At 51.2% G+C, this 144,179-nt stretch overlaps 2 protein-coding genes across 2 annotated transcripts; one reads left to right on the top strand and one right to left on the bottom strand.

Moving 5' to 3' along the window:
• Positions 1-59,159: 59,159 nt before the first annotated feature.
• Positions 59,160-113,542, top strand: LOC144720848 (uncharacterized). Its single transcript, XM_078597937.1, is given in 12 exon segments — positions 59,160-59,687; positions 66,006-66,193; positions 80,816-80,922; positions 86,598-86,687; positions 87,966-88,113; positions 88,968-89,110; positions 90,125-90,327; positions 91,269-91,378; positions 91,955-92,096; positions 92,306-92,781; positions 92,783-94,014; positions 108,197-113,542. Coding segments are annotated over 12 exon segments (3,201 nt in total). The 5' UTR covers positions 59,160-59,463; the 3' UTR covers positions 108,335-113,542.
• Positions 113,543-128,592: 15,050 nt separating this feature from the next.
• On the bottom strand, positions 128,593-138,909 carry LOC144720849 (glycoprotein-N-acetylgalactosamine 3-beta-galactosyltransferase 1-like). The gene is made up of 4 exons (XM_078597938.1): positions 138,708-138,909; positions 136,515-136,724; positions 131,383-132,050; positions 128,593-128,938 (listed from the first exon to the last, which is right to left on the bottom strand). The coding sequence occupies exons 1-4, from the start codon at positions 138,808-138,810 to the stop codon at positions 128,720-128,722; spliced, it is 1,200 nt and encodes a 399-aa protein (XP_078454064.1). The 5' UTR covers positions 138,811-138,909; the 3' UTR covers positions 128,593-128,719.
• Positions 138,910-144,179: the final 5,270 nt, after the last annotated feature.

Here is a 144,179-nt window from a genome sequence, read left to right on the forward strand (position 1 = left end):
ACCATGGAAGTCCAATTTACCATGGAAGTTCATTTTACCATGGAAGTCCAATTTACCATGAGAGTCCAGTTTGCCCCATGGGCGTCCAATTCACCCCATGGGAGTCCAATTGACCATGGAAATACAGTTTAACATGGGAGTCCAATTTACCATTGAAGTCCAGTTCACCATGGGAGTTCATTTTAGCCCATGGGAGTCCAATTTACCATGGAAGTCGAGTTTACCATGGAAGTCAAGTTTACCATAGAAGTAAAATTTACCTCGGAAGTGCAGTTGACCATGGAAGTTCATACTCTTTGAGTCTTTCGGTAAAGTCATGTAGAAAGAAAAACTAAATGTAATAATAGCATACGACATTTCGATTGCAACACAAACAATTATCATCAGGTACGAATGAATGAAAAAACAAACCTAGTAAACTTAGAAATATAATGCAATACAACACAGAGAGTCGCCTCTGTTGATTACGTTCTTCCAAAGAGTGCTAAATTTGAGAGGGAGAGACAAAACACAGACACGGAGACACAGAGACAGACACAAGCAGAGAGAGATGACACAGAGAGACACACATAGGCACCGAAAGAACCAGAGAGTAATTTACCGAAAGACCCAAAGAGTATGAATTCCTGCCGTCACGAATGCTTTAAGTAAACACGGAAGTCCAATTTACCATGGGCAGGGCTCGGCAACCTTCGGCTGCATCCCGTATTCACCACACAGTGCATTGTGGCTCGTGAAATATTTAGTTTTTAAAATTCTATTTGACCGAATTCGAACAAAAGCGTTTTCTCCCCTTGTTATTTTGCTTGGCGACCCGTGGTCCAGCGGGTGGCGCGTTCTCCGCATCCAAGCGTCCGCCCTCGATTATTCCCGCGGGTATCACCACCTTGACAATGCGCGTCGTCTGCCTCCCAGTGGGGTTCCATGACCCCGTGACCGCCATTCGCAAGAGGAGCCATTGTGTGCTGGCATCAGAGGTCGGAACATGCCAAAGATTGCGCGAAATTGGCCGCAAATTACTCCACTGGGATTACGCACAGAAGCAATCGTCGTCACCCCCCCGACCCCCCCAACTACTGACAGACTAATGCCCAAGGTCACTTGCAAATTAGCCTCATGGTGGTCCCTCGACTCCTCACCTGGTGAATTAAAGTGAAATAGAAAAAGTCTGATAATTGTTTTTTTACCCTTCTATCTGGCAACAAAACTGACACCTTTTTTTTACAAGGAGTCATGTTTGCATAGACCACAATACCTGCAGTCGGAATGCAAACAAAAAACATAACTCTGATAATGTGCACTGTCCTTCAAGTTGATTGGTCCACACCTGAGACAGCTTTCCTTAGAGCCTCGTCTCACATGGTGTTGGACCAGATGACACCAAAAGGCGCACAACTCAAGGACAATGCATCTGGTCCAACAGCATGTGAGACTAGGCTCTAAGGAAAGCTGTCTCGGGTGTGGACCAATCAACTTCAAGGACAGTGCATATCATTATCAGAGTTATTTCTAGATTTGAAGCTTTCGTGACTGCAAGGATTCATATTCTTAAGTTTTTTCGGTAAAGTCACGTAGGTAAAACATCAAAATTAATAAAAATAAAATAAAAATCACGACGTTTCGGAGGCAACACAAGTCTCCGTCATCAGGTGGGACCGTCACAGCCAGATTAGCTGCATCAAGTGAGGCAATGATTACATCTTGAATCATCAAGTGAGGCAATGATTACATCTTGAATCATTGCCTCACTTGATGCAGCTAATCTGGCTGTGACGGTCCCACCTGATGACGGAGACTTGTGTTGCCTCCGAAACGTCGTGATTTTTATTTTATTTTATTTTTATTAATTTTGATGTTTTACCTACGTGACTTTACCGAAAAAACCTAAGAATATCAGAGTTATGTTTTTTTGTTTGCATTCCGACTGCAGGTATTGTGGTGAGTTTTGTTGCCAGATAAAAGGGTAAAAAACCAATTATCATATTTTTACTAGCAAATGAGGTTCCAATGGTGATAGAAAAAGTCGTGCCGAGGACAGCTGCGTGGCTGAACCGGAGGAGGCTCACTTTCGCCTCTGAGCGGACTCAAACCAATCGCCGGCGCGCGGGTGTATAGCCGACAACGCGCGAATTACAGCGACGAAACAACTGAACACGTTGGTCAATAACTTCGGCGGGCGCGGTCCTCACCCACCCCCACGACCCCTCAATTCCTGAGCTCCCTCCCCTCTCTCACGTGAGCCCGTGGTGCGCGCCAAGGGGCGTAGAGCGTACCGACCTGGCAGCGCCGTTGCGTCTGCAGACGCGGTGGGTGATAGCTCGCATGCGGGCACGTCTAGCATCGGTGTTCCCATGCCAAGCAAAGGGGGGTTGGGTCACGGGAATTTACGGTCGCGTTTGGCAGGTGTCGTACCCCTATAGGCGTGGGCCCACTTATAGATATATACAGTGGGGATGGTGTTTTATTTTTGTTTTAACAGTACAGTGCATTCAAATAACACGCCGCTTCTTTAGCAAGTGTCCACAAGCCGTTTTAGAGGAAGATTTGTTGGGGGTTTGTTTCTTTGGCTCATTACCCGTTTATTTTATCCGGGCGCTGGTCGCTATGCACGTGGCCTGTAACCCAGCACGGCGTCGTGACGCGAGGGTTGGTGGAACACACGCACACAGACGCACGTTAGAAAACTCCCTTCCCATGGGCTTCGAGGAGGCCTAACCCCGGGCATGCCAGGAGCTGCCGTCGGCACAGCAAAAGGCAGACTCCGCCTGTTCCAGCCGCATGGGATCGACTGTTACCTCCTCGCACGTGTGTGCGTTGTCTCCGGCTGCTCCGGGTTGCCCCCACACATGCAGACGCTCATTAATTGGCAATAACGCCTTCGTATATACGGCAGCGCCGGATTATACTAGTAGCACAAGTAGCTACACAAGTAGCTGCATAAGCTACGGGCCCCGCACTTTCAAGGGCCCCGAGCTAAATGCTTTCAAGCTATCAATTCCGGTTCAGTGATTCTGCACTTGCTCTATTACTCTAGTACTATACTGCATTTAACTTTTTTGAACGACTGGGCGTTTAACGTTAGCGATTTGTCGTATTATCTGGCTGTATAGCAAATGAAACAATACAATTACTTTACTATGCAAGTAAAAAATGCATGCGTTTTAATATTGACGTTTTTTTTAATTTAGGGCCCCTTTATAACATATGCTACAGGCCCCGCACTCGCTTAATCCGGCACTGATATACGGAGGATCGCAGAGCTTGGGAAATCGCTGGTAGTGCCGGCTCACCGCCCGGCCGCACGCCTTTCCCGCTCGACTGTGGTTCCGCCTGTGGCCTCTTGAGCGGTTTGACCCCCTCCACCAGAGTGAGCGAATAACCGCGTGGCTACGTCGTCTGCGTCTGCGCGATTGGCGTCTGCGCATTCTCAGCAGCTATTTGACAAAGGCCACGCTGCCTATCGGGCCCTCGGGACGGCGCGGTGGCAGCTGCCAGGGCTGCTGGCAGGGGAGGGAGTGGTGTGCCCAGGTACTCTTCGCCTGGCTGTGCCCCTGACACGTCTGGAGCTCCCTTAATTATGCAAGAAGCAGGATATCAAAGACAATGCTGTAACATTATAACCCCCATTGTCTTGTGGATGTAATTGTGTTCGTACGATCCTCAAAGCGCACCTGATAAACCTAGGACTGTTTGGAGCGCATTTGACACTGAGTGAGTGGCTCGGCTGGTCCAGAAGAGGGCAGCGGCGTGGAGGGTCGGGGAGGGTTTTTCAAATACCCCAACTCACAAACGGAACGCTCCCGAGTATAATAACCAACACCTGCTCGCTTCGCCGTGTAAGCTATTGTGTAACTGCACATGTGGTTTACTTTTTGCCCGTTGCATTTGAGCGAAAGGTGTGCACTTGGATGGGACCCCCCCCCCTTCCTCTCCAGCCGGCATCGTGCCCGCATTCCGCATTGGTCAATCACTCAAAGCGTCGATGTTCAAACACACAAGGGGCTCCTTTACAGCAAGTGACTCAACCCGCAGTTCGGCAAATTGGCAGGCACAACGGTGTGGTGAGCGGGCCATATTCGCTTCACCCTCCCCATCTCAAGGATAGCCCCCCTCGGTTCGCTAGTATCGTGGCACGCAGTTCATTTGCGCTTTGTTTGAAGAGGAATTGGTCCTCGTTCAAAGTAATTCCGAGTGTGTTTTGACGTAAGTAACAATTTGCATAGGTAGACCTATCAAATTGAACGGGTGCAAAAACATACCAATTGGCTTAATCATATGCCTCGGTAAAAATGTATCTTTTTTTTACTCTGCAAAGGCAACGTTTTTTTGTTTGAATTGCGCCCAATGCCTGTGTTCTTGTGCCCAATTAATGTTCCGCCTGTCACGGGGCGTTCTGCTTCGGTGCGTGAATGTAAAAAAACAACAACGATCGGGTCTGCATTTCACCCCAAACCTCAAACTCCTGGAAAACATCTCTCTAGAGTTGAGCGCGGCACCGTCGGCGAGTCGATACCCGCCTAGACGGCTCGGGGCGAGAGAGCCGCTTTGAGATGTTCACTCGAGGCCACGTGGTTTGGCGAATGGCCCAAAAAAACGCGCCACTAACACCCTTGAAGATTCGGTGCGGCAGTCCGGCCGATCGAACAACCACTCGAACGTATATATATTCGAAACCTTGCCAGGGGCAGCTCGGGGGTGAGTCGATGGGAAAAGCGTTATGTGTCCCTTGTTTGTGTCACAGCGCGCTTATGGGAAGAACTTATGCGTGTCTTCCTAATGTCACGCTTCACAATTTGGCAGTCGCAGGCGAACGCTGTTGGAACAGCCTTGGCTGGGAGATGAAGCATTGTAGCATTTCTCGTCCCGCGGTGCCAGGGTTGACGAGTTGAAGCCCTCATTATTGTTACTCTGACGAGGCTTTGTGCGTAGACATGTGAACTTTTCCATGTCTTGAGCTTCCAACAGCGTGCCATTGTCAGTCCGGGTCATGACCAACTTTTCCTTCAATTCCCTATTCAGTTCGCCGCATCTCCCAATAGATGGGAGTCCATTCCTAAGTTTTTTTTCCTGTTGCCAAGTTTATTATATTCGTTAATTGCAATGAATTGACATGCGAGTGATGGATACAGTCAGACTGGCGCAGAGAGGCCAAAGGAACGACAACAAGTCGCTGGAGACTCACGCTCTCGCTCTCAAGGACCCCGGGAACACACACGGCGCCACTGTCCGCATTATCATCGCCTCGTCGTAAAGCGTAGCGAGTGCAGAACACGCCGCCACGGATGAGAATAGCCAGGGCTTGACACGGCGGCTGCGTAGACGCAGGGATGTCCTCGTCTCTGCAGGAGAAATGTTACGAGAGCGCACAGCTGCGTCCTGCCCGAGTCATTCAGCAGCAGCAGCAGCAACAGTGGCCACTTCCAGCAGTGCCCTCGAAGGCCACGTCTGGCATTATTTTTTTAGTGCGTTCGGTTCGGGTCCATAGCCGTTCCCCCGATGTAACTCGGTAGCCGCTTGAGACGTTCCTCTCTGTCTCTCTGCCCCCCACCCCCACCCCTACCCCCTGTGTCGCGTGGTGGAGATGGGGGGGGGTGCTCGACAGCGGCTCACGATGTTGAAACCACCGCGATGCTTTGCTTGGCGGACGCCGTCGTTCTGCAGCAGCAGCAGCAGCACGGAGCTGTGATTGCAGCGATCGCTCTTCAACTTTGGTGGGTGGGGGAGGGGAGCGGGGGCATCGGGGGGGGGGGGGCAAGTGAACCAGCGGCCACTGCCAGTGGGGAGCGAAGGCAACGCAACCTGTGCGTGCGTGCGCGCCGGGAATGAAGTCGCACGAATCCAAAGGCAATTTACAATAAATCAAATTACACGCCGGTTCTGGGCACCGCCTGAAGGGGCTTGGTTTTTTTGTTGCTCACTTGCTCGCCCCCAAGCGGGCTCGGGTTTACATTCCAGCCGTTATCTGCACGGCCAAGACAACAAGGCCGTCTTTGTTTCCCGCCAGGTAAACAGGTCCCGGGAGTTAAGAGGCTCCGCCGCTTTTTGGCCCAGCACGGCCGGATTGTGGGCGTCGCGTTTTGTGTTGTTTTGTTTTAACCCTCTGCTGTCAGCGCTGCGGAGTGGTTTGGGTTAGGGGCTCAACGATTTGGGAAAAATATCTAATTGCGATTTTTCTGACAGATATTGCAATTGAATTTTTTAAAGTCAAGGTTCAGTTCAATATTCGCTGTGTAATAGATTTAAAACATGTGATGGAGCATTACCACATGATACTATCAAAATATGAACCGCTCCATATATTCTAATGCGAGGATGAGAACTTAAAATATATTAATTGCTTCCAATATGTATTTATTAAAATGCTTTAATTGAAATAGAACAATCAAACAGAACAATTGTTAAGTTAAATAAAGTTATAATAATAAAAACAATTCCAATAAGAAAGTAAGATGACTTTTCAAATCGCAAAAAATCGCAGCCTTTGCGATTTGCTAATCGCATTATTTCAAATTGCGATTTGAAATCGATTAATGGCTCAGCCCTAGTTTGGGTTGGGTGGGGGTCGCTCTGCTTTGATCGCACTCTTCCCAAATGTGGATTGAGAACGAACTCGCAGCCCCCAAATTTACTTTTTTCGAATTCGGTCAATTAAAAAACCCCGACATATTTCAAGAGTGGCGGTCCTTAATAAATAACTATCACGAGGCAGAGTCCCCCCTTAAAGAGCCGCATGCTGGCTCAGGAGCCGCGGGTTTCCGAGCCCTGGTCACGCGGGTGTTGGACTATTTAGATTCGTTTGCTGCTATAAATGTCCAAATGATAAGCCACTTTTAAAAATCTCTCATTTGTGGCCAGATCGCTTTTGAGCAATACGTTTATACCTCGGTGGGTTTTGTCGGGTAGGATGGGGATGGTTTACTTTTATTTGTATCTGTTTGAGTGATTTGTTTACCTTTCTTGTCATGTATAAATGTGTCGTAACCCTCCACACCCGACACGCGATCTAACCAAAAACACGTTTTTATTCATAATATTGGTCGCGAAAGCCGACGTGTTAAATGTTTGTGTATTGTTTGTTGCAACGTTCTTATCCCGTGCCCCGACTGGACATTTGTGAAATTGAACTTTATAGCTCATCGGAATCCTCCAGTATAAATATTCTGATATTATTTTGAGCGCATCCGCTGGTATGACCCGTTGAACTTTGACGCCGCGTGCGTCTGACCTCAAAATCATCGACGGAAATTGTTGAAAGTTCACGACCCTTGTCCGATAGTGCCACAGTTACCCAGATTTCCCAAAGCATAGAAGCAGGAACGAGACGACACTGGCTGTTTGTAAAGAATGATTGTAACGATGATCTGCGCTGTGTGGTAACATCTGCACCGTTGCAGGACACCCATGAAATGGAGCCGAACAGCTTTAATTTGGCCCTTTCTGCTGAAATAAATACAATCTAAATCTAGCCACAAACGGCTGCCACTTGGTTAAGTAAATTACATCCATAAATGAAGTTGTATATATATATCTTAATATGGACTAAATCGTTAAAAACTAGACAATACATATTGGAATTTACATTTTTTACGTCAAATGTCCCCTTCTTAAAACCATATTTTACGGCAGTCTTTGTGTGTGGGTGGGTTTATGTGAGTATCAGTGGCGAGCGAAGCGTAGCGGTTAGCGCGCTGCGCTACGAACCCGGCGACCCGAGTTCGATTGCCGCTTAAGACCAATTGGTGGAAATTTTAACCGGTCCAGGGCCTCCCCTAGGTAGACTCAGCCTTAAATGAGTACATTTTGCGGTGTGTGAATATCAGCACCCATCTCGTGTTCCGGTGCTCGCTAAATGCACTTTCCCCTAGTAGCCTCTTACAGGCTATACGAGGTCGGGGCAGGGGTCTTTTTACGTCTAAACGGAATGTGTCAATGTATTCGTGGGCGTACATTCTCATAAGTGGTGGAGGTGTTGTATACGTGCTGTGTACGTGTTGTATACGTGTGGTATTCGTGCTGTATTCGTGCTGTATACGTGTTGTATACGTGCTGTATACGTGCTGTATACGTGTTGTATGCGTGTTGTATGCGTGTTGTATACGTGCTGTAGACGTGTTGTAGACGTGCTGTATACGTGTTGTATACGTGTTGTATACGTGCTGTATACGTGTTGTATTCGTGCTGTATACGTGCTGTATGCGTGTTGTATACGTGTTGTATACGTGTTGTATACGTGCTGTATACGTGTTGTATTCGTGATGTATACGTGCTGTATTCGTGTTGTAGACGTGCTGTATACGTGTTGTATACGTGCTGTATGCGTGCTGTATACGTGTTGTATACGTGCTGTATGCGTGCTGTATGCGTGTTGTATACGTGTCGTGCTGTATACGTGCTGTATTCGTGTTGTATACGTGTTGTATACGTGTTGTATGCGTGCTGTATACGTGCTGTATACGTGTTGTATACGTGTTGTATACGTGCTGTATACGTGTTGTATTCGTGCTGTATACGTGCTGTATTCGTGTTGTAGACGTGCTGTATACGTGTTGTATACGTGCTGTATGCGTGTTGTATGCGTGTTGTATGCGTGCTGTATGCGTGTTGTATACGTGTTGTATTCGTGCTGTATACGTGCTGTATGCGTGCTGTAGACGTGTTGTATACGTGCTGTATATGTGTTGTATACGTGCTGTATACGTGCTGTATGCGTGCTGTATACGTGTTGTATACGTGATGTATACGTGCTGTATTCGTGTTGTAGACGTGCTGTATTCGTGCACGATCTGCGGCGATGCTGGCGGAGTCACGCTGGACGATGCTTCATTGTGGCCGCCACCTGAGTAAACATCTCGCTGCGGAGGAGGAGGGGCCCATCGGGGCGCGCCGCGTGTGTGCGAAACGAGCTCGCGAGCGACTCGCCGCTTGTCAAACAGACGCGGCTGACGCTCCTTAATCCCAAAATCTGAGCGTCTCCGTGCGAGCCGCCCGCTTTCCGACCCGCCTTAAATCGCGACGCCACCCAGAGGGTGGCTTTGAATGTCGGTCACACGACTGCACGGGACCGTGCGTCGTGGGTTGTGATCTTTTTTTTTGCCAGGCTATGAGCCTGGCTGCCAAATCCACCCTGGTTTGCGGCCCCAGATGCCACATCTGAGTGTGGGGTTGTGTGTTGGCAGCAACTGGACGTGCAATGTGTGTGGTTTTTTATCCTTTAAAGCCACGCTGAGTCTGACAATTATATTGCAGTAGGGTCCTGGCTCGGTGTGTCTTTGGGTAGTTGGCCGATTCCATACAAGCGATCCGCTGTTGAGAGGTGGAAATTGGAAATGCGTTGCAAAAATAAAAAACCCGTACTATTAAAACTTCGCCGCTTTAGTCCTGAACGCGAAAGTAGTTTTTCACACGCAAGCAGATTTTCAAAATTGTGAAACTGTTGGGTTTGAAAGCAAAATGTGCCGTAATAAGCACACTGCCACTCCGTGTACCTGCACAATGGGGTTCCGTCTGCGAGCAACGCTGGGCGATCCAATGAATGACCCCGCGGGTTCTTTGTTGAATGTTTAGCTTTGAAGGCATTTCGGATGGCTTAATCGGCTCAAAAAGGAGTCGGGCGAAGGTGTGTCAAGCAGGGCCAACTTTGTACCGACGACGCTCGTTCATCACCTGCGAGAATTACATGCTTGTGGTAAGCGCTCTTTGATGTTTGTTGTCTTAGCGCTAAACATAAGCGACACATTAAAGAAGGGCACCACCACCGCTGCAATATCAACTTTGTACAAGCGCGATTTAAACATTCGACGGAAAGTTTAATCCCCCCCCCCCACACTTTTTCGAGTTCAGATGTATGAGTCGTAGTAATTGGAACATTTGGGTTATTACACATGTACGCATGCGTTACGCACCGTATTGTGGCAGCTGCATTGTTGGCTACGTACGGTGCGAAAGAAGTTCGACGTACATAAGTAGAGTTACAATTATATATATGTGTGTGTGTACATAAAGAGCGCGATTGTGTTGTTGTGTTCACGCAGAGAGCGACCTCCAATTGAGCTGAATGTTTAAGAGAGCACATTGACAGGAGGCGTTGGTTGCCGGAGCAGAGATCGTGCGGGTGAGAGTCGGGTGAGACGAGAAGAGAGAGAGAGTTTGGGCGAGGATCTATTAAGCACGGAATTTATTTATTTTCCACGGTAAAATGTTGTTGGAAAATTTGTTGGAAAATACTCGAATGAATTCCGTCGATACGCAGTAAAATCCATGTAATTTACAGTGAACCTCTAAAAATGCTTTACTTTGTTTCTGCGGGACTTGGGCTCGCATCACAGCTGCCAAGATTTTTCACCGTCAACATATGTGTAATCTTTATTATTATTATTTTTTACAGGCTGGTAGAGAAATGTGCAGTGCGTATAGTTTTTACGTGCTCACGCTGTAAGCCAGACTGCAGCATGCTTATTGGTACCATATTCACATTCACTGGAGCGAGCCATTCGGAGTGAAAATTACTTCTGTTCCTCTTTCTGATAATATAATCTATCGCGCGGGCAGGAGGTTAGAGAGAGGGGGGGTGGTTAAGGACTGTGCCAAGCGGCGGCACACACCCACGCTGTCTGGTGACATCGTGTGTGGTGAGCCACGCCACTGAGCTGCCCCAGCTGTGGCAGCCAACGGGAACCGTGGGGTCCTTTGGATAATGAGTGCAGTAACAGCGGGTGTTTAACTTCTACTTAACCTTGAGATGCTTTTAAAGTATTTTTTTCTTCCCCCGTTTTATCTTAACGGTACCGTAGCATCGTGTCGCGAGACGAAGTATACATCAGATCTCTCGCAGAGCAAAGACAAATCCCCGACGTGTTCGCACGTGGCCTCGTGGAAGCGGTCATCGCGGCTATCAATGTGAGATCCCTTGCAAGGCGACCTCATTTTCAGGCACTTAGGGTGCAGCACTTTAACACCCGCCCTGCCATTGAGAGTAATGTTCGCCGCGTGACAGTCACACCGATGCCTTTAATTCACTTGAGATATAATTTTGCCACATTAAGTCAATACCAAAATAATAACAATACTAGGTAGTTGCTGTGACTTTGTATTAAGGATGAAGATTCACTCAGCCCGTTCCTGTTGAGTCAATAAAATGTGTACCACTTTACTCGGTGGGAAGTTGACAATGGTTGTCCTGTAGGGGAACTGACACGCGCCATGGGAATGTGTAATGGCCACTGCTCGCTGCGTACGGAGAACAGGCACTGTCCCCATATTCATTTGGGCATGAAAACACAGTGACTTATATTTTAACTTTTTGTAATATCACGATTTCACTGCTACTTCATCGCCGTCATCAGCAGCACCAATTTGGCATCTATAAACAGTTCTCACCGTGACCATCTACAGAGCGTTCATGCGAACGTTTTCAAATATTTCAGCTCTGCCATCAGATCCATGGCCCTGGCAATTTGCAATGAGAGCTGATTTGCTAAACGGTATTTCGTTTCACCAAACGTCTGGTTTCATTCGTTTTTTTTCTAACGAGACGGATGTGGGTAGGCAAATTGATTTCCTGCACAGAACGGTAGAGCCGCCCTTCGGGGGGGGGTTCTACCGCTGCGCGCTGTGCACGACACGCAGACGGTCGCGCACACAGCTCCTGCAGAGACCCGGGGATTTCCACAAACGTTATTCTCCGCCCATCAAAGCCGTTCGACCGCTAGGACGGGGAGCGACAGGATGTTTCATTTTATTCCGAGTTGTTCCGAAGTCCTGGCTCGAGGTGGCCCAAAACGCCTTCCACGCGGCGTTGCCCGCGTTGTGGCGCCTCCATCCCGGCACTCTTTCACTGTAGGCTGACCGCTGCGTGGTGTTGCGTTACAAGGGTCCTGGCTTGGAGGGTGATAATTCGAGGAGGTGGGGGCGGGGGGGTTGGAGACTTGCAGGGATTAGCGAGATCTGGGCGGGGTGGAGGAGGGTGGAGGGGGGTGCGAAATCCGTGAGTGGGGTGGGTTTGTCGGCGACGGTGATTCGAGTGGCGCCACGCTGCTGCTGCTGGTGCCAACGAACGCGGCCACGGTGGTGCTCGTGAGCGCACCTTGAACGACGCCTGCGCCGCCGTTGCGAGCGGGGACCTTCTTGCGAGCCGAGCCCCCACGGGGCCGTCAAAGGGACGGCGTCTGGGAGGGGTGGGGGGGGGAACTCGACACGCGATGAATATTCGCCTCCGCGCGCTTGTTTAAAAATAAAACATCGACGAAACTTCGTGGCTGTAATAAACTGCCGACATCTCGCGAATCACGCACAATTCTTTTTTGTGCCGTGGTAATTAGTACCATATTCTTGTCAAAAAGCAATATAATTGTTATATTTTTACAGCAACAAAAATAAACGGATCTGACTAGGCCTAGTAAAGTGGTCGCAGAATTAGCTAAGATGAAAATGGCCTCAAATTGTGGAGTTTTATTTTAAGTCTTTTGGAAAATGCCCGCGAAATGGTGGGGCGTGGTGCGAGGCGTGCGTCTTATTTTCTCGTCATAGATTTGCGCCTACAGCCCAATCACCCTGCATGGGGCGCCGCGGTGGCGAGATGTTCACTACCTCGCCTGGTATGCAGCTGTTCGTGGGTTCGATCCCGACCCTGATGCCTGTTGTATATTTGCATTTTGCATATACTCGTGGGTCTGTGGGTTTGTCTCCGGGTCCTTCGGGTTTTCCCTCCACACCCAGAAACATCCGTTTAGAGTATTTGGCTGCTCTACGTTTGAACGTGATAAGCCACTTGGTTGAGCTGTAATTTGTGGCCAGATCACTTTGTGCGCCTTATCTGGTAAAAAGTTTAATTTAGAATGCGCCAGATCTCATCAGATCTCGAAAGCTAAGCAGCTGGCCATGTGCTATAGGCTGCTGCGGAGCTACGTTGTTAAGCAGCGGGCAGTGCGGAGAAAAAAAATCATCATTGTACCGCACTAGTGTTATGCTTCAGCTGTGCTCTCTCCCTTCACGAATCTTCACTCGTCTGCATCGCGAAGTATAATCGCAGCCTTGTAACCCAGGTCACACAACGAGGGTGCGAAAGCCGCATGCGAATCACCCGATGCAATGGTCGGAATAGGTGTGAGAGGGAGGTTCGCACGGTCACCAACACTCTTCAACGTCTTTGTGGAGACGGTCATGGAAAGAAGCTTGGGAAAAAAACCTGGCGGGAGGAGGACAAAACGATCGATCGGAGGACAGACTTTGAGATGAATCGGATTTGCAGACGACAAGGCGGTGCCGGTAAATGTGGACGAAGGGTTTTACAAGTTTTAGTTCTGAGTGTGGGGTAAACTAGCATACTAATAACAAATACAAAGAGCATGTGTTACATTCTCCGATTGAGGTAGAGTAAGGGTTTTCATTGAAGTATAATCATCATCACACGTTCTCCTGTCTTGTGCTGATCCTCTTCAAACTGAACTAAACTATTTTTTATTTTACCAGGCAAGGCCCACTAAGCTATATAGCTGCTTTCAGAAGCGACCTGGCCACAAACAATAGCTCAAACGAATTGGCTTAAGACGTGGAAATGTCTAGCTTAGCCAAATGCTCTCAATGCATGTCTCTAAATACGGAGGGAAAAACCTGAGGACCCGGAGAAAAATCCACATGTCCACGGGGAGAGAGACACGCAAACTCCAAATATAGAGGCGTCATGGTCGGGATCTAACCCACGACCTCCTGCTTATCAGGCGAGGTAGTTAACATCTCATAGCCACCGTGACGATGATGAGAGAGAGAGACACGCAAACTTCAAATATACAGCAGGCGTCAGGGTTGGGATCGAACCCACGACATCTTGTGTACCAGGCGAGGTAGTTAACATCTCATAGCCACCGTGGCGTCCTTCCTTGTTGAACATCGTCGTCATTCTCTTCCTTCCTCGTAGTCTTTTCCCGACATTCCTCCCGTAATGCTGAAAACCAAAATCAATTGGCGTATTTTCTCACGTGACAACTTAATTTGATTGCCTCTGTCGGGGGGTGAAGGGTATGAGTAAAAACACAAACATTATAGCTACACATTCTAACCCAAAATAATGCAACCATGAATCATTATTATTACATACTTATGGACAATTTTGCCACAGACATTGGGATGTCGTAACATACACACGGTATGTGTACACATCACCACAATAACAACAATGCCGTTACTTAATGCCCCCAGCAGAATGCACACAGCTGTGTCGAATTTCACCTTCGCGGCAAATATATTGCGTAACTGTTTTGTGGGATTTTAACGCCAGCGTTACGCAATCTAATTTATCGACAATAGTCCAAGCTCATCAACACGCGAGCCAGGTGCAACGCGACACGCGGCCACCGCGTGTTTGTGTTACGCGCAGAGCTAAAAGTTGGGGAGAGAAAACTGGAAGTTCGTAACAAGCGTCGTCGGGATTTTCGCATCACTGTACACGCACCTTGAGCTCATCAATTGAGGGGGGCCGTGGTGGCGAGATGTTTACTACCTCGCCCGGTATACAGGAGGTCGCGGTTTCAATCCCGACCACGACGCGTGAATTTTTCTCCCGAGTTTTCCGGTTTTTCCCCTCCACATTTAGAATCACCACGCGTTTAGAGTAATTTAGCTGCCATAAATGTCCACATGCTAAGCCACTTCGTTGAGCTGTCATGTGTGGCCAGGACGCTTCTGAAAATGAGTTATATAGCTCAGTGGACCTTGCCTGGTAAAATAACAAGTCAAAATAGTTGCTTTGGTAGAAAACTCTCCATGTGTCGATTACAGACGTTGGCTTGCCAATTTTATTCAAAATATCCCAGTTTTTTTTACAAGTCGGCAAATCAATCTAACTATCTCTGCTCTAAAAGGAGGGCCATTACCCGAAACGTCAGCCGATGAAAAAAAATCTGTATGAGGCAGTGCCAGTGCGGCAGCAGCAGCATCACTTCGTTGAGGTATCATTTGTGGGCAGATCACTTCTGAAAAAGAGCTATATAGTTGAGTGGGCCTTACCTGGTAAAATAAAAAAAACAGTTTAGTTTTTAGCAAAGTGGAAAATTGAGGATTTGCTCCTCCTCCTCGAGCCACATCTGCTCGGGGAATTGTTTTCCCAGCGGCATAATCCACGCGAGCTTGCCGGAGGCAACGTGCCGGTGTGCCTAACGTGGAATCGTCGCGCGTAAGTTTCCCTGGCGGTCACGAGGGGCATCCGAAACGCGGACATTGACTGGGGCTGGAACGAGAGCTTGACATGGTGCGCACAGCAGCACGCCGAGATGCACGCTGAGATTCACGAACGTGCGGACGCCTGCAGTGGCCTTGGCAGAGGAACGGCCAAAGGTAACGCGCGGGGAGTGTAGGAGTTGTTGGCTGAGTGCGGGCGCGGTGGTTGGAGCACTCCCGCTCGAAATGGTTCAACATCGCGGGTGCAAAGCGAGATGTTAACTACCTCGCCTGCTATACAGGAGGGCGTAGGTTCGATCCAGACCCTGACGCCTGCTGTGGATGTGGAGTTTGCGTGTCTCTCTCTCTCTCCCCGTGGTGGCGTGGATTTTTCTCCAGGCCCTCCGAGTTTTCCCGTTCCACATTTAGAAACACGCGTTTACGGTGTTTGGCTGCTATGCATTTCCACATGGTGATAATCCATTTTTTGTTGAGCTATCATTTGTGGCCAGGCCGCTTCTGAAAAAAAAGAGCTATATAGCTGGTAAAATAAAAACAATTACAATCTTATCGACCAATTACCCTTCAACGGTGGATACATTGTGGAACAGCAAAAAGCTGTTGTCTCATGCACCTAGCGACCTCACCCGGTCACCCCCTCCCGCCTCCCACCTCTCCATAGGAATCTGGAATTCCCATCAAAGGCTCAGGGCTGTGTGAGCAGGGAGACGAACGCCGATCGATGCGCGTCTGTGCGTGTGAATGAATCCACGTCGGTATTTTTTTTTGTGTGAGTCCGCGTCCGTTAACAAAAGAGGGATTTGCCAAACGGGGACACGCGACACTATTTGCAATAGCGAATACAAACGAAACGTCGTTGTGGGGGAAGGGGGTGGGGGCCGTGGGGGGTGGTGAGCTCGCGCCGTGGGTCTCCAATCCCCCCCCCACTTCATTCTCCCCAGCCGGGGAGCTGTTGGCGCCGCCTCCAACCCACGTGCGCCACCATCGACGCCCCCTCCCCCCGCCCAGTACTTTTCCATCGCATTTCCCCCAGACCCGTCATCTGCAAAGGCCACCGTTACAAACACAACATAATTGAGATTTATGAGATTTTCAGCTCCTGTTTTTTTTGTCGACTCTGCTGCTGCATGTAAAGACCTCACGAGTATTATTATTAATTAACTTCACTTTGTTGGGTCATGGGGGGGGGGTGAGCGCACTCGCCAATGCTGCCAGTGACGTGTGATCAAGGCTGGATCGATCACGTGGGGCTCAGGACAGATTCAGATGACATCATTATTAGCCGTGGCCGGCAATTGAACTCAGCTCGCCCCCGGGAGTTTCACAGCGCGTTATTCAGCAGTGCCCCACCACAATTTCAGATTCGTAGCGGAATCTACAAGCAACTGCGTATCAAGACCACGTACGAACAGCCAGACACACGTGGAAAGGGGTTTGTATTTTTTAGGGTGATTGAAGGTGGGGGGGCGTGGAAAGGAGATGTCAGAAGGGCAGCGGTGCAAATACATGCCAGAGGGAACAGCAAGACAGAAGGAGCGACCTCCCTTTGAGCAGAGGTGGGCTGGGGGTTTCTAGAGCAAAGCCTGGATGGAGCTGAGGGCAGGGAGACAGGAAGTGCAGCGAGATGAGAGGCGAGGGGTAGGAGGGAGGAATGAGTCAACAGATGATTTTGGAGAGAGTGAGGGCGATCTTGTAATTGATCCAGGATTGGAGTGGAAGCCAGCGCATAGATCTGAGGAATTGAGTCGATGTGGTCTCGTTCGTGTGTGCGGCTGCTCAACCCCGGGGTGGTGAGCTGGCTCCAGCGCGCATCGCCCCGTGGCGGTCACTACGCTGAGCCCACAAAATCAGAACGGGTCACAACACCACATGTGCAGCAGCAACATTATCATCATCATCATCAGGCGTGTTCAGTCCTCGCTAAAGATGTGACTACCGCGCTATCTCGATGCTATGGACCGCAAGCTCCAACGCACTCGTACAGTAGGTTGGCACGGACCCAGTTTCAAGGTAAGAAAATGTGCCCCCTTATCCCATCTCTGCCCATCTTTGATTGCCCTGTGGCTGGTCTCCATTGCACTTTACACCTCCAGCGTTGCTCGATGGCTACGCCACTGCACTTGGATGTTGACGATGGGGGGCGGCGGGTGGCCAAAGCTCTCGCTTGCCTCGTCGCGCAGAGGATTTCGAGGATGCTCGGCGTGTGTCAAGCGACCGACTGATCCGTTTGCGAGTGAAGAGCCCCTTGCAACCTCGAGCGGGAAGAGTGAGCCCCCCTACACACGCGCTGGCGATGAAAGCCCCCCCCCCGCCTCTCTCTCGTCCGGCTTTAACGAGCAACGCGCCCAGCTCCCACCACTCACACCCCCCACGGCGCGCGCGAATTTTTTTTTGCGCGTAAAATGTTTGTGCCGCGGCAAGACATTTTGGTAGACGCATGCCAAGCCGGCGACCTTGAACTAGCAGGGCGATAAAGTATACAAGCAATAATATAAAAAACATTTTGAGAAAGTAAAAAAAAATTTGCATGTGAAAAAAAACCCCACCTCCCCCACCGAGACTTTTACCTCGGGACGAACGCTTTTCGTCCCGAGGGGGTGGTTTGGTTTTTGTTTGTGGGGGGACAGCTGGGGTGCAACAGCCGTGCGACTCCACGCGAGCGATGTGCGTTCTCACACTCGGCCTCATGGAGAGACTTAACAACATCCCTCACCCTCCTTCCCCTCCTCCGCGTCTCGCTGGGCGTCGCCAGACAGAGCAGCAGTCCGGCACCGGCCAGGGGCTCTACAGACGTGAGGCCCAGCCACCCGGTCAGCCAAACCACCCGGCCACCCAAACACTCACTCGCTCAGCCACTCAGTTACCACAGTCACCCTCGCCACCAGCGTCCCAACCACCCAGCTCCCCAGATACACAGTTGCACAGACGTACAGCCACTCTCACGCACGGCCATCCAGCAACCCAGCCACCCTCAGCACCTAACAAACACAGTCGGGCCCAGCACAAGAGAGCCCATTGTGGTCTAGTGGCCTGCATTGCCGGCTTGTTATGACTGCGCGTTCAGCGCCGCTGGATTAATGGGGGCGTGTAATTGTCTGCATCTCCACCTCTTCGACTCCAGCAGAGTTTGCACGATTTGACGTTCTCGGTTGTGGGGCCATGCGCGCTACAGCGCATACCGTGCATGCGTATGTGACAGAGGAAAGGGAGCCCGGGCATTTCTGTCACGATATATCCACTGCCGGATGAATAACTTACCACGTTGTTGTCGTCTCGGACGCCCACGTGGTACGACAATCCATTGCCAGCTGATCTCACCGCCGTGGTCGTGCCCTCTCTCTCTCTCTTGGGTGTGCTTCCTCCTTTAGCTGCCATTCCATCATTGTTAGTCTTGACCACGGGTCATCAACCTCTCGAGTGATACTGTTTTTTTATTAAATAATCTACGGTGTTTCTAGTTTGGCGTACGTTCTTCAATCCCAGCGTTCCTCCTTTACATCTTTCGGTGGAATTCAACATTCAAAGCACGCGGCGTGAATTCCCCACCCACCCGCCCCACGATTCTTCGTTGTGCGCCTTCAGCTTCAGTTCCAATGTCTCTGCCAGTGCGTGGATCATCCCGCGATGCAAAAATATCGATCGGAAAACACGGTCATCGGCGCACTGTACGCGCGCGTTACCGAGCGCAATTGCTCACTTCCCGTTGCATACACGAGGTCGTCTCTGCAGAAGCAGCAGCAGCAGTAGCAGCAGCGCGCTTGTGGTGTGAATTTCCTGAGTAACTTCTGAATAATTGCCACGTGTAAAACATATTTTGCAACGGTTTTTTTTGGTATCAAATGAGTCCGTTTTTTGTTGTTTTCTTTCTTTGCTTATTGTGCCATCGTGCAATCAACAAAAAAACCCAAAATGTGTTTGACGCTGTCTTAGTCTGGGTGCCAGCCAAGGTCGTGCAGCGGTGATGCACGCGCCTCACAGCGACAAGGGTCGAATGAGTTCGATTCCCGACTTGGGCGCCTTTCTGTACGGAGTTTGTATGTCCCTCCCCCTGTTCTGCACGGGTTTCCACGGAGTTCTCTGGATTCGTCCTACGATAAAAAAAAACAATGTAACTGCCATTGACCAAACATCCCAATGCAACAATAAAATACCTGTGAATTACTAAATTGAGGTTACACGTAGTAACATTTCAAGAACACACATTCAATCAATATATTCGTTAAATATCTGCTCGGCTGTAATTGATGCAGCCTACCGCTTTCACCACATTCAATAACTTGTCAAAAATAAGTTCATCACACATACACACACTGCACAATTGTGGTCAAACTCCCTTCCCGTGGACGTTGAGGTGCCATACTCTGGCTCGCCAGAAGAGGGAGGCACAGCACGTGTGGACTCCATCTGTTCCACCTGTACGGGATAGAGCGTTTCCCCCTCGCACTCGTGGGGTTTCTCCGTGTCCTCCGGTTTCCTCGAACATGCGGAGACGCTCCGAGATTAGCCAAAATCATGTTCATATCTCTAGAGGACAGCAGAGCTTGGGCAATTGCTGCCACCGGCTCATTTTGTGGCTCCTGCCTTCCCACGCGTCCATGGTACCTCGCGCCTCTAAGTCATCCCCTCTCTCTCTCTCTCTCGCTCTCTACGACAGTGAGCGAATACCGTGACCTTCTTAGAAACACATTCCTGCGGAGGGAGCTGGTAGGAACGTTGGGTTGCTCGGTCAAGGGTCAACGGCGGCGTGGTGCATTCCGCAAATATGCCCGACTGTGAGGGCGGGCACAAGCCGGCGTGAGTAGGTTAAACGTTGAGTTTTTTATAAAGGCACCACGGGGTGACCAGCCCCTCCCCACCCAGCCCCACCCCTCCCACACCCCACCCAGCCCCACCCTCCCCACCCAGCCCCTCCCCACCATCCCCACCCAGCCCCACCCCACCATCCTCACCCAGCCCCACCCCACCCTCCCATCCCCACCCAGCCACACCCTCCCCACCCAGCCACACCCTCCCCACCCAGCCCCTCCTCACCCTCCCCACCCAGCCCCTCCCTCCCCACCCAGCCCCTCTCTGCACGACGGACACAATAATCCCCTTTGGACTGGTGTAACCAGGAGGTTCCTACCAGTAAAATCATTTGTGGCTATCGATAAATGTAGCACGCTGCAATGCCCCCCCTCCCCCTCCCACCACCAAAACCAAGCCGCGACCCCGACTGCGAAGCCTCACGGTCGGGAACCCGCTGCGTTTTATATCAAAATAAATAATAATAAATCACCCTTCGATCTCCTTCTCGACACCACGAGACGAAGGCTGCCCTGCGCCTTTGGAGGCGTAAACACGTTTATAAATAGCGCCATCGACGTCGCGTTGGAAGGGGCTGCGCGCGGTATAAATGATCTCGCATGCGCGGCGCCCTGTTATTGTTCCGTCTGTTGGCAGCTGTTGGAACAAAATAGCAGGCGGCCCGACTCGCTCTCGACGGAATTTACGAAGTTCCCGTAAATACCCCTCCCTCACCCTTTCCCGACAACGTCCATGTGTTTATGTTTCTGCTGCTGCCTGTGGGGGCCTGCGGGGGGAGGGGGGCAAGGGGGGGGCGGGGCGGTGGGAGGGGGGATGTTGAGGGGAAGGAGGAGGGGGGGCATGGAGTGGGAGTGAGTGAGAGAGCGTGGGCCGGGCTGCCACGGTGTGAGCCAGGGGGGGGGGGCTCTGTGGCCGCCTCTGTCCCCGTGTTTGCTCTCAGCGACCCCCCCCCCAACTCGACCCGGTGGTGCGAGTCGCCCGTTCGTGGCATGAAGGTCAGAGAAGTCAAGCGGAGAGCTGTGCCCAATTCTGTGCGTGTGGACTGAAGAGAGAGAGGTGGGAGGAGTGGGGGGTCGAGGAGGGAAACAAATTATAAACAAAAGCAAAAAAGACAGCATGCAGACCCCCCCCCCCCCCAAAAAAAAGAAAAAACACTCGGCTGTAGAGGCCTCGCCAAAATCAAATGTTAGTGATCTCTGGCCTTTTCCCTTCCCCTCCAATCTCAGTCCCACCCGGTTCGCATTAAATAAATAATAAACCCGCAGCTCTGGCACCGGGAGGTTTTTTTTGTCCTCTTTGGCGACGTGCGCGGAGGAAACGCCGGGAAATGTTTCTTTGCTTTGCGCGGCGCCGCTGAGTTTCGCAGCTGAAGGCGGCGTTTCTCAAAGCCCCCGCACGGAGACTTCGTTGCCGCCGGGACCCCTCGCGCCGGTGACAGCACTCGGGACGCCCGCCCGCTACGAGATTCGTTGCGAGGCACCACGGTAGCTTGGAGATGTTAACTACCTCGCCTGGTATGCAGGAGGGTACGTGGGTTCGATCCCGATCCCGACTCTGACACCTGCTGTATATTTGGAGTTTGGCGTCTCTCTCTCTCCCCGTGGTCGCTTGTATTTTTTTCTCCGTGTCCTCCGGCTTTTCGTCTCCGCATTGATAATCGACGTGCCTTTTCGAGTATTTAGCTGCGAAACATGTCCACGTTGATAAGCCACTGAGTTGAGCTATCAGTTGTGGCCAGGTCGCTTCTGAAAAAAACAGCTATGTAGCTCAATGGGCCTTACCTGGTAAAATAAAAAAGTTTCAGTTTTAAGTTTAAGGCAGCACAGAGATAGAGGTTTTACTCGGCGAAAAATTCCCCAGCAAAACAACAACAACGCAGCAGACGTGACTGGCATGCGACCATCGAAGGCTGATTTTTACGGGCGCGAAATTTGTTGTTGTTGTTACTGACGTTGTTGTTTTTGAGAAGTTCAGTTTAACCTTTGGGAGCCGCTTTGTTTGTTTTGTTTTCGAGAAATCTGCGGCAAGTCATCGTCAAGAGGACATCTCCCCCGTGACCTGGTCGGACAAGCGTAAACACGAAGTCCTCTCTCGTCAAGAATGTTTCCATCCGCTGTCCGGCAGTCTCAGACCACCCCCCTCCTCCTCCGCTCCCGTTAAAAGTCTTGAGCCGGGCTAACTCCCATCCGTAGAGTTCATGGATCGAATCTCGAGCTGAGGCGTGCGATGGGAGAAGAGGCTGCTACAGCGAGGGGAGTGGGGGAGCTGTGCGTGGAGCAGAGGCGCTCGTTGATCAGCTGCAGTCACTTGCAGGGCACAGAGCGCGCGCTGTGTTACAGAATGCACAGTCCTCCCCCGAGTGTGCGTGTGCGTGTCCCTGAAATGAAAAATGCGTCCCGTCCCCCTAGGAACGACTCTTCTCGCAGCTTGGTTCCCACGCTGAATATCTGTGCCGTGATCATTAGGGTCGATCTTAAGTGATGAATCGACGCGTCGTTACGAAGCCTCGCCAAGGTCACGCTCTGCGAATGAGACTATCCCCATTCTGTCGGGTGCCCACCTGGCGAGACAAATAATAAAGTTGACCCCGTGAGAAATCTCAGAGAGGCACGGCCGGTGATAGGTCGAGGGGTAGAAACCAGAAGTGGGAGGAGGTGGAAAGGCGAATGCGGAGTCAGGTTTGTGGATGTGGGGGGGGGGTTGAGTCCCACCGGACCCCTGTCGCGCTCTGGGTCACACTGCCACCGCCACTGCCGCCACTGCCACCGCCACTGCCACCGCCACCGCTGCTGCTGCTACTGCCAGAGGGCTCGGCGTAAGGGGGCTTCTCCAGCGCTCACTGCCACTGCAAGGCCATCTGCCTTGGATCAGCGAGATTTGTGACGCACTCAGCGTTCCGAGTGCGTGCGTCCATAGCCACTTGGCCGCTTGTTTATTTGGATGTTTGCTCGTTATTAGAGTGAGTGTGTGTGTTTGTTTGTTTTTGTGTGTGTGTGGACCGGGCAGAAGTCAACTCTGAGATGAGGTTGCAGAATCCTGTGAGCCCGGGGACGTTAAGGGCCACCTCCCGAGGCGCGCGGAGAATTAATTTGCAAAAACAATTCCTTGCACAGGACACACTGCCGCGTGTGTGTGAAGCTCCCACGCACCGCGCAGCATCCGCACACCCGGCACCAATGACTCGAAACGCACGAGCGGTGACACGCAGTCGGGTTATCGTTCGCCGTGCTCCGAAACTGGCGACCCGAGTTTGATTCCAGGCCTGCTGGCGGGCGAAATCTACATCGGGTCCTGGCCACCATCCTCCACGTTCCATCACCAAACCCACACCGATCAGCGTGACAGAGGTAGGATGGTCAAACGACCCCAATGACTCACACAGCGTGGCGAGGGCCTTCGTCCAGAGGTTTGTTAACAATGATTTGTGATTTGTTATCGCTTTTATTTCGGACAAGTGCTGCTTGAGTGCTCAAACACGGAATGACCTTTTGACCAACGCCATCCCTCTGAGCCGTCGGATGGGGACACCTGGATAAGACCACGGCTAGGAGCTCCGTTTAGTCCCCATGTGCACCCAGGGGGTGTGGGGGAGTTACACGGGTCTCTGCAAGGGGACCGCAGCTGTTTCCACGGGGAAAAGATATCATGACCATTATATTGTCATTTGTTTATCCAGGAAAGCCTCGCTGAGTCCCAACGGGCTTTTTTTTTTCTTCCTTCAGGCGCGGGTCCGGCACTGGGATGTTTGGCCATTTCCTTCAGAGTGAGTGGTTTCGCTTGTGGGAGGAAACGGGAACAGCCGGAGAAAACCCGTCACGCATGAGCGGGGATAAGGGGCTGGGATCGGGAGTGCGGCGGGCTGGTGCACCGCGCTCTGCATCCGGCGACCTGAGTTCGTTTCCCGGCCATGGCGAACTCTGTGGACGAGCCACCCTGGGGCCAAAGCCTCTTCGCAGACCTGCACTCGCCGGCCTGGTGAAGTATGGTCGCGCAATCACCGCGGCCGACGTAACGCAGGGGGAGGGCCTTCATCGAGCAGTGGATTGACATCGGATTGTAAATTACGTTTTTATTAAGAGGCGATTACAAGGGTCCACCCTGACGGATTTACTCACCTACTTGCTGTGCTGCCATCTCCCGGCCGTCGGTTTAGAACTCTCACAGCAGGTGACGACCTCCGCATTATCCACCAACCCCACCTTCCAAAGCGCCTGTGGGTTACGCGTGGCCCCAACGGCTCAAGGATCTGCGAGCAGAGGTCGCAAACGGGTATTGATTCCTTACCCGTACCCGGCCGCACCAGGGTCGCAATCGGGTACCCGTACCCTACCCGATACCCGGCTACCCGTACCCGGCCGGGTATCGGGTAGGATACGGGTACCCGATTGCGACCTCTGGGATGAAGCCATGTTGCAGGCGCGGGTGGGTTGATTCTAGGCACTTGATTTGGGAGAAGAGACAAGACGTTGGGAAATGAGTGACAAACGGTGACTCACCAGTGACTCACGGCCTACCCGTACCCGTACTCGGCCGCACCAGGGTCGCAAACGGGTACCCGTACCCGGCCGGGTAGGGTACGGGTATCGGGTACCCGATTGCGACCTCTGTCTGCGAGAGGGCTTTACAAATGCAGTCAGCAAATGCAATGAGACGGATAGCAGCGTCGTGCCGGCTCCAGCTCCTCTCGGATATATAAGTATGTTGAACTTCTTTCGCACCGTACGTGGCCAACCGTGCTAATCGGAGGTGCGGGGGAAGGACAACAATGGTTGGTGGGTGGTAGTGGGGGGGGGGGGGGCAGCAGAGCCGTTGTATAGAGGGGCACGGTAAATTCGGGGGGGGGGGGGGGGCATAGGGACATTTTGATGGTGCAGAACCAAACCTAGGCCCTGTTATTGGCGAACGCGATACGCTTCCAACGTAAACGCATCTTGCGCACCTCGGACCCAATGGCGTTCACGTTACCTCTGCATGTCGCTATGGAGGAGGCTATATCCGCTGCCTAAATGTCAAACGGCCGCTGAACTCGAATTGTTCACACCCCTGGTCCGGTCGGAGGGGGTGGCACGTAACGCGCTCCGTCAAGGAAGTCCCGTTAGCCAACGCGGCGATGTGGATATTGTTGCAAACACCGGCTGCGAACACAAATATTGAAAGATCCTCACAACCTTACCTTAGCTCGTGTTTGTAATTATTCCTCCGCCCCCCCCCCCCCCAAACTCGACGATTTTTTTTTCTTGGGGCCAAGTCCACGATTGCTGCTGTGGACTTGGCGATGCGCACACAACGAAGGGCGCGCTCACGGGAGTGAAATTAGAGCGGAGAGCCGTAACCCAACACTTGTCAGGAATGTGTGCCAAGTGGATTAGAATCCCGAAGATGTGTGCACGCGCCTTAGTCACAACGATGGCAACCAGGACGAAAAAAAACCGCGTGCGGGCATTGTATGCGTGCACGCGTGTAGTGTACACACGTGGAACTTAACTAAACTATTTAAAACTAAACTAAAGATTTTTTTGTTTGTTTTACCAGGCATGGTCCCGCTGAGCTTGATAGCAATTTTTTTTCCAGAAGCGACTCTGCTATCACAAATCATAACTCAACGCAGTGGCGTATCATATGGACATTTATAGCAACCAAATACTCCAAGCGCCTGTTGATTCTAAATGTGGAGGGAAAAAACACGAAGGAACCGGAGAAAAATCCACGCCACTCCGGGGAGAACATGCAAACTCCAAATAAACAGGCGTCAATGTCGCGATCGAACCCACAACCTCCTGTACACCAGGCGAGGTAGTTAACATCTCGCCACCGTGGCGCCCCACATGTTTTTGTGCAGTACGGGTAATGCGAAAACATAATTACGGAACTTTGTCTCAATCCACTGCTGAATGATGACTTCCCTCCTCGTCCCCTCCTTCCTCGCCTCCCCTCCCTCCCCAGGATCGTGAGTCACGGAGGTTGTTCGAGGCATACTTCACCAGCTTGGTCAAGGCGCGTTGGATATGCGTGGTGGGGAAGGGGGGATCGCCAGCTTCGGGTTCACGTGTCACTCGCAGCTGATGTTACGCCACCGCTGCGGATCGAACTCAGGTCCGCCGGGTATAGAACACGTTGCCTTAACCGCTGGGACACCGCTGCCCATATGCGTGTGTATATTTTCATGTATATAAATATTGAAATGCACAGTACATATGTATCCACTTACCATGCTTCCTCTATTTCCTGAATAAACAAAGGACATTGTTATTATGCACTATATGCCACGGTTCCTTTTAATATGGCAACTTTAAGAAAACAACATTAAGAGGGTCGTCGTTCCAGGTCTGCGAGGCACTCCGTGGCTCCCAGCGACACCGAATGGCTCCAGGCTGCTCCTCTGAAGCGACAGAGCTCAGAGCACAGCGGTGCGATCCACAGTTTGTGAGTCTCTTACGAAGTGCCACTTTGGCGTGCCCCTTCCTTGCCCATGCATGAGTTGTGTCATTTGGGCAGCAATCGTGCACAGTGATTTGGGGCACCTTGTGATAATCCACGGCGAGCTGAGTTCGATTCCCGGCCACGACTAACATCGTCAGTGGCAAGCGACAACATCTAAACCAGGCCTGCATCACCTCCCTTCAACAAGCACAGACTAACTCGCAGAGCCAACGTGAACTTCGCTCTCTTGTTTTGTTCCTCCTACTTTATTTTCCACAATAATGGCCACGCCAACGCTCGGATCACCACCAAGTGAGAAACATCGACAAAGGCATTGGGACCATGTCCACGTTGCTGTTTGGGGATGCTCGGAGTTGACAAATAGAATGAAGGCACACCTGTGCTATCTACGCCCCCCTCTGATTATCTTTATCAAACGAAGTCACGAATAGTGGCGCTGAAGTGTTTTTTTAAAATCCTTTATACTAAGTTCGCTTGCTTGCTTACGACCGTGCAAATCTTTCGGTCGTTTGTTAACCCACTTCCCGTGATCCAATCGAGCTGACATTTTCCACACAGACTCGTTGTGCGTGACAATGAATGTTCGTGAAATTTTTTCCCCAAAATTTTACACTTTTAGGACAAAAATATTATATTTAATTACCAATTGTTTAATGATGCAATGCAATCATCTGACCCATATGTGGCAGTCATCTCAAGCCAGAGGACGAGAGGACTCTAGCCGCCACGCATATAAAGGATTTATAGTGAAAAACTTTGTTTTTACGGGTTATACTTGTTTTTCCCTGGGTGGCATTGCAATCTTCAACAACCTGATCACCATCATCATCATCATGGTCAATCCACTCCCCAAGCCGCCGCCGCCGCCACCCCTCGCGATCCTGTGATGTCACAATCCACCCTATCACCTGCACACAAGCTGATTTGATCGCTCCATCTCATTGATGGACGTTCCCCTCTAGGACGCCACTACCATCTGATGCCACCGTATGCGTAGATATATGTTGTATAGCTGTTCGCCCCGAGCTATAAATGCTGTGATACGTGCATCGTATTTGTACTGTTCGGCTTTTGGCGTTCTCTGCTTAGACACTGGTAGTGAGACGAGGCCATGGCGAAGGCTGCCTCTGGGGTAGGCCAATCAGTTTCAAAGACAGCGCTTATATTTGATCGCTCCATGTTTATGTGCATGGTCACCGTAAGCACGTGTGGTTAATGCAGACTTGGTTCCTTGCAAAAGGTTTCTATTTGGTGTGTGAACATCTTAACACCTGTTGTATTGCCAGAAAGGGTAACACCTATTTTCATTTTTGAAACTTTGATACTGGCATAAAAGGTCGCCTGATAAATACAATAAATATTTAATTAACTCTGAATTAATTTACCAAAAAAAATGCAATGTTTGTCACCTTGTGTGTGTATGTGTGCGGACACACGAAGTAGTGCCGCGGAGGTTGCGCGAGGCGGCGGTGCTGCGGCCCGTGCGTGTGATCGCTGCCACGGGACACCTCCGCACACGCGGCCGCAGCTTAGCACGGCCGAGAAGCAGATGTCCCTTAGCCCACACAAACCTCCCCCCCCCTTCACGGCCCTCTCTCTCGCTCTCTCTTCCTCTCTCTCGCTCTCTCTTGCTCTTGCTCGCTCTCTCGCTCTCTCTCTCTCGACTGAGACGTCGGCTATGCGGGAAACGTTTTTTTTTGGTCGCTGTTAGATTTTTGTTCGGGGTTTTCTTTTGCTCTAAGCTTCTTGTTGTTTCGTTATTTTTGGCTTGCCCTGAAGATGAGGGTTTTGGCCCGAGCAATTAGGGAAGCTATTGTAAGCTTTTCTACACATTCCCTAATGGCACTCCTGGCTTAGGGTGCGGTTAGGGCAGGTGCGGGGACCCGGCTACCTCCAGTTGTACCCGGGCCATGAGAGCATCACAGCGGGTCTGCGATTATATTGTAATGGCTACGGTTTAGAATGTAGCATATTATTGAGAAAATCCTCACTGATGTCCCATAATCCCCTCTAGTCCCATCCTATCTCCCCTCCCCCTGTCTCTCCAGTGGCACATTCCTTCGCAGGGGAGTTCAACTTAAAACTTTTTTTTATTTTTACCAGGTAAGGCCCACTGAGCTATTTAGCTGCCTTTTCAGAAGCAACCTGGCCACATGATAGCGCAACCAAAGTGGTTTATCGTGTGTAAATGTGTCGCAGCCAAACACTCTAAACGCGTGTTTCTGAACGTGGAGGGAAAAACCGGAGGACCCGGAGAAACATCCACGCGACCACGGGGAGAACACGCGGACTCGAAATATACAGCAGGCGTCAGGGTCGGGGTCGGACCATGACGACCTCCCGCATACCAGGCGAGGGAGTTAACATCTCGCCACCGTGGAGTCTTGCTGCACTTGCGATGTTTGACCAATCGATGAATGCATGTCAGGTTGCCATGTGAGAGGAAACCGGGGGCTTCCTGGAGAAGATTCACAGATACGAGGGGATAGCGCTCTAAGCGCTGCTCAAATTGCTTCAATAATCCAATGTCATCTCCTTGCCACCTTGCAGGTCTGAAATGATGATTTTCTATCAAGTAAAATTAATTGGCTAATTCGTGAAATATAGTTTCTCATGCATTGACAAGTACTCAAAATGGAGTCTCAAGTCAGAGAAAGTAGTACCCTGAATGTATTTTTGTAATTGTAATGGGATTACTAGTCACGGGTTGGGTTATATTAGCGAATGAAGCCACTCCTTCTCACCGACACTCGTGACGGCTCTCCAGTGGGCACCAATGGGGAGTCTCTTACTAACTCAGGGCAGAATAGGACTTTCAATTTGGCGGGAAACTACACATGATCACATGTTTATTTGTTGTAGTACGGAGTTAGACTGATGGCTTTAATCTAAGTTGTCTTGTGGTTGTTGTTGTTTGACTCGCATCCCACTGGGATTTTTGCACACAGCGTTGGTGTACGGTGCTTTTCCTGGAAAATGTTGCAGTTTTTTCCTTGATTTTTTAGTTTGCGCATCGTCACATAGTCACTTTAAGATGTTTTCTTGTTCATGTTTTTGTTTTTTGTTTGTTTGCGATTGCACCCGATTCAAGAGCCGAATGGCTCACAGGGCTATACCTAATAAATGAAACTGAAAAACACCCGAGCACGATCAAATAATAACACGAACAATCATGAGGGTTCGCCTTTACAGGTGACTGAGCGCGGTCACGTGATACACACAGAGCGTCGACAACACCGTCTATTCTCAGATAACGCCGCGTGTTGTTTTCATACCGCGAACTGGATATAACGCGATGGACGTATTAAGGAACACGTTTTTTGTTTATATAACGCGGATGCGAATTGGATATAACGCGATCGAGTTAACGGAACTGCGTCGCGCGAATTTGAATAAGCGGTTGTACGGCTGCCTCGGCGTAGCATCATCGCACAGGGCAGTGGGATGCTGCTGGATGCTTCTAGACGCTACCCACGCGCCTCAGTCTTTGTTCAGCCTGTGTACGCATCTCGCGTGTGCTTTACGCTACATTACATATTTTTTATTATAACGCGATTTGTCCATAACGCCGTGTTCTTCAGGAACGCAGCTACTACCGCCACGTTGTAGGAGGACAGACGTGTGTGTACGCTGCCCTCTAGTACCCGATCGGTGCGGCTAAGATTCTGGCAGGCCTTGCCAATGTGGCTGCGGGCCGTTTGACAAAGAAGTCGCGGGCCGTTTTTTTCATCACGTCGCGGGGCACGGGCCCTCCACCTCTGCCGGTAAGGCCACAACATCATCATCAGCAGCAGCAGCAGCACGCGAGCCTAGCAGCGCTGCTGGGTCGCGGTGCAAATGATGACAGCCCAGCGGGAATTGCGTGGCTGCTCGACCACGGTTCTTCACCTCGCCTCTCTGAGTGCTTCTCTCGCTGTCTCTCTGCGAGTGAAGACTACGCCGCAGCAGCGCCGCGTTATAAGTTGAGGTTACAGCATTAACTGTTTTACAACAACAAAAATATATATCTATGAGCGCTTCTTGCTTTTTTTGTTCGTGTGAAGACTTCCTCGAGCAGATGTTTACCGCGAAATATGAAAGCGGAAACTCCCTCCTGGTTATTTTGTCTGGGCCGGGCGCCTAATTAGTGTGGCTGTTTGCATCTCAATCGAGGGCTCGGCTTGTGGGGATGGGACGGCGGGGAGGAGGAGGAGGTGGTGGGGGTGGATCGTGTCGGGGTGGCCCAGAGGCCCTCCACGATGGGGAAAGGGGAACCCATCCAAGTTTATTTTACGCTCCGGTGGCCGCTGCTCCGCTCCATCGGCAGCGAGATCCCTAAAAGCAGCGCCGCCTTCAAAGGAGCGGTGCTTGGAGGCACGGGGGGTGGGGGGGGGAGATTGGGGGGAGAAGGGGGAGGGGGTGAGTGCGTGCAGACGCCGGCATCAGGGTCCGAGGAAGCAGCGTGGCGGGGCTGGACTGGGTCCAGAAAAACATTCATCTTCCTGCTTACACGAGAGAGAGAAAAAAATATATAAAACAAATCAAAAATGAAAGAAGCCTTTATTTTACCGTGGGGTAGATGTTTACTTAGAAAGTAATGATAATACGGATGAAGATAATGGGCTTACACATCATCGCGAAGGAGTAGAGGTCACGTCACGTCGGCTCGTGTGCCGCGGTGGTGATTTACTCAGCCGATATGAAATGTAATCAAATAAACAGACTGCCGTCTGTCCCTTTCTCTCTCTCTCTCTCCACGTGAAAATATTGGTTAGGCCATGAGCTCCTTGAACTGCTGGACCAACGTTAAGCAGCAAGAATTTGTTTAAGCATAACAGCCTCTGGAGCGATTTCAACCTTCTGGGGTCTCATCATCAAATAATATCGGTCCAGGAGGCCTACCTGTATAGGTGATGATGGGGTTTCCACGGCATTGGGAACGCGCGCGTGGGCCCACGGAAGGTAACGCATACCTCGCGATCGCCAGTTCGAGTCTCGAGGTGAGAGCGGACCCCTGGCCTGTGAGGAGTGACCCCCCCCCCTTGTGACCCCCTCCCTGTGGGAGGGGGGGGGGGTCACAGGGGGAGGGCCACCGCTGGCTGTGAGAGGTGCTACAGGTTGTCAACTCGTAGGTGTGATTTTCGTCAGATGGGGGGGGGGGGCACTGCTCAACAAGAAATATGACAGAAAAAAAATACATTTACGTCCATAAAGCCGACGAACTTTTCTCATGTGCGCGTTTCGTAAGGTGCTGTGGTTTGGGAACTTGGGGAGAAAGCTGTGCTAACGTCACTACGTACACGTGGGGTTACGATTTCGCCAGATCGGTCACCCGGAAAAAAACTTCCACAACACGTCGATTACAACCTTCTCACCATGGTCTGTGGCTTAGCGACTGAGGCGCGTGCTTCAGGCTACCGGCGAGCTTGTGAAATGTGTTCGAGAAAAAAATTAAGGCCCGTTCGCAAGGGTGTCCTGGGTTAAATTCATAAGCTTTCTTTCAAAATCATGAGTAAAAAAATACTCATAAATAGTTTAACACGTAGGTTTTTGCGACCGATATTATGCATAATAAAGGTCATTTTGGTTTAGTAAACCCAGTATTCAAATAGTAAATGTTATGGGTTTATTCTCCAACACACCGGTGTGCTGATGTAGTAATTAATTTACACGATTTGTTTACTTGACAAACCTTACTAATTGGCTGTGTCCGGTGGTGGTGGGTTAACGACACATTTACATCATAAATAACCCAAATCCGAACGACACCCACAACAACAAAAAACTAGAAACTCACGTGAAACTACACATTCGACTCGGAATAAATAAGAATCAGAATCGGATATCAACCCAAAACGTTAAAGTGCAGTACTCACACACAGCAAGCCACGGTCTTTGATAAGCGGGTAAGGCGCGCACGGCCACGTGGACATTTCAATGAGTGACGAGTGGACCCGGTGGCTTCCCAACGGGGCCCAGGCGGGCGGGGACCCAATCGAGATCTGGCCGAGACCCAACGGGGACCCTAACGGGGACCCAACGGGGGCCCAACGGGGGGCCAGGCGGGGCCCAGGCGACTCTCGCCGGGGAACTCGGTGACCTTTCGGCCGCCACTACAGAATGTGGGGGGGGGGCGGGCGGGGCCCACTTCGCCCAGAGCGGCCGGGAAGAGAGCCACCGTGCGATTGACCGCGATGATAAATCTGGTTGCGTGACTTAACCAGCCACCAAACAAGTGCCCCCTCCCTCTCCCCCTCCCTCCCCTTGGCTCGGCTTGCGAGGGGGGTGGAGGGGCCGCTCGGACTGAGCTCGGCAAAAGGAATTGGGTTTCTGTGGAGCCCCGGATGCGTTTCCTGAGTTCCTCCCGAGCAGTTCCACAGAGGGTTAAGCCCATTCTAGCCATTTCTGTAATCTAACCAACAACAACAAAACTCCACACACTTGTCAACAACACCGCCTTGAAAGAAGAAAATAGAAATTAGCGACGTTCCAGGGAATGGCACTTCTTCATCGTATATGGTTTATGAGCTATGGTTTATGTGCAATGAAGTTAGGGTCATTGCCCAAAACGCTGCCTTTTATATATATATCTGTTATTTTAAGGTCACAGTGTTGTTGACGATTATGCTGAATATGTTGCTGTAAATTGTGATTGTGCACCACTGCCAAGGTAGCACCAACTACAGGGACTGCTCCACATACGAACATTCGACTTACGAACTTTCAGAGATATGAACAAACCTGTCTGTATGTCCAGTTGCCGGTTTGGACTGAGAGCCGTAAGTTTAACCGCCGTGCCATAGGTGGCGGTGGTGGCATCTACATCTGCAGAACATGAAGAACCAGTGCTATCTACCTTTACAGGAGATTATACAACTTGTAAAGCCATTCCCCATTTTTTAGTGTACATGCCGTACAACATGTTTGGAATCAACAGGAGTAAATTTTGACTTACGAACAAATCGACTTACGAACAGACCTCTGGAACCTAATTCGTTCGTAAGTAGATACGTCCTTGTAATTTGCTATTTTTCCTGTAAACGATGAGACACTCAGCAGGCAGGAACGTCAGCAGTGTTAATAATAATGCATGCTTTTACAGACAGCGAGAGGTGCTACCGTGACTATAACCTCGGTCCTCTCAGCGTGCCGTGCTCACCACATGCTATCGCCATAGTGTGTGTTGTGTATTGTATGTATGTTGAACTTCTTACGCACTTGACGTAGCCAACCGTGCTCCACGGAGGTTCGGGGCAGGACAACAAACTAAACACAACAATAAGTTCTAAAGAAATGCGTTTTGAATCCAGTTTTAACAGCGCATCGCCCCAGGGACTTCCTAAGTTCAGAAGAGCGCTGCAGTCTGCCGGCAGAAGCGCATCTGAAAGCGCCACGCGATGCGGTGACCGCCGCCTTTGTTCGATGACCAGCAGCCAAAAGCCGCTGCTGCGAGGATGAGCGGAGTTCGCGTGATGATGGTTTATGCTCCTTGACGAGACCAGCGAGGTTGTGTGGTTCATCTGTGGCAAGCGCTTGTTGTTGTAATGAGTGCGACCTCGTAAAGGTGATGTATTGCACACCGCCTCGTGTTGGACCACCCAGGTTCAGCATCGTGGCCGGATAATTTGTTTCATAGTGCGTGGCCACGCGCGTTGCAAACGCCAAAAGTAAAGACTTTGTCTCTGATGCACCGATTTCAAATCACTCGACGACACCCGTAGACCTCGCTTCCGTGGGACAGATAGAGTGAGAGGTATGAGTGCATCTCAACTAAAACTAAACTATTTTTTATTTGACCAGGTAAGGATCACTGAGCTGTATGGTTCTTTTTCAGAAACGACATGGCCACAATTGATAGCTCACCGAGGTGGCTTATTACGTGCAAATTTATAGCAGCCAAATAGTCTAAACGTGTGATTTTGATTCTAAACGTGAAGGGAAAAACCGGAGGACCCTGAAAAAATCCACACGACCACGGGGAGAGAGAAACATGCAAACTCCAAATATACATCAGGCATCAAGCATCAAGCATCGGGATCCGAACCCACGACCTCCTGAATACCAGGCGAGGTAGTTAACATCTCGCCACCGCGGCGCCAGAATATGATGTCATAAATTCGAGAGAGAAAAAAACTTCTAAATGAGGGGAGGTGGGGAGGGGGATGAATCCCCAACGCCCTGCTGTGTCACCGTGGGAATGGGTGCTGTTGTTATTTCATGAGTGAACATCGCTCGAGACGCGAGAGTCAGGCACGTGACAAGCCAACCCGCCAACATGTGTCAGTCTTTTTAAGTTCGCTTCCGTTTGATTTTTCTTGATAAAAACTATATATACTAGACAAGGCAATACCCCGCTTTCCGTCGGAGATGCGTTCCTGTAAGGTGCCACGACGAATATCGAAACGACGCGAATCACAGCAGCGTTATGTCCAAATCGTACGTAAATAATATATTGTACGCTACGATATAGCACATTTATTTATCCGCGACGCAAGGTAGTTCGTGTACGGGGTAGTAGGTGGAGGCGGAGGCTGAGAGGCGACGGATAACGAGATCAATGACGGATAATGTTGCCAGCGACGTGGGTGTGAGGGTTGGGGCGACGCAAATCAGAGAGTGGTATTATTAAAGTGACGAGGTATTTGCGTAACGACGTAAATGGGGGAGACGTGAATCGGGGTACGACTTTACTCATGTTTACAGTCTTACACGTGATGAGTTACAGTCGATGGAAAAAAATTGAATGATTCACCATCACAGCTCTATCAGTGAATCGTCACGATTCAGAATCACGATTTGAGATGTAAACGTTCGTCTAATTTTCGCCCGTTCGTTTGCGTCGTTTCTCAACGTTTCTGTGAGTTTTGCTTTATACGATGCCTCTCTTTGTTTTTCTTGTTGTTTCACTCCACGAGCCATCTTCACAAATCGTAAGAAATCGACTGCCACTCTCACGACGCGCGATCGTATAAAAGAAGAATCGCGCAGTCGACGACGAAGCGACACATCCGTACGTGACAAGCGAACAATCATTATCCGTACTATTAATTTTTTTCGGTAAAATCACGTAAGTAAAAAAATATAATAAAATATAAAATGAAAACAAGTACATTATTTTATTAAAAAATTTTACCTACGTGACTATACCCAAAAAAATAAAGAGTATGGATCCTTGCAGTCACGAAAACTTCAAATCTAGAAATAATTATCCGACATATTTTTAGTTATGTTTTTTTTTTAATCCACGTGAAACGCACATCACTACGACTACTACCCACTACAGCGACGACAACACCAACAGTACCAGCAACAATGCCACGTGAGCCACTGTGCTCGCGTGCGGCTGCTCACGGTCACGGTGGCACTTTCTAAGTGCGTGCTGTTTTTTTTTACCCAGCGCAACGGGAATACAGACGGGGGGCGGGGCGGGGGTTGGAGGGCCCATTGTGAAATTAAAAACAGCCTCTTCTGACTTTGAGTCTCGCAATGCGTGGGAGCCTCTCCGATCCTTCGTTCTTCCTGACACGACGCACTCGGAAACCCGAGGCCGCTGTTTTGACCGCGGTTTGGGGGGTTTGTGTCCATGGTGATGGTTGTCGACGAGAAAAAAAAACCCACGGCTTTTGGCTGCGCCGTGGTTTGTGGATCGGTTGCGGTTACGCTTACTTCCCCGCCGCCGCTACCACCACCCACCCACCACCACCTCCCCCGGACAATAGACAAAGATCCCCCGTATAGCCTGATACTGTTGGGGCAAGTGCAGAAGTGCTGTTAGCGAGCATCTATGGAGGCGGGCGCACGGGCACACAGAGGGGCTTGAGGTGGCCAGTACCACGCCCGGCCACTTAACACAAGACAAAGATCCCCCGTATAGCCTTAATATACTGTTGGGGCAAGTGCTGTTAGCGAGCACCTGTGAAGGCCGGTACAGCACACGAGGGGGTGGGTGGCCAGCACCCCCCCCGACCGCCTTTGTCTTTCCAGTGGCGATGTTTACACACCGCTACAGGTACTCATTGAGGCTGAGTCGACCTAGGACCGGTTCAGATAATCGTCACCGGTGTTGGCCGTGAGCGGGAATCGAACTCGGGTCGTCGGGTTCATAGCGCAGCGTAGCGCTAACCGCCCCAACACCGCTCCCCACACCATGCACACCGCACACAAGAAATGTCGGCACATTTTTTATTTATTTTCGCGAATGTAAATGTGGAGATCCGTATCCGGGTGAAGAATTCATAGCCAAATAAAAAATAAACACACACACACCTGTCAAACGGCAATAACAACGCAGATGAAAGAGGATCTGATGTATATCTGCACGGGCGTCTGTCGACTTCACGATTGCGGTCCCCTAAGTGTGAATGTTAAACGCCCGCACTCTCTCTTTGTTATTGTGTGAGACCTGGTTGGGAGAACGTGTTGATAGCAATTGCATCTCCAGGCTTTTTAGTAACGTCGATTTTAACGTGAACGGGTTTTTTCCCTTATTTTTCCAAGGCACTTGAACGTCGTTCCATCTCACTCCCACTCATCACCGCCACCCACGCATCTTTCCGCAGCCAGCCAGCCCCATGGTGTCACTGCGAGGCTTGTCAATTTGGGCCGAATAAAAGCAGATGGGGGATGGCGGTGGTCGTGGTGGTTGGGCTCAGAATATGATGTCACAAATTTGACGGAAAACAGCTCAAAATAAGGGGGGGAGGGAGGAAGTAATTCAAGTTTCCTAAGCTTGTGGGGGGGGGGGGGGGTGAGGGTCCTCCTGACAACTGGCTCCCTCCCCATGCTTCTTGGTGGCACCGAAGACAGAATCCGCGAAGTTCGCTCCCCGAAATCCACCACCCCCGCCCCCCCCCCCCCACATGTGTAACACGTAGCAGGCTTTCGCGTCCAATATTATTCATAATGCATTTTTTTTGGGTTAGATCGCGTAAGTGTAAATGTGTCGTAACCCTCCACCACCCGACACAGCTGGTAAGGTTTGTCACGTGAACAACGCGCCAGTTAGTGACTACTTCAGCCCATCGGTGTGTTGGAGGGTAAATCCGCACCATTTACAATTTTGAGTACGACGTTTCGCTGGCAATTACATCCAGCACCATCGGGCGATTTGCCAGAATAGCGAGGCCATCCGCCTGCTTCCGCCAGGGAGAACAGCAGTTCCGCTGCATTGCAAACTCCAAGTGGCGTGCACTCAAAACACCTGCCGCCACTCCTGGCCGCTCACCGACTGGGTGCCCGGGTCGACCGTGAGCGCGGCTCCTCGCCTCTTGTCAAGCTGCCACGCATCGACGCGCCCCCAACGTTTTGTGTCACGTGTTGACGCGAGTATCAACGTGGCCTCTGGTACGAATTGCGCGGTTGGATACTGCCGCCGTTGGCAGTGGTGCCCGAGGACAATTAACAACAACAACGACAACAACAACAACAACAAAATCAACACTTTCGTCAATAACTCTGCGGCATTATGACGTCCTCTGTGGCCTCGCCAAATTGCGGTGGAGGAGGACCTTTGCCCGAAACGTCGCCTATCATATATATATATTTTAAAGGCCCTGCTTGGCGACGCTCGGTCAGGTGTTGTTGTTGTTGTAGGCTTTTTGCGTTTTTCCCCGTGAGAATATTTGTCTGGAGGCAGTATCGCGATTCCCTTCATTTGCACGGTTCCGCTGGCAAAGATCCACGCGAGCCTTCAGCGCAATTACGCGATCGTTTACATTACAGTCACGACATCGAGACGAGCCAAAAACACTCTCTCACTCACGTCGTTCCATAAATCAAAGCCCGTGCGTTGTGGTAAAAGTTCAATTTGACTCGTGCCTTCGACAACGCGTTATCATCGCCAGGCCAACATCTAACGGACGTTCCACGTGGAGCCGACACGGATCACAATCAATTTGGCTTTTCAAATCCTCCCTCCTCCCTGCGTTTTGTCAATGCTCTTGGACAGATATTTATTTTTGTCTCCTCCTTCCTCCTCCCCCTCCTCTCCAGCTGTCTTCATCTTCTACGTATCGTCTCCTCCACCTCTTATCCTGCTGTGTGCATCGTCTACGTATCGTCTTCTGTCCCACTCTGGCTCCGTAACATCTGTTGGTAATTGGCTCGGGGCAGCCACCCCCCCATGCCCCCCCCCTCCCCCGAAGGGTGCGGGGTGTGGGAGCGTCGAGATGTACGCGTGGACGCCACCCCCTCGGCTCTCCACAAACGGCGTGGGGGATTCCCTGCTGATGAAAATGAGGGCGCACGGCGAGGGTGGCGAGGATGTCCTCGCGGTGCACGAGGCACCGCCGCTCATGGGCCACCTGAGCCGGCAAGACGAGAGGGCCGCACACCGCTCCGTGTGGCGCGGCTCGTGGCAGTTTGTAAAAACAAGAAAATCTCGCCCATCGCAGCTGCGGGGAGATAGAAGTTCAAGCGGTATCGTAAACAGTCAAAGTGATTTCCGATTCAGGCTTTGTTATTTTTTTGTTATCGTTCATAGCCGTCAGCCTGTCGTGGAAATTCCTCATTACTACAGCGGGGACGAGTCTGTCCGTCTTGACGACCACCGTGGCCTTCCCCACAAAGTTGTATCCATTTCATTGACCGACTCCGGAGGGGACGATGAGCTGAGTCAACCCCCGAGCCAGGATTCGTACTGCCGCTCGCTCTATCGCTGAACCACACCGGCCGGCCTAATAACAGCAAGAAAAGTGCGATACCAATTACCGCTTACGTTTCCGCAGTTGCGCTGTAGAGCTCTGCCTGAGAGCGAAACGTCAGAAAATCGTGCAGAACAACAAACGGCACAGCCTGTGATGCCAATGATTTATGCAGAAAATTCCCAAGACGTAATTGTCCGATTTGGAGGGTTACAGCTGGGAGCTCAAGTGTCCATCGACCACCTCACAGGCCACGCGCCAGAGGGTGTACCACGAGCCAGAGAGCGCACCACGCGATATCCACTGCGGAGAACTGATGGCGATCGCAGGCACGGCTTCGACGGCGAGATGGGCAGGCGGATCAGTTGAAGCTGGCATTGTGTGGCACTGAAGCAATGCTGCTTACCTGCTGCGCCGATTTGTTTCTACCCTTAAGTCAATAGGTAGGCAACCACGCGCATTGCAGCTCTTGAAATATTGAGTTTTTTTTACATTTTTACCGCATTCGAAATGAATAGCTCTGCTTGCCCTCTTGGTTACACCCCCCCTGCCTTTAAATGAACACTGAAGTTCAACCTCCATAAACTCCGCCTCCTTCATCGTTATGAACACGCCCCCTTCGTTAAACCAGCCCCCTTATTGACTAGACTCAACCCCCTTCTTGACTCGTCCCCACCTCTTCTTGACTAGGCTTCACCCCCTTCTTGACTAGGCTCCACCCCCTTCTTGACTAGGCTCCACCCCCTTCTTGACTAGGCTCCACCCCCTTCTTGATTCGGCTCCACTTCCTCATTGACGAGGCTTCACCTCCTTCCCATGTCGGCTCTGCGCCTTTCCTTTTTAGGCTCCGCCCCTACTCTAATTAGGCTCCGCCCCTTTCTGTTTATGTCCCGCCCCTTCCCCCCACCCCCCGGACATGGGTTTGGGCTGATTTGGGTAGTGGTGGGGGTTGTGGATGGGGTGGGGGGAGTGTGAGTAGGGGGAGTGGTGGGGGTTGTGGATGGGGGAGTGTGAGTAGGGGGAGTGGTGGGGGTTGTGGATGGGGTGGGGGGAGTGTGAGTAGGGTAGTGGTGGGGGTTGTGGATGGGGTGGGGGGAATGTGAGTAGGGTAGTGGTGGGGGTTGTGGATGGGGTGGGGGGAGTGTGAGTAGGGGGAGTGGTGGGGGTTGTGGGTGGGGGAGTGTGAGTAGGGGGAGTGGTGGGGGTTGTGGATGGGGTGGGGGGAGTGTGAGTAGGGTAGTGGTGGGGGTTGTGGATGGGGTGGGGGGAGTGTGAGTAGGGGAGTGGTGGGGGTTGTGGATGGGGTGGGGGGAGTGTGAGTAGGGGAGTGGTGGGGGTTGTGGATGGGGGAGTGTGAGTAGGAGGGGGGGGGGGTGGGGGTTGTGGATGGGGGAGTGTGAGTAGGAGGGGGGGTGGGGGTTGTGGATGGGGGAGTGTGAGTAGGGGAGTGGTGGGGGTTGGGGTGGGGGAGTGTGAGTAGGGGAGTGGTGGGGGTTGTGGATGGGGGAGTGTGAGTAGGGGAGTGGTGGGGTTTGTGGATGGGGGAGTGTGAGTAGGGGGAGTGGTGGGGGTTGTGGATGGAGGAGTGTGAGTAGGGGAGTGGTGGGGGTTGTGGATGGGGGAGTGTGAGTAGGGGAGTGGTGGGGTTTGTGGATGGGGGAGTGTGAGTAGGGGGAGTGGTGGGGGTTGTGGATGGAGGAGTGTGAGTAGGGGAGTGGTGGGGGTTGTGGATGGGGGAGTGTGAGTAGGGGAGTGGTGGGGGTTGTGGATGGGGGAGTGTGAGTAGGAGGGGGGGGGGGTGGGGGTTGTGGATGGGGGAGTGTGAGTAGGAGGGGGGGTGGGGGTTGTGGATGGGGGAGTGTGAGTAGGGGAGTGGTGGGGGTTGGGGTGGGGGAGTGTGAGTAGGGGAGTGGTGGGGGTTGTGGATGGGGGAGTGTGAGTAGGGGAGTGGTGGGGTTTGTGGATGGGGGAGTGTGAGTAGGGGGAGTGGTGGGGGTTGTGGATGGAGGAGTGTGAGTAGGGGAGTGGTGGGGGTTGTGGATGGGGGAGTGTGAGTAGGGGAGTGGTGGGGTTTGTGGATGGGGGAGTGTGAGTAGGGGGAGTGGTGGGGGTTGTGGATGGAGGAGTGTGAGTAGGGGAGTGGTGGGGGTTGTGGATGGGGGAGTGTGAGTAGGGGAGTGGTGGGGGTTGTGGATGGGGGAGTGTGAGTAGGAGGGGGGGTGGGGGTTGTGGATGGGGGAGTGTGAGTAGGGGAGTGGTGGGGGTTGGGGTGGGGGAGTGTGAGTAGGGGAGTGGTGGGGGTTGTGGATGGGGGAGTGTGAGTAGGGGAGTGGTTGGGGTGGGGGAGTGTGAGTAGGGGAGTGGTGGGGTTTGTGGATGGGGGAGTATGAGTAGGGGGAGTGGTGGGGGTTGTGGATGGAGGAGTGTGAGTAGGGGAGTGGTGGGGGTTGTGGATGGGGGAGTGTGAGTAGGGGAGTGGTGGGGTTTGTGGATGGGGGAGTGTGAGTAGGGGGAGTGGTGGGGGTTGTGGATGGAGGAGTGTGAGTAGGGGAGTGGTGGGGGTTGTGGATGGGGGAGTGTGAGTAGGGGAGTGGTGGGGGTTGTGGATGGGGGAGTGTGAGTAGGGGAGTGGTCGGGGTTGGGGTGGGGGAGTGTGAGTAGGGGAGTGGTGGGGTTTGTGGATGGGGGAGTGTGAGTAGGGGAGTGGTGGGGGTTGAGGATGGGGGAGTGTGAGTAGGGGAGTGGTGGGGGTTGTGGATGGGGGAGTGTGAGTAGGGGGAGTGGTGGGGGTTGTGGATGGGGGAGTGTGAGTAGGGGGAGTGGTGGGGGTTGTGGATGGGGGAGTGTGAGTAGGGGAGTGGTGGGGGTTGTGGATGGGGGAGTGTGAGTAGGGGGAGTGGTGGGGGTTGTGGATGGGGGAGTGTAAGTATGGGGGGGGGGGTGGGGGCAGTGGGGGAAGGGTTTGGGCGACTTCAAGACGATGAGCAAAGTCCCTTTTAGTGCAGCGATAAAATAAAAAAATATATAATTTTATATTACTCATTTATTAAATATCTTTATGATGCCAGTTTTGAATATAAGTGGATTAAGAATTAAAAAAACACGCGTTCCATATCCCTCCAGGCGAGGTGGCATTCCTATTTACATACCAAACGGATGTCACGTGCCCTACCTGCGCCTGTGTCTGTGGTGTGTGTGTGTGTCACGTGTCGATGCATTCCCATCCCACTTGACACCTCGCGCACGTCACGGTCCGTAACGAGACCCAACCGGGCGGGGTACGAACCGCACGTCGTGCCCACGGCACCGCATTTTTTTCTTCTCTTATTCAAATGTCTCCTCTTGGTTTTCCACAATCTCCCCCGTGCCATCAATGTCACGTCACGAGATGAAGGATCCATCCAGAACTCTGGCAAAAGCAGTGCCAACACACCCCCAGGTTATAGAGGTCCCCGCGGAAGCGGATATGACGGAACTACGTCTGAGATCTCTCCAGGTCACATCCACAGTAGGGGGCAGCACTTCCACCGCCACCTCCCTGCTACAGAGAGGAATGCTCTCGTCATATGACGGTCAAACCGATATTTTTTTTATTTCGCAGAGTTGTCATTCGGCCAAAGAAATTGCAGAATCGAATGTAGTGATAGTTTTTTTTTTAAATTGGTTTTATGCATGCCAGTAAAACACATTTTACGATCTCAAATTTACGTGCAGAAACGAATTGCGTGCAGTCATTGGTGACCGCTTTGAGACCTTAAACTCGCAACAATCACATCGCACATCTCTATGTAAGTCTATGGGTCTCTATATTAGTCTGTGGGTCTCTATGTGAGTATATTGGTCTCGATGTGATTTATGGGTCTCTGAGACTATGGGTCTCTATGTGAGCATATGGGCCTCTTTTTGAGTCTATGGGTCTCTATGTGAGTCTACGGGTCTCTATGTGAGTCTACGGGTCTCTATGTGAGTCTACGGGTCTCTATGTAAGTTTATTGGCCTATATTTGAGTCTATGGGTCTCTATGTGCGTCAGTTGGTCTCCGTGTGAGTCTATAGGTCTCTATGTGAGTCTACGGGTATCTTTGCAAGTCTACGAGTCTATGTGTGTGTGTGTATGGGTCTTTGTGTGAGTCTATGTGTCTCTATGTGGGTCTAAGGGTCTCTATGTGAGTCTATGGGTCTCTATGTGAGTCTATGGGTCTCTATGTGAGTCCATGGATCTCTATGTTAGTGTTTCTGGTCTCTATGTAAACCACCAGTGACTGGTATCAGCCCACGACGCTTTGGAACCCAGTTTAGTCACAGGCGGCTGGGACCTGGATTGGAACCCGGGTTCTGAATGGTGGCGGCTCAGCGCTCTGACTTCCGCGTCGGAGGGGAGGCGCTGCACATGGAAGGGCATCACAGGTCCCACGGGGTACAGAGCTTCACTCGAGGGTTACGATTACGCAATCGTGAAGATAAATAATTAAATATAGCTGATCATCATCGAAACGGCCAACAGAATCGACTGTTAGAGTCTCAATTCACAAATCCGCACAATTAAACGTATCGTATCAGTGTCAACACAACATGCGTGAGATCAACAAAATGTTTACCGGACGCCGAGTTTAAAATAAAACTGCTTTTGTATTCATTCTTCAATGGGTGCCGCGACCCCGAGGAGCTGTGCGGGATGGGGGTACCCATAGATCACTCGCAGTGCCCATCGTGCAGATACTCAGAGAGAGAGATGCGAGACAACATGTGCTACCTTCACCAACCCGCATCGGACCAGCGTGGTGAAGTATGGTCAAACAACCCAAAATGAACGGCGCGAGTAATTAAAAGTGTTTTCTCATTTGTAAATGCCATTACACTGTACGCTCTAGGCAAACCTTAGGCTTAACCCTAGTGCGCAATGATCTCACCGCATCTGTGATGAAAGGCCATTGGTCCAAAGCAACAATAATCAAAATCCTCGGCCATGATCTAGCCACTACTGGATGAAGGTTTCCGCCAAGAAAGTCACCACGTCTCACGGTCTCGTGATATCAACAATTATGATCACTGTTTCATTGCTTTCATGGCTTTATTTTGGTGATTTCGAAAGTGTATTGGTTTAGCCATGTTTGTTTGTTGTAGTACAGAGTTAGACTGATGGCCTTAATCTAAGTTGTCTTGTGGTTGTTGTTGGTTGTTTGACTTGCATCCCACTGGGATTTTTGCACACAGCGTTGGTGTACGGTGATTTTTTTCTGCAATGTTTTGCTGTCTTTTCTTGGATTTCTGTTTGCACTTAGTCACATAGTCACTTTAAGATGTTTTTTGTTCATGCTTTTGTTTTTTGTTTGTTGCGGTTGCACCCGATTCAAGAGCCGAATGGCTCACAGGGCTATACCAAATAAATGAACTTGAACTTGAATCCTAGGTAGGTCCTCCTCGAACCCACGACCCCCCCCCCCCGCAGTGCTTCCCTGCCGCACAACAACAACAACACGGAAGGCACTCACGCGTCTCGGCTACTCGGGAATTGCGCTGACATCGTGGCAATGTTGTTGGGCGTGGGCACGGGGCGCTGTTTTTATCGCTCTCCCTGCGCACTTCCTCGTGCGAAGTGGGCCTCAATAAAATGTTGATGCTGGGCGCGTTCTATCAACGCGGTGGTTATTATTATTATTATTTAAAATAGACGAACATTCCGCACGCTCGCGATAACGATTGGGAATTTTCTGAAAGATGCTGTCGGACCCACAACGATTCTTCCACGAACTCCGGTCGCGTTAGACAACTTCCCACGCTGAAACATTTTCGTGTCTTACAACAAATACATCCTTCAAGGTTCAGTTTGGACTTTGTTGCAGTGGATTGATGGCCGAGTCAAATGGGTAACAATAATAAAAATAAAACATAATAAAATAATATAATTTATTATTTCCCTTCTACGTGACTTTACAGAAAGAACCAAGAAGATGAATCCCTGCAGTCACGAAAGCTTTAATCGAGAGACAGGGAGATGTCCACCGTGGCGGGCCATGCGGACACGTGTCTGACTAGCCCCGGGCGTCATGCCGACCCTGTATGTATGTTGAACTTTTTTCGCACCATACGTAGCCAACCGCGTTCATCGAAGGAGGTGCGGGGGATGGAGAACAAAACTAAACACACAAATGAGTTTCCAAACCCCGACGTGCACTTGCCAAACCAGACCTAGCCGCGGACAACGAGTCCACCAGCCTCGATCACTACCCCCAGCCCTAACCGCAAGCTCTGGCTCCTAGCCCACTCTGGTAGTGAACGCATCCCTAACGGGTACAGGAGGAAGACATCGCGCTGCCAAAACCGCGCGGCGGTCTGCATCGTGCGCTCCCGGGTGACCGCGCGGAGCCGCTCGTGTTCCCGGCGAGTCCGGGCAAGCGCCGACCCCGAGGGGCTCCCCAGCCTCTCTCCCTCCCTCTCTCTCCGCCGTGCAGAGGCCGCGCGCGGGCCACCGTTTTGTGACACCAAAAGTGGAAAAAAATATCACAGATTTGGTAATCTGGAGAAAGGAAGCACATTGTCACGGGGGCATCGCGTGCGTGTCGGTCACACACGGATCCGATATCCTATCCGGGATGTTGCACCGCGTGTCGTTTGGAACGATGTCCGACGTTTCGCGCCACGTGTTAGGAGCTTCTTCGGGAACTGAATGGAGCTTCTTCAACAGGACAAAGACATCAGAGAGCCATGCAGCACAGCCACAAACAAAAACCCATTACGTGGTACTGCATTGCAAGCCCTATCGTTTTAGCTCTCACCGCAACTAACAGCACTAGCCAACCAGACATTAGCCTTACCCCTAACGAACTTAACAGCTACTAGCACAAACCCTCCTGCTAACCCTAGCCAGGCTGGTCCACCACACACCAGCCCTACCCATAATGCCAATAAACAAACCAACCAACCAGGTCCCTAACCACACTTACCGGACAATAACGCGACCCTTATCTCTTACCACACTTACCAACCATACATTCACCGTATTTACTTCGCACGTGAGCTAACCATGTCGTAGCGCAAGCCTTTCCCCTAACCCTGCCCAAACTCGCCAGAGCCAAGAACTCTTACACTTACTTTAACCTTAACCCTAGCCCCCCCCCCCGGCCTTGAGAAACGTGCCAGGCCTTTGTGTTTACCAGCTCCGAGCCGGCCCTACTCATCGAAGGAATGACGCGCTGATGACACAGACGCACGATGTCCTCGTGTGCAGACGCGCGCCTTTCGCGTTGCATTTCACGCGGTTCGTAATCTCAGAACTTCACACTACACGCGCGCACGCAACACACACACACAAGCGTGTTCCACAAAGTGAACCCTCTGCTTATCTTTTTTACGATCAGTGGAAACAAGAAGATGCTAGGTGTATTCGGCACTTTGCTTCGTTCATCATTAAGCTTTTTTTTTAACTTAGCTTTATGTAAAACCCCCACCTCTCGCTCACTTTCTCGCTTATCAAGGTGACTCGAAACAGGCGGGTTAGATGCTACGCCAAGTTTCGGGCGCAGACCAGTGTTACTCTAACCGTGAATTAATGTTGGCTATTTATAGGCTGCGCCATGAGAAAGAAAGAAAAACACAGACCCCGGGCAGTTAATTCGAAACCGCATTACTCCGGCTGAATGATAACTGGCGCGCGCCCCTCCCTCTCTCTTTCTCTCTCTGGCTTTTGCGAGCCACATGTGGGCAAAGACTGCAAATTCCCCCCCATCCCTCCCCCACTCCTCCCCAACTCCTACACCCCCCCCTCGTCCAACCTCCGCGAGTAATAGTTTCAAGTTGTGACATGCTCATTGTGAAAATTTACACAGCCCCCCCACTGACTAATGTCGTCTCGCGTCTCCCACCCCCGACAATTGCCACGTGACTGAGATGAGATGCCACGCGTGAGTTATCGTCATTGTTACGCGTGCGCGTCGCGACAGATCTCGGAAGCTTCGCGAGGTTGTTTGAGCCTCTGCGAGTGCTTGACACGGGGGTTGCCCAGCGTGCGCGACACGGGTGTTTGTTGGCTGCTGCCATGCCGCGTTATCAGCAGAGGGGGTCGTACAGCGAGCGAGGTCGGTTGTTGTCAATGTATGTACGCTGCAGCGACTCTGGCTTCCCTCCCGCTTTCACCGCCCAGCACGCTTCTGGGCCAGCCTGGTCAAGGATGGTCAAGGAGCTCCCACGGCCCGCACGGCGTGTGGGGAGCAGCTGTTGCAGCATCTGCAGGAGCAGCAGTTGCAGTAGCAACAGCTGCAGTAGTTGCAGCAGCAGTTGCATTAGTTGAAGTAGCAGCAGTTGCATCAGTTGCAGTAGCAGTAGTTGCAGCAGCGGTAGCTGCAGCAGCACTTGCATCAGCAGCAGTTACAGTAGCAGCAGTAGCAGCAGCTTGACGTGGCTTTGCGTGGTGCAACGCTATGTATTATATATTATCATTCGTGAGAGGTTCAAAGATATATGAATAATGACTCATTATTACATTTAGCATGCGTTGCAATTCACGGAGGGTATTTGGAATGCAATGTGAAGCTGTTGAACCAGTGCAGATTTCCTGCAGTGAGATACGGATCGGAAGTATGGGACATTGCAAACGAAAAAATGAATTACGCCGAGGCGAGGAGAGGGGGAACGCGTGGAGTGGAGAATACGCGCAGGCTGGAAACACAACGTGTTGACTGTTAGCCACAAGTCAAGTGGGCTTGGGATGGACAGAAGGTGGATGAGATGAATGATAGCGGCAGCCAAGGGAAGGACAAGTCGAGAGGATGGATGTAGCCCCACCGCAGGACGTGGAGCCATGCAATCAGCTCGCGGTGCACGAGCCATTCACATCGCTGGATCGTGAGGAATGCCGACGCCTGGGGGGAGACTTTAATCGAGCAGTGGATAAAACGTGGCTAATTCTGCTGTGTGCCGATGACGCGTCTATACAAACGCGATGCCGCTTTGTATATTAATTTACGAAACATCAAAAACAACTAAACAAATCAAGGTCACTTTACAACAACGCGGGCTTGTTTTTATTCAAAGCAGGTGAGAGCTCATTTTGAGGCTACTGATCTCTTTTTCAAAGGTAGACCCGGGTCAATACGCGCTCTTCAAATTATGTCCAAACATTTACATTTTTTCCGACAAAACTTTCTACCGCAAACATCAAAAGTAACCACCGCGCTCGTTTGTCACGCGCGGTCACTTTTAGCTTAGTTGTCAGGACCACAGGGGCGGCCCCGTGCGCGGGAGGTCACCGCTCAGCTTCATACGCCGTCTGTCATCATCACCATCATCATGTGTGACCACCTCCTCCTCCTGCTCTTCTTCCCGTCTCTGCCGGTGCGTGCCACGTGCCCCATGCGGAGGGCCGGCGAGCAAGGCTCGCGAAGATGACGAGGGAGTGGTTCGAATCCCGACCCCCAATTCCGATGGCACGCTTGTTCCAATCAGGCTACACGTGGCTCACGCCGGGGACATTGTGACTGCGATCGACCCTTGAGTGAGGCCCCAGCTTCAATCTCCCTCTCAAGGCTCGGGCCTTCGGGGCACGAGTCGGGCACTTTGCGCGTGGAGGCGGAAAGCGGTTGTTTACCGGCCCTAATGCGCACAATCCCCACCGGATGCGCTCCGGGCCTCCTTAATTACGGCGCCGTTTACTGTACTTAATAATCGCCGCGTTTAGGAAACCAAACGAGCCTGGGATGGATGAATTCCCATCTGGATGTAATGTATTCACGACGTTAAATGAAACGGTGACACGGACGTTCGCCACTCGGCGATTCCTTGCTGCTGTGCCGTTAATCGGCACCAGAGGAAGAGTAATGGGGCCTTTGGGTGGCCAGCGATGGCATTTTTGCTGGTGGCGAGCCGCGAGCCTCGGCCACCGCTGCACGAGTCTCGCGTGCAGCCGGCTGCGGGGAAAGAGGGCCCAGGTCTCCTGCAGCACTGCACGAGTGGCGGCGTGAGGCATGGGGGGGGGGAAGCAAAAGCTTAGGGCTCCCGAAGAGCTCCAGGGAGCACCCCCGATTCACGGCTAGAATAGGGGCGCACCAAATATCAGCTCGAATTCAAATCTGAATTTACATAACGAGACGCTTATCATGAAGGGGCCATTCGCCTGTGTCTCGTCTGCATCTCACTCTATTCATCCCACTTCATATCGGATGTTATCTAATTGTCTCTGAATTATTCATCTCTTGACTCGATGTCTTCCGTCATTTTCCTCCACCATATAAATCCCTCATTAGAACAGCAAATGGGCAAAGATCGTAAAGCATGATCCCCCCCACGACCCCCCACCCCTTAAACAAATATTAAGACTCATGAAATACACGGCATTACAGACTGTCGTCAATAGCCGTGTTATCATTGTCATTGTTATATCTCCCGCAGTGAGAAGCGTGGCACTCGAACTTGAGTCGACACCGGGCGTGACAGCGTTAGAGGCTTCCCTTTCGTGACAGCAGGAAACGTAGCGCCCCTCAGCTTGTCGGCTCCACCAGCAGATGTTTCCGCCTGGATGGAGGACCCTGGAGTCTTGTGGATGAATGACCCTGGAGTGGTGTGGATGAATGACCCTGGAGTCTTGTGGATGAATGACCCTGGAGTCGTGTGGATGAATGACCCTGGAGTCGTGTGGATGGAGGACCCTGGAGTGGTGTGGATGAATGACCCTGGAGTGGTGTGGATGGAGGACCCTGGAGTGGTGTGGATGAATGACCCTGGAGTCGTGTGGATGGAGGACCCTGGAGTGGTGTGGATGAATGACCCTGGAGTCGTGTGGATGGAGGACCCTGGAGTGGTGTGGATGAATGACCCTGGAGTGGTGTGGATGGAGGACCCTGGAGTGGTGTGGATGAATGACCCTGGAGTCGTGTGGATGGAGGACCCTGGAGTCTTGTGGATGAATGACCCTGGGGTCTTGTGGATGAATGACCCTGGAGTGGTGTGGATGGAGGACCTTGGAGTCGTGTGGATGAATGACCCTGGAGTCGTGTGGACGAATGACCCTGGAGTCGTGTGGATGAATGACCCTGGAGTCTTGTGGATGAATGACCCTGGAGTGGTGTGGATGGAGGACCTTGGAGTCGTGTGGATGAATGACCCTGGAGTCGTGTGGACGAATGACCCTGGAGTCGTGTGGACGAATGACCCTGGAGTCGTGTGGACGAATGACCCTGGAGTCGTGTAGATGGAGGACCCTGGAGTGGTGTGGATGAATGACCCTGGAGTGGTGTGGATGAATGACCCTGGAGTGGTGTGGATGGAGGACCCTGGGGTCGTGTGGATGGAGGACCCTGGGGTCGTGTGGATGGAGGACCCTGGGGTCGTGTGGATAGAGGACGCTCGCGCTGTGCCTGGCCAGGAAACAAGCAGTTGCCTCTCCGGTGCCACCGCGCTCACAGAGCCTATTGAGTATGTTGGTCAATTGCGAAGCGGTGAACCGCTGCCCACCTCCAGTTAGACCGCTTCGATCAGAGCCGAAAGTACAGTGGGAAGTGGAGTTTGTGAAATGTATAAACGAACCTTATTCAGCCCTAAAACAAAAACTCACATTCATCATTATTATTATTCTCCTAGCTCATGCCGTCGTATGGGGGCGGGGGCAGAAGTCGGGGGGTTGGCGGGTGGGGTTGATGAGATAACCGCGAGCCCGCGCCCTTCCAAAGATCCGTCCGCAGTAATAATCACCGTTCCATCTCCGCGGGCTTGGCACGGCACAAGGCCGCGCGAGCTGGACAGATACACGTGGCTCGCGCGCCACTGCAGCCAGCGACAGTGGCTGAAGCTTCACGCGTGGATTCCCTCGACACGTGACCCCCCCCCCCTCCTCCTCCAGGTGTCTGCCTCTTCTCGTCCCTGTCTCTCTGCGTGTCTCTGTATAGTGGGGAGCGGTGGCGCAGTGGTTCGCGCGCTGCCCTACCGAGCCCGGCGACCCCAGTTTGACAACCGTGGCCACGACCATGAACAGTGGCAGCGAATATTTGGACCGGTCCCGGGGCTTTCGTCTTAAAGGTGGATTCAGCCTAAATTTGTTTTTATACCTGGAGCGGTGTGTACACGTCAGCGCTGGAGAGACAAAGGCGACCGGGCGTGGCGCTGGTCACCCACCCCCTCCCTGCGCCGCTAACAGCACTTGCCCCAACAGCCTGCTAGAGGATATCCGTGGGGATGGGGGGGGTAATCTTCGTCGCGAGTGTGGGGCGCGTGTCTCCCCTGCGCGTGGTGGTTGTCTCTGGGGCTGCAGCACAGGCCTCCCCTAGGTCGACTCAGCCTCAAATTAGTACCTTGTGCGGTGTGTAAATATCGCCAATAGGGAGACAAAGGCGGCCGGGCGTGGTGTTGGCCACCCACCCCCTCGTGTGCCGTGCCGGACTTTATAGGTGCTTGCTAACAGCACTTGCCCCTACAGTATGTTAAGGCTATACGCGGGATCTTTGTCTTTGTGTGTGTATGTGTGTATGTGTATGTATGTATATGTGTGTGTATGTGTGTATGTATGTGTATGTGTGTGTATGTGTGTATATGTGTGTATGTGTGTGTATGTATGTGTGTATGTGTGTGTATGTATGTATATGTGTGTGTATGTGTGTATGTATGTGGAACTTCTTGCGCACCGTACGTAGCCAACCGTGCTAATCGGGAAGGACAACAAACTAAACACAAAATAGCAGTTTTAAATGAATTCGTTTTCATTCTCGATTTAAAAGTGCATAGCTCCCAGCGGCTTCCTAATATCGGTAGGGAAGAGCGTTCCAGAGGGCCGCAGAGGCGCATCCAAGGACACGCGTATCCATATTCATCCTAAATTAGCGGTGTACAATACATTTCAATAACCCAATGGACAGGTCTCTATATGAATACAGGGCACAATGAAGACAAAGCCAGGCGAGATGGATGTGTCGTGCAACGTTCATTCGGACCGTCCCGGCTGAAGTTCAGCACTCGTGTTATGCAACTGCGCAGATTATAGCGGTCGAGCGGCACAGCTGCCCCGTGTGTGTTCTTCGGGCTGTGCCGCCGTGTCATGCGCTATGATGTCCGACGTTTCGCTCTACGTGCTTGAAGCTTAAATCTGGAACTGAATCGACCCGCGGCACCAACTAGAAAACACTTCAAAGGGTAACAACAAACACCGAGAGCCCTTAGGCACTTCGCATTGACACCCCCACTCCTTCCCCACAGAAAAAAAAACATACAAAGATCCCCCGTATAGCCTTACCAGGCCGTTGGGGCAATTGCTGTTAGCGAGTAGCACCTATGAAGGCACACGAGGGGCACACACACACCCTCTGTGTGTGTGTAGGCGTGTGTATGCTTTTGCGCCAAAGTAAATATGCTCGGTGTATATTAAATCGTAAAAGTGTTTGTCCCTTGTGGACTGTCTCGGTGTTTATATCTCTTTTACGGGGGCGGTGGTGCAGTGGTTAGCGCGCTGCGCTACGAACCCGGACACCTGAGTTCGCTTCGTTACGTACGGTGCGAAAGAAGTTCGACAAACATACAGTGGGCGAGGGGTCATCTGATCTGGTACAGGGACCCCCCCCCCCTCTCGTCACCGCACCACACACACCGGGTCACGTGGTCACGACATCCCCCCATTAACCGCCTTCATCCAGCAGTGGATTGAGGAAGTTGCTGTTTATACGTGTACATGTATACACACTCAACTTAGCCCCAAACTAATACCGACCTTGTGCGATGTGTAAACGTTTAAAAAAGAAAGGCAAAGGCGGCCGGACACAGTGCTGGCCTTCACGTGTCATACTGGCCTCCATAGGTGCTACTCGCTAACAGCACTTGTCCCAACAGTCTGTTAAGGCTATAAGGGGGATCTTTGCCCTGTATATGTGTATATAAGGTTATATGTGTGTGTGTGAGCGGTAGTGTAGCGATTAGCGTGCTGTGCTATGAGCCCGGCGAACCGAGTTCAATTCCCGCTGACGGCCAACACCGGTGACGATTATCTGAAACGGTTCTGGGCCTCCCCTAGGTCGACTCAGCCTCAAATGAGTACCTGGTGCGTGTGTAAACATCGTCACTGGGGAGACAAAGGTGGCCGTGCGTGCTGCTGGCCACCCACCCCCTCGTGTGCCGTTCCGGCCTTCATAGGTGCTCACTAACAGCACTTGCCCCTACAGTCTGTTATGGCTATACGGGGGGTCTTTGTCATAAATAGAAAATGCAACGGCAAGCACATTCGGTATTGGGTGCCAGTTTCACAGCGCAAAGCTACCGCGGTGGGGACTGTATTTGCTCTGGGGTACAAAGAGAGGTTTTGTGGGGTGAACTTTCATACGTATTTTCTAAAATCTACAATGCCAGAAACAATGGCACATTTACCAGGGAAGTTCAACGTCGGACTTCTTTCGCACCGTACGTAGCTGCGGAGGAGGAGGAGGGACAACACACTGAACAAAAAGCAGTTCTAAAGAAATGAGTTTTCAATCTCGATTTAAAAGTACAAAGCCCCAGTGGCCCTCTATTGAAGGATCATTTCCCGAAACGTTAGCTTACTATATACAGTAAATGCATACAGTCTTGGGGCGGTGTTAATTGTGACGGTAGTGAGAGTTTTTAAATGTTATTTTAAATGTATTTGTCGTGAGTTCTTGTTGTAAAAAGCTCGCATCTAGTGCATTCATTGTTTTAAAATTGTGTCCCAACACCCAGGACCGGTTGAGAAATTCGTCAACAAGACTCAAAAATTCGTCAACAAGACTCATTTTTGATCGGGTCCTGCATTCAGATGTTTTGGTCAATTTCAACAACACATTCAAATGCATTTCCACTGCACGATTATCTCCCCCTAATGACGTTAATGAAGTCAACATGCATCTCCCCTTCTCTAATGAGATTTCTGCAAGCACCAAGGCCACTAGCGGGAGTGGCTTTTTGTTGTTGTTGTGTCAACCAAACAGCTTTTTCGTTGGGCCCTAAACATCGACCATTAGAACAAATTAATCAACTTCCTGGCTTTGTACAGCCTCAGTAATTTATCTCAACCCTGCCAACTTAAGCGCACGAGATAATGACGTTATTCTTTTTTTTAAGTTTTTAACTCATTTTTTACTTCACAAAAGTGCATACACAATACAATTGTTTTTATTTTTGTTTCAAGAATGCATAATCGAATCTTATCTTGGGCGTTTTCGTTCATGAAACATGTTTACTGTTATACTACGAACAACGACACATAACATGCAGAGTAAAAACACAAAAACAAATGACGTGTGATTTAAAGGAAGGAGTAAAGGAGTGACATGCTAAGAGACACACGTGGGACAACGAACACAGCATTCACCGCATAGGATAACAAACCAAACCACATACATACATAAATATCCTTACATATACACAGCAAATACAAAGATCCCCCACAGGCTGAACGAGCAAATGCTGTTAGCGAGCGCCTATGAAGGCCGGCACAGCGAATTAGGGGGTGGGTGGCCAGCACCACGTCCGGCCGCCTTTGTCTCCCCAGTGGCGAGGCTCAGGGATCGGTTCAGTTATTACTCGCCACTGATGTTAGTCGTGACGGGGGATTGCTACAATTAATACAGCCCGGTTCGTACAGCAGTGGGATATTCACTCAAATGTACATTTATACATGCGTACACTTACACAAAGACATGCATATGTACACGCATACACATGCACGTGCACACACACACACACACACGTGTATGTCACCACATACACGAAGACGTAAACCCACAGTCACACGTAAATACACACAAACATAGAAATAATGTTGAACTTCTTTCGCACCGTACGTAGCCAACCGTGCTAATCGGAGCATATATCTGCACACACGCATACCCTGGCAGCCGAAATGTCCCCCACGTTAGAGCCTTCGAACAGTTTGTCGAGGCAACAGCGAGCACCTATCAAGGCCACGAGGGGAGCTTGGCTGGCCAACGCCGCCTTTGTCTCACCGGTGCTGATGTTTCATCAGTGCACCGGGTACTCAGTTACAAGTCTGAGTCGCATACGGACGGGACATCCCACGGCGCGTGTGTCAACTCTGACGGGTCAGGCGTTCTGCATGGATGTTGGGGTTGTCTGAACAAGTTGGCGCATTTGTCTGGAATGTTTTTGTTTGTATGTGTACACAAACACACATATACACAAACACACATATACACAAACAACAACAACAACAACCGCCATTCGCCACTAAGTGGCGGTGACGTCACCACGACGTTTGTGCCAGGCCATGTGCACCCTGAGGCCACGTGAAGTGTCGAACGCCCGCTGGCAGGAGGTCACGGGGCAGACCCAGCAGGTGCCACGGGTCGACTGACCGAGATGACCGAGATGACTGGCTGATGCACCACCTGTGCCCCCTACTGTGCCAACTTGCTGTGCTTTAGCCACCCGGCGCTCCGCTCGTTGTTGTGAGCGTCGCTCCTCCGCCCTCCGTTGTTGTTGGAGGGCGACTGCCTCCAACTGCCCAGTAGCGTCCTTCACGAGCCTCCTCCACTGAGGCCGATCTTGACACCGCTGGTACCAGTCATCGGCAAGTCCACTCAGCTCCACGTCCTCCTGTACCACATCACTCCATCTCTTCTCTAGCCCGTGCCGCGCCCGTTTACATAAACATACACATATACACAAACACACATATACACAAACACACATATACACAAACACACATATACACAAACACACATATATGCACAAACATACACATATACACAAACACACATATACACAAACACACATATACACAAACATACACATATACACAAACACACATATACATAAACATACACATAGATACACAAACACACGTACACATAAACATACACATATACACAAACACACATATACACAAACATACACATATACACAAACACACATATACACAAACATACACATATACACAAACACACATATACACAAACACACATATACACAAACATACACATATACACAAACACACATATACATAAACACACATATACACAAACACACATATACACAAACACACATATACACAAACATACACATATACACAAACACACATATACACAAACATACACATATACACAAACACACATATACACAAACATACATATACACAAACACACATATACACAAACACACATATACACAAACACACATATACATAAACATACACATATATGCACAAACACACATATACACAAACATACACATATACATAAACATACACATATACACAAACACACATATACACAAACACACATATACACAAACACACATATACACAAACATACACATATACACAAACACACATATACATAAACATACACATATATGCACAAACACACGTACACATAAACATACACAAAAACATACACAAACATACATATACATAAACATACACATAGATACACAAACACACATATACACAAACATACACACAAACATACACAAACATACATATACATACACATATATGCACAAACACACGTACACATGAACATATACACAAACATACACAAACACACATATACATAAACATACACATAGATACACAAACACACGTACACATAAACATACACACAAACATACACAAACATACATATACATAAACACACACAAGCACACATAACACACGTAAGCATAAACATAGTACATAACATACATACATAAACATACATGCACACGTAAACATAGTACATACCATACATACATAAGCATACATAAATACGTATATACATAAACACACATATACATAAACACACACATACATGAACATACATACACATACATAAACAACTATATATACATAAACCCACACACACATATCTAGACACACACACACATATACATAAGCTAAAACAGAACAAAAAGCGTCCCCTGTGTAGCCGGCAAGTGGTGTCAGCGAGCACCTATTAAGGCCGGCACGCCGCACGAAGAGAGAGAGGGGTGTGGCCAGAGCAACGCACGACCACCTTTGTCTCCCTCGGGCTGAAGTTACTCGTCGCGACCGGGTGTGCTCGTTTAAGGCTGAGTCGACGTAAAACAAATCCTGGAGAATGGGTTCAGATATGACTCGTCACGGGACTGGACTCGAACTCAGATCACCGGATTCGTAGCGCCGTAGTCTAACCGCTCAACCGTCGCCATCCATATACATACCAAGGACAAAGATCCCCCGTATAGCCTGTGCAGACTGTCGGGGCAAGTGCTATTAGCGAGCCATCTATGAAGGCTGGAACGGCACACGAGGTGGGTGGCCAGCACCACGCCCGAGCGCCTTTGTCTTCCCAGTGGCGATGTTTAGTACACACCGCACCAGGTACTCATTTGACGCTGAGTCGACCTAGGGAAGGCCCGGGACCGGTTCAGATATTCATCACTGGTGTTGGCCGTGAGCGCGAATCGAACTCGGGCCACCGTATTCGTAGCGCAGCGCGCTAACCGCTACACTACCGCACCCCGCTCTACACGTAAACACGCTCACACACACACACTGACACACACAGACCTGCGTTGCTCGGCTTTGCTGAGTGAGACGCCGCAGAAGGCGGTGCGCAGGGAGAGAGCCGATCTCGCCTTGGCACGACGTGTCCCAGGGTCACTGGCCGTGACCTCAGCATCCGCGCAATTCTCACCACGCAGCGGCAAGCGGCGAGAGGCACCGTGACCTCGTCACCCAATGCCCCCGTGAATCAATGCCCGGTGACCCCGTCCACGTCGCTTCTACCCCCACCGCCCCACCAACTCTTTACGCATCCACGGTGTTGGCAGTGAACGCGATTATGTGGGTGGTGGATGAACGCGGTGGTTTTTGATTGTCAGCGGGTTGACACGTGCTGTGCGAGCCCGCTGGACTCCGTATGAACCGTCATACATTTATTTAGACGTTATATGTATATGCACGTACAAAAACATGATACGTACATTAAATGGGTATAATAATAAGACATTAAATTTAGATTTAAAGCTTTCGTGACTGCAGGGAGTCATCTTCTTGGTTCTTTCGGTAAAGTCACGTAGAATGGAAATAATTATTTTATTATGTTTTATATTTATTATTTTATTATTTCCATTCTACGTGACTTTACCGAAAGAACCAAGAAAATAAGACATTACTTAGGAACAATTTTTTTACGAAATTGTAATATTGCGATTGCATATTAGGTACTATAAATAGAATTTCCAACTGTGCTCTGTGTTGCACGGATTATTTTCTATATTTAATAGAAAATCCATTATCGTCCGTAGTCAGAGATTAAGGACTACTGATCTCAACGGACACTCCACTTGCCCATGAACACAAGGTCACGTGCAGGCTTCGTCTCTGCGGTGCATCATTAATGAGCTCATAGTGACTCTATTTGGGAATAATGAACGCTTCCATACACACATCACCGATTACGCAACACCACACTCAAACACGGGGAATTATGTATATATTTATATGAATGATGATAACATTATTTACATAATTATAATGCCATCTGAACAATATTTACATGCGCATTGTCGATCAACGGCGACATTAAACACAGATTACAATGAAGCGTACGAACGCCACCACAAATAACCTCTAACGAGTTTAAAGAACGCATGGCTCTCCGTTCAGAAGTTACCAACCGCATTTGGTGGTTGTTCTTGTTGCGACTAACACTAACGACAGCACACGCAGTCTACAAGTTCCCTTCTCGCTACAGCTCACGCTGCTGTCACGCCTGAGCCATCGCGAGGGAGTGAGCAGCAGCAGCATCACGAGCGCTGGGGATTCTCTTCCATCGCTGGCGGCGCGCTCCCCAGGCAAGGCGCGCCACGCCGTCGTTGCTGGCCGGTTGACACCTCGAGCACCACTCTGGTGGCGGTGGTGGCCTCTCTCTCAAAACGGGGAGTCCACCACCCCTGTTCTACCCGCACCCCACTGCCGGCCAAACCAAGTGCACGATTCCATCCCTGGACGGAGTTAGCGCGCTGGGGCGCGGCTCAGACTCGCGGAAGAGAATCCCGCGTCACGTTCACGCGCGCCCACGTGAGCGACCGCGCTGCCGGGGTGCGTCGGCTCTCCTCCTCCTCCGCGTCCTCCGCCCCCTCTGCAGCCGCCGCCGCGGCCGCCTCCTCCTCCTCCCCGTCTCTCCTCCTCCTCCTCAGAGCCCCCCCCCCGTCCTTAGCCTGTCTGCGCGGAGCCGCCTTCGTGGCGAAGCCCCATCGCGCCGTGCACTGCGTGCGCCATCGCGGCCTCGCCTCCGCCGTCGTCGCCTTTAAATCCGCCAGCGTCACAACTTGAGACAACCGAATCAGCTTACGATCCTCTCTCTCTCTACCTGCCTGTTTGCCTTTCTCTCAGCCGTCAGCTCCTCCGCCGCCGTCCGAGCCTCGCCTCGCTGCTGAGCCGTGAGAGTCGCGGAACGAGGGACCCGCCTCGGGGAACCCGCGGGGTCCGTGACGCCACAGACCCCGCGCAGGGGTTCATGCTGGCGCTCAGCCCCGCAGACGCTAGCATGGAGCAAGGATTCCTCCCCCCGTCGTCTCACGCCAGGATGCCGAGAGACGGCTGCCCTCTCTCCCCGGGGCCACCGCTCGCGCCCTGGGCCTCGGGCCCCCCTGCGTCCCCCCACCAACTCGCGGCCTCCAGCATGGGGGGCTCCGGGGGGCTGTACGCGGGCAAAAAGCGCAAGAAACCCGTGATACGAAGGTAACCGCGAGACATTGATGCGGGGGGCGTGGGGGGGTCGGTTTCACGGGAGTTCTCTTGGCCAGTGGCGTAGCTATTGAGTGTGCAGGCGGTGCAACTGCACCGGTGCCTACGGGGCCGGAGGGGGGGCCCCAAGGACCGGCCACTGAAGTGGAAGAGTAATGCATTGGACAGCAGCCCCCCACCGTCCTCCCCGTGTCATGCCTCGCAGTAGGAGGAGGCACGCGCCAGACGACCCTAACGCCATTGCGCCGTCGGTGTTTACCGCAGTCGAGAGATGGTCTTTCTCGTCAGGGTTTACCCCAATTCCACACATCTTTTGATATCAATAGACGATCGTTGAGTGAGTAAGTGATGGACATTCTAATTCTGTGCCGGAATGTTTATGGAGCTCCAAAAAGTTGGCACGGGCATTATAACTCGAATAATATATATTTTTAAAAACTTTAAAAGTTAGTCACTCTTGAAAAAATTAAAAGGTTCGGTCCGAATTTTCAATTGCTTCAACCACTCGTGATACACGCTGCAAAGTAGACGGAGTCTGTGGGGTGTGACGCTGAATCAGAGAGGAGAAAGCGTTCACGTGCAACTGACTTTCCTTTATTCAACAACACTGGGAATTTAACACGAAGTTGGCTTTTGCGATCAATTTTATCTATAAGAGGGTTGTTTGGGTCAGATCGCGTAAATATAATAAATATAGATTGTAAATGTTGTGGGTTTACTCTCCAACACACAACCGGTGGGGCTGTACTCGTAAATAATTGCCACGTTTTGTTTACGTGACAAAAACATACCAATTGGCTGTGTCGGGTGGTGGCGGGTTTAACGACACACCTTATATTTACGCGATCTAACCCCCTAAAAAAATCTTTATTATGGATAACACTGGTAATTATTGCCCCCAAATGATCAAACAATGACCCTGATATAATAATAATGATCATCATCATTGTAATTCCAAACATCTGTGCCCCTTTTATAAACTATTCGCTCAGCGCACCCACCCGCTGCCCTGTGAGCCCTGCGGTAGCCCACCGGAGAAGCTAAACCCTTTGCATATTGTGTGTGTCTGTTTCGAGGGTCCATTTAACAAAACTCCGTAGGAGGTTTTTTTTTGTGGTATAATACGCGCCGTGCATAGATTTAAACGAAATACACGGGGACCATTCGGAACAGACAACAACAACCACCGCGACGTACATTCCATTCGTCAGCTTCCATTCGCTCAAGATATATATTGCATAGAACCCTTTGAAAATCCACTGCTGGATGAAATGGCTTCATTAGGCAGTGCCCGTCGCGGTGGGGAGGGCGAGTAGGTGGGGGTGGGGGGATGTTTGACCATATTTCACCACGCATGCCAGTGACCGGTTAGTGAAGGGGGAAGAGATTTGTCGCTGACCCAGTGCGCTGATGATGCAACTGCATCGACGGCTCATGGACCGTTGGGGGTGGGGGGTGAATTAGTTAAGGGGTTCATCTTGAATTCATCGCAATCAGGGTCCATGGCAGCAGCGCTGCGCCACTCATTTCTCCTCCACGTGCTTCTCAAGTGCTCTTCATGCTCGGTGTTGGCCGTGAGCAGAAATCGCGAACTCAGGCTCGCTGGCATCAGTGCAGCGTGCTAACCACTGCGCCACCGCTCCACACCTCCGGGTGAATTGATATAAGTACGGTATATAGAGAGCATGCAAAATGATCGTGGGAACCGAAAACGGCTGATATTGATAATGAAATGTAATACTAATAATGATTTAAACTTCGTAAGCACCTTTCACCCGGAGGTCGCAGGCTGCTGTGCGGATCTAAAAAAATGCAGAACTAAATTTCATCACGAAAATAAAAAAAACCCGCGGTTAAAACCAACACACACACTAAGAGCTGCTCCCCGAGTCCTGAGACCCTAAGCGCAGCGTCAGGGGGGGGGCCCTAGCAGTTGTCTCCCGCACACCCCGACAGCAGGCACGCAGCGCGCACTCAGTCTCGTGGGGCAAATGAATGGGAGGAGGAATTGGGTTCGGATCGCCAATCCACTCGCGACGAGACTCCACTGCTGGATGAGTGGCTCCCTCTCCACGCCGTGTCAGTCACGGGTGGGTGCGTCGGTGGGGGGGGTCGACCACACTCCCACCGTCGCGTTGGTCAGTTGCCGACTGGTGAAGCGGCGTTGGTGGTGAAGAGCAAGACCGGTGGAGAGATATCGATGCTGGCAGTGGCACGGAATGTAACTCGGATCGGCTGCCGGATTTGTCGCTCAAGATACTTGCGTCACCGCTCCACGCGTGCAGAGCAACACAGGGGGGACGCGAACAGAACATTGGTATTGGATCATGGCGTGTTGAAACGAAGCACACGAATAAGACGCGAATCGAATGGGCGAAACGCGACGGGTACGTTGGTGAGTAATGGCAGGCAAAGGAGGGAACGTCGTGGAGAGGACGAACGCCGCTGCGGAGATGGAGCGATGCGATTAGTTTCAAGTGCTAGAGTGAGATGGAATGTGGAATTGCAGGGCCGTGAGGAGCGGCGATGGCGTGGGTAGGAGGCGTTGATTCGACAGCGGATAGAGACAGTGGATGACGACGATGCGTGTGAGGCTCAGAGATATGCCAATCGCTGTGGGGTTCCACTCGTGTACAGTACGTGGCACGTGCTGTGTGAAGAAACGCAACACGTGCACGGGCGCGCACACACGTGTCGCATGTCGTGCACGCTGCATCGACGTGTTAAGCACGCCAGATACACACGCGTGTACCGTCGTGTCTTCCCGTTGCTCCATCTCTCCGTATCTCTCTCACCTTGCATCTCTATCCCCGTCTCTGTTTCTCCATCTGTTTATCTCTCCCCTTGCCGATGTCTCCGCGAGCTTCTCTCTCCCCCCGTGTATATCTCTCCACGTCTCTCCACGCGTGCGCACCTCCCTGTTCGCTTATCGTTGAAAAACAAAATGCACAATCATGTCCCCGACTTTTCCTTGATCCACTCCGAGCTGAACTGTGCGCGATTCTTCTAAATTCCGTCGCCTCCACCGCGGAGGGGACAAATACACGAATGCCGTGGTCGAAGGTTATCTTATCGCGCGCGCCGCAGTGTCTGTGATGGTCTGCGCGCAATGCGGGAGTTTTACGATCCCAGCGGTGGCGATGGTGCTGGTGGTGGTTTTCTGCACCACTCAATCCAGGAGCAAAATTTGATGCGAATAAGGGTGGTGACGGTGCTGATTGTGCTGATTTCGTGCGTCACTCAATCTCGGAGCGAAATTCGATGCGAGCGGTGGTGGTGATGGTGCTGGTTTCCTGCACCACTAAATCTCGGAGCGAAATTTGATACGAGTGGCGGTGGTCATGGTGGTGATGGTGCTGGTTTCTTGCACCACTGAATCTCGGAGCGAAATTCGATGCGAGTGGCGGTGGTCATGGTGGTGATGGTGCTGGTTTCTTGCACCACTGAATCTCGGAGCGAAATTCGATACGAGTGGCGGTGGTCATGGTGGTGATGGTGCTGGTTTCTTGCACCACTGAATCTCGGAGCGAAATTTGATACGAGTGGCGGTGGTCATGGTGGTGATGGTGCTGGTTTCTTGCACCACTCAATCTCGGAGCAAAATTCGATGCGAGCGGAGGCAGCGGCCACGCCACAACAACAACAACGGTCATCGCAGCGTAGTCGTTGGCTTTACGCGCCAGACAACAACACGAGTTATGACAATGAAATCGTGAATGCAGTCGTGCCGTGCGACTCGTGTTGATGCGATGGGCAATTAAAGACGCGTTAAATCATCCCGCTTCTGCGTTGCGGAGTTCTGTGCTTGCGTATGCTGGCAGCAAGGAATGTTCAGGGGCTTCGTGCGAGCGTCGGGGTCTGCTGGCCACGGACGAGAGGGCTTCAGAAGAGCGCCCGTGTGGTTTTGCTGTTCCTCCTCCGTTGAGGGAGCGCAGACTTGCCGTGGTCGACTCTACGCTCTGTAGTTTACCGTTGGTACGGCTACTTTATTACACACAATGGACAGGAAGGACAAGATCAATGAGCTCGCATAATGCGCATGCATCATGTACGTTGTTGACTCAAGAGCGCAGAAGGGTGGTCACCACATCTACGCCTCTAGGGAACGAGGCAGGTGGACTTCTCCACAAATCTGGCTGTCGCCTGATGAAGCCGGTTGTAATTACTGGCGAAACGTCGTACTCAGATTGTAAATCTTGTGGTTTGGCTCTCCAACACACCGGTTAGTGCTGTACTAGTGACGAAGTGACACGTTCTGTTTACGTGACAACCCTTACTAGTTGGCTGTGTCGGGTGGTGGTGGGTTTTAACGACACAATTGCATTACTTGTATCGAATGCAACAACAAAAACTTGTTGCATGGCCACAATCGCATTAACTGTACCGAATGTACAGCAACATCTGTGTGTCTCTATGGCTTTACTGTGTGGTCCATAGTTTGGGTTGTACGGCCACAATCGTAACACTGCGGCTTGAGTCTTTTAATTAGTTTATTTTATTTACGAAGGAGATGTTGTGAGTCGGCCATTGCAGAGCTACACAGTTTGGTTACAAAGCTGTTCTTCATCAGGCGCCATCAACGCTCAAAACCGCTGTCAACCTCACGACCCCAGCAGCGCAATTCGAGTTTACATCTACCGCAGCGTTGTCATCACGTCCAGAGGAGCATTGTTCATTAGCGATCAAAACACAAAATGAAACCCCACAAAATACCAGCAACAGTATCCGCATATGATCGATCAATCGGTCACGCTTGTCCATATTTCATTTCACGGAGCTCCGTGGTCGTCGCTTCTTGTACATATATATATAAAATAAAACACGTGGTTCGTTTTCTTTGTTGCTGTTGCTCTGGAGAGCGGAAGATCGACGATTGATGTTCGGTCGCCCCGCCGTCGATGGCAGTGTGTGGCTTCTCCTCCCGGCAGCTCGCGTGATAGGCCCTGCCACCTTACGTGGGAGTGATTTACACGATCACGGGACCCTTTCTCCCCAGCATCAAAGCATGCAAAAATAAAAATAGGTTTTTTACCCTTTCTGGCAATGAAGTAGGAGGTGATAAGATGTTCAAACGCCAAATAGAAACCCTTTTGCGAGGAATCAAGTTACTACATTAACCAGACGCAGTACTACTTGTGGTGAACATGCAAACTAACACGGCTCTGATGCGATTATATATTTGTTCCATTGTGTTTGTGCTGTTCGACTTTTGGGGTTGTTCTCTGGCCTGACACTGGTCGTGAGACTGGGCCACAAAGAAGGCAGTTGTCTCTGGTGTAGGCCAATCAGTCAAAGACGATGCATCAGATAATGCAAGGCCGTAGCCTTGGAGTCAACATTGGGGGGGGACCAAATCTTCCAGAAAAAAAAATCTCAATTTTAAAACTCAATTCCTGCCTAAAATATTTTTCAAAAATCACTAACACGTAGAATGGATTTATTTTTTACAATAATGTCTAACAGTGTATTGTATTGCATTGCTCTGTTTTTTTATTTTTTCACCTTTTCTTGTTTCATGGTATGTAACGGAAAATATGAGGGATTAATAAAGTACAACCATAACCTCAATCATATAAACATAAATCTTTTTTACAGCAATATATTTGGGGGGGGGGACATTTTGAGCATATTTGAATATGTATGTGTCCCCCCCCCAATATATATTATAATTACGGCATTGAGATAATGATCAGAGCAAATTTGTTTGCATGTTCACCAAGTGCTGTGTTTGTTAATGCTGTACTTGTTTTTACATCTTAACACCTATTTATTGACAGAAAGGGTAAAAAAACAATTCTTAGATTTTCATGATTTACAGTCTTGCACCGATTTACGTCTTCCCCCCTTTTACGTCATTTTGCAAGGACGTCGTCACTTTATTATCAACACCGCTACCCGATTCGCGTCGCCTCGACCCCACACACGCACACTCACGTCGTCGCTGACTGCATCTTCCGCCCTTTCTCTCGTATCCGTCGCCTCCACCCATTTGACCCTGTACAGCCGCTTTGATTGACGTCGTTTCGACGTTCGTTACGTCGAACATTCATTTCAGGAACGCATCACCCGCACGTACACCGGGGCATCGCTGGAATACACTTCAACTTTTCCGCATGTCACGTGAAGTTGGGAGCTTTAAGATGTTGCTGTTGTTGTTGAGTGCAACCTGCCACTTCGTCTGTGTCTCCACGTGTTCGTAGATAGTGCAGAGTGGGCAAGGGCTGTTAGCGAGCACCGAGCGTATACACACACACACATTCACGCGTGTAACCCTGCACAACACCCCCCCCCCCCTTCGTGTGCACCTCGCAGCCCCAAGGCGGAAGTGGTGGTGCCCAAGAAGACGAATCCTTCCAAGCGGCACCGGGACCGCCTCAACGCGGAGATGGAGCGCCTGGCCGGGATGTTGCCCTTCCCTCCGGACGTCATCTCCAAGCTCGACAAGCTCTCCATCCTGAGGCTCAGCGTCAGCTTCCTGCGGACTAAGAGCTTCTTCGGCGGTCAGTGAGGACCTACGCGGGTTTCACATTCCTTACCAAGTCATATTTTAGCGTCTGCGGTCAAAGCGAGAGGTATGCTGCTCGTGGTGGGCCAAGTGTGAGAAAATGCATTCTGGGTCGCTGGTAGACTGGAGGAGGTGGCATGTGACCGGATGGATGTGGTGTGCCGGGTGCGGAAATATTTTCCGGGTTTCTGACAGACTGCATTAAGGCATGTCGTTTGAAAGCCACATCCACGGTAACAGGGTATACTGGATATGGTGTGCCGGGTGTGGGATTTGTTTACGAGTCGCACAGCCGGACAGACCCAGCTGATAAAGATCCGCGCGCGCTGAAGACGCAACGGGCGTCCGCGTAGTTGACGGATTAATAACGCAGCATCCTCGAAGCCCATCCTACTCGGATGAACAAAGTCATTTTCCATTTTCCCCACAGAGGGGATAGGGAGGGAGCGAGGGGATTTGAGAGGAAGGGCCCAACGCACTAAGCCAGAGAATTTGTAAGATAAATTAGCAACGCTTAGCAGAGGAACACGTCATTGGCTTTGCCCTGTAAAGGAAAACAACATGTAGGACGGGGATGTTTCGGGCATTCGCCCTTCTTCAGGGCAGAGAGGTAGAGTCCAGAGAAGTTTTACTCATAGTTGGAAATTGAACCCTTCCCATTGGTCGTGCATCCACGTACGGCAGCAGGCGGCCGTCACCCCCCACCGCCGGCCCTCCCAACCCACTCGTTCGCGCATGCGCAGTTGAGCGAACGGTGCGCCGATGAGATTGAGCGAGCTCGAAAGAGGCGGCCCGGGTGGGACACGTCGGTAGAGGGGGGCGATGGCCGATGGTCAAGACCAAGGATGGAGTGGCAGCCCACAGAGGGAACGCGTCCGAGGGCACGTCCACCGTGACGGCATTGCGTGGCTTCGAGGGATGCGGTGGCGAATTGGGAAGGCCCTCATCCAGCAGTGCATTGGTCATGGCTGATGACGATGAACGTTTTGGGGCAATGGCCTCCATCAGAGGTGCTCTCTCTCTCAATACCGCGGTGAGGCAATGAACGTGCCACAGTCAACCCTGCATTCGCTCGCAGCATCTATAATTCATTTATAAATTAGAAAACATTCTGAATTATTCACGAACGCAATAGTAAATTGTTTTAAACCGAGCGCACGGTGAATATTTTGCTGATCGCAAACAATGTTTTGATCATACTGATGCAATAGGTTTCATTGTGCCGATTTGAGAAGCGAGATTAAAGCAGTCGATTCAGTTGGCTCGGATGATGATGATGATGAGTAATATATATAATTATTTATCCTCACGATTGCATAATCGTAACCCTCGAGTGCAGCGCTCGACCCCGTGGGACACGTGATGCCCACTGCTCAGATCCCGGGCTCCAATCCAGGTCTCAGCCGTCTGTGATTAGACTGCGTTCCCAACTATCGTGAGCTGATGGTCCCAGGCCTGTCACTGGTGGTTTACATCGAGACCAATAGACTCACATGGAGACCCTTAGTCTCACAAATAGACCCACAGACTAATATAGATACCCGTAGATTCCCACAGAGACCCATATAAACCCATATACTCACATAGAGACCCATATACTTAAAAAGAGACCCATAGACCCACATACACTGAGATGTAATTAAGTTGGGTTCTCAAGTGAAGTGAGTTTATGGGCTCGGCATCCATGACGTAGCTGCTCGGGTTAAGCAGCTCGATCATGGCACCTTCGTTTTCCTACTTTGATACTGCCAAAAAGAGGTGCCATGATATAACTGCTCAGCCCGAGCTATACATGCTCTGATACGTACATTGTCTTTGGATTGTTCGCCTTCTGGCGTTCTCTGATCTGCCACTGGTGAGGCGAGGTCATTAAGAAGGTTGTAGGCTAATTAGTTTAAAAGACAATGCCATCTATTTTCAGAGAATGTTTGTGTTTGCGTGTTTTGGCACAGGTACGTGTGGTTAATGCAGACTTGATGCCTTGCAAAAGGTATCTTATTGGTGTTTGACCATCTCAACACCGTTTAACACGTAGTAGGCTTTCGCGACCAATATCATCCATAATAGAGGTTTTTGGGTTAGATCGCATAAATATATAAATGTGTCGTTAAAACCCGCCACCACCCAACACAGCCAACTAGTAAGGGTTGTCACGTAAACAGAACGTGGCCAATTCGTCACTAGGACAGCACGCCGGTGTATTGGAGAGCCAAGCCACAACATTTAGAATCTGAGTACGACATTTCGCCAGTAATTACAACTAGCTTCATCAGGCGACAGCCAGATTTGTGGAGAAGTCTTATTGTTTCGTTCCTTACATAGAGGCGTAGATGTGTTCTTGCACAATGATGGGGGGGGGGATTACTGAGGCAACGTACATTATGCATGTGCATTATGCGAGCCCTTTGAACTTGTCCTTCCTGTCTATTGTGTTAAATAAAATAGCCCTACCAACGGTAATCCCTATTGAAGTACGCTGCCCTTTGTAGGCATGCATTTAAATAATGTATTATTTGATGATTCGCTTCCACACAGCACTAAGACGGTAGCTATCCGAACGGTTAAAGTTATTCTGATTTCTTTCAATTTCGATAGATTCTCTAATTTGTCTTGGCCAGTAGTAGCTAGTTTTGCAAAAAACTTCAACATTATCAAAATCAATTGAGTGTCCTTGTTGGCACGCGTGTTTTGCTACTGCTGACAGTTGCATTTGGGAGTATTTATCTGATGTTCCTTTAGTCTCGTGCTGATCATTCGTCCTGTTTGCCCAAAAGAACATTTACCGCAAGTGCAGTTAATCCGGTACACACCTTCTGTTGATAGCTTCGGTAATACATCTTTTGTACCAGATATTAATTTGTTTTTCCAAACATCTGGCTAGTTTATCAGTTACTCCCGCAATGACCGGTATTTTGATCATTTTAAGTACTTGGGCAGTTTCAATGCTCTTGTCATTTGATTTGGTTTTGGTATTCAATGCCCTGCTGATTTGTGCATCATTGTAACCGTTCATTTGCAGCGCAGGATGACTAAACTAGAACATTTTTAATTATGTTACCAGGTGTAAGGCCCCCTGAGCAATGTAGCTCTTTTTCAGAAGGCACCTGCTTATCACCCAAATTGCTTTGTCACGCAGAAACTTGTTGCAGCAGCCAAATACTCAAAAGCGACGACAAAAACTACCCCCCCCCCTCTCGGTGAGCGTTAAGCGGCCGTCAAACGGCGCGTCGGCGGTGGTGGTGCTGGTGGTGGTGGGGGCCACGCGGCGGCCGCCGGGAGGGAGCGGCGAGGAGCCAGCCGGGCCCTCTGGGCCGTGAGTCACCGGTGGCGGCCTCCGTCACAAGCGCGCCATTCTCACAGGAAAGAGAGAAATACAATAAAAAAGAGCAAAGCCTCAGACCCTGCTCTGGCTGCTGCTTGCGAGCGTCGCCCTCGCCACGGCGGATCTCGTTCGTTCGCAAAGGGAGCTTCAAAACTGCAACGTCGTTTCGTTATGCATTTTTAAAAATATATATAAATAGTGTCGAGTGAACCCAGTTGGATTTCCCGGTCACGGTTGATGTCTGTTGGAGAGTGGCTGTCTTTGGACTGGCCCTTGGCGATCACTGTGTCCGCCAACTCGCGTTGAGCAGCGTGGTGAAGCATGGCCAGACAACGACGGGCAGCATTGGGAGGCAAGCCTCCAGCAGTGGACTAATAAGAGGAGGGGTCAGAAAATGGAAGTCATCTGTGTATATATATGTTTTTTCAAGAGTGTCTGCGTTGGCATGGCTGGCCAGTTCCGTTGTAAGAAGTGTTTTGTACATGCGAGGACACCTTAGGAAGTCAGGAGGTGAGCCACGTAAAGCACTCCTCCTTTGATCGATGAGTCAGCTCGTGGCTGCTGAGCAAGTGGTGGAAATCCCCCACATTTCTCTGACAGGGGTCATTCTCCACATAAAATAACAACTGTTGACTTCCAACAAAGCTGCACCCATTAATCCACGGGGACGTTGACTGTGCCCTTCATTTGTGTATCTGTTCGATCACTTCCTGGGAAATACTCGTCGAGAGCGATGAAAGTTTATTTCGGTATATTTCGCCCCACGCGCCACCCACCTACACCACCGCCGCCACCGAACCAACGGAGAGGCGCTTTGCTCCGTCCACGGGTCCAAGTGAATCAGCTCCCGCGACTCGCGTCCCCCGTGCCGTTCTCTCCACGTTGCGTAACCGCCTGAAGCCGCAACCTGCACGCAGCGAGCCGAGACCCCACCTAGCGCCTCTGTCGCGGGGGAGCTTTGCGGAGGCTCTGATGAATGGTTTCGGGTTTTCCCTCTCCTGTTATGCGACTCGATTCATGGGCCAGACGTCTCTGTCGAGTGGTGCCCCCCCTCTGCGGGCCACGGGAGCCTCTTACCCGTGCCAGGTTTTGCCCCCCCGGGCACCTTCGCCTCTGGTGCTGGGACAAAGACAAAACTCCCCCGTGTAGCCTTCAACAGACGATTGGGGCAAGTGCTGCGAGCGTGCACCTATGAAGGCCGACACGGCACACGAAGGGGGTTTGGTGACCAGCACCACGCCCGACCGCCTTTGTTTCCCCAGTGGCGATGTTTTTTACACACTGCATAAGGAACTCATTTGAGGCTGAACCGACCTCGGGGAATCAAACTCGGGTCACCGGGTTCGTAGCGCAGCGCAGCGCAGTAATCGCAACACACGCGCACGCACGCGTGTCCGGGGCGAGTTGACACAGTGGGAGAGCACAGATGGTGCATCCGATTAGAACGGTTGGCTACGTACGGTGCGAAAGAAGTTCAACATGCGTTAACCCATGGCACCTGGCTCTGTGCCATGACCTCCTGCTAGCGAGTCTTCCACAGCTCTCGTGGCCTCGAAGTGCACCTAGCCTGGCACCAGCGCTGTGGTGAACTGTTGTCACTGCTGTTGTTGTGTGGAGGGCGGTCGCGTAGTGGTTGGTGCACTGCGCTACGAACCCGGCGACTTGCCAGTGCTGAGAGGTCAACTAGATCAACTCAGCCTGAAATGAGTACCCGGTGCAGTGTGTAGCCAGGGGAGACAAAGGTGGCCAAGCATGTTGCTGGCCACACCACCTCCTTGTGCGTGGTGCCATCCTTCGTAGGTGCTCGCTGACAGCACTTGCCCCAACAGCCTTTGTAGGCTGAGCGGAATCTTTCGCTTTGTGTATTTGTGTGTTTGTGTGTTACAGGCATATTGTACATCCAAGCCGTTGCATCATTTGCAGGAGTAGACTTAGCAGCCCGTTGCGTGCCGCCATGTCACGGGGAACAGGAAAGTGGAAGCAACGATCATCAGGGAGAAAGAAATGTTCTCGCAGTGAGGAATCACACACGCTGGCAACTCAGCCCACTGAGGGAGCCTCCGCTCTGTTCGGGGATTAGACTGCCCGGAGAAATGCGAGCACACGTCAAAAACGGGCACATGTGCTAGGGCGAGATAACTCCTAAAGCGCTTAATTGAAAGTATCTAATTGGCAATCTCGCCCCCCCCACCCATCAAATGGTACACATCTGAGTGTTGTTATCGGGGAGATGTTGGGAGTTTCACAACGATTGGTATCGTGGCGTTGTCGTTTTCATTAACAAAAATCGTCAAGTGTGCTCAGAGCACGCAGGCAATAAGACTTGCCAGGCATATCGATAAGCAGCCGATGGCAAACTCTTTGAACAATCTTAAAAATTACAGAAATAAAACTCATCATCATCATACGCCTTGGTCAATCTACTGCTGGATGAAGGCCTCCCTCAAGTCGTCGCCACCGCTCACGATCCTGCTGCACTCGAACGGCCGTCACTGCTCCATCTCCCCGATAGACGTCCTCTCGGACTCGCCCCATTCCTTGGCTGCCCATTGCCGCTCTCATCCTCGACCATCACCATCGCCACCTCCGATTAGCTCGGCTGGCTACCTACGGTGAAGCTCAACTGACATCATCAATAAAAACAAACTGCATGACAAATTACAAACACAGTGACTGAACCCTCGCCATGACGATCCCCGCCGAGGTGCGACAGCGTGTAATCGGCAACCGCACGCTGACCCCCCCCACTCCGCCGCAACCAACCTCGCTTTCCCCCTCCCTGCCCGCGGCGCTGGCGGTACAATGGGACATTGTTGGGCTGGGAGCAGCCGAGCGTGTCGCAGGAAGGGAGCAGCGCCGCGAGCGGCAGTGCGGGATTTTGAGGCCCGCATGAGAGGTGCCTCGTTTTGAATGATTCTCATTTTTACGCCCGTTGCGCAACGTGTGCAATGTCGCGCAATTGTTCAAATGTTTTCGTGCACATTAATGACCGACGACCGAGAGAGTGAAAGAGTAGGGCATTTCGGCGGAAAAATCACGGAATGAAAAGCCATCCGCGCAATCGTGCTCGATGAAAAAGCGTTCACGGTTACGCAATTTGTTTTGGGTGAAGACGGAGCCAATGCAAAGTGCCATTTGTGGGGCGGCCCCATCGATACATGGTGGTGAGATGTTAACTACCTCACCTGGTATGGAGGAGGTCGTGGGTTCGATCCCGACCCTGTCTGTCGCCTGTATATTTTGCCTTTGCATGTTCTTCCCGTGATCACGTGAATTTTCCTTTGAATCCTCTGGTTTTCCCCTCCACATTTAGAATCAACATGCGTTCATAGCGTAGTGACATCGCGGGATGTCAACATGTTGGGTGCAGTGCCGGCCCTAGAGGGGCACGGCGTGCCTTGTAGCGACATCGCGGATACCACAGTGGTGTGGGTGTAGTACCGGCCCTAGAGGGGCCCGGTGAGCGCTGAATGACAGCGCTGGATGGCACCACGCTTTGCGTGCAGCGACAGCCCTACAGGATAGGGTGTGTGAGTGCCGGCCGAAGGATGAGATTTCTCGAGGCCATGGTACTCTGGTTGACCCGGGAGGTCACGTGACCAGGTAAGTCTACAAAGGGGCCCCAAGAGGGGGCTAGGGGTGGTCACGTGGTTGGGACCCAGATCCTTCCCGAGGATTCTGGAAGGTGGTCGTGGCCAAGGGCGGAGCCGGCCACACCACAGATAATCTAAGCCAGGTCCCGAGAGGAACCAGGGTTGTTGTTGTTCATCTTGGAAGAAACCCTTCATTTACGTTCTCCGTTCAACGAGTCTCCAACACGTGGACCCGGGCCGAAGCTGTTGGTCCCGGTCCGTAGTAGCAGTTACGTTGTAACTAGTGTCGTTAGCCTGGTGGTCACCACCATAGATTGTTATTCTGTTACGGGGAAGTTACCCCGTGTGTTGGAACTGAATACATGTGTTGCCTCCAAGTCTACGTCTGCGATGCAGTTGAATCCATTACAATAGTATTTGGCAACTGCATTCAATTTCCACGTGATAAGCCACTTATTTGAGCTATTATTTGTGGCCAGGCTGCTTCTGAAAAAGAGCTGTGTAACTCAGTGGGCCTTATCTGGTAAAATAAAAAAATGTTTAGTTTAGTTTTAGATACAGCGCACTCGTCGAGAGCTGTTGTAGAAGGAAGTGGTGATGATGGTAAGATTGGGATGTGGTGGCATTAACCAAATATATAAAAGCTTTACATTCGATGAAAAAAAAAGATTAATGTTATTACTCTTTGGTTCTTTCGGTAAAGTCACGTAGAAAGAAAATACATGAAATAATAATAGAATATGACGTTTTGATTGCAACAGGTAGAACTAAATTTGAAAGAGAGACAAAACACAGACACGGAGACACACAGACAGACACACAAGCAGAGAGATACAACACAGAGCCACGCAGAGAGAGACACACAACATAGACACACAGAAGCAGCCTGGCCACAAATAATTTAGTTCTACATGATGACGACCGCTTGTGTTGCAATCGAAACGTCGTATTCTATTGTTTAATTTATTTTCTTTCTACGTGACTTTACCGAAAGAACCAAAGAGTAATTCCTGCAGTCACGAAAGCTTCAAATCGAGTTTATAAATGTTATTATTAAATATTACGGCAGCAATTTCCACACTCTTAAGTTTGAGGCTGGGCGAAAGCACATAAGCGATTTGTGAAAATGAGATGTGGTGTCATCGATGAGGTGCGTAAAAATTAAAACGTTATCAAACATTCGGTGACAACACATAACGAGAGCAGCAGTTACCGATGAAGGAAGCACAACCCGTTCTTACTCGAGAGCTTTAGCAGAAGGAAACGGTGGTGAGATTGAAATTGCGGTAACACTGACGACATTTTGCCGTGATGACCTGATTTCTCGAACGCTCGTGACTTTTGTGAACTCGTCTTTTGGAGGAGGCTAAAACAATGCTTGTAGATTGTCGCACCAGCAGCACAGGCTGCTGGTAACACAATGACATATTTATTTATTTTACAAATCAGCTGTTCTGGTCACTGGGCGCCGGTCCGCGCCATCTCCCGTGCACCCGCGAGGATTCCATCCCTGCCGCATCACAAGGCAGCGGGCAGACAGGGCAGCATTGACGACCCACCACCCTCTCTCAATGCGGCCTTTCTCAGAGCCGCTGGGGGCATGTCTCGCTCAAAACCCACTGCGGCCTCTTTGTGCCCCACATTTCAACAGAGAATCAAACTGAGAATTAAATAAGCCGGAAGTACAGTCGGGCTACACCAGTAAAAAAAAAAGGGGGAAGAGCAAATCTGGGAAGAGAGACGACCTTCGTTGCAGACGCGTTCGGCGCGTCACCGTCTCGCGGGCGTTGCTCGCGTTTGTAATTTATGGGGAACTACGGCGGCGTGGCTCGCGAGCGTGCAGGCGGTGCAACTGCGCTGGTGCCCACGGGGCCGGAGGAGCCCGGGGAAGGGGGGGACCATTGGAAGAAGGGACGCAGCAGACAGAGCTGCGTGGGACATTGAGTACAATCTCAACTTCGTGTTTAACTTCTTTAAGTTTGAGGTGTGTCATGTAGGGGTTGTATTTTTCAGAAGCGACCTGGCCACAAATGATCGCTCAACGAAGTGGCTTATGTGGAAAATCATAGGAGACAAATAATCTCAACGCATGTTTAGAGGACCCGGAAAAAAATTCACGTGACCACGGGGAGAGAGAGAGAGACACACGAACTACACATATACAGCATGCATCAGGGTCGGGATAGAACCCACGACCTCCTACTTTCCTTCACTCCAACCACCTCCCCCCCCCCCAGCATTCTATGCCAGCTTGGCTATCGGTTTCATATCAAGAGATGAATAAATTTCCATTCAGAAGTTACATTCGGAATGCTGGCACTGAATCGGCCCGTGTCAGAGAATTATCGACTTGGCATGCGCACACACGCACGTGAGCCACGAGTGATAGTTTCTAACTTCTGAGCGCTGGACTTGGCGACAGAGCGGCAGCGAGGTCACCACGAGCAGAGCACGCGACAGGCTGATGCGGTCCGGTGAACTGGTACGCCCCTGAACGCCGTCAGTTTGTTTTTCCTTTCGGCACGTTGGCGTCACGGGTACGCCGCAACCAACATTTACCGCCCCGTCCCAAGTTGCGCCGAGGAGTTGATGGTGGTGCTGTTGCTGTTGGCTGCTGGTGCTGCTAAAACCTTCTCCTCTCCTTGAACTCGCTGCAGCCCGTGTGGTGATGGTGCTCCCCACTCCCCCTACCCACACTGCTGTTCAAGAGCGAGTTCTGGGATTCTGACCTAGCGACGACGAACCAGCGGTGACAGCTGCCCCCCGGGTCTACCATGTGCGCTGTGAGCAGGAAAACCTTGCGCCCTCTCGCTTTTGGAAGTAATTTTCTTTCCCCCGAAATTATTTTTCAGATGTCTTTTTTTGTTCATCATCCATTAAATATTTCTAATTCGGCCTGCCACAAATACAGGCAGTCCCCACTGGCAACTCCGACGTCGTTTTCCCATAGACAGGAAAAACAGAAGAAACATCACTTGCCGATGCCTTTTTACATTTATCGGCCATATTTAACCGAGTTTAATAGGTAAGCATCCACAAAAAACACTTCCCAACGACGAAAGCGCCAACGAGACCGACTGTTCAAATGCGAGTCATGTTGGAAGATGCGTCGTAAATCGGGGTTTCTGCGTCGTAAATCGATCCACGTAAACGTCGTCGGTGTGGATCGCCGTCAAATCGGACCGCCGTAGACCGGAGACTGCCTCTGATATGTTCACCCGCGTCACCCACGCCACCTGCCCTCCGCTCGCCCCTTGTCCCCAGCGGGGCGGCATCACGAGGCCTCCACGCCATCGGCGGAATCGAGCAGCCGCTATGTTCGTCCTGACAAAGCGCTCGCTCTGTTTAACGTGAATTACGGCCACGCGTGTGCGCGCACGCGCGTGTGTGTGTACATCATTCGCGACGGCCAGGGCTGCGATGATTTCGCAGAGCGGAGCCAAACGACCTCGTATTTCAGAGCCGCTTGTGAAGAGCGTTGAAGCAGCAGCGGTGGCGCCATCGTTAACGGCTCGTACCGCGAACCCAGAGAATCAAGTTCGGTTCCCAGCCGAGGCAAACGCCAGCGGTGAGAGCGATATCTGCAGTGGTCCCTGATCTCGCCACTTCACCGACTCTCAATGACCATCATTGTGAAGTACGGTTGAACAACGCCCCATGGGAGAGGCCATCATCCAGCAGTGGATTTATGGAGAGCCGTGAGATGTTGTTTTACATGAAAGACTGGTACCAGGTTGAAAACAAATCCCTCTTGGCTGACCCGGGTCACACTTTCAAAAGGAACTTGCAATCTCATAGGGTGCTCACGTGGTTAAACAAAGACAACTGAGCCTGATAAACTGAATCATGCCACCGCCAACTTCCCTGTTGGCTGCTGAAAGTCTATTGAGTTAACCCCAACCCCACCACCCGCCCCCACCATGCCATTGACATGTTAATGTCAAGGAGCCGAATTTGGCCGAAACGTTCAGTTACCGACGTGATACGGACACACGTGGTGCTGATGAAAGTGATGAAACCTGGGGTGGAGATGCTCTAGAGGTTCAGCGTGGGCCAACTCTGACAACCGAGACACGTTGCGATGATTTCATCACTTTTTTGCTCTTGTTGTTTTGTTTTCAACGGTAAAAAGATGCGAGATTGGCACGGAGATCGGGAGTTGCTCCGTTTACCGTTTGGTGATCGATGCTCGCCGAGCCGAGCCGCCTGCATCAGGCCTCCGCCCGCTCACGAAGGGGGAGCAGCAGTTTCTGCGCTCGCACACGTTTCGACACCGGCCCGCGCTCTCCGCCGTGCATTCCCCGTCCGGTTCGACAACAAGAAACCGGAATGACAATCCCCAAGCAAAGAGTACATGTTCACCCCATTTTTCTTTTTTTCTTTGCCGCCGCCGCGAGCACGTTCCAAATGTGTGCCGCCGGCTTCGTGGCAATGCACGAACAGAAACACCGTCTGCAGCTATGACCATTATTGCATCACCCCCCGCCCCCCCTCCCGCCTCAGAAGTGGCCGCGGAAAAGATGACGTCGCTAAAAAACGAGCGGAGATTGCATTCAAGGGGCCTCTTTCACTCCCCCTCCCCGCTTTTATAACGTCCTGAAAAATTGCCGTTTGTCATACGTCAACCGAACTGAAATGTAGTCGGAGAGCTATAATTTAGCCAGATCAAGCGATAAGCTCAATTTAGAATTTTTTTAGTGTGTGTGTGTCATTGGTGACCAGGATTCTACCGTCAAATCATTGCACCTGAGAACCAGTTTAATCGCAGGTGTCTGCCCGGATTTGTACCCTGCATCTCAGGTTGCAGCTCAGCAGTAATGAGCCCTGAACCGTCCGGCCAGCAGCTTGACAACTTAAAAGCTCCAGTGACAAAAAAACATGTTTTTGCTGCAGTGGTTTGGGCAGTAGATCGACTGAAGGTGAAGAATGCTCAAATCTCGTAATCTCGACTCGGAATTCGTTTAAAACATAACGTGGCGAACGGCGTTGCCAGCGTTTGCCCTCTGCCGACTTCTGCGTTTCCCTCTGCCAGTGGAGCCGGCCGCTCCCCGCGTGCTCAGCTTTCAGGTTTCTCGCACAAACACCCACGGGGACAGGCTGGGGGGAGGGGGAGGTTTGCGGCACGCGATAAGAGCGGCGCGTGGCGTGCACCACACCACCACATTGCCTTGTGATCGTGGGTGGCACCCAGTGTCATAGCCACACCGTGGCATAGCCTCTGAGTCTGCCGGGCAGTGCATTTAATTGGGACATTCTTATCACGGGAAGCAGAGTTTATCACAACAGCAGCAGAGGAGGGGAGAGAGCTGCATGTGTAGTGTATTTCACGGGGACACACACTTGAACTTGGAGGCAACACGTTTATTCGACAACCCCTACAGGGTAACTACATAACGTACAACAGTTAACTAGATCCCGACAGGGTAGCTACATAACCGTGTCAGGTCAGTAACGTACTGCCTGACCCACGATGCCGAACGTGACGACCGAAGACTGAAGATCGTAGCACGGCGGGTTGATTCCAGAAGCCAGACAGCCGCGATTGCTCTCGTCACTTCCCTTTTATTCTCCCGAGCGCGTGGTCTCGCTCCGCCTTCGGCCACGCCCCCTTCTGGATCTCACCAGAAGGTTCTTGACCGAGCATCACGTGTCCCTCAAGCCACCCTTTGGGCCCCCTCGCTACCCTGTGCCGGTCACGTGCCCTCTCGGGGTCGCCCAGACTGTCACGTCCTCACATGCCCTCTCTCTGACCGTCATCCGAACCATGCCCTCTAGGTCCCGCTTCCACGCCATAGCTACTCCGGTGCCAGAGAGAGGCTCGAGACGCACCGTTACACTCTTGTAACAGCAGCTGACGCTATACGCCATAGTGGCTCCATTAACGTCACTGCACTTGTAAACGCATTATCTCGAGTGCTCTGTTATCATGCAACCGACAAAAAAAAAAACTGGCACGTTCAATGTCTCGGGACAGCGACTTACAGATTTCCCCAGGACACAGCGACCACAACAAATGGGGACAGGTAGCAACTCCGGTTCACGCGGGCGGCTGTGGGCCGGCCGCACGCGGCGCGATCCCCATCGCCGCTCTGGCCTCGTGTGGCCAGCGGAGACACGCGCGGGTACCGTGCTGTACCCCCCCCCCCTCGTCCTGGACTCTGACACACGCCGCTCTCACTTTGGCGAGCTGTAGAGCGCCGTTTATGGCCACGTCCTGGGTGAGAGTCTCCCATGAGCAGATGCGAAATATTGGCTCTGACCCGAAGCGTCAACGCGCAGTCACGTGATGTGTTTTCCCAGCGTACTATTAATATTTAACTTCGGGCCCGTGCCCGTGTTTTCGCTAATGACTACAGTATTTCTTTATTCCACTTCTCCTTCCTCATGTTGTTTTGCTCACACATTGTTAATTTTACTGTGTGTGTGTGTTTACGTGCGTTGTGTATTTCTTCTGCGTTTCACTCGCTAATTTATCGACGCGCGTCGCCTATGGCAGGGCCGTTTTGCCGTTCCCCATTCCGCTCCGCCGAACCCTCGTGGGCAAAGCGGCAAACAAAGCGGAGTAAGGAAGCCAGCCAGGGGTGGGGAAACCCTCTTACGTACCGAGGGCCGAATAACCACTTTAATATCTCCCCGTGCGGGCACGCGCATGTCGGTTGACACTTGAACAGCGGGTCGCGCTACACGGCCGGCGCTCTGCTATGCTCTGGCCGTGTGCTCGGAGCTACACGAAGACTGAACTCGCTGCGAGTTGATGCGCAGTGTTGTTGCCAGGTCCACAATGGTCCCCTCTGGTACCCGATTGGCGTGGCTAAGATGCTTCGCAGTGACGGATAAGTGATCGTTTTGCGGGCCGTTCCGAAGTGGTTGGAACCTCATGTTTGCCGAGGTACCGTACGAAACGAAGCCGTGGGCCGTGCGTATCTGGCCCCATGGGGCCGTAGGTTCCCCACCTACAAGGTGAATTTTATTTTATTTTATTAGGTAATGCCCAGTGAGCTATCGACTTGGTTTCAGAGGCGACCTGGGCACGAATCATCGCTCATCAAAGTGACTTATTCATTCATCACACGTGGGAATTCATAGTAATAGCCCAATGATTTAAACGCACTTGTGTTGAGGGCAAACCGAAGGACCCGGAGATAAATCCACGCCACCACGGGGAGAGAGAACATGCACATTCCAAATATACAGGTGTCCATAATAGAGGTTTTTTTTGGGTTAGTAGATCGCGTAAATAAAAATGCGTCGTGAAACCCGCCACCACCTGACGCAGCCAATTAGGATCCGGGATCGAACCCAGACCTCCTGTAGAGCAGGCGAGGGAGATAACGATGGTGCGTTGACGTTTACAGACCCTACCAGCGCCGCACGGAGGAGGTGGCGTTACTGCTCAGAGACAAACATTGACGCTGAGAATAATAACACGAGTTTGGTTTTGCATCTGTGTATCGAGACCCTTGAGCGCAGAGCACAAATCCTCAGCGGCATCTCGGCTCTCATAAGAGCGTTGGGGGGGACAGGGAGGGGGCGTCGGGGGGGAAGCCAAACCCTTGTCAAACGCAGCGTCACTTGTCATTGCGAGCTGCCACCTTGGCTCGCTGTGGCTGATGTCACCTTGTCCCCATCTCCTCCCTCCTCCCTCGCATCACCACCACCACCTCCTCCTCCTCCCCTGCTCTCCCTCCCCCGCCCGCCACAGCCGTGAACCACAAGCGCCACCTAAGCAACGGGATTGCCGTCTACGGGGTCCCGAGCAGCCGCGTGGACGTGCCCGCGGCGTTCCCCGAGGGGGAGATGCTGCTGCAGGTAAGACGCGAGCGTGCCTGGGCAACGCTCCCGCCCGCACACCCGCCCAGCCGGCGCCGGCGGTGGGCATTAGAGCAGCCGCCTCCCCCCCCCGACTCTCCACTCTGCACCGCGTGAGGTCACCGTCGCATTGGCTGTCGCCCAGCGATTCAGTCGCTCGATCGCTCGCTCGGGCCCCTGGGTATTTTTTGTTGTGGCGGGTTATTCCACGAAGGACACGCAATCTTGGAAGCCATCGGTAACGCTGCCGCCGTGAACGTGACAAAGGTGGAGCATCGATTGGGGTTTATTTCGTACGGGGAAAGTCCCGAGTAGTCGGTTGCCCGGCGAGGTTTTGCGAAGGGAGGTCCGTGGTGCCATCAGCACAGAACAAGGACAGCAACAACGGCGGAGTGATCCGTGCGGAGGAACGGCAAAAGTCGGAACAGAACGCGTCAGAGGTGCAGACAAACGTAGTGGGATATGGCAGTGAAGTTAAGACCCTTGTGTGATTACCGGTGCCCTCTGGGAAATAAAATATAAAAGTTTAACAAGGGATATCCCACTCATATGGGCATTGAAGGGGAAATGCTCATCTCATCTGTGCAGCCTTGAGTCAGTGGTGGAAATTCCACATTCCTCAGGTGGGTGGGAGTTTATCCAAAGGATAACTCACTTTATCGACCCCGGAGGGATGATGGGCTGTGTCAACCCCCCCCCCGCCCAACTAGGATTTGAACTCAGAAGCTTCCAATCGTGAGCCGCGAGCCCTACAGCAATTTACATATTACGTAATTATAAAAAAAATAACGTTTTGTTCAAATAGAGATTACTTCGTTTATAGATTGCAGATGAAAGCTTTGCGGAGGGTAATTCTTTCCTTGTCAGTGGAAAGTTCGCTCGGTTTATCTGGAATGCCAGACGAAATAGCCGCGCAGCCAACGCTTGCTTTGGCTGCCCGTCAGATTTCCGAGCGTGAGCTCATCGCTCCGATTCGCCCCCATGGGCGATGCCAGGTATTTGTGTATCTGTTCACCTGTCTGCGTTCTCTTCTACTCTCAGGGCACCGTCACATATCCGACCTGACCAATTGACCGCACCAGAGAAAAACAAAGAATCCCCCCGTATAGCCATAACGGACTTTTTTTGGCGCCAAGTGCTCTTCGCGAGCACCTATGAAGGCCGTTCGCGGCACACGAGGGGGTGGGTGGCCAGCACCAAGCCCGGCCGCGTATTCAGTTTAGGCTGAGTCGACCTAGGGGAGGCCCAGGACCTGTTCAGATAATCGTCGCTGTTGTTGGACGTGAGCAGGAATCGAACTCGGCTCACCGGGTTTCGTAGCGCAGCGCGCTAGCTGCTTCCACTGCCGCTCTCCCCAATTAACTGCACACACGCACACACACACGCACACACACACTGACACACACACTGACACGCACACGCACACACGCACACACACACACGCACACACGCACACGCGCACACAAAGATAAAGACAAAGATCCCTCGTATAGCCTTAACAGACTGTAGGGGCAAGTGCTGTTAGCAAGCACCGAGGTGCTTACACGCGCACACACACGCACAATTGCAGCACGTGTACATGGTTGCGGCTGTCATTTTCTCTCGATATTGACGTCCGCCTACGCGTCAGTGTCCAGAGAGGAGTTGGAGAGGCGACGTTGTGCCGTACCCACGCTTGCTTCTCTCTCCACCTTACCCCTCGCGGCGAGCGAACAAACGGGCGGGAGGGCGGGATGGGTATAGCGTGCAAATAGCGCCTTGGCACACGGAGCCACAATTATAGAAACCACATGCAAGAATGCGTGACTCTGCCTCGGAGCCTCATGCAGGCCAACGCGCCGCCTCGCCAGCGCTCCGGCCGTGCGTCGCGTCTCAACGACAGGACGCAACGGCGCGGACCTGCGCGACGCTGCACCCGTTTGCCGCTTTGCGAGTCTTCCCACCCCCCCTAAATTTTTTAAAATTTGTCACTGCGAGGCATTTTTGCAGTGCTTGTTTGGCAGTCCTTGCTTTGCCCCCGTGAGAGTGCATGGACAGAGGTGGGTGGGGGGCGTACTGGAATGTTGAGTTATGTCGGTGCAAGCCAGGCCCGGCTCGAGCTCCTCTTGGATTGGGGGGGGGGGAGTAGCATAGCAGTTGTGTGTGGGGGGTGGGGGGCACCGTAGCAGTGATAAACCGCGCTGAGGAGAGGGAACTTGGGTCGGCCAAAGAGATAGATTTTGTGGTGCGCGGCCTGACCCAGTATCCCCCCCTAGCACCGGAGCTGTGGCGCAGAGTTGACTTGCCGGTGTCCGTGAACCGGGTCGGACGTTGGGGCGGCGACCGATATCATTGTTGAGGCGTACAAGACCACCGCTTCGTAGAAGCCCTCGCAGCCAACTTACTTGTCGTGCCCATTGATCCTCTTGGTTTGTGTCGAGGCATCGGGTGCATTGATCACACCGTACCTACGAGTGTTTAATCCCTGAATGCCGTACACACACGTTGGCAGGATTAACGCTGTGGTTGCCCACATGCGCAGACAGCGTACAAACGCCGTCTGTGGGTCCAGAGCGGCCTAACAAACTTTCTCTCGTTGGCCGAGACGAACGGCAGCCAAAGGAGAGAGTGCGCCCGAGAGGGGGGGGGGGGGGGCGCCCACCGTGGAAATGGAGCGTCGACAGCAGCGTGCGCGGGAGTATAATGGAATGTTGCATCGCGATCCCGTGAGAGACAGCGATGGCTTTGGTAGGCCTACATCCAGCAGTGGATAGATCATGGCTGCCGATGATGACTATGACGAGTTGTTTCTTAGAATACAGCGCAAAGAACAACTGAACTGTTGACCTTTGAGCCCAGTGGTTTGGCAGTGGGGGGGTTCTGTCCTGTGTTGAAGCATCCGAGGAAGTGGAGCGATGCTATTGGCTCGTGGGCACGAGCTCCGTGGATTTTTACATTGCAGCATGCACGAGGGATGGCTGCTGCTGCCGATATGGCAATGATGTTGATGATGATTCAGGCTGCCGGGAGCGTTGTGCTTGGAGTTTGGAGTTCGTGCCCCTGCGACCTGCAGCTCCCTGCCACTGCCAGGCGTCAGTTTGTGCTCTCCCGCCGTCCTGGCTATGGCCGCACTCGCACAATAAACTGCTTGTGGGACGACTAAGCCTCGGAGACGAATGGCCTGTCCAGGCTCGGCGGGGGTGGCGAGGGGGAGGGTTGCAGCAAGGGAAGGCTGCCTGCTTTGGCACTTTGGCATCGCAGGCTCAAGCGCTGATCAACCCCCGTGTGCGCATACCATCCGCCCTGAGGTTTGAGGGCCAGGTGTATCATCATCATTATCATTTCCATATTGCCGCCACCTCTCAGGACCTTACCCATGTATCGTCTTCATCAGCAGCAGCAGCAGCCATGCTCATGAGCGGCACAGTGTGGTTGGCAGAGCCCCATGAGTAACATATATATAACAGGGAAATTTGTGAATGTGTGTCTGTTCGAAATGTTTAGCATACTTCCCAACATGCAACAAACTTAAAATTTGGCATGTGGGTAGCTTCCAGAGTCCAGACTGTACACAATGCAAAAAGTATAAAAATTAACTTTTCTATTTTTTGGGGGGGGGGGGCGCAATAATGGAGATATTTTGCTCGGCAAGTGAGTTGTGACGTCACATCTGTGATGTCACCCGGCAGCGTCACGCAGTGTGCCTGCTGACGTCACACACCCCCCCCCAACCCTCCGCGTAGGCCGTGTATTAATCCAAGACAAGAATCCAAGTCCCGGGCGAAGCCGGGTGATAGAGATAGTAATAATAGTCGAGCGAGTTAATTATATGGGGCACCTCACCCACCCCACCCACCCCCTCTGCAATTGTGCCCAACCTCCGTGTAGCCACCTGGGCCTCGGTGCAGTCGCTACGCCTGCACACACGTCAGCCACGTACTCATCAATAACCTTCTGAGCAGCCTCGAGGAATACATTTGTGGCACTGAAAACAATATATATTGCCTGTCCCACCAGGCGCACTCTGGTATTTGTCATCATTACGATCGGAGCCGTTTGCACCGTGTAGAGTTTTTCCCGACGTTGGGAACACCCCAGAAGCCGTTCCCTCGAGGGTGAAGTTTGCAACATTCCGCGTGAACGACGCGTACAGTGGCGCCGTGTCTGGCTCGTCCGTACGCTCAAAGGGAGGGACGATTTTAAATAACGAACGAGCAAAATGGCATGGCCTCAGGACGGCGAGCGCGGCAGAATGTTCTCTGAAGCGGTGATCAAAGGGGCGTGCTTCGTTCTTTATGTCACATCCGGCCCTGGGGGGGCGGGGAGGGACAGCCACCCACTCGGACCTGGCGGTGGCTACCGCCGGGTCCGAGGACGGCTCGGTGGGACTGTCCGGTGATTGCCCTCACCACCAAACGTCTGGAGGCGGGGGGGGGGGGAACTGAAGAACGCCTCCCCCCCTTTAAACAAGGCCACGTTTACAGGGCTGCTACCCAAACTCTCGAATGCAAATCAATTACGGCAGGAGAATCCATTTCTGGCAAGGTTCGGGCCTTTCTCAGAAATGTGACCGTAATAAATAAATATCCTCTTGTAGCGTGACAGTAAAATTAAGACCACAACAGCAACGACATTACAGCAGAGTCAATTATGGGGAAATAAACATCCTGAGAGCATTAAGAAAGTTAGGCCAATTAATACTTTTGAAGGATATACTAATATCAGGTTATAAAGGTCATGTATTTTTTACGAGTTTTCTTTTGCTATTATTAATTTGGGAGATTCGGATGTTTACAACGTATGGTATTGCAGGGTGAAACGGTGGCGCTGTAGTTAGTGCACTGCGCAGCCACCTCCAGTGCCTCTGGGGATCAAAGCGAGCCCAAAATCACAGCGTCAACTCACGATGATTCACGTGTACCTTTGTCAACCCATCGCTGGGTGAGGAGGCCTCCCCGTGCTGCGTGAGGCTTTAGGCAACTGGTTGATCGTACTTTGCCACGCCGGCCGGGACCGTTTCGGTCATCGCTCACCGCCGATGTTACCCGCGGCCAAGAAACGAGCTCGGGTCGCCGGATTGCACGCCCTGAACAGCGGAGCCACCGCCCCCCTTGCGTGCGCGTTCCGCGGAGTACGTGAGCACCGTCGCGTGCACGGTGTTGGTGCCCATTTCTTGCCACGCACAGCCCCCGCGGCGCTTTCAGATTGTCGCCTCGCTGCGTCGCGGCGGTGTAGCGGTTGGCGCGCGAGCGCTGCGGCCAACACCTCTCCGACTCCACTCTGGGGTGTGACGCGTTAGCGGACGTCAATGTCTATATAAAATGACAGCCGCACTCACACGCACACAGCTGCACTGTGCGCGTGTGTGAGTGCAGGGGAGAGCGGTGCGCCACGGATCCAAGTTCGATTCCCGCTCACGATTATCTGAACCGGGCCTGGTCCTCCCCTAGGTCGATTCAGCCTCAAATGAGTACCTGGTGCAGTGTGTAGACATCGACACTGGGGAGACAAACAGCGTGGGGTTAGCCACCCACCCCCTCGCGTGCCGTGGCGGCCTTCATAGGTGCTCGCTAGCAGCACTTGCCCCAACACTCTATTAAGGCTATACGGGCGATCTTTGTCTTCGTGTGTTGTGACGCGCACACCCCTGCGGCGCTTTGAGATTCGTCGCCTTGTTGTGTCGCGTGCGTGTGCAGGCGCTGCACGGCTTTGCGTTGGTGGTGACCGCAGAGGGGCTTGTCTTCTACACGTCCCATACCATCCAGGAGTACCTCGGCTTCCACCAGGTGGGCTGCGCTCCCGCCTTCTTCTTCTTCTCTTCGCCGAGTTTCCGCTGGTTTCGCCGCCGCCGCCTCCGGCGCCGTTTCCTGACCTCCCGTCGAGGAGGTCATATCGCTCGTTCGCGTCGGAGCGAATCCGTCAATCCCTTCGCCAAGTTTCCGTGATGCCGGGGGGACAGGAGAGTCATGCAGGGGTCACGTAGGTGACCTTTTCAGCGCAGAGATTGATGTGTCCATGCTTGAGCGTCGTGGGGCCCTACAGGTAGGCGAGTAACGACCAGGAGCTTCATAAAAAACTACTAAACAATTTTTTATTCTACCAGGTAAGGCCCACTGAGCTGTGTAGCTCTTTTTCAGAAGCGACCTGGCCACAAAATGATAGCACAGCGAAGTGGCTTATCACGTGCAAATTTATAGCAGGCAAATACTCGAAGCACATCTTTCTAAATGTGGAGGGAAAAACGCGACCATGGGGAGAGAGACATGCAAACTTCAAATATACAACAGGCATCAGGGTCAGGCTCGAATCCACGACCTCCTGCATACCAGGCATGGGAGATGACATCTCGGTTTCCATTCCCGCACACACCACATCCAAGCGTACCTCTCGTTTATGAACGCAGCTACCAGTCACGTACGCGTGCCAGTCCACGGGCGACTCGAAATCATATTCAGCGAGAAAATGAAATCCCCCCGGGTACGGCGACCATTGCCGATGGGCTATGGATGACGACAGACGAAGCGAGCGGCCGTTTAGCAAAAACCGAGCAGATGGGAGACAGAATCAGAATCTGTATTTATCCTGGAGAAATCCGATGAGCTATGAAGCGTTCAGTAGGGGCGGGTGAGAAAAGTTACAACAAACAAAACAAAACGATAGGAGTGCAAAAGTGTAGGAAAGGTAAGCAGATCACTAAAAATAAATAAAATAAATATATTAAGTATGTACATTCAAATTGCATAAGTACACCAACTTTCAAGCTTGGGCAAGGCAGCAAAACAACAAGATGAACAGTCCCCGTCCACACCTAGACAACACACAGTCCCTCAATAACATTACAATTGAACTATCAATACATGGGCAAGGATTAAAGTTACAAATCACATTGACAAATGTGGTTGTGTCCAGCACTAAACTGAACCTTGGCGCTGCGACGGCAAATGGCTTTGGTCCACCCATTCAATTCGCTCGTTCTCGGGGAACTCGTATCGCGCCGGTGTGCAACCGCTGCGCCCGCTCTCGCGTCACTCTGAACCTCCTCCCTCTTGCCGCCGCCGCCGCAGTGCGACGTGGTCCACCAGAGCGTGTACGAGCTCGTCCACACGGAGGACCGCGGCGAGTTCCGCCGCCAGCTGCACTGGGCGCTCAACCCTGCGTCTATGCAGGGCGCCCGCGGCGGTGGCGGCGGTGGCGGCGACGGCAGCCAAGGAGGTGAGAAGCGGCCGGCGGTCTCCGGGGGGCTGCCCTCAGGCGAGAAAAACGAGCGGGTCGACGGCGTCGTTGATTTAGCGCGGGCGACAGTGGCGGGGGTGGTGGGGGTGGTGGGGGGGGGTGCCCCACTGAGAGCGATGTTCTCTCCTTTCAAGGGGAGGACCTGGGTAACGAGGAACAACACGGAACACGTGTGTGAAAGATCAAAAACTGCGGCGTACGCACACGGGGGATGAAATGTTACCGAGAAGGTGCGCGTGTGTGTGCTTGTGTGTGCTTGTGTGTGTGTGTGCTTTTGTGCGCGCGGCCGGTTTGGGAAATCACTGCTGGGTGGAGGTCTCCCCATGCCATGCGGGGTCACGGGCGTTGTTTGGCTATACTTCACCGTGCCTGTCAGTGTGGGTGGGATGGGAAAGTAGGGGGTGGGGGGGGCGTGTCCAAGACCAGCTCAGATGTGTGGGAGCATTAGCATAGTACAGCCCAGAAGTGGATTGTGCTGCACTGCTGCAATATTCAGCGAAAGCAATTGAAGGGGTGGAGCTGCGGTGCGGTGATCCAGGCACCGTGCGGCCTCTCACATCGGTGGCGAGCGACATCTGAACTGGTCCGTGGGTGGGTGCTCCCCTCACCGGCCCACACTGGCCAACGTGGCGAGGTGTGGTCAAACTCCACCCCCCCTCCCCCTCCGTCCAGCAGTGGATTGTCAAAAATAACTTGATGATTCAGCTCTGCCTTGCAAAAGAGACTCGTAGTCTGAATGAGCTCTCACCTGGTCCCGAATAAAGTCGACGAATGAACAAACGAACAAATGAAGGAATGGCGGACGAGTGGGCGTTTGTCTCTGATCGCCGCAGACGGGCGAGCGGCCGTGGAGCAAGGGCCGGGCACGGTCACCACGTTCCACCCACAGCAGCTCCCGCCCGAGAACTCCTCCTTCCTGGAGCGCCAGTTCATGTGTCGCTTCCGCTGCCTGCTGGACAACTCGTCCGGCTTTCTGGTGAACACTTGCCCCCCTCTCCTCCCGCTGTCCCCCCCCCCCCCACCACGCGCCACCCACACGCCCGGCCGGGTCAAGGTTTGACCCCTGCTCACCCACACGCCTTGCCTGGGCCCGACCCCTCCTCACCCACACGCCCGCCGGGCCCAGCCCCGATGAGAGCGGCAGCTGCTTGTAATTTGCACCTCTAGACTCGGATTTATTGCCGTTTACTCAGTCGCGAAGGATTGACGACTGTGATAAATCTCATCGTAGGTCTATAAGTGGACTCGTTTTAAATTTACAGCATCGGTGACTGAAACAAAGTCTGATATTCACCAGGATGCTTCCGAAGCCGTCCGCTGGCTCACTCGCCAACCGCGAATGTATAAAGTTCGCAGTGCGGGAGAAGACATTGATGATGAGAATCCAGAGTTTGAATTTAAGTTGTAGCCTTCCGTAATTCTCAAGTGTAGTGAGTTGATGGGCTCAGCCTGGTCATCGACGAGTGCTAAATAAAACTCCCATAATTAGTAAATTTTATTTAACAGTTAATTTAACTCGGGCCACTTTGATTCAACTGCATTCGGCACTACCGTGGATCCCTGAGGGATCATTTAAGTTGACGTGTGAACACATTTAAATTAACCACCACCATGACCTGCATCAAGCAACAGCTGAAGGCTCTCACTCATTCAGGCTCTCAGCCGTTCAGGATCCCCTCACCCGTTCAAGGTGGCTTACGAGGAACTTTGAGCTCTAGCTCCGTGCTTATGAGTTCCCAATGGAAGCATTGCGTCTAATTCGTGAAATATGCACGTGTCATAAATCGTTATTATGATGACGATTAACAAATGCGGCTGTAGCTGTCTACACGTCGAACACAGGAGTCACATCAGCCGTCGATCGTGACCGCAAAAAACGCATCACGGGAAGTGGAGTTCGGACAGCGCACACTGCCCCTAACGCGCGCTGCCTCTAACGCGCCCAGCCCCTAACGCATCCTGGCCACGTTGCCCCCGGGGTTGGCTGCAGGCGCTGCTGATCCAGGGCCGGCTCAAGCTGCTGCACGGGCAGAACCAGCGGGGGCTCGACGGCTCGCCGACTCCGCCGCAGCTGGCACTGTTCGGCGTGGCGACGCCGCTGCAGCCGCCGTCCATCCTGGAGATCCGCACACGCAACATCATATTCCGCACCAAGCACAAGCTCGACTTCACGCCGACGGGCTGCGACGCCAAGTTCGTGCACGCGCTCGCGCGACGGTGGAGCGGTTGCGCCGTCCATTCACTCGCACGGTCTCGTCGCGTTGTTCCTCAGAGCATGGGACATTTTTGGTCGTTAATTTTCGGCGCCGGTGATGTGAATTATTCGTGAATCTCTTTCGGTCAGTGTCCTTAGCTCGACCAGGTGAGACGCAACTGCAAAGTTTCGTCTCGTGTTTTTGTTGTTGTTGCGCGAAACATCTGGGGGCAGTGCTTGTTTTTCTCGTGCCATTCAGAGTTATGTAGCGTCGTGTCACTGGCTCGTGAACGCCGATTGCTGTGAAGCGGCACAAAGAGAACGGTAGCCGTGTTTTGCGTGACAGTGATAGAGGCTTAGCATCGATGCATCGATTTGTCAATTATTATTTATGATTAAGCTCCTGATAGAATCTGTTTTTCGATGAGCAGCCATTATCAGATGGGTTCACAAGACTTCCGGCAGCCGCAAGCAGCTGTTAAGTTCACCACAATTAGGATTGCCACACGGATAATGAGTACGGATGGTGTATATTTCAGATGGGTCTCCCTCAGCACTATTTGAACTCTTCTTGACTCATTAAACCGTTGGCATGATCTACGCCGTTTTTCCAAACGCCTCTTTTTGCCAGGACGTACGTCTTCCGAAATACGACGCTTCTTGTGCGTGAACTCTGTCGTCCTTGATTTCTAAAGTTCACATCTGGAGTATTATTAAAGAAAATAATGCTTTTTGAAGTGAATCGCTACCCCAAATTGCAACGATTCATCGAATGCCTGCGGGCAAGTGAATCATTGCACCTCCAGTTTTTCTGTGTGCAAGAGTTGTCCCGCCAGGCGCTTTGCTAACGGTGCCAGCGGTGCCAGCGGCACCAGCGGGCGCTCGCCGTCTATGCAACTAATCGCCGGGGTCCCTCGTCCGTGTCATGTTGTGCCGTCAGGGGCCGGATAGTGCTGGGCTACAGCGAGATGGAGCTGTGCATGCGCGGCACGGGCTACCAGTTCATCCACGCCGGGGACATGCTCTACTGTGCTGACAACCACGTCCGAAGTGAGGGCTCTACGCGCGCACTCGCGAGCTTTTAGAAGCATCGTCGGTTTTGCCGAGCAATGTTGGCTATGCATGTGGCCTGTAATCCAGCACTGTGGAGGCAGTGAGGGTTGGTGGATCGCACGAATGTTATGAAGCTCCCTTCCCGTCGGCCGTTTAAGTACCACACCCTGGCTCGCCAGGCGAAGGCAGTACAGCAAGTGGACTAATCGCCATCTGTTTCCATCTGTTGCCCCTTCACGCACGTGGATTTTCTCTGGGTACTCGCTTTCCTCCAAGTTGTATAAACAACAACATAAATTAGCTGAAGAAATCTTAAAATAAAATAAAACACAAAGCAGGACCCTCCTGAAAAGGAGTTATGCCACTCAGTGTAATAATAAGATTATTATCCACGATGGCCTCTTGCATGTATGTTTAACCATGCTTTCACACCGTATGGACCCAACCGTGCTAATTGGAGGTGCGGAGGGGGGGGGGAAGAGTTAAGCAACTAAACACAACAAGAAGCAGTTCTAAAGAGATGTTTACATCCCGACTGCATTTTTACGTTTCTCACATTTCCTCTCGGCCCAGTGATGAAGACCGGTGAGAGTGGGTTCACCATCTTCCGGCTGCTGACGAAAGACAACGGCTGGGCCTGGGTGCAAGCCAACGCCCGTCTCGTCTACAAGGGCAACCGCCCCGACTACATCATCGCCACGCAAAGGCCGCTCAGGTGGGGGGGACCCGCAGATCACGCGCCGACAAACTCGACGGTTGCGCGCGGACGAAAGTCGGCAGGCAGAACAGCCCCACCGTCGTTCGGCTCTTGCCGTTACTTTGTAACGTAACCGCTGTCCGCCCTCCGTCCCCCGCTCCGCACCCCCCCCCCCCCCACCGCTTCCCCCTTCACCTCCCACCCCTTGCCGCGTCCGCCAATCGCAGCAACGAGGAGGGAGAGGAGCACTTGCGCAAGCGCGCCACGCAGTTCCCGTTCACGTTCACCACGGGCGAGGCCCTGCTCTACAACACGGACGCCTTCCAGCCGCCGATGCGGGACCCCAGCCTCAGCGGTGGCGACGGTGGCAGCAGCAGCGATGGTTACGGAGGAATGGAACAGACAGCAGCGGCGGCCGCGGCGACGGCGGCGGGGGGGGGAGAGTCAAGCGGGTGGAGGCAGGGGCGACGGGAAGTCGTGGCCCATGGACCCCAGCTCTCTGATGGCCGCGCTGATGTTGCAGAACCAGTCGGTGTACGTGCGCACGGCGGCCTCCAGCGAGGACCGCCTCCCGTCGTACACGTTCAACGACGCCTCGTGGCTCGCGCCGAGCAGCGTCGCCGCCGGCGGCTCGGTGTGCCGCCGCGGTGGCGACGACGACTTCAACCGGAGCCTGGGCCAGATCAAGCTGGAGGAGCACGACGGCGGCAGGGCGGGGGCGCCGTTGACGCCGTACTTCGGCGCGAGCACCAGGGACGAGCTGACCGACATCCTGGACACGCTCGGAGTGAACGTCAACGACATCGAGCTGGTGGAGGAGGAGCGGCAGCTGATCATGGGTGACATGGAGATGTCGTCGCACCTGGGCAACATCCTCTCCAATGACGAAATCATCTCCTTTGTGGAGGACCTGCTCAAGAAGCCCGACTGCTGCGTCGTGCCAGGTCCCGATCGCGCAACGTCGCAGCTGCCCAACCCGAACGCCGGCGCCATGGGTCCAGAGCCGTCCGGAGCGCAGCTCGGTTTCCCGAGCCCGCCTTTCGCACACGGCTTTGAATTCTATAGCGGCCGCGAGACGGCGCAGAACTGCATGCAGAAAGCGCCATTGTCGAGGCCAAAGCAGGCAGTGATGTTGGAGGGCAGCGACGTTCACAACGGCTTCTTGGCGCAGAACTTCTTCGACGGGGCAAATGGCGGGGCCGTCGTAGTTTCACAGGGCACGTCAAACGTCCCAGCACTTGGCCTGCCCAAGCAGGGCACGCCTCGCGGCGGTGTCGGACAGTGGAACGCGAATGTTGTGTCGGCCCATGGCATGGCACACGCCCGCTCGGGGTACGTGGATGGTCAGCTGGCGCTCGGAAGCAAATTGCAAAACTGGAGCCCGACGATGCAACCGGGTTGGGACTGCGCGAACGTCACGCAAGACCAGATGCAAATGCCTGGCGTTGCGGGACAGTGCGGGGTCACCGGGCCGGCCCTCGTGAACAGCGCTCACGGCCACGGCACGATGGATGGCGGCGCGTGTCAGGGCCTTTTCGCCGGTTTGCCGGGCCACGGCTACGTGGGAGGGGTCCCGGACTTTGGTGCCGACCCTGTGGCGTCTTTTCAGCCCTCTTGCCAGGGGCCGGTGTCTGCCGGATTGATGCAGAACGGCCGCTCTGACCGCGGCTGGCCCGCCGCCGCCGCTCACGTGCGGCAGCACGCGACGGTCACGGGCGCCAGCATCGGCACGTGCTTGGCTTCGGCGGGGAACGAGGACCCGTGGAACGCGGCGCCGGTGCCACCGTACACACCGATGGAGGTGGAAGGCATGAACCCCCCGCAGTACTCGGCCTGCGTCTCTCAGATGCACTTGGCGCCCGTGGGCAGTGGCGTGGCCGGCCTCCACCCGGACCTCGCCGCCCACTTCCACCAGCAGCCAGCGCTTACACAGCCGGTGAGCACTCGCAGCAGCAGCAGCAGCAGCAGAGCAAAATCATTTGACATGGCCTAAGAGCACGACCGTGAATTGCCTGTATTGTTTTACTGAAGCAGAAGTTTGGTCGCACCCTCTTCTTCTCAGTCCACGGACCGTACAGTCTCAGGTCCTGGGCTCAGACGAAAGGGGAAAATTGGACGGAGTTCCCCATTTAATTCCTCGCACCCAAGCCCTTGCCAAGCACGCCACGCCACTGCCTCTCCTCAACCCGCCTTTAGTGCGCGTGTCCATTCTCGTGCGCACATCTCAGCCAATGCGACACGTATCCCACTGGGCGATTGGCCACTGCCGATGCACGTCTGGCGTTTGGGTTGGTTCAGATGCCGCTCTCCCACCATTTTAAACTAACTGACCGATGGCCCATCCAGAATAGAGCGACACAGCTCACAGGAGGGCATTGTGGTTGATAAAAAAAATATTTATAAATTCCTTCTCGACTTTTCTCTTTTTCGAACGAAGATTAAAAACTGCCGTATTTGCCCCAACACAATCGTTAGGTAAGTGACAATGAAAGCATAAATCATAGCCTTGTAAGTAACTTTTATTACGATCAATATTGGACTGAGTGGCCCAGAAAATGTTAATAGCTTATTGTAAAGGTCAGTTTCCCATGAGGGAGAGCAGGTTTATTTAATTTAGCTCAAAAATGAACCCCCACCCATCCCCCTCTACTCCCTCCCTTGATGCTTTGCAGCTGTAGTAAATACTTTGTCAGGGGGCAGCAAGGCTTTTTAAATAGTGAAAGAAGGCATTTATGCGAATCCAGTGTTCGGGTAATTTTACAGCACTTCTCACTTCGTAAACCTTCTGGAGATGTGTGCGAGGTGATTGACGTGGGAGACCCGTCGTGAGCGTGGGCGGGTCAATAGGTCAACGCAGTACATTCACAAAATGGCAACGGAGTGAGTGGGACCCACGTCTGCCGACGTGAAGGCAGCTTGTCGGGCAGCGCCTCGAGCTTCAGACCGCAGCGTTGGGGCCGCGACGCGGGGAGGCACTTTGCCTGTCACTGTCGACAATTCCTCAGTTTAAACAAACAGATATTTACTTTGCCGTTCAATTGGTTGGCCGAGCAAAGAACGGGCAAAAATAGTTCCGTTCGTGCTGGAAGCTCAACGTGAGAAAGTTATTTTTTTGTGTGTGTGTGCGCGCGTCTTACTTGTGAAGTTTGCGGCTGCCATTCGTCTTGGGTGACTGTAGCCCCGGCTTCCGCGGGGAAACTTACGTCAACACGAATCAGAGTTACTTTGATAGAGGGCAGAAGTGCAGAACATGACACAATTTTGCCTTTGCCCATCATTTAAGATTAACGCGAAGTAAAAAAATGTTTTAACGCGTTAACTCCTTTTTTAGCTATTTTAGGGAAATGTTAAATGAGCTTTGTCCATTGAGATAAAAGTGTGGATTATTATCGTTCATATTTATTGACTGCCATTAAAACCCAGTTATAGAGACGGATGTGAATTGGCACGCACAGCGACCGTCTCCGCGTGAGCAGCAACGTTCCACACTTCACGGCTGGGAGGACCGATCCGACGACAGAGAAAGTCTTTATTTGTCCAGAACACAAACATCGCATTCAACATATCTTGTCCGTTAATTCATATTTTATTTTGGGGTCGAAAAATAAAACAACATGAATAAAAAGTCGCCCCATGACAGAGAAGATTCGTATTCAAAGTGCGCGTCTGGCGGAAAGGGCGACGCATGGGACGATTGTGCCGCTCGCGTTCTGCCGGCGGGCGCTTTGATGCCTCGCAACAACTCGAATTCGACACAGCTGCAGCGCCAGCTTGGGCTACCTCGCGGGAGCTCATGCATTCAGCATGGGCGACCGGGCCGGGGCACCCTCAGCGAGCCGCAAGTGTAACTCGAAGCAGGTTTACGAAACTCACACACGCGCACACAGGCAAGCAAGCACGCTCGCACGCACGCGTTCACACGTTAGCAAGCCCGTCCACTCACGCGCAAAAAAACAAAGATCCCCCGTTATAACAGACTGTTGGGGCAAGTGCTGTTTCGCGAGCACCTATGAATTTCCGGAATGGTACGCATGGGGGCGGGTGGGCAGCGCCACATCCCACTGCCTTTGTCTACCCAGTGGCGATGTTTACACACCGCACCAGGTACTCGTTTGAGGCTGAGTCGACCTAGGGGAGGCCCAGGATCAGTTCAGATAATTGTTACCGATGTTGGCCATGAGCGGGAATCGAACTTGGGTGGCCGGGTTCGTAGCGCAGCGTGCTAACCGCTACACAACCACTCCCCACTCACGCACATGCACACACACACACAAAGATAAAAGTCTCAGATTTATCCATACAGAATGTTGGGGCAAGTCCTGTAATCAAATACCCATCAAGGTTGGCACGGTCCATGAGAAGAACTGCTGAGTGGCAGCCAACGTTTGTGTTCTGTTAGCAGCACCTATTAAGGCAGGCATGGCACACGAGGGGGTGAGTGGCCAGCACCACATGTGGTCGTCTTTGTCTCGCCAATGCTGATTTTTACCAGGTACTCACTTAAGGCTGAGTCGACTTAGGGGAGGCCCAAGACCGGTTCACACATCGGCACCGACACACACATACTAAGGCCCATTGCATGAGTGGTCGGGTGATAATCAAGAATCATTATCATCCATAATTAATCTACTGCTGGATCAAGGCCTCCCCCTAAGCCATCGCCATCCCTCACCGTCCTGGGATGCAACAATCCTCCCAGCACCACGAGCTGATTGCATCGCTCTTCCCCCGTGAGCGACGCCGTCTTGAGGGCGAACGTTCTCTCCATTGGCTGCCGCTCGGCAGTTGTCCTCAGCCACTGGCAAGAGTTGCGGTGGCTACGAGATGTTTACTACCTCGCCTGGTATGCAGGAGGTCGTGAATTCGACCCCTGTATATTTGGCGTTTGCGCGTCTCTCTCCCCGTGGTCGTGTGGATTTTTCTCCGGGTTTTTCCCTCCACGGTTAGAATCAACATCATGCGTTTAGGGGCCGTCTATAAATGACGTCACGCACCTGGGGGAGGGGGGGGTCAGACATTTGTGACGATGTGTGACGAGGGGGGGGGGGTTGAGAAATGTGACGTCACATCAAAATACGCAACTTTAAATAAGTATAGACAACACGTTCTACTTAGTTAAATAGACTTTTTAATAAATGTTTTCTCCTGCAACATCAGAGTGCAGCGCCACATGATATTCACACTACAATGACAATAGTTTAAAGCGATTTGAAGCATGTTTGATATTTTTTTGGGGGGGGGGGGCAGAGCTTTGTGACGTCATATTTGAGGGGGGTCTAACTTTTTGTGACGAGGGGGGGGGGTCAAAAATCGTCCAAAATCGCGTGACGTCATTTATGGATGGCCCCTTAGAGTTTGGCTCCTGCTGTACATTTCTACAGGACGATGACAAGCCACTACGTAGAGCAGCGATCACTTGTGGCTGCGTAGCTCAGTGGGCCTTACCTGGTAGCATAACAAACATAGTCGTAGTAAACAGTAGTTTGTGGTCCTTCCTTAGCGTGATTGGCTACATAGGGTGCGCAAGAATTTCAACGTACACGCATGCATACGCAGTTGACACAGCTGGATGAGAGTGTTGGGGCAAAGGTGCGTCCGCAGCTGACGGGGCAGGCGCATGGGATAGCTCGAAATACTGAAAGTGGAGCGCCAGAGGCCCGGCGCACTAACGGGAGGGATTCTCATCCGTCGCCTGTGACATGCGCAGCTCTCACGCTGACCTCAATTGCAACGCGCTCGATTTGAGCGGAGGGTTCATGAAATCGTTTTTGTTTGCGTCACTGGGGTAACCCCGGTTCGCGTTTTTGCCGCGTGAATAGACTAAATGTACGGGCTGCTTGCCTCTCAAGCGAGAGACAAAAGGCGGTTGGTTGCCACCTTTGGACGTTGAACTTCTTTCACACTGTACGTAGCGCCGTACGTAAGCCAACCGCGCCAATCGGTGTGATGGTGGGATAGAGTGTGGGTATGCCAACCTCTTTCGAGAAGTCTGCTCAGCGTGGAAGAGTAGGCCAAATACCCTCTGGAGATTCCTCCAGTGGAGGCCATTTCCGTGAGCAAGCAACTGCAGCGCTGCACCTGTGCCTTTTGAATACAATAAAGGAAAACGTAACTGGCATTTATTGGCCAAACATCCTAACGCTGAAAGTGACTTGCACAATACTCGGCTGGGAACGCACGGAGCAACATCATTGCCTTCTGGGACGAAAACCTGGTGGGACCCTGCTGGAAGCGCTTCTCGAAAAACAAAAACGTTGGCTTTCCCGGGTGAATGAGCGGAACGACGACAACGAAAACTGAGAAATGAGGCCAAATGTAACCGCGCGGTGACTTTAGCCGTCGTGCCGCGTGCGTGTGTCGGCGCGTGCCAATTGGTGCATTTAAAAAATTCTGCCAGGAAATATTTCCCCGTTGACGACTTTCTAAAAACCGGTAATCGAACATTGAGAGGGGTTCTTTTTGTACCGGTCTAGCGGCTCTCTCGTTGTGGCGGCCCTGACTTTAAATCTTCGCGGCCAATCGTGGCTGAGGAGCGGAGCCAGTCCGGTTTCTGTGGGTTCGTGAGGCAATCGCGACCAGGGGGTTTCATGAGCTCTGCATGGGGAATCTCTCGGCTATTGGATGTAAATGCGCTGGCAGCAACCTTCACCGCCCGCTCAGCAGATCCCGCCAGGCTTTGCTCGCTCTCGCGTACACCGCTGGGCAGAAAGCGATCCCGCATGCGAGTTCGTGTGTGCGTGCGTTGTGTGCATGATGAGTGAGTCAGCACTCTGGGGAGCACAGCTGGTGCATCTGTCAGTCATCCCCGTCAGTCAACCCATAGCACCCGGGTCTGCACCGTGACCTCCTGCCAGCGGGCCTTTCGCGCTTCACGTGATGGCCTCTGAGCACACCTAGCCTGGCACAAGCGCTGTGGTGACATCACCTCCACTAAGTGGCAAATGGCGGCTGTTGTGTGCATTTGTGCATGTGCGTGTGTGTGCATAGGCTTAGGGGATCTGTAGTGTAGCGGTTAGCCTGGCCACCGACCCCCTCGTGTGCCGTACCGGCCTTCAAAGGTGTTCGCTAACAGCACTTTTCCCAACAGTCTGTTAAGGTGATACGGGGGATTTTTATGGGCATATTTGCATATTTGTGTGTGTGCGTTTGAATACACGTGCGTGCGTCCATGTGCACGTGGTTCTATGTGCACATGTGTGTGCGCGCATCTGTGATTGTGTGCGTGCGTGCGATTGTGTTGTCCACACTCTGGTGCAGGAAACACGTGGCAGGAACACTCACAATTGGGGATTGTTTCTAACTCTAACCCCCTTGATAGAATTGACCCCTCTGCATGCAACCCATGTCAACTGCCGCCGTATCAGCCATGCAAACCTGACCTGCGACTCGCCAGTGAATAGCCACACACACACACGGCTCGTTATCCCGTGTCTCCTCGGCACACGATGGCCCGCGGCGGCGCGCTTGTTTCATTAGGGAACGAGTTTGACGCTCCAAAGTCTTGTTTGCTTCGCTTGTTTTGTCTCCGTTGGGGATTTCGTGTTTTTTTATTTAGACAGCGTAACCTGTCGGGCAGGTTTAGCCAGACCCTTAAAATGGACGGATTGTCACGGCTCTTCAGCTTGCAGAAGGCACTGCAGGGGTTGGGGGGAGTGGATGTTGAAAGTTGTTCTGTGGTCGCCTGGCGCCGGCGGTCCCAGGGCCCCCGCGGATGAGCCACGGGCAAAGCCTGTCGTGTGCCGGCGGCTGAGATGATGGAAGCGATTGTGACGCAGCAATTCTCGGACTTTCCGCATCCGATGGAAAAACTCGTGAGATAGCCCCCCGCGCTCACGGGTGATGGGATTGGATCATGAGTGACGTTAACTACCTCGCCTGGTATACAGGAGGTCGTGGGTTCGATCCCGACACTGACACCTGCTGTCGATTTGGAATGTGCATGTCTCTCTTCCCGTGGTGGTGTGGATTTTCCCCTCCACGTTTAGAAACATGCGCTTGGCTGCTATACATTTCCACGCAATAAGCTACTTCGTTGAGCTATCATTTTTGGCCAGGTCGCTTCTCAAATGAGCTACATAGCTACATGGTAAAATAAAAAAATGTTCATAGCACCTCACAGTTGCACAGGAACATCCCAATGAAGGAGCCTCCTGTGAAATAGCCTTGAGACTGAGCCCGATACGTCTCAGTAACCACCGTGCAAGCATCATCATCATCATTATTATTATTATTTTATGGGGCCCTTTTTTCCAGTATCGAGATGATGAAAGGATTAAGAGGCTTTATCATTTTAACGGCAAGAGGTGTTAAGATGTTCAAACACCAAATCAACAGCTATGACATAGATTACCAACGTACATTTCTTTGCACGTTTGACCACAAAGCATGTGTGGTTAATACAGCCTTGTGATGGGTGTCAATTTGATGTTTGAACATCTTAACACATTGTACGGTATTCTTGCCAGACAGGTTAAAGCTTATTCGTTTTTTCATCATCTTTATAATGGCAAAAGTATCCCATAGATGAAACTGCTGGACCCAGGAATGTCATGCTGTAATATTTGCATTGTGTTTGTGCTGTTCGCCTTTTGACGTTCTTTGGTCTCACACTGTTGAGACAAGGCCATAATGTACGTTGAATTTATTTCACACCATACGTAGCCAACCATGCTGATCGGCTAATGAGGCTGTCTCCTGTGTAGGCCAATCAGTTGCAAGGACAATGCATACATTTTCAAAGGCTGTTTGTTCGTTTTACCACAAGCATGTGTAGGGGTGTTACGGAGGGGCTGTATACATAGGATCACACGGGAAACAAACACAGTGGGCGGGGCTTCGTGAGTGCACGGGGAGGTGCTCTCAACGACGTCCGCACCGGGCAGCCTGGTGGGCTGACCCGGAGTTGTGATCCCCCGGGGCCCCACCCCTCAGCGGGGGGTTTTGGTATAAAAGGGGATGAGCCGGAGAGCTCGGGGAACAATGTTAAAGCTAAACCAGTGAAGACCGAAGATCGTCTAGATAGAGCCCTGGACTCCCCTGGGTCGCCGCCCTTATCAGGGCCGCGCAGGACCGAGCCAGCAGCGTGGTCCCGAGAACCAGAGCCAGTGCTCTGGGACTCCGGGTACCGTAGCCCGACTTACCAGTGTCGGGCCAGATAGCCTCCCCTAGCCCGTTAGTGGAGGACTAGGAGGTAGGTCAGAGATAGCTAGCAAGTGTGTTCCCTGCTATCCGGGTGAGGGGGCCGATACCCCCTCCAGTGTTGTATGTCCGCGGTTGTGACAACTGTTGCGGAATAAATACGTGTGCCTCAACCCCGGCGTCCAAGAGTCCTCAACGATATTACATCTGGTGACAGAAGTGAACGATCACGAACATGGACACGCGCCGGACAGCTCGAGCCGGGGTACCGGAGGCGGAGGACACCGCTGCAATTGTGGAGCCCGAGACGGCTGAAGAAGGCATCGAGCAGCCGGGGCCGGAAGCATCCTTACCGCAGCATCGGGATGAAGGGGAGCCGTCAACAGAAGGACTGAGGCTGGCTCACGCGAGACTGGCGGAGCTGCTGTACGCTGCTGCCGCCACGCTCGAACAGATCACACGGCTGGGGGCTGGTGGACCGCCACGGGGCGAGGACAGCCGACGACCGGTGCGCCTTCCCGCCATTTCAACGGCGCCCAACTTCGAATCTCCCGCCATCGCCGCAGCAGCTGCTGAGGGCGTGGCCAGCCTGAACCTCGGGTCCAACATCGACCGCACAGTGGCTGCCGCGTCATCACCAGCGGACAGAGCGTCACCACTGGTGCGACCGGCGATGCCATCCGTCGTTTGCGCCGAAGCCCAGCCGAGTGACGGGGACAGCGGAGTGCGAGCTTCCACGGCGGCCGCTGCGCTGCACCAACAGCTACCTCCACTCAAGGAGTTTGTGGGCGAGGAGGGCGACTGGGGCGGCTTCCAGCGGCGCTTCCTCGCACACCAGGAAATGGCGCAGTGGACAGATGCCGAGGCTCTTTGCGTGCTGCCGGCGCTCCTCGACAGCGACGCCCTCGCCGCTCTTACATCGGCGCCGAAGGACAAACGCTCCACGCTACAGATGGCGCTGCAGTTGCTGGCTGCGGTATGCGGACCATCGTCGGAATGCAGGCAGCTCTTTTATGATCGCCAGCGGGGTGCAAATGAGTCGCCCCTGGCGTACCGTACGAGTCTCCTGGCGCTGGCGAAGACGGCCTTCCCACGAATGGACGACGAAGGCGTGGACGCGATGGTAACGGAAAAGATCCTGCTGGCGGACGACCTGGACATCGCCGTCGTTGCACAGGATGACACAGAAATGGGTTCCCTCCAGGCTGCGTGGCTCCTCCACGCCAACCTACTGTCGCAGCGACGGAAGGCCAGCAGGGCAGCGGCCGGGCGTACTGTGGCTGCAGCCACCCTCCCGGCGGAGGAAGTTTGCGCCATCGACTGCAGCAGAGGGCGGGTGTACAGGCGGGCCGGGACGGATCGAGCCGCTCCGACCATCCGTCATCGCCGCCTGCGCTCCCGCGCTGTTACAACTGCGGCATCCGTGGCCATGTCGCCTCGGGGTGCCGCTCTCCTCGGCAGCGCGGGACGACGCCTCGACAGGACGCCGGCCCTCCTCCCAAGCTCCATCAACATAACCCGGCGAGTCGCGGCACCTCTCATGTTTGGCCCACGCACACACCCGTCACACACTCGCACACCGCAACGAACGGGTCGAACCCAGGCAGTGGTCCATGTTGGCCCATCGCGTTGTGACTGCATCGTCGGGGTCGTCAGCCGTGGTGGGGCACATTGACGGGGTTGAGGTGCGCATCCTGGTCGATACAGGAGCATCGGCGACCATCATTTCGGAACTAATTTACAATATTCTCCCTGTCCAGAGCCGTCCTTTACTGCCGGTTAACGTCCCATTCTATGCTGCTAACGGGGGCTCACTTGGCATCATTGGACAGATTCGAGCACATATTTGTATCGTTGATATCAAATTGTCCGGCCCGATTTTTGTTTCCTCCTCGCTGGCGGTTCTGTGCCTGCTGGGGACGGACTTCTTGGGCAAAATGCCGATTCGTATTTTAATAGACCAGGGCAGCATTGAGCTCCCGTCGGGCCGACGCATGGCGTTTCTGCCGTCCCCCACTGCTAGTCGGACGGCGTTCGCGACGGTACCGGCGTTCGTCGTTAAAACGGTTCGCGTACCACCGGGGGCACAAATGTTGGTGCCTCTCAAACTTCGTCGGCCCTTCGCTAAAGGCATTGGGGACCAGGGAATTCTGCTGGGGCCATCTAGGGCCGGGGTTAGCGGACCTCATTTAATTCCGGCCCAGACCATCGTCAAAGGGGACAGGGACCCTTTCATCGCGGTCCTCAATGTGGGGTCGCAGACGGTGGTGGTTCCTCAAGGGACCGTGCTTGCTCACGCAACACCGGTGCCCTGTGAGGAACCTGTCGCGAATCACGTAAGGCACTGTCCCTCTGCCGCAACCACATTCGGACACCGATGAAGGGTGGCTCGAGGCGCTTTGTGCGGGATCGACGGACCTGTCGGATTTAGAGCGTCAAAAGCTTAGGACACTGCTGCGTGAATTTTCCGACATTTTCAGTCAGAACAAATTCGATTTGGGCTGTACCCATCTGCTGCGTCACCATATTGATACAGGTGACAGCGCGCCAATACGCCAAAATCCTTTTCGGTTAAGTCCCGCCGAAAAGGACCATGTCAAATCGGCTGTTGATGACATGTTAGCCGCCGACATCATTTCTCCCTCTACCAGCCCGTGGGGAGCGCCGATCGTCCTGGTTAAGAAACAGGATGGCTCGTTGCGGTTTTGCGTCGATTTTCGCCGCCTCAACAAAATTTCTGTTGCCGACGCATACCCGCTCCCACGGATTGACGAATTGCTGGACGCCTTGGCGGGAGCGCGATTCTTCTCCACATTGGATTTGCTTTCGGGATTCTGGCAGCTTCCTCTGGACGATGATTCAAAGCCTAAAACTGCATTCCGTACACCGCACGGCCTCTTCCAATTCAACCGGTTGCCGATGGGACTCCACTCGGCGCCGGCGACTTTCCAGCGATTGGTGGAATTGGTTTTGGCTGGATTGCAATGGGACTCGTGCTTAATTTATTTGGATGACGTTATCGTCTTTAGCAGAACATTTGACGAGCATCTCCAGAGATTGCGGGCGGTTTTCCTCAAAATGCGGGCTGCTTATTTGAAATTTAAACCCCAAAAATGTCATCTGTTACGCGAATCTGTGCGTTATTTGGGACACATCGTTGGATGCTCAGGTATTGCTACCGATCCCGCCAAAACGCAGTGCGTCAGCTCCTGGCCGACTCCCACCTCTGTGGGGGAGGTCAGGAGTTTCATTGGATTTGCGTCGTATTACCGACGCTTTGTCGCGGATTTTGCGACAATTGCGAAGCCCCTACACGTTTTGACGTCAAAGGGGGTCCGCTTTCATTGGGGACAGGAGGAGGAGGCTGCTTTCCGCTCCCTTCGGGACGCTCTGGTTAAAGCTCCTCCCTCGGTTTACCCCGATTTTTCTAAACCCTTTGTGCTCGACACCGATGCGAGCAACACGGGTATTGGGGGCGTGCTTTCCCAGGTGGTTGACGGCGTGGAACGGGTAGTCGCGTACGGTAGTCGGGTGTTGTCTCCAGCGGAGCAAAGATATTGTGTCACCCATCAAGGAACTGTTGGCAATTGTCTATTTCATCCAACAGTACCGCCCATATCTGTACGGTCAGCGTTTCACCGTCCGTACAGATCATGCGGCACTACAGGACGCCCTGCGAGTTCAACAACCATCGGGACAATTGTCTCGATGGTTGGAGGTTCTCCAGGACTTTGATTTTGAAACCAAGTACCGTAAGGGCGTTCGCCACACCAATGCGGACGCTCTGTCGCGCATGCCAACCACCCCCGAATGCGCATGCCTCCTGGGGTCGGGTCGTTGCAGGCATCCGGGTGAAATATCTGTTCCGGTCTTGGCGGCCGCCGACGACGCAGCGTCAATGACGAATTCGATCGCACAACAGGGATCAGATTCCCTGTTGGGGTTGCCTGTCACTGAATGGGGGCGCCTACAGATGGAGGATACCTCCCTCCTCGCGTTGCGTCGTCGCGTCAGGGATGCTGGGCGGGGGAGGGGTGATGCCAACGCATGGGAAATGGTCACGGGTCTGCTGATGCATTGGGACGGGAAATCCCATCGACACCGGCTGGTGGTCCCTTCTGGGTTACGGGGTAAGGTGGTGTGGGCCGCTCATGAGCGCCTCCTCCACCTGGGGACCCAAAAGACCCTCGCCTTGCTCCAGCTTGATTTTTTTTGGCCGGGCATGACAAGGGATGTCGCAGATCTGTTGGGGTCATGCCCTCGGTGTGCGCAATGGAAACCACCAGCACGGGAGTCTAACCCGCCTTTGCAGTCTATCAAAGTCTCCAGAGTCAACGAACTTGTCGCGCTGGATATTCTGGGCCCATTCCCCGCAACCCCCAGGGGCAATAGATATTTGTTGACCGGGGTGGAGTACTTTACGCGCTGGCCTATGGCCTGGCCCCTGGCCAACCAGTCGGCAGCAGCCATCGTGGAGGCCTTTGTCCAGGGATACGTCCTGGACAAAGGTGCTCCGGAGCGGCTGCTGACCGACCAGGGCAAAATTTTTTCCGGCAAACTGCTCCAACAAGTCTGTGAGCTCCTGGGCACGAAAAAAATTCGTACCTCTCCCTATCACCCGCAAACTGACGGGATGGTCGAGCGTCTGCACCGAACCATCACGTCCATGTTGTCACAGCAGGTTTCAGACTCACAGACCGATTGGGACCTGCAAATTCAAGGGGTCCTGGCAGCATACAGATTGGCCCCCCATGCGGCAACGGGATTTTCCCCCTTCTTCCTCATGTATGGCCGCGAACCTGACCCACCTGTTCGGGCCCAGCTGCAGATCCCTGCACCGCAGGGTAAAACTAAATTGGCCGACCATGTTAAATTTAACCTTGCTAAATTAACAGAGGCACGGGATGCTGCCATGCAAAATTCCGACCTCCGTCAGAAAGCTAATGAGCGGCTCAGACTGGGTCGCGCGCATGTGCTACAGTGGAAGCCGGGGGACAAGGCATGGCTGCACTGTCCACAGGTACCACTCGCGACCTCCTCTAAACTGGTGCGGCCGTGGCGGGGCCCTGTCGAGGTGGTTGAGGTTTTGCGGCCTCAGTGCGTACGCATCAAATGGGGGAAGCGCCGGTGGTTTGTGCACCCCTCCAGATTGAAACCCTTCGTTGCGGTACGAAGTCCCACTCCACACACGCGTGGCCAAACATGTGGGGGGTCGACCGACTCAAAGGGTCCGTCTCCGCTGCTCTCGCCTGACGTGTTGCCGGCTGTCCCGCCCCCAGGTGCACCAGGAATGACGGGCTCACGCCCGACAACCCCTACGGGGGATGCCAAGGGTCTCGCGACATCGAGAAGAGACTCACTCGGAAATGGACAGTTGCCACCCGACGACCCGCCATCCGGGGTTGCCCCGTGTGACGGGCCTGCTGCAAGGACGAGCGCAAGAATGCGCAGACTCTTGTGATGCCCAAAAAGAAAAAAATATATTTTTCACATGTTATGTTCACTGTGTGTTGTGTGGGTAGTGTGTTCCTTGCTCATTGGATTGTACGTATGTGGTGTTCGCTATGTGTGTGCTGTGGTTCCCTGCAAATTGTATATAAGTGGGTTTACGGAATTCGTATTTATTCGGGGGGGGTGCGTCGGGTTATTTTCCCTTGTTGCTTTTCTGGTTCTTGTTGTTGTTCTCGTTCGCGTCATGGTTGAATAAAATTGTGAGGCACACGCGGGGTCGAGGGGTAAATAAACTTTTATTGTCATTTGTTGCAGCCGGGACGGCTGCGAGCTGTACAGGGGGGGTGATGTAGGGGTGTTACGGAGGGGCTGTATACATAGGATCACACGGGAAACAAACACAGTGGGTGGGGCTTCGTGAGTGCACGGGGAGGTGCTCTCAACGACGTCCGCACCGGGCAGCCTGGGGGGCTGACCCGGAGTTGTGATCCCCCGGGGCCCCACCCCTCAGCGGGGGGTTTTGGTATAAAAGGGGATGAGCCGGAGAGCTCGGGGAACAATGTTAAAGCTAAACCAGTGAAGACCGAAGATCGTCTAGATAGAGCCCTGGACTCCCCTGGGTCGCCGCCCTTGTCAGGGCCGCGCAGGACCGAGCCAGCAGCGTGGTCCCGAGAACCAGAGCTAGTGCTCTGGGACTTCGGGTACCGTAGCCCGACTTACCAGTGTCGGGCCAGATAGCCTCCCCTAGCCCGTTAGTGGAGGACTAGGAGGTAGGTCAGAGATAGCTAGCAAGTGTGTTCCCTGCTATCCGGGTGAGGGGGCCGATACCCCCTCCAGTGTTGTATGTCCGCGGTTGTGACAACTTTTGCGGAATAAATACGTGTGCCTCAACCCCGGCGTCCAAGAGTCCTCAACGATATTACACATGTGTGGTAAATGCAGGAGGCTTGATCCCTTGTGATGGGTGTCTATTTTTAGTTTGAACATCTTAACACCTGTGCTCCTGATGGTAAGGATAAAGCCTATTGTTTTTTCATAATTATAATCATAAAACGTTGTTTAATTTGGCTTTCGCAACCAATATTATTCATGTTTTTTTGGGTGAGATCGCGTAAGTATAAACGTGTCCTTAACGCACCACCACCCGACACAGCCAATTAGTAAGGTTTGTCACAAAAACGAAATGGCAATTCTGGAAAAATCGCCCGATGATGCTGGATTTAATCACCGGAGAAACGTCGTAAATGTCGTGGATTCACTCTCCAACACACCGGTGGGCTGAAGTAGTAACTCATGGGCATGGTTTGTTTACTTGACAAACCTTACGAATTGGCCGTGTCGATTGGTGGCGGGTTAACGACACAATTATACTTACGCAATCTAAACCAAAACAAATCTTTGTTATGTTGTATCATTGTAACCGCCAATCACAGCGGGTCTGGTCGTGGTGACTCGTGAAGCTGTCCTTGGGTCCACCCACTGATCGCTGACCTCCCCGACTTCCCTTGCTCTCTGCCACCGAGTTGCAGGTGGCGACGACCTTCGACCTGAGGAGCAACCTTGCGTCCTGCCACCCGAGCGGCGCTCATGGCCACGAGACTTTCCTGGGGGGCCCAGAGGTTCTGCCTTCCTTTCCCGACATCCTGCGAACGGGCCACTACAGCTGAGCGACGGCACGCGAGCTCCATCACAACGAGCCGGAGACTTCGTTGAAAAGCTTCTCTGTCTTGATGTGGTTTGTGGAAGTACCAATGTGGCCGAAAAGGAGACATTTGACTTCACATTAACGCAAGTCTACGTGTACGCATGTTATATTTTATCCGCTTTATATCGACTTGAATCCAGCCACATGATCCAGTGGTTTTCCCTGAGCTCCGCCTGCAGTCGGAAGGTTGTGAATTTGAATCCCGATCATGGGGGTTGAATGCCAGTCCATCATCCCTCTACGGTCGGGAAAAAGAAGTATAACTTTGCCGATAGTTCAACAGTGGTGGATTTCCTCTGGAAACACTCGGCTCTGCGTGGTAAGAATGTGGACTTTGCACCAATGGAAATGAGTGAGGCTCCATGCTCATGCTCTTGACTTTTGCCCGTGTCAGTGGTGGCTGAAGATAAGAAGTGTTGTTTAGGTCTTCCGCTGGTCCTGTGATATGTAGAGATAGGAGAGGCTGCATCACAATCCTTGTTCAAGCTTTGGTGATGACTTCACCAGACTCCACTGGGAGGGCAGACAGCTATTGAGTTATTTTTTGAGCGATAATGCACTTACATGTGGCAGTCCCGAGAGGTTTTTGAGCAGACATCATTACATCATAAATATAATACTCGTAAATCCCTGCCAATGCGCAATTAATGGCCCAGGCCTTGCAAAACCAGATACGAAAATTGGCGAAAAACCACGAACATCCACATTGCATATACGACACAAAGCCTATCTGTTTTGATAAAAGTGCTAAGTGGTAGAAACACAGAAGAGATAATCTTTGACACTGTTTACCCCGCGCTGTGGCGTAACAGAAGTGCTGCAAAACAAGCAGATGCCTCGTTTATGGGCGCACGGAGCGAGCGCGCACAGTCACGAGGCTCGCCACCGTCGACGGTAAATTGCAAGGGCGGGTGGAAGTGCGGTGGGGTGCAGCGGGCAGTGGTGTGGCGATTGAGTGTGCCGCTGGTGCCATTGCACCGAGACCTATGGTCAGGAGGGGCCCAGGGACCGGGCTATGACGGGGGGGGGGGGGGTGGTGCAGGGATTAGGGGTGGAAATTGAACAGGGGTGGCTCCATTTCATTGCTTGCGCCAGGAGCCCAGGACTCATGCTAAACGCACTACGCCAAAGATCGTGGGGCGAGCGAGGTGAGCGGAACGGTGAGCGCAGGCGAATGAACGTGATCGTGGGAGCTGTGCCCAATTGTGGCTCACCGTCGAACTGTGAAGGTCCGTTTTGTTCCGTTTCTTTTTTTTCGACTCTTGCGAGGCTGCGGTTTGCTGGGCCGCAGCAGCAGGAGCAGCAGAAGCAGCAGGAGGAGGCAGTCTCGCGGCTATCGAGCGTGCAGGCTTGTGCCAGCGCACTGCTGTGCCACTGGCAGGGGCCTACCTCAGAGGTGGACTCGCGCTTGTGAACAACCGTGCCCTCGTCAAACACAGGGCTGCGCAGGAGAAATCTACGTAAAAACGGTCGAATTTGAACGTCTTCTGTCGTGAAATTCACGTGTGGTCTCATTGGCTTGTAGCTCAGACTCACAGTGACACGCATGCCTTCCAAAGCCGACAGTTATTGATATTATTTTCACATCATAAACAGGTGGATGGCTGTGATCGAGTGTTGGATTTAAATTCCACTGTTGTTCCACAACAGAGCTCACATTTGGCGCAATCATTGTCACGTCTATGGGCCCCCTAAACTCACGACAAAGAGGCTTATTGTTTTCACTTATCGGGGGGCATGCTCGGCCTAACTAACAGTGACTACTTCAAGATAAGCACTGCAAGTTGGTGTTATTTCAGCATAACCGTAAATATATGATACAGTTAATTAATCACAGGTCCCAAATTGTGATATTCCTCGTTGAAATTGGACTGGAATTTTGTCACCAAAGTAATTCAGAAAAATAACTCTGAAAGAGACGCGGTTTACAGTTACTGCACTGTTTTAAGATTTTATCGATGGGGATTTTTATTTCTGGAAAAAGAAAAAAAAACACAAAAATTACATTTATATATATATGTATTTTTATCGTAATTGCTTGCCTGGTAAAGCAAATATCTGCATTCAAATGCAGATGGTGAAATGAAAACCATTCAATGAAGTTCCATATGTTTTAACTTACAAAGTGAACAACATTAAAACCAATAAACCGGCCGTTTTCAGATCCGACTCAGTCCGCTGTCACAAACACAGAAATGCTGAGTCGAGATACATGCCTTGGCATAGCATCAGATGGTGCCTTTAAGCGACCCTCCGCAACAATTATGTTGGTATCGAAATCCAAATGTACATTTTAAGTTAAGCCAGAAACCTTCCCCAAGTGAAGGAGAGCTCTGTTGTGTAGCTTTAGCTGCCTAGAAAGTGCCTTCATTTGCGCGCGTGTGTGTAGTGGTTAGCGCACTGCGCTACGAACCTGGCGACCCGGGTTCGATTCCCGCTCACGGTCAACACCAGTTACGATTATCTGAACCGGTCCTGGGCCTCCCCTAGGTCGACTCAGCCTCAAATGAGTAGCTGGTGCAGTGTGTAAACATCGCCACTGGGGAGACAAAGGAGGCCGGTTGTGTTGTGCCGGCCACCAACTCCTCCATGTGCTGTGCATGCCTTCATAGGGGCTCGCTAACAGCACTTGCCCCAACAGTCTGTTTAGGCTTCAGGGGGGGTTTTGTCTTTGGTTACAGCTTGCGAACCGCATTTGAACTTTGAAGCGACGTGTGACATTAACTGTTGAGACGCACAAAACCGCAAGGGCTTGCCGCAGCATTCGTCAGCGACACTGCTTATCGCGGAAACAAATATTTCATGGGCTAACGCGTCGGTCAGTCAGTCAGTCGGTGAAGGAGAGTTGAAGAAAATTGTCATTGTGCAAAGCATCAGCTTCATATGTATAATTTCTATTGTAACGCAGTTGTGATGACTAAACGTGGCGAGTTAGTTTTAATTTGTGCTTGTGTATCCCTGCCAACTTGTTCATGCATTCTGTTTAGCTTCTTGGCCACGACCGATTAGCACGGTTGGCTAGGTATGGTGCGAAAGAAGTTCAACATACACACTAAAAGAAACTGTCCCACGGAGTACGAACTCCCCTCCTCCACCCCCTCCCCCCCATATGGGCCTCAGATTTATTTTTGAAGAAACTTTTCGCTCGCTAAATTTCAACTGAAAGGAATACCCGACTCAAAAACACAGGTACCAACGCCGTGTGTTACGGGAGGTGCCACAGTAGGGAGATGTTAACCGCCTCGCCTGGTATACATGAGGTCGTGGGTTCGATCTCGACCCTGACACCTGCTGTATATTTGGAGTTTGCATGTTCTCCCCGTGGTCACGTGGATTTTTCTCCGGATCCTCAGGTTTTTCCTTCCGCATTTAGAAACTTACGTTTCAGAGTATGTGGCTGCTATAGATTTCCATGTGATAAGCTATTTCGTTGCGCTATCATTTGTGGCCTGGTCGCTTCTCAAAACAGCTATATAGCTCAGTGGGCCTTACCTGGTCAAATAACAATCTAGAATAGTTTGGTAGAAAACTATCCATGTGTTGATTATAGACGGTTTGTCAATTTCATTTTAAAAAATCCAGTTTTATTTTTCAATTTAGAAGTCGGCAAATCAATCTTCACCTCTCTTTGCTCTAAAAGCAGGGCCATTACCCAAAACGTCAGCCGATAAATTTATTTTTGTGTAATGAGGCAGGGTAAGTGTTAATAAGTAACGCGAGTCTCTGTGAGCTTGAAGCTTCCTTCACATGAAACTCACTTTGAATAGTTTTACTTTCAGGAGTGCAATATCATCCCCCACTGACACACCTGCTGTGGTGTTTTCAAAAGTGCAAGACTCAGACCACAATGACGGCAATAACACTTTAATTTTATGTCGCGTCATGCATGCCAATGGCATCCCTATAACGCTGTACATTCTTGATATGAGGACCAAATCCCATAGACAGCCACGACCAAGCGAATAAAACCCATTACGACGAAGCAAAAATCTAAAATAAATAAACAAATGAATAAATTTCGCCAAAACATAAAGCGCCAACACCAATAAAGTTACCACAGCAGATGAACGAGTCCACGAGGTCTACCACCACACATCCCCGGCTACAGTACCAACTTCCCAACCAAGCCAGGAAACATTCACACGAGTGGCCAAAAAGTTGCGGCTCGTTTATACCAATCGCTCCAATGTCCAAAAATGGATTGCCAGTTTTTCAGCGCATGCCTGGATGAATAAAAAAAGCCTTTAGTTCAGATTTGAATAATACTGTGATGGAGTTGATGTGTCGGATTGGGAGTGGGAGGGTATTCCAGACATCACGAGCAATGCAATGAGCACTCCGCAAAAGTCATTTAAAGTCTTTTTTTCTCAACACCGCAGCTTCAAACTCTCCCTCAGACGGGCCTGGAGGAACACACAGCCTAAAAACTTGTCTGTGAAATTATAGATATTAGGGTTTTTCTCGAGGTTGCAGAGTTCGTACCAATGTCCGTTAACAGCCTGCTAATGATCACTTATATATATGTAATTAAGCTTGTTTACCAAGGACAGCCCTTACTGAGTCTCTGATTGGCACGGTTAGCCACGTACGGTGCGTAAGAAGTTCAACATACACACGTGCCTCTTCAATCACCTGCCGGTGCACGCGTGTGAAACGACTGCTCCGCAAGTCTCGACCGTCGTCACACGTGGCCCACTCCCCCCCTGCCCCCCCCCCCTCCTTGCTCTTTCCCGTAACACAAAACACAGGAGGGCTTCCCCAGTCGCCAGTGGAGAAGGGGACACGGGGGCGATGGAAGGGTTCGTCGAGCTGGGCTGAACATTTACATCAACAACAAAAAAACTGCCATTGTCAATGCATTTTCTTCGTGACTGTCCCGTGAAAAAAAAATCCTTTGTTGGCATCCTTAGCCTGATAAGAATTTTAAATGCACTATGAATGCTTATTATGTATTTTTATAATGTGACGTTGCTTTTTCCGCGCTATTTTCGTAGTCTTACACATGCATTAAGCCACATTTGTGTGTTGTAAAGCCCACAGCTCTTTTCAAAAGAAAAGTCGACTCAGTATTAAAACGTGTGCATATATATACCGCATTGGGCTTGCTTCCACGTCTGTTCCAGCGAGTGCTGACCGCGATCGAATAAACCATGAAGGTGCCTGAAAATGTGAGACCTGGGAATGAAAGAGTTCAGCCTGCTTACTGGTTGGATGGGCGACCTCCAGGCCTTGTTGAAGTCTTATGACTCACTGATGCTTTTTGGAACATTGTCATCTTTATTATTATTACTATACTAGCTTGTTGGCGCCCCCCAACAACCTAGTATTCATCATAGAAAGATAGATAAAGTTGTGCGCTTACCAACGTAATGGAACGTCTGTCCATGCGACTTGTTGTAGCGTATGTGGGAAGAATGGGAAATTCGTTTTTTCGGTAAAGTCACGTAGGTCAAAAATAAAATAAAATAAATTAAAGAAAATAAAAATTAATTAAATCACGTCGTGATTTAACTTATTTGCATCTTATTTTTTACCTACGTGACTTTACCGAAAAAAACAAAGAGTATGGACCCTTGCAGTCACGAAAACTTCAAATCTAGAAAGAATGGGAAATTGTCGTCGTCGCAAAACAAATGGCAAAGTCGGGGGCCAAGTAGATGCTGGGAATCAACACCGAATCGCCTCGTTCTCTCTCTCTCTCTCAAGCGTTCATCATAACATCACAGACAGATAGAGATAGTTGTTTATATACAAATATCATTTTACATCTGAAAGACTTAATTAAAACGACATTTCGTGTGAATTTTCTCTCGTCGTTAAGTAGATGTCCTTGCTGGGGGATCGGTTCGATGCGGACTTTCACCTGTTTGTGATTACGGGATCGAGATAAGGCGACACGGAGCTGCTGGCCGTGCGAGAAGACCGCCGTCTGCTGATCGATTCCAACGTGATCGAACGTCTGTCCCTGCGCCTCCGTCGTTCAAGCACAGGGCGCGTAGGTTTGCAGCGCCCCCTGCATGAAAACGACGGAAAGTGCAGCGTTCATCATATTCATCACAGATCAAGTTGGGGGTTTATAGTATTAAATAAGTACCGTAAGTAATGACGAGAGCATTATTTAATGGAAGTTGCAAAACATCCCAATGTAGAGGATACTCTGGTGTTCTATTCTTCTGCATAACGGCGCGCAAGATCATCAGGAGCTAAGTGCCCATGTCGAGGGCAGCTCGCCACCACGAGAGGGCTTCAGGAGAAAGTTGGTGTCGTTTTGATGTTCCTCCTCAATTGAAGGGGCTCAGACTCCAGTGGGTTTATTGTACGGTCAATAGTTTGGATTAGGCTTCGGCAAGGTAAGGTAAAAGGTAAAAACAACGAGCCTACCTTTACCCTACCTTTTACCCTGACCCCATACAAATTACCCGATTACAGGGTAATTACTGGGGTACTACTCCACATGAACAAGGTTTATAACGGTACATGCTAGGTAGAGCGCTTTATTCATATAGAATACTCTCGATGATTCCAATTTTACACGCTTGTTGTTGTCGTTGTTGTATCCTAAAATCTTGTAACTAAATTTGAACGCACTTCCCAATGTGGTATCGACTGCAAACTTCGTATACTTATGTCATACTGATGACAACACTATATTCTATCATAAAAAAAATTATTTTTAACATTATTTTTTACATGCTATGTTTCAGGTTGGGTCTAATTGTCCACGCTCAACTACGTTATGGCAAGCTTCGGGGCCATTTCTGGAGTCGTGGAGTTTTGACATTACTAGTACATTTCATAAAAGCGTGTTTAAAAAAAGTTGTTTTAAATATTACTTATTAAATGGAAGCCACGGACTGCGCCACGGAGCTTTTAGCGGTAAAAAAGGCACCGTATTTACCGGGTAATACTTCGCGCTACCTTTACCCTACCGGGTAATTCTTCCGAGCTACCTTTACCCTACCCTTTACCTTACCCCTTGGCATGTCGACACTTTTACCTTTACCCTTTTACCCGGTAAAAAGGGTAAATTACCTTTCCTTGCCGAGGCCTAGTTTGGATTGCGTGACCACAATCGCACGACCGTGGCTTGTCTTCCACTTTCCATTTGTGAAGGAGGAGATGGCGCGCGTCGCCCTGTTGATGTTCCGACGCGGTTGACGGTTCACCCGCCGGCGTCTTTGAGAAGGAATGTGAAAGCCAGGAGGAGGTGCGATGTTTGGGTCTCAAATGAGGCGTTCATTCTGCGACGGCTGCTTTGTTCCGCTCCGTTCGCCAGCAGCGTCCTGCCGGATCTGGATACCCTCCTGAAAGAGCCGTGAGACTCGGTGAGAACTTCTTGGCAAAGGGAATTATTAGAGTGTGTAATATATCACACATAAAGCTAAAACTATAACTCTTAATATTCATCAATTGGAACACTTTTGGCAAGAAACGTCTTCATATGAAAGGTCACAATGCAAGTTATAAATACCGTATACCAAAATAGATATTTCCTGTAAATGCTGGCAATTTCTGTCAAACCACAGCACTGAATGCCCTGGAAAAGTTTACGCAGCACGAGCGCTCTTGGTCCAATGACTCAGCCGTGGCGTTGATCGATGCCATGTGTTTATTGCGCCCTAATGCAGACAGCATGTTAAAGCTGTTGGTGATAATTGACACGGGAAAGTGCCGCATATGGTTCTCGCGAATTCGAAATAATCCTGCGACCTTGCTCATAACCGACAAAAATTCACGTTGCGTTTTTTTTGTTTAATGAGTTTCCATTCCACTCTATAGCAGCACCTATATGAGTGGTGGATGTGGATGTCAGTGCAGGAAGTGGGTCCTTGGCCTGTGTGTGGATCTGTGACGACAACATTAAATTGCAAAACACTTCTTAAAAGTGTAACTAACACTGTGGACTTAAACGGAACAAAAAAATACATGAGGGGTGACATTTTGAGCAATGGCCCTTCTTCATAGTCCATCATGGAAAGCGTTGAGTTTGGTTTGTTGTTAATTTTAAACACGAAAAAATAAACTAGTTTATATTTTTACAAGGTAAGGCCCACTGAGCCATATGGCTGTTTTCCAGAAAGATATAGAAGTGTGTGCTTGCGCACCACTGTCGCCACAGCAGCGCACATGAAGTTGATTAACTTCTTTAAAATTGATTGGGCCAAATGTACAAAGGAAGGATCCTCATCAATATGCGTTGAGACTCAGAGAGGCTTCCCTGTGTAGGGGTGTTACGGAGGGGCTGTATACATAGGATCACACGGGAAACAAACACAGTGGGCGGGGCTTCGTGAGTGCACGGGGAGGTGCTCTCAACGACGTCCGCACCGGACAGCCTGGGGGGCTGACCCGGAGTCGTGATCCCCCGGGCCCCACCCCTCAGCGGGGGGTTTTGGTATAAAAGGGGATGAGCCGGAGAGCTCGGGAAACAATGTTAAAGCTAAACCAGTGAAGACCGAAGATCGTCTAGCTAGAGCCCTGGACTCCCCTGGGTCGCCGCCCTTATCAGGGCCGCGCAGGACCGAGCCAGCGGCGTGGTCCCGAGAACCAGAGCTAGTGCTCTGGGACTCCGGGTACCGTAGCCCGACTTACCAGTGTCGGGCCAGACAGCCTCCCCTAGCCCGTTAGTGGAGGACTAGGAGGTAGGTCAGAGATAGCTAGCAAGTGTGTTCCCAGCTAGCCGGGTGAGGGGGCCGATACCCCCTCCAGTGTTGTATGTCCGCGGTTGTGACAACTGTTGCGGAATAAATACGTGTGCCTCAACCCCGGCGTCCAAGAGTCTTCAACGATATTACATCTGGTGACAGAAGTGAACGACCACGAACATGGACACGCACCGGACAGCTCGAGCCGGGGTACCGGAGGCGGAGGACACCGCTGAAATTGTGGAGCCCGAGACGGCTGAAGAAGGCATCGAGCAGCCGGGGCCGGACGCATCCTTACCGCAGCATCGGGATGAAGGGGAGGCGTCAACAGAAGGACTGAGGCTGGCTCACGCGAGACTGGCGGAGCTGCTGTACGCTTCTGCTGCCACGCTCGAATACATCACACGGCTGGGGGCTGGTGGACCGCCACGGGGCGAGGACAGCCGACGACCGGTGCGCCTTCCCGCCATTTCAACGGAGCCCAACTTCGAATCTCCCGCCATCGCCGCAGCAGCTGCTGAGGGCGTGGCAGGCCTGAACCTCGGGTCCGACATCGGCCGCACAGTGGCTGCCGCGTCATCACCAGCAGACAGAGCGTCACCACTGGTGCGACCGGCGATGCCATCCGTCGTTCGCGCCGAAGCCCAGCCGAGTGACGGGAACAGCGGAGGGCGAGCTTCCACGGCGGCCGCTGCGCTGCACCAACGGCTACCTCCACTCAAGGAGTATGTGGGCGAGGAGGGCAACTGGGGCAGCTTCCAGCGGCGCTTCCTCGCACACCAGCAAATGGCGCAGTGGACAGATGCCGAGGCTCTCTGCGCGCTGCCGGCGCTCCTCGACAGCGACGCCCTCGCCGCTCTTACATTGGCGCCGAAGGACAAACGCTCCACGCTACAGATGGCGCTGCAGTTGCTGGCTGCGGTCTACGGACCATCGTCGGAATGCAGGCAGCTCTTTTATGATCGCCAGCGGGGTGCAAAGGAGTCGCCCCTGGCGTACCGTACGAGTCTCCTGGCGCTGGCGAAGACGGACTTCCTACGAATGGACGACGAAGGCGTGGACGCGATGGTAACGGAAAAGATCCTCCTGCTGGCGGACGACCTGGACATCGCCGTCGTTGCACAGGATGACACAGAAATGGGTTCCCTCCAGGCTGCGCGGCTCCTCCACCCCAACCTACTGTCGCAGCGACGGAAGGCCAGCAGGGCAGCGGCCGGGCGTACGGTGGCTGCAGCCACCCTCCCGGCGGAGGAAGTTTGCACCATCGACCATCGACTGCAGCAGAGGGCGGGAGTACGGGCGGGCCGGGATGGATCGAGCCGCTCCGACCATCCGTCATCGCTGCCTGCGCTCCCGCGCTGTTACAACTGCGGCATCCGGGGCCATGTCGCCTCGGGGTGCCGCTCTCCTCGGCAGCGCGGGACGACGCCTCGACAGGACGCCGGCCCTCCTCCCAAGCTCCATCAACATAACCCGGCGAGTCGCGGCACCCCTCATGTTTGGCCCACGCACACACCCGTCACATACTCGCACACCGCAACGAACGGGGGGCCGACATTGCGCACCGCCGCGCCAACACGCACCACTATGGGAACTCAGATCGAACCCAGGCAGTGGTCCGTGTTGGCCCATCGCGTTGTGGCTGCATCGTCGGGGTCGTCAGCCGTGGTGGGGCACATTGACGGGGTTGAGGTGCGCATCCTGGTCGATACAGGAGCATCGGCGACCATCATTTCGGAACTAATTTACAATATTCTCCCTGTCCAGAGCCGTCCTTTACTGCCGGTTAACGTCCCATTCTATGCCGCTAACGGGGGCTCACTTGGCATCATTGGACAGATTCGAGCACAAATTTGTATCGGTGATATCAAATTGTCCGGCCCGATTTTTGTTTCCTCCTCGCTGGCGGTTCCGTGCCTGCTGGGGACGGACTTTTTGGGCAAAATGCCGATTCGTATTTTAATAGACCAGGGCTGCATTGAGCTCCCGTCGGGCCGACGCATGGCGTTTCTGCCGTCCCCCACTGCGGGTCGGACGGCGTTCGCGACGGTACCGGCGTTCGTCGTTAAAACGGATCGCATACCACCGGGGGCACAAATGTTGGTGCCTCTCAAACTTCGTCGGCCCTTCGCTAAAGGCATTGGGGACCAGGGAATTCTGCTGGGGCCATCTAGGGCCGGGGTTAGCGGACCTCATTTAATTCCGGCCCAGACCATCGTCAAAGGGGACGGGGACCCTTTCATCGCGGTCCTCAATGTGGGGTCACAGACGGTGGTGGTTCCTCAAGGGACCGTGCTTGCTCACGCAACGCCGGTGCCCTGTGAGGAACCTGTCGCGAATCACGTAGGCACTGTCCCTCTGCCGCAACCACATTCGGACACCGATGAAGGGTGGCTCGAGGCACTTTGTGCGGGATCGACGGACCTGTCGGATTTAGAGCGTCAAAAGCTTAGGACACTGCTGCGTGAATTTTCCGACGTTTTCAGTCAGAACAAATTCGATTTGGGCTGTACCCATCTGCTGCGTCACCATATTGATACAGGTGACAGCGCGCCAATACGCCAAAATCCTTTTCGGTTAAGTCCCGCCGAAAAGGACCATGTCAAATCGGCTGTTGATGACATGTTAACCGCCGACATCATTTCTCCCTCTACCAGCCCGTGGGGAGCGCCGATCGTCCTGGTTAAGAAACAGGATGGCTCGTTGCGGTTTTGCGTCGATTTTCGCCGCCTCAACAAAATTTCTGTTGCCGACGCATACCCGCTCCCACGGATTGACGAATCGCTGGACGCCTTGGCGGGAGCGCGATTCTTCTCCACATTGGATTTGCTTTCGGGATTCTGGCAGCTTCCTCTGGACGATGATTCAAAGCCTAAAACTGCATTCCGTACACTGCACGGCCTCTTCCAATTCAACCGGTTGCCGATGGGACTCCACTCGGCGCCGGCGACTTTCCAGCGAATGGGACTCGTGCTTAATTTATTTGGATGACGTTATCGTCTTTAGCAGAACATTTGACGAACATCTCCAGAGGTTGCGGGCGGTTTTCCTCAAAATGCGGGCTGCTAATTTGAAATTTAAACCCCAAAAATGTCATCTGTTACGCGAATCTGTGCGTTATTTGGGACACATCGTTGGACGCTCAGGTATTGCTACCGATCACGCCAAAACGCAGTGCGTCAGCTCCTGGCCGACTCCCACCTCTGTGGGAGAGGTCAGGAGTTTCATTGGATTCGCGTCGTATTACCGACGCTTTGTCGCGGATTTTGCGACAATTGCGAAGCCCCTACACGCTTTGACGTCAAAGGGGTCCGCTTTCATTGGGGACAGGAGGAGGAGGCTGCTTTCCGATCCCTTCGGGACGCTCTGGTTAAAGCTCCTCCCTTGGTTTACCCCGATTTTTCTAAACCCTTTGTGCTCGACACCGATGCGAGCAACACGGGTATTGGGGGCGTGCTTTCCCAGGTGGTTAACGGCGTAGAACGGGTATTCGCGTACGGTAGTCGGGTGTTGTCTCCAGCGGAGCAAAGATATTGTGTCACCCGTCGGGAACTGTTGGCAATTGTCTATTTCATCCAACAGTACTGCCCATATCTGTACGGTCAGCGTTTCACCGTCCGTACAGATCATGCGGCACTACAGTACGCCCTGCGAGTTCAACAACCATCGGGACAATTGTCTCGATGGTTGGAGGTTCTCCAGGACTTTGATTTTGAAACCACGTACCGTAAGGGCGTTCGCCACACCAATGCGGATGCTCTGTCGTGCATGCCAACCACCCCCGAATGCGCATGCCTCCTGGGGTCGGGTCGTTGCAGGCATCCGGGTGAAATATCTGTTCCGGTCTTGGCGGCCGCCGACGACGCAGCGTCAATGACGAATTCGATCGCACAACAGGGATCAGATTCCCTGTTGGGGTTGCCTGTCACTGAATGGGGGCGCCTACAGATGGAGGATACCTCCCTCCTCGCGTTGCGTCGTCGCGTCAGGGATGCTGGGCGGGGGAGGGGTGATGCCAACGCATGGGAAATGGTCACGGGTCTGCTGATGCATTGGGACGGGAAATCCCATCGACACCGGCTGGTGGTCCCTTCTGGGTTACGGGGTAAGGTGGTGTGGGCCGCTCATGAGCGCCTCCTCCACCTGGGGACCCAAAAGACCCTCGCCTTGCTCCAGCTTGATTTTTTTTGGCCGGGCATGACAAGGGATGTCGCAGATCTGTTGGGGTCATGCCCTCGGTGTGCGCAATGGAAACCACCAGCACGGGAGTCTAACCCGCCTTTGCAGTCTATCAAAGTCTCCAGAGTCAACGAACTTGTCGCGCTGGATATTCTGGGCCCATTCCCCGCAACCCCCAGGGGCAATAGATATTTGTTGACCGGGGTGGAGTACTTTACGCGCTGGCCTATGGCCTGGCCCCTGGCCAACCAGTCGGCAGCAGCCATCGTGGAGGCCTTTGTCCAGGGATACGTCCTGGACAAAGGTGCTCCGGAGCGGCTGCTGACCGACCAGGGCAAACATTTTTCTGGCAAACTGCTCCAACAAGTCTGTGAGCTCCTGGGCACGAAAAAAATTCGTACCTCTCCCTATCACCCGCAAACTGACGGGATGGTCGAGCGTCTGCACCGAACCATCACGTCCATGTTGTCACAGCAGGTTTCAGACTCACAGACCGATTGGGACCTGCAAATTCAAGGGGTCCTGGCAGCATACAGATTGGCCCCCCATGCGGCAACGGGATTTTCCCCCTTCTTCCTCATGTATGGCCGCGAACCTGACCCACCTGTTCGGGCCCAGCTGCAGATCCCCGCGCCGCAGGGTAAAACTAAATTGGCCGACCATGTTAAATTTATCCTTGCTAAATTAACAGAGGCACGGGATGCTGCCATGCAAAATTCCGACCTCCGTCAGAAAGATAATGAGCGGCTCAGACTGGGTCGCGCGCACGTGCTGCAGTGGAAGCCGGGGGACAAGGCATGGCTGCACTGTCCACAGGTACCACTCGCGACCTCCTCTAAACTGGTGCGGCCGTGGCGGGGCCCTGTCGAGGTGGTTGAGGTTTTGCGGCCTCAGTGCGTACGCATCAAATGGGGGAAGCGCCGGTGGTTTGTGCACCCCTCCAGATTGAAACCCTTCGTTGCGGTACGAAGTCCCACTCCACACACGCGTGGCCAAACATGTGGGGGGTCGACCGACTCAAAGGGTCCGTCTCCGCTGCTCTCGACTGACGTGTTGCCGGCTGTCCCGCCCCCAGGTGCACCAGGAATGACGAGCTCACGCCCGACAACCCCTACGGGGGATGCCGAGGGTCTCGTGACATCGAGAAGAGACTCACTCGGAAATGGACAGTTGCCACCTGACGGCCCGCCATCCGGGGTTGCCCCGTGTGACGGGCCTGCTGCAAGGACGCGCGCAAGAATGCGCAGACTCTTGTGATGCCCAAAAAGAAAAATGTTTTTTCACATGTTATGTTCACTGTGTGCTGCGTGGGTGGTGTGTTCCTGGCACATTGGATTGTACGTATGTTGTGTTCACTGTGTGGTGTGTGTGTGCTGGGGTTCCCTGCAAATTGTATATACGTTGGTTTTACGGAATTCGTATTTATTCGGGGGGGGGGGGGGTGCGTCGGGTTATTTTCGCTTCTTGCTTTTCTGGTTCTTGTTGTTGTTCTCGTTCTCGTTATGGTTGAAAAAAATTGTGAGGCACACGCGGGGTCGAGGGGTAAATAAACTTTTATTGTCGTTTGTTGCAGCCGGGACGGCTGCGAGCTGTACAGGGGGGGTGATGTAGGGGTGTTACGGAGGGGCTGTATACATAGGATCACACGGGAAACAAACACAGTGGGCGGGGCTTCGTGAGTGCACGGGGAGGTGCTCTCAACGACGTCCGCACCGGGCAGCCTAGAGGGCTGACCCGGAGTCGTGATCCCCCGGGGCCCCACCCCTAAGCGGGGGGTTTTGGTATAAAATGGGATGAGCCGGAGAGCTCGGGAAACAATGTTAAAGCTAAACCAGTGAAGACCGAAGATCGTCTAGCTAGAGCCCTGGACTCCCCTGGGTCGCCGCCCTTATCAGAGCCGCGCAGGACCTAGCCAGCGGCGTGGTCCCGAGAACCAGAGATAGTGTTCTGGGACTCCGGGTACCGTAGCCCGACTTACCAGTGTCGGGCCAGACAGCCTCCCCTAGCCCGTTAGTGGAGGACTAGGAGGTAGGTCAGAGATAGCTAGCAAGTGTGTTCCCAGCTAGCCGGGTGAGGGGGCCGATACCCCCTCCAGTGTTGTATGTCCGCGGTTGTGACAACTGTTGCGGAATAAATACGTGTGCCTCAACCCCGGCGTCCAAGAGTCTTCAACGATATTACACCTGGATGAATAAATTACATTCTAAGTTCATTGAATTTCTCCTGCCACTTCAGTTTTATTATGAACGCACAAAATGAGCCAACCATTCCAGACGGGAATCTCTTGGTATTGACTTTCTAACCCCATATGGGAGAGGGTTGTGCTACCTGCAAGGTGGAGCGGCTGCACGGTTGGCCACTCACTGCACTCTAAACCCAGTTAACCCGAGTTCGACTCACGGCTACGGTTTACAGCAGTGATGAGTGATATCCGCGATTCCCCCCCTCAGTGACCAACGTGGTGAAGTATGGTCAAACAACCCCCACCCCCCCCCAAAAAGAAAAAATGTTGCAGCATATGAAGGAGGCCTTCATCCATCAGTGTATTTGACAAAGGGCACGTCAACATTTAATTTGCTGTGACATAACAGCTACCTCCAATCCGTACCTCGCGTGAGCCCACCGCCTTCGTATATTGCGCAATGCCGCAATGCACAAAGGCGTTGTGCAACAACAACAAAAACCCCAATAAACAACGATCATGACTATCGAATGACGGATCTGGCAGCAGCAGTGTGGGTGAGATGAAGGTAATGCTGCCGAAAGGTGTTGAACGCCTCCCCCCCGAGTCGATTGGCTCTGGGCCCGGCCTCCCTCCCGAGTTGGTCGTCTCAGACCCTGCCCGAACCTCCCGGTGATGGTATCTGGAATGCGGCGCAACAGGATGTTGCCACTACCACCACACACACCACACACACACCACCACACACACCACGCCACACACGTAACTGACGCTCCTCTGCGGAAGGCGTGCTTGGGGTGGCTCCCACATTCAACAAAAAAAACAATAGCCAGGTTTGTCTCCTGTTGGCGCTTTTGAACCCCGCTCTGTTTGTCGTCTTTAAACGCAAAGAAGACTCGACAGATTGGTCAATAACACCGTGGCCTTGACATATATAAAGTACGTTACGTTTTAGGCAATGGGCCATCGCGTTCTGTAAAGAACGGCAATCTCCCGAAATGTCACCGTTTTAGGGGGTACTGTACTGTATATATTATTATTATTTGAAGTCAGTTTTATTGAAACATGTTGAGTAGTTTTGTGTATGTAGTAATCTTGTGTGTATCAATTTTGCTCGTGTCCCACTGCCAGGACTTCTCTCAGTCTAAATCTGTAAATGGCGAGAAAACCCCAATTTGAGATGTGGCCACGTTTCCTCGACTCCCGTAGCCGAAATGAGAAACTGGCCGCATATTCAGAACCCGTTTGAAGTTGTCTTGAGAACGTTCCGTTGTTTTTTTAGTTCGGTGTGCAATGCAAACTCTCCCCGCTATCGGTTTTCTTTTCAAAGGACAACAATACGCGCCAAGTGACATTAAGCTTACCCTACAGTTTACAGTTAGAAGAAAAACGACGTTGACGTCCTTAGTGTGAGCTGCAGCAACTGTCTGCCGGCGAAATGACATTGAGACAGGCAGCAGGCAGGCCCGAGGTGCCTGTGCATACGTGACATTGCTTCGTGGGGACGTAGTCAACAAGATGCTGGCTGTGGATTAATAATGGCCTATTTATTATATAATTGAAAGATTAAAAAAAACCCGTGTGGGTAGCCCAGTTCCTGAAAAAGCTCCCTGCACGTGCAGCAAAACGTCTGACATTCATGCAGAACAACCCGCAATGCAACCCATAGGCCGCGTGGCCTCTGGGTTGCGTAAACACGTGATTTGTTTGAATGTGAAGAGACCGATGTATGCAAGAAGAAATTGCTTATTACTTTTAAAGTCTCCACAAGGTTGATCGTTTCCGTAATCGACGCTAGAACGATTATCGGCTCAAGTGCTTGAACAAGTAAACCCGTAAAAACAAAGTTTTTCACTATAAATCCTTTATATGCGTGGCGGCTAGAGTCCTCTCGTCCTCTGGCTTGAGATGGCTGGCACTTATGGGTCAGATGATTGTCTGCCACCATTAAGCAATTGGTAATTAAATATTTAATTTGTTTTCCTTAAACAGTGTAAAATTTTGGATTTTTTTTCACGAAAATTAATTGTCACACACAACGAGTCTGTGTGGAAAATGTCAGCTCGATTGGATCACGGGAAGTGGGTTAAAAAACGAGCGAAAGATTTGCACGGTCCTAAGCAAGCAAGCGAACTTAATATAAAGGATTTTAAAATATATTCGCCTGTGGAGGACGCGGGGATCGATCCCGCGACCTTTGGCATGGGAAGCGAGGGCGCTACCAACTGCGCTACTCCGCCACGGCCTGTGGAGGGGTTACGCTCTGGGCTCTTACACTCTGACGTTCAGCCAAAGCCATGAATGCGTTCTATTTGAATATATGTAAAATAACTTTTTTTTTTGCCTGTAAAGTGTAAAATTTTGGGAATTTTTTTTTCACGAACAATAATTGTCTGGCACAACGAGTCTGTGTGGAAAATGTCAGCTCGATTGGATCACGGGAAGTGGGTTAAAAAACGACCGAAAGATTTGCACGGTCCTAAGCACGCAAGCACGCAAGCAAGCAAGCACGCGAACTTAATATAAAGGATTTAAAAATGGGGCAACACGAAAATAGGAGGGGGATACAAGTCTCACCAACATTCCCAATTGTGCCGGTGGACTGGAGGTGATGGGCGGCGCTTGCCGAAGCCACGTGCATAATCGGCATCTCGCGCTGGGCGGGGGTTATCGGGATGGGGGTTTCCCACCTTCGAGAGACGGTGGCCGCGATTTTTAACCGCAAAATTAGTCGATTATAACGTCAGTCGATGAATATGGCCAGAATGTTCCATTTGTTCTCCGCCCTTTTCTTTTTATTTTGTAAAAAAAAAAAAAATTAGAAAACACGAAACATTTAAGCGAAGCAGCGCCCCCCTAGCGGACACGGCGAGGTGAATCGTCGTTGGCAGTGATGTACAGGCACAATTAACAACACAATAATAATCTCCGCGCACATTTACTTATTAACAGGGGGCAATTGCCCGAAACGTAGTTTAATAAACATATATTTGTTTCCCCCGTTCTAAGGGTTTAGTAGTATGAATGATTTTTTTTTTAGTAACTTCTGACAGGAATGTGGGGTGCCGACTGTAATGACATGCTTACATATTACTATGCATTCATGTAATTTCAAACAACTAGAGCATGCCATCTCTGAACAAATATTAACGTTGCACGACAAATGAATTAACATTATCATTAGATGTCCATGCAACCTTTTAATCCCTCCTCTGCTCGCATTGAGTACTTTGAATCCGCGTAATTGTAGCCCCCGAGTGCAGGGGGTCGCCAAACACAATAGCAAGAAGAGACATTTTTTTTTATTCAGTAAAAACCTCAACATTTCAAGAACCGCAGTGCATGCCAATACGAGACCGTCCTCAATAAATTACGTCACGAAGCAGTCCTTAAAGAGTAAGGAGCTAAAGGTTGCAGACCCCTGCCCGTGTGTTACATCATATTGCATACAAGCCCATGTGCAGCCCGTTGTTTTTCCAATGCACTTTTGGCCGAGGGGTCTCCCCCCACAACATGTGGATCTGTTGTGAATACTATTTGACCATTCTTCACGACGCTGGTAGCAGATCACCCAGAGGTCGCAAACGGGATTTGATTCCTTACCCGTACCCGGCCGCACCAGGGTCGCAAACGGGTACCCGTACCCGGCCGGGTACGGGTAGCCGGGTATCGGGTACCCGGTTGCGACCTCTGATATCACCACAGGTCAGCAATGGAGAATGATGCACTGTCCTCTGCTGACCACCATGTAGCACAGACTCGCGGCTGCCTGTGGCATCCTGCTTGTGCATGGTTATCACCCATCCAAGCACGAGCCAGGCTCTATTCCGCTTAGCTTCTACGGTTTGACGAAATTAAGTGCATTTCGGGGGATTTTGCCATAGGTGAAAATTTAATGAAAACGTCCATGAAAATCCATGAAAAGAGTTAACACGCCATTCCTGACGCAATAATCTGGCTTAACCACCTCATTCGTACATAATTGTCCACACACAGTAGTGAGTGTCCATGTACAGCCCAAGCCAGTGATAGAAATTCCACATTTTTATGGTGGGCCAGAGTCCTTCCACAGGACGATGATTGTCTAAACCCCACAAAAGTGGTGCTCTTTTTAACGACCGCTGGAGTAATAAACTAAACTATTTATTGTATCAGATGAAGCCCACTGAGCTATACGACTCTTTTTCAGAAGCAGCCCAGCCACAATTGATAGCTTAACGAAGTGGCTTATTGAGTGGAAGTTGATAGCAGCAGTCAAATGTGGTATTCCTCGATTTACAAACGTTCGGTTTACGAAATTTCGCATGAACGCAATTGACAAATTATGAGCAAAATCGAATTTCCGCGGCAATGAGATTTCACATGCCACGAGACCACGAAGCAAGAAGCACGTGGGAGGCTGCGTCAACCGTCCGTGACGTCACGGTACCCTCTTAAGTGCAACTCCACATCACGTTTCCAGGCCTTCCAATATGCAGAGCTTTTGGCGAGTTCCCTAACAAAAGATTTTTTAAAAAATTCAACGTATTATTTAATCATCTTTATATGTATGTTTTTTGTTGTTTTAAATTCATGGGAAAAGCCAATCCGATTTACGAAATTGCGTTTTGCGTGTCTTTCGTAAATGGAGGGACACCTGTAATCTAAATGCACGTTTCAAAAATGTGGAGGGAAAAACCGGAGGACCCAGAGAAAAAAAATCCACGTGACCACGGGGAGAGAGACATGCAAACTCCAAATATACAGCAGCAGACGTCAGGGTCGTGATCGAACCCACGACATCCTTCATACCAGGCGAGGGTGACAATGACGGGCCGAGTTGACCACCATCTCCGACTTGAATTCAAGACTCTCCGATTGAGACAGCGGCCACTCTGCCATGGCACCACGACCCACCAAAATAAATAAATACACAATTGTAAACAATTATCCAAAAGATGGTTCTCATTCTCTTCTCCTTGCAGGTTGAGTTGATCATTTTGCCATGATTTTGGTGTCATTTATATTTAAGCATCATATTCTGTCTGCCTTGTTTTCACGTCTCATTTTCATCCTCTCATTTGCTCACTTGTTTTGTCGTGCTCCGTCTTATTCATTCTTCATTAGCCTGTGGTTAAAAATCTTCACAGGCAATTCGCACAATGTTCAAATACCTAATGTTTACATGCATTCATCCAATGCGTGTATCAAGGGCGTGAGAATAAAATTACAGTGATGAATTAAAGAATGGCTACAAGCTCACGAACAATTCTCTGGATTGAATTAAGGGGGGAAATGAAACAATGGGTCTGAAACAAAGTTCTTTATATATATGTGCGTACAGATGTAACATTGCTTGCAGCTATCGGAGCTTGGAATCCACTGGTAGGCTCTTCAGCTGGGAAGAAGAGGAGTCTGAACTTCGGCCAAAGAGCACCGATTGGGCTGTCCGGTTGATGGGCAGCACACGGTGGCTGTATCCATAGGGGCGCAGGTGGTAGGCGAAGTACTCGAAGGTGTACATCCACGTCGGAGACATGTAGTGGAACGTGGCCGAGTAGTCCGAACAGCACCGGGGACCCTGGAGCACGTAACGGGGAGGAGACGGTTAGGACACACGGGACACATGGGGTATTGGTGGAACGCAGTGGGACACGTGGAAACACACGGGGGTGGGTAGAGATTTTTTCAGGGCCGCAACAGGACAGGGGCAACGTCTAGAGATGAGCTGCATTGGGGATGGTAATGTTAGCAGCTTATTGTGTCATGGTTACGCTGGTCCCTGCCATAGCAATTTGGAATTTCCACTCCTGGTACAAGGCCAGTGATTGAGAGAAGCACGACTCCATACCCCACGTGATCAATAGGCTTGTTGACCTAACATAAGTTTGCTGCAATTGCCAATTTAACTTTGTGCAGCACTGTAATCACGTATTACATTATTAAAATTGCGGATGTGGCCAGGAGATGGCAGCGCTGAGTGTCACCACCACCCCCACGTATTCGGTGTGGAGCGGTGGCCTAGCGGTTAGCGCGCTGCCCTACGAACCCAGCGATCGGAGTTCGATTTCCGCTCACGGGCCAACACCAGTGACGATTATCGGAACCGGTCCTGAGCCTCAGCCTAAAATTAGTACTTAGTGCGGTGTGTAAACATTGCTACTGGGGAGACAAAGGCGGCCAGGCGTGGTGCTGGCCAACTACTCCCTCATGTGCCGTGACAGCCTTCATTAGGTGCTCACTAACAGCACTTGCCCCAACAGTCTGTTAAGGCTATCTGGGGGATATTTGTCTTTGTATTCGTGGTTTCTCTGGTTTCTCCAGTTTCCTCCCAAATGAAGTAAAAACATTCTTGTAATTGGCCACACATCTCAATGCAGGGCCCTCCTGAATCAGAGGCCTGTGACTAAGGTGAAGCTTCTCCGGCTGAAAGGCATTACCATTATTATATTCTACCAAGAGCTAAAATGACATCTCAAATACGTATCATTAGGCCACAATGGGTGAGCGACATCTCATTTGTGAGGGTACGATACGATTAAAAATATACCAACAAATGCATTCTCTCACGATTCTAGACACACATTATTGCATGAATTATTACTCTGCACGCAGAATAACCCAACACGCATCCATCAGTGAAGCTGCCTTGTTCTTTCAAGATACTGTAGTCGCGGCTTTTGGCTGGTCATCGAACATAACACGGTTACCGCATCGCGCGCTTTCAGATGCGCTTCTGCGGCCGTCTGGACTGCTCTTCTGATATTAGGAAGCCATTGGCGCGATCTACTTTTAAATCATCAAGATTGCAAACTAATTTCTTGAGAACTGCTTTTTGTGTTTAGTTTGTTGTCCTTCCCCCATATGGTGCGTAAGACATTCAACATACATACACACATATCTCGTGTTCTAGTTTTGACTTAAAGCTTTCGTGACTGCAGGAATTCATATTATTGGGTCTTTCGGTAAAGTCACGTAGATCGGTTAAAAACAAAAAAACTCCGACGTTTCGATCGCAACACAAGCGGTCGTCTTCAGGAAAAGGGCGGGGGGGGGGGTGAGCTTCCAATGTAAACTGTTTACAAGGGTTTGATATGGGCGTAGCCCAAATGTCAGCAGCCAATGACAATGTAAGTTGGTGGGCAGCCAACCGGACGGTGGTTGGTTTTCCACCAATCAAAGGGCTGCCAGGTGAACATTTGCATGTTAATGGCAGATGTCAGAGCCGCAACCAAGGGGTCGGCACACGAAGTGGCTGTGAAAGCGCAAGTTTGAAATGGGCGTAAAGCACAACTAACATCGGAAGGTGGTCGGATGGGAACATCATAGCCAATGACGTCTTAAACTGGTTGATAAAGTTGATTCTCGGTACCTGAGAAGATGGGTATAAACTGAGCAATTATTGGAAGGGCGTTATGAACCAGTTTAAGTCATAATTGGCTATCATGTTCCCATCCTATCACCTTCCGATGTTAGTTGTGCTTTACGCCCATTTCATACCCTTGTAAACAGTTTGCCTTGGAAGCTAACCCCCCTTTTCCTGAAGACGACCGCTTGTGTTGCGATGGAAACGTCGGAATTTTTTGTAATTTTTTTGTTATTTTATTTGAACCGATCTACGTGCCTTTACCAAAAGACCCAAGAATACGTGTTCCAGTTATAGTTTTAATTTCGTGGTATGATAAACTGCTGCATGCTGAGAAAAATAGGGTCTATGCAAATAATGGCAGTCAGCCAGGGTATATTTGAAAGCTGCTGCTATTACCGAAAAAACACCGTCTCCCATTAGACAATCTGACATTTTAATCGAGACCATCTAAAAAAAAATATATATTCCATTTGGAATATATATATTTGAAAATTTAAGCAGCCTGCATGACCTTTTTTTCTAGTTGGGCGATTTGCTCACATTCTCCTCAGATTGTGCACGCAGCGTTACCATTCTGTGCGATGGTCGGCCATTTTTTTTACAGAGCTGTGTACACACGTGGGGCGCATGGTGGGGGGGGGGGTCCAACAACTCACCAGCTCGAGGGGGTGGTAGGAATAGTCTCTGTACCAGAAGTTTTTTTGCTCGTGTTTCTTGGTCAGCAGCTCCTCAGGAAACACCCCGTGGAAGGTCTCCCTTCGGTGCATGTCCAGGGACTCTCCGGCCACTACCCCAACCTTTTCGAGGCACTTGGCCACCTCCACGTCCTCGATGGTGGAGGTGTGCGTGCACTTGCCCGTCTCGAAGGCCTCCACGAACTTGCGCACGGCCTCCCTGCTCATCGCATAGCCGCCGCCCCCACTCATGTAGCCCTGCTTCACGAAGTACTTGAACTTGCGCCCAAAAAAGATGGGCTCCGACGGGGAGTAGCTCACCAGCAGCAGCTTGAGGTTCTCCATGATGACGTAGGTGTCGTCGTCGGCCTTGAGGAACCAGTCGGCATCGTCGAGGTGGTTCTCATTTATGTAGTACAGCGCCTTGATGGTCTTCCAGTAGAGCTTGTCGCGGCCTTCCCCCGTGCCGAGCCCGATGGCCCCAAGCTCCTTGTCCTCCTCCGAGCTCATGAAGAGGACGCGGTCACAGCGCTTGGCCCAGGTGGCCTTGACGTGGCGAGCTTTGGCCTGGACATTCTTCGGGTGCGTGACGATCCAGCACAGCACCCTCACTTTCTTGAGCAGTGCTACTGCCGTTGAGTTGTCCATGCCTGCGTGGAGGATCACAAAAGCGGTTGTGTCTATGCGCGTGAACAACGTGGCATTTGTTTTTTTTTCTCGACTGTATTCTAATTATGCTGTCGGCATTAACGGCACGGATCAAGTGGAATTTGTTCGGGAACTCCTACAGAAAGCAGGGTAAAATCACCCCATGTTCGATCAGAGCCTTTGGAAGAGGTGCCCATTCAAAATTGCTTCCAAGATCTCTTCAGTTGCCTCTTATCTACACGAGGTGGCACTGCACTTTTACCCAGGCCACTCTTGCAGATGAGACGACGCCTTGCCTATTTCGTTCTCACCTGGCTAAAAATACAAACAATACTATCTTCCCGCATCGCATTCTCTGCAAGTGACGTTTGTCAAATGGCAATGAAAGCATATGTCTTTAGTTCCCAGAGTTGTAATAACCCAACTTAAGAGAAATCTTAAACAACTTTATTTTCGTCAATGATTACTATCCATAAGAGTTTTTTTTTGGGTTAGATCATGTAAATGTATAAATGTGTCGTTAAAACCCGCCACCATCCGAGACAGCCAACTAGTAAGGGCTGTCACGTAAACAGAACATGCCAATTCGCCACTAGTACAGCACACCGGTGTGTTGGATTACTAGGCTGAGGGCATACATTCGTTATAGTTCAACACCACAGCTTAACCATACATGTCAGCACAAAAGGTTTCAAGTCAATGAGACCACTACTGACAAAACCCCAAGAAACTGAGCGAGAACCCAAATAAACCGAGGCACAATAACATTTAAGACTAAACTAAAACTATACTATTTTTATGTTATATTCTTGGTTCTTTCGGTAAAGTCACATAGAAGGGAAATAATAAAATCATCATCAGGTATGAAATCCACAGCAAGAATTAAAAAAGAAAAATCTTGTTTTGTATTTATATTATTTTATTATTTCCCTTCTACGTGACTTTACCGAAAGAACCAAGAATATGAATCCCTGCAGTCACGAAAGCTTTAAATAAAAATGTATTTTTATGTTACCAGGTAAGGACCACTGAGCTATGTAAATATTTTTCAGAAACAACCTGACCACAAATGATAGCTCAACGAAGTGGCTTATTAAGTGGAAATTTATAGTAGCCAAATATGTATGGAAAAACTGGAGGACCCGGAGAAAATTTCACACGACCATGGGGAGAAAGACATGCAAACTCCAAATATACAGGCATCGGGTCAGGATCGAACCCACGACCTGCTGTATACCAGACGAGGTAATCATAATAATAATAATTATTAGAATGTATAATGCACATTCCATCCGAGGATCACAATGCATGAAAAGCAAGAAACGAAAACATAACCAGGGCAAACGTCTAACCTAAAGAGGGAAGGCCAGTTTAAAGAGATGGGTTTTCAAAGCAGACTTAAATATATTTACCCACTCTGATTGCCCTGATTTCAAGTGGCTCGGCATTCCATAGCTTAGGTGCCACACTAAAAAAAAGCCCGATCACCAAAATAGCGCAACCTAGACCTGGGAGTGCTGAGCAGTTGGAGATCAGAAGAGATTAAGGGCCTTGATGGACGATATAAATGTATTAATTCCTGCAAGTAATGTGGGGTGAGTCCTTTAAAAGCTTTATAGATTAATATCAGCATCTTAAAATCCACTCGGAATTTGATCAGTAACCATTGAAGAGACAGGAGGACTGGTGGAATGTGCTCACGAAATGCGTGGTGTAAGCACTCTCGCAGCTGCATTCTGAACGAGCTGCAGTCTATCCAGTACTTTACTCCGTATCCCATTCAGTAAGGCGTTGCAAGTAGTCGAGTCGGGATAAAACAAAAGCATGGACCAGTTTCTCCAAGTCAGCAGGTGCATTCTGGAAATATTTCTTAGGTGGAAAAATGCCAGTCTAACCACCTTAGATATATGTGTCTAAAACGATAATGACTGGTCAAACTGAACACCAAGGTTTCTGACCTCCCATGTGGGATTGACATCGTGACCATCGATCAACAAACGAGGCGAACCAATTTTAGACAGATGCAGAGGGGAACCGATGAAAGTGGCGTCGGTCTTGGTCAGCATTTACGAGCAAAATGTTTTGGCGCAACTATGAATTCACTACCGTTAGTGATGCAGATAGCGCAGTAGATGCTGTTGCATAGTCTGGTCTTAACCGGATATACATTTGAGGATCATCTGCACAACAATGGTAGGATAAGCCAAGATGTTGGAGCAGAATACCCAATGGTGCCATGTAGATGCTAAACAGTTATGGGCTAGCACAGATCCCTACGGAACACCACAGAAAACCGGTCTAATGAGTGACTTGAAGCCATCTTTTGTGACGAAGTACCTACGATTCTTTAAGTAAGCGGGATCCCACAGCAAACCTAAGTCAGGAGATCCCCATTGAAACTTCCATTCGCTCAAAGAGAACCCCCGTGATCAATGGAGTCAATTGCTGTGATTAGATCTAGCAGAATGAGGAAGCTGACGAAGCCTGTATCTGCTGACATAAGTAAATAATTGACCACCCTTTACAAGAGCAGTCTTAGCACTATGTGCAGGTCTGAACCCTGATTGAAAGTGGTCAAATAGATCGTTTGAGGCCTGGTGCTGATGTAAACGAGTGACCACAGCTATACGGAAAAGGGGCCAGTGTGGGGGGAGTTTGTCCCGAGCTTGAGATCCATGGGGGCCTCAGAAAGGGCCACGGTAGCCATCTTTGTCATTTCTTCCCCCTCAGGCCAAGACAAACCTTTTGACAGCCCTGCATACCTGGCCATAATGCAATTTATGTATATACGTAGCTTGTGATGAGATAATGAAATTCAAAGTTAGTTAGGGGCGTATTTTTGGCACCCTCGTGACATACCTTAAAATAGGTTTCACGTATCAAAGCAATTAAGTCAGTGACTATTACGGAGCGCCTGATTGTGATTGTTTGTTCTTCTCAGTAACAAAGGGCTTCCACCCCATTTTGGTAGCCCGGGATACGCGGCCCACATTGTATCCAACGTCTAAGGTTCAAAAGCTGTTTGTTTTTTGGGTGTGGGTTTTTCTTTTTATAGAGACGCTGGGCCACTGTGTGGAAATCCAACATCACTTCAGTATGTGAACCTGTTCCTAAATCCCTAGCAAATGACAGTGAGGGTGATAGGCTTGGGGCTGCAGATATAGCTGTGGCCATTTGGATTTAAAAAAAAACCTAAGGTAAAATACGACCTTAACGTTTAGCAATAATTCACTTTTTTTTACCTGGCGACCAAAGTTCTATTCAATAACACGGCTAACCATCAGTGGCGAGCGATATACTAACAGGTCATGGGTTTCCACCATCACGGAACACACTGAGCGGCGTGAAATTTGGTCAAATAATCGGTAAGATCTGCAAGGTGTATTGAGGACTTCGGCTCAAAGGGCTGTTAAGTAGCAGCTTAAAATATGAATGTGTATTTATCCAGGTAAGCTTAAAGGGGGTTTTCAGGAGGGTCCTGAACTGGGGTGTGTGGCCAATTCCATTGTGGAGTGTTTGGCTGCCCTAACTAAACTCGCGCTTAAGAGCGGATAACACTCGGAGGATCCTCACAGAGAGACTAAAGAATCAACTTTGTACTGCCGTATATTGGCAAACTCGCATCCAAAGTACACAACTTAGGCAGTCGTATATCCAAGTGCAAACCAGGATTCTGAAACCAATTAAAATCAAGATGACTTCATCACCAATAAATAGCAACCAAGGGAATTAACAGGGACTTACGTAAGTTGTTATATGCACCTAGCTGGCATTTCACACTGGTTTATTTTCAGAACCACTTTGACCGAGCAGACTGGGTTTCGGAGTAGGGCAGGCCCATTGAGAGATATTTGGAACCCTGATACATAATTGTAATAATCCTTCCAGAGACGGTATTCGGAATCGGTCCTTTTATTTCCACTCCACAATACACTTTGCTCACTCACTCTCCGTTGCTGGCAGACAACGGAGAGAGGACAGACCACGCACTAAGTCCCCACCGCGCACGTGGCAATCCCAGCCCCCGTCCGCGCGTGACCCTGCTCTTGTCAGTTTCAGTCTGCTCCCGATCGTTCCCCTCCACTCGCTCTTAATACCTTCGTCACGTGGTTCCCCCAGCCAATCGTACATGGACAGCTTTGACCATTCTCGATGGTTCCCTGTCAATCCCGGGACCACGCCCCTCATCCGGCTCCCCATTGGCTGGGGCCCCGAATGGCTAGGCCAATCACTCCTGATGACCTGTCGTGATGACGCATGGGCCATGGTCCCTATCTCAACCCTTATTGGCTACAAGCAGGACCGGCAAGCCAATCCCCACGTGAACCCTCTATGGCTGTTATTACATAATGTTAGATTAGGGGCCCATCCTTTACCATGTAAACCATGTACAGATACAACCCGTTCCTCCTCCTCTCGTCAGGCCCTGGGGGTGGAGGAGGTGGAGGGGAGAATGTCTATCTTACCTTGATGGCTCAGAACGTCAGAATCCAGGTTCATGACCATGGGAAGTGGCTCTTCGTCTGTGTCGAGGTGGCCGTGGGGGTAGCTGGTGGACTGCGCTCGCTCGTACAGCTTGATGTCCCTCGCCGTCTGCATCAGCAGGAAGCAAATCCCGTAGCCCACGAACCAGCCAAAGACCTTGGACAGCTGTGGCCGATTTAGCAGCATGGCTCCTTCAAGCGACACGTGATGTATGCATCTTTAACTTCTTTCGCGCCGTACATAGCCAACCATGGTAATCAGACGTGCGGGGGAAGAACAACAGACTCGACAAAAAAAATTGTTCTCAAGAAATTAGTTGTAAATCTAGATTTAAAAGTGCACAGCTCCGGTGGCTTCCGAATGTCGGAAGGAAAGCGCGTTCCAGACAGCTTCCGAAGCGCATCTGAAAGTGCACAATTCAGTGACCGTCTTTGTTCGATGGTTAGCCAAGAGCCGCTGCTCGGATGGCCGGAGTTTGCGTGATGGTTTATGCTCCTTGATGGCGTTTTGGTGAGTCAAGAGACCGACGATACTTTTCAGGGAACATTTGTTGTGATGAATGACAAACACAGCGACGGTTTCTCCACAGAGCCGTATACATGTGCGCGTATGTACAGCCCTTTTGTCGATCAGCTGTTGGCCCATGCGGGTTACCTAACCACGCTTTCAACAAACTGGTCAATACGGGTTTGTGAATGGGTGGATTAGGAACGCACAAGTGCAGTACAGAAATGTAATGTGCTGCTATGCACTCTGCTGCCCACCACGTAACTCGCCTGCACTAAGCTTGTTTCATTTTTCCGAGTAGCTTTCTAATGCCAGAGTAAGAGAAGTTTGCTGGTTGGTCCTCGAGCTATTACGGTGCCACCGCTTTCACAGACTCGTCACTGTCAAAACTGCGGTCACAGACATTATAATCGGACTATACTATTGTCAGAACTGCTGACGTGCGCCAAATGCCTTCATATTCAACCCATTCGTGATTTGAAGCTTTCGTGACTGCAGGAATCCACACTCTTTGGTTCTTTTGGTAAAGTCACGTAGGTATAAAATAGAAGAAAATAAATCACGACGTTTCGGGCGCAACACAAGCGTCCGTCATCAGGTGGGACGCTTGTGTTGCGCCCGAAACGTCGCGATTTATTTTCTTCCATTGTATACCTACGTTACTTTACCGAAAGAACCAAAGAGTATTCAACGCATTGGCAAGAATGACACTTTGTCCTCCTCCTAGCGCCAGCCCTGGTTTGTGAACGTGGCAATTATTCATTCGTACAAAGGGTTGTTTAAAATTTGAACCTTAACCATGGCATATGGTCTAAACAACATCCCTCGGTAATATGAAACCTCATACGTTACAAATTATAGAATTGTGTCCGCCAGCTGAAAATGTTGCAACACACAGCCACACAAGGTACACATCGGCCCTATGTATTGCCCAACCCTCATACGTGACTGTATATGACTAATAAAACACATTGGTCACTAGAGTGGGAAAGAACAGATGCTATTATGAGCCGAGCCGCGAAGGGCATAATCCCAGTCAGGTGTACACCTTGGGTCTATATACACAGCATGCGTGGACCTTCACTTCAAATGCGCACCCGTTTCACCACCACAACACAATCATTGGCGTCATTGTGTTGACCAAGTAATGTATTACAATTAATCTGTAATATATTATTTATTTTTTTCGCAGAACTAGGATCCACGTCTTCACGAGAGGCGTCTTGCCTACTACATACAGTAGCATATCTGGCGGCTCCACGGCATTCATTCACGCAAGCTGCACTTTTTGGTGACGAGACGCTGTAAGATCGAAGTTTGCTCTGTGCCCAACGAAATTCTGCCGAGACGATTTAGTCTCGGCTCGTTGCCGGGCCGATGGCTTGCGTGAAGAAATACAGTGCCGTTATGTGCATGTAAGAGATATTATAACAAGGAGACGCGACTTCCTGCCAACTCGCGGTCATGGTCACCCTTGGGTGTCAAATTCCAAACGCCCTCGCAAACCACCTCGTCGCTCTAACCCACAACATCGCTACGAATGCTGGGACCCCCTTGGCTCTCCACGGTCGAGGGGGGCGTGGGGGGCCCCCGTCCCCTGCGACGCGATGGGGTAGACACACGCAAGCTGCCGTGCGGTTACAGGTGAACGGCCGTGGCTGGCTTACCTGAGCGTGTCTTTCTGTGCCAGCAGCAGCAGTTGATGTGGTGATGATGGTGGATGTGGGTGGGGTGAGTCTTATCTGCCTCGGCTTTTGTACCTGCGCCCATGCAGGTGCGGTTCGTGTCCGAACTCCTCCTCCCCCTGCCTCACTCTCTGTGCGTGAGAGTGGATAATGTTGAGGAGGCGGAGGAAAGGGGAGCGGTGAGGTGTGAGAGGAATGCGAGGTGGGGTGGGGGTGCAGGGTGGGTGTGGGATGCGGAAGCGTGGTGGTGGTCAGCCCCCGTCGAGGCGATAGGGACGCCTTTGAGTTTTGCCGTTCACGGCCCAACACCACTGACGTTCATCTGAGCCGGTCCTGGGCCTCCCCGTCAGGACGAGTCGGCCTTAAATTAGAAAGCTGGTGCGGTGTGTAAACATCAGCACTGGGGGGGGGGGGAGACAAAGGCGGCCGGGCGTGGTGCTGGCTAACAAGCAGCTACCTTCCCCTAAAAGCAGTATTCAGGCTAAATGAGGGGGGGGGGGTTATATTTGGTGAGGCGGGTGAAGAATGATAACACCCCCCCCCCGCTCTAAACCAGTTGTGCGAGTCGTGACACGCGCGCAGCGATCGGCGGCGTTGAACACGGCAGGTTGAAATTCACTCGGGCGGCGTGGGCAGTGGGCACGGCACAGCGGAGGTTGCGGGCGGCATCCGGAGCGAGACGGAGCCGAGCCTCAAGCAGTGAAGCGCGCCGCGGGGGAGCGAGAGTCAACCGGTGGGGGTGGGGGGTGGGGACACGAGAGTCAGGGGACACCGCGTGTGTGGCGGGCTGAAGGAGGGCATGTTAATGAAATCGACATTTGGGAGTGAGTGTCAGCCAGGGGTTAAGGGGAAGACAACGCCAAATGGAAGTGGGGATGTTGGTATGTTGAAGTTATTTTGGACCGCACTTAGATAATCGAAGGTGCGGGCGAAGGGCAATAAACTAAACACATAAAGCAGTTCTGAAGAAATTCGTTTGAAAAAATCTATATGTAAAGGTGCATAGCTCCAGTGGCTGCTAATACGACCATAAGAGGGTCCTTTGAAGGAGGAATTGTCGCCTGTGTAATAAGGGGACCATTCAAGTTTCAAGTTTCATTTATTTGGTATAGCCCTGTGGGCCATGCGGCTCAGAACATCTTAAAGCGACGACGCGTAACAGAAACATCCTGGAACAAACCAGCAAATATTCCAAAAAAACCGTACTAAAACGCTGTGTGCAAAAATCCAAATGTGGTGCAAGTCAACAATACAAACCATAAGACATATTCTTGGTTATTTCGGTAAAGTCACGTAGAAGGGAAATAACAAAATGATAAAAATATAAAACAATAAAAATAAAAAACAAGACAATTTAGATTACACAAAGGAAAGGTCGTTCGTTGTCTTCTGCAACCTGCAAAGCCTGGGGTTTCCACCACTGGTCACCCCAACGTAATGTTAAAGCTCAGCACCTTGTTGTGTTCCTCGACCGACGACTGCTCCTTCTCTTGAGTGGAGATGGGCGCTGTGATTGAATGGAATCCGCCACCTTTATCTGAATTCGACTTAAACATCACTCACTACCCCTTAAATGCACATTGTTCGACAACATATAAAGGACGCGTACGTTCGGCCATGTTTGCGAGTCGGATACGTTTGTTTTGGAAATATGCATTGTGATCCGTCCTATCAATACCCCAAAACTTGTACGGTGTTTTATTTAATGACACTTTCCCGTCTGCCTGCCTTTACTTGTGATTTCACTTGACTCCCATGTTTTGGACAGCGTCTTGAGACGTGCCTGAATTTAGAGAATATTATAAATGCAAATTGCGTTTGCAATTAAACAACGCGTTTGTTTTACAGCACATCTGGATAATTATTTTCGGTTATCTGGTCTTAATTATAGAACATTTGAGCTTCATCATATTTTGTACTTGCATCAAAAGATACTACGTTTGCGAATACCATTGCTTCAATAAATGGGGACAAATCGTGAGAGTGGTGTAGCCTTTGCCAGAATTCGACAACTGATTTTATTGTTCCATCTCGTTGGTTTACACCCTCTCAGATACGTGACGTTCATGGCCTTTCACTCATTTCTCGGGATTCCTCAGCGTGTGACGTCGCGGGTGACTACACGACACATTCCGTTGCCTCAATGTACGCAGCGGTCAATTACTCAATTGCAATTCGTAATTGACTCTTTTGCACGTCTCACCGCAGCGGCCTTTATTGTACCTGAAAAACCAGTTTGATGCACGCAGCGTTCTGCTTTGCAACATCTTTTACGCCCACTGACGTCGCCGGGCCGCAGCGCAAAGGGGGCGATTTTCCCCAGGCCGCAGAAAAGGTCGAGAAGTTGGAGACCTATTCTGGTATCTGTGCCCTGGGCCTCCAAAAATATGTCGGTGGCCTTATCCACAACACGCTTGCATCACACGCGCGCGACTCAGTGTTCTTGTGAATGTTGGTCCTTTTCGTCAAAAGTAATTACGTTTGATATTCTTGGTTCTTTCGGTAAAGTCACGTAGGAGGGAAATAATAAAATAATAAAAAATAATTATTATGTTTTATAATAAAAATAAACATAAGTATCATGTACATAATTATTGTTTTATAAAAAAAATGTCATTATCATGTTTTATTTTTATTATTTTATTATTTCCCTTCTACGTGACTTTACCGAAAGAACCAAGAATATGAATTCATGCGGTCACGAAAGCTTTATATCGAAATTTAATTACGTTTGGTAAACAATCCAAAATACAGTGTTGTGTTGAGCTGTATTCCCTACAGACCCATGAAGACTGTTTAATCTCTTGCGAGGGTGACTTCAGTAACCTCTCTGGCTAATCATAATCAGAACACTGAAACCGACACCAATCTTCTGGCTCCTTGTTTTGCTGAACTTTATACCACCAAGTATTCGCAGAGGCATGCAAACTGCAAGGTAGTTTACATGTTTCCTTGCCAACGACAACCACATCATCAACCAAGACCTCGACAATTCACCTCGCTGCCGACTAAAGTCCCCACCTCCCTGCTGGTTTTGCGCTGTCACCATCCGACAATCTCTTCCAGTTCTGGAAGAACATTGCCGGCAAAACGGAGTGGAACAACACGGTTGTCCAGGATAAACACCTCATTTGAGAACCAAACATCGCACCCTCTGGCTTTGACGTTCCTCAGACACTGGTGGTCAGACCATCGACAGGCCGATTCGCACATCTCCTTCATGAATGGAAATTTAAAGACAAGCCACGGTTGTGCGTCTGCGGTCTTGCAATCCAAACTGTGGACCATATAGTAAACCACTGTAGTATGCACCCTTTAACGGAGGGGGAATAGCAAGTCCTGTGAAGCCCTCTCGTTGCTATCAGACTCCGATATTGGCATTTAGTTCTTAAACATATTGCCTTTTGGCGTCCTCTGGTCCAACACCATTTTGAGACGAGGCTCAAAAGAAAGCTGTCTCTGGTGTGAACCAATCGATTTCAAAGACAATGCACAGAGTATGTTTTTTGTTTGCATTCTGACCACAAGTATTGTGATTAATGCAGACATGATTACTTGTAAAAGGTTTCAGTTTGGTGTTCTAACATCTTAACACCTGTTTGTTGCCAGAAAAAAAGGGGATAACCTATTCTCATATTGCCATTCGCAAGAATAGAATATAAATTGTGTCCGTTTACCTCTACGTGCATGCATATACTTTCAGCAATGTGGGTCGCAACGGAACACTTCACCTATTCATACAAAGGATAATCCTTCATACAGGTCGAGGTATGGCCTGCCAGTGTTACAGATTTAGTTCTGAAAGAATAGAGAGCATTTCTCAAAAAGCCTATGCAAACATCGGTGCTCTCCAATCACTCCAAATCAAATAGCGCACAACTGTATTATTTGTTGCAAGGTCAGAGTACTGGTCTCTCTTTACACAACGCTTATTGTATTGAAGTCGGGTCTAATTCAGCCACAATAGACCGGCTGGTTTTTGCACAAACTGGAGTTGTATTATACTCTTTGGTTCTTTCGGTAAAGTCACATCGTGATTTATTTTATTTTCTACCTACGTGACTTTACCGAAAGAACCAAAGAGTATGGATTCCTGCAGTCATGAAAGCTTCAAATCCAGATTGTAGTTGTATTTATTTAAAGTTAGGGTGATGTTGTATATGTCGAGTTATAAAAAAATAATAATAATAATTAATTGAAGATTCGAAAAATGCGTAAATCTCGTAATTATGCGCATATATTATGCTAAGCAGGGAGACGTATTATTAATTTATGCGAACGTTTGCGATTATGCTAATGTGGGCAGTTATGATAATTAGGCTTAGCTTCGCTGCCCAGAGTAGTATCAATCGGGATTATTCTTGCTTAAACATTTATTGATTATATCTTAGTGTGTTATGTTAGGTTTCCTAATTCATATCTCAACGCAGGATACAGTTCTTATAAATAAGATTGTTATGCATGAACTTAGGAAATAAACACTTCTGTGTTAAGCAATTATAATTCTAAACAAAAACATGACACTCTAATATGCAAACTCTCATGCTTGGAATTATCCACGGTACCATCGAGGAAATCTCCTTCCGCGAGCAGTATAGATAACCATCAAGGATTGCGTTGTTTCACTTTGGCAACCGCACATATCATTAATTCCACCGCGTAACGCGAGCTTAGACGGCGATAGAGAGTCTTTAAAACAGGCATGCAATGATATTCATACGAAAGGCAATGAAAGCAAATTATTATACCCCACGTCAATAGATTAATCGGCAAGATTATATCATTAACGAAATGTCTTGGAACAATGGTATGCGACGGTGAGCGTGCCCTCTTACGGAAGATTCGTATCTCTGGCTAAGCTTTAATTAATTCGTGGACAAAGTTCTATGGCAAAGGAATAGGTTTAACACGATATTCTTTCTCTGTGAGCGTGTAGTGTAGAAGCGTGACGAAGGTTTCGAAAGTTTAGTTTACATCGATGAATCTATTGGTAATTTACGCGATAAAAAAAAACGAAATAAAACACATTTTTAAAAAACGACTAAGGCACTTATAAACGACATATTCTTCTTCTTGGTTCTTTCGGTAAAGTCACGTAGAAGGGAAATAATAAAATAATAAAAATAAAACATAATAAAATAATTCTCATGACGTTTCGGCCACAACGCAAGCAGCCGTCCTCAGGTGAAGAACAGGTCCGTCGGAAAGACAGCATCTTATCACTCGATGAGCCATGATGCCTTCACGGCCAGCTGATAGTTCATACACTTTTATAATTAGTCTTCTTATGATTGGCTAGGGTCGGTTCCATTGTCCCCATTTGATTGTCCCCTTGATCAATTCTTGGGGGAGCAGACGTCGGGCGCGTCGTGGGTTTGTGAGCGTGGGATACGAACGGCTTTGGAGAAGTTCCCTCTCGCTCGGGGGGCGTGGCTGCAGCGAGCCGTTGGCTTT

Source organism: Lampetra planeri, chromosome 10, assembly GCF_965212315.1.
Source record: "Lampetra planeri chromosome 10, kcLamPlan1.2.h2, whole genome shotgun sequence".
Classification (NCBI taxonomy): Eukaryota; Metazoa; Chordata; class Hyperoartia; order Petromyzontiformes; family Petromyzontidae; genus Lampetra; species Lampetra planeri.

Coding starts and splice junctions, on each gene's coding strand:
- LOC144720849 (XM_078597938.1), bottom strand. CDS start 138,810: ATGGGCGCAGGTACAAAAGCCGAGGCAGATAAGACTCACCCCACCCAC. Junction 136,725..138,707: donor GCACAGAAAGACACGCTCAG/GTAAGCCAGCCA, acceptor TGTCGCTTGAAG/GAGCCATGCTGCTAAATCGG. Junction 128,939..131,382: donor CCTACCACCCCCTCGAGCTG/GTGAGTTGTTGG, acceptor TACGTGCTCCAG/GGTCCCCGGTGCTGTTCGGA.